The 142,551-nt window shown below is 47.8% G+C and overlaps 1 protein-coding gene across 6 annotated transcripts; it reads left to right on the top strand.

The window, feature by feature from the left end:
* Positions 1 to 46,768: 46,768 nt before the first annotated feature.
* Positions 46,769 to 136,018, top strand: Atp2b4 (ATPase plasma membrane Ca2+ transporting 4). 6 transcript variants are annotated; one of them, XM_090341385.1, is made up of 22 exons: positions 46,771 to 47,077; positions 93,668 to 94,327; positions 107,361 to 107,558; positions 107,746 to 108,003; positions 109,021 to 109,146; positions 109,766 to 109,897; positions 110,919 to 110,954; positions 112,658 to 112,819; positions 114,154 to 114,368; positions 115,685 to 115,927; positions 116,680 to 116,921; positions 117,929 to 118,157; positions 118,650 to 118,829; positions 119,517 to 119,604; positions 119,916 to 120,022; positions 122,493 to 122,684; positions 123,389 to 123,602; positions 124,724 to 124,935; positions 125,999 to 126,106; positions 128,004 to 128,180; positions 130,942 to 131,025; positions 135,007 to 136,018. In XM_090341385.1, exons 2-22 carry the CDS (start codon positions 94,138 to 94,140, stop codon positions 135,316 to 135,318), a joined length of 3,705 nt encoding a protein of 1,234 aa, XP_090197511.1. In that variant the 5' UTR covers positions 46,771 to 47,077; positions 93,668 to 94,137; the 3' UTR covers positions 135,319 to 136,018. The 6 variants fall into 6 exon arrangements, with proteins under 6 accessions (XP_090197510.1, XP_090197507.1, XP_090197511.1 ...); XM_090341382.1 differs by having other exon boundaries at positions 130,942 to 131,089; positions 135,007 to 135,125; XM_090341384.1 differs by lacking the exon at positions 110,919 to 110,954 and having other exon boundaries at positions 46,769 to 47,077; positions 130,942 to 131,089; positions 135,007 to 135,125.
* Positions 136,019 to 142,551: the final 6,533 nt, after the last annotated feature.

The following is a 142,551-nucleotide window of genomic DNA, read 5'->3' as shown; positions in this document are numbered from 1 at the left end:
CCTCAGACTGAGGACTCTAACTAGCAACACTGTTCTGCTTTGATGATGAGCTGACCCTGCTTTTTCCAGTCACAAGGGCAGACTGAGGCCAAATTTTCCGTCAGGGAGAAAGGCTTAAGGCGGGGGGGGGGGGGGGGGGGGAAGAGGGGTGGCCCCACTGGTGGGGTTGCCGGTCTTCTTTGGTTTGAATTAGTGGGTTCCTTAAGCAAGAGCAGATGTAGCTGGTTCTTAGAGCCCGGCCTGTCATGCCTCAGGGCCTAGACGGGAAGAGTGGCCGAAAGAACATCTCTGTTAATGGAAACCAGATTTGAGAGGGGAAAAAATGAGAATTATGGAGGAATGAAACCCTAACAGCCCCCCTGACTCACCCCCACAGAGTAGCTGGAGGACTCCCACATCGACAGCCCCTTCCAGCCGCCCTCCCATCTCCCCACACCTGCTGTCTGCGGGTGAACCTTGGGTGCCCAGCCTGCTCTGTGACCGCTGGGCCACCCACTGGAGAGTGAGTGGCTCGGGCACAGGAGGGTGGAGAGGCCCTTACCACCTCAGGGCTTCCTAACTCAGCTATGGATCAACTAGGATGGGAACCTCCACTATCAAGGATTTGCAGGTCTTTGCCTAAATTACGCAGCAGCGCAGACCCATTGCCTATGTTTAGTTTCAGGCAACAACTTTATCCCTTCTTTCAAGGAGAGACAGGGGCTATTTTAAGGGAGTCAAAGGTTACCTCTTCATGTAGCATGCATGCCCAGCTGGGTGGAGAATGACACAAAGACAGAAACCATTCCACAACCAGATCCCAGAGAAAGAGCTCTAATTTCTTTCCCACAGATGCAGGTTAGCTGTAGGGAAAGGAGGCTAAAACCCATCACCTTTCCTAGCCAAGCCCAGGAGATGCCCATGAGTTCTTTCTCCTCTCTCTGTACCCCTTTTATTATTAAAAGGGACTGAAGACATTTTGGGGGCGATGTGGCAGGGGAAATGCGTGAAAAGACAGGGAAATTATATCATTGTGTGTGTGTGTGTGTGTGAGTGTGTGTGTGTGCGCGCGCGCGCGCGTGCGCGCGCGCACACCCATCCTAGGGGCTTGAGCTCAAGGATTGAGTGCTGTCCCTGAGCTTTTTTTCCCTCAAAGTTGGTGCTGTACCACTTGAGCCACAGCTCCACTTCTGGCTCTTTGGTTAATTCTAAGTAGGAATCTGATGGAATTTTCTGCCCAAGCTGGCTTCCAACCGTGATCCCCAGATCTCAGCTAGGATTAAAGTCATGGGCCATCATCACTACGCTATATGATTTTTAATAAATAGTAAAAAAAAAAAAAGCTAGACTCAGAAATTGGAAGCAGAAAGCAGCTAACAAAGCAGCTGAGCTCCCCCACCTCCCCTTTAAATGCAAGTTAATAACAATTCTTTGTTGGAGGCATCAAAAATCTGGGATCTTCACTTTGGCATCCGCCACTGGTACAGCTTCTCACAGCGAAAAGTAGGGAGATGGGACAGCTTCCTACTTTTGTATTCCCCTAGAGGTGAGAAAATGACCCTTCAGGACCTGTTTAATCAAACCCCAAGAGCGTTTTATTTGCCTGGAAAAGGAGCCCAGGCCTGGAGTTGAGGCAGAGAACTAAGCTGGGGAAGAAATCAGGACCAGAATTTCCCCTGCAAGCGATGCCACCTCTCCTTTCTCTTTCCTGGTCTCTTTGTGACATTGCAGACGAGGGCCTCGTGGGTGTCAGGCTCGGTGTCCAGGGCAAGGTCACTGAGACCTGAGTCAGGGCCTCAAGGTTTTCAGGGCAGATACAAGTGGTCCCTTGGATACAGAGCAGAAGAATGAAACAACGTGCATGCACTGTGGATGTACAGAGGAGCCCTTGACTTGGGGGGAGGGGAGGGGAGGAGTAGAAGCTCTGTGAACGTTTCCAGAAAAAAAAATAAATAAATAAAAGAATCAAGGGGCGGAATCTTAGAGGATGAGTAAGAGTTGGGGGAGGACGAGGGAAACACCCAGGGCATTCAGGCAGAGGAATTACAGGAGCAGGCATGGAGGCTTGAATAGCAGGGAAGACCAGCCAGAGGCTACCCTGCCACAGAGGAAGGCTAGGCCTGATGGGAGCCAAGGTTTACACATCTTCCCAAAGGCAGTTGAAGGTGGACCTTGAACATGGTCTTTCTCTCTGGCTGTTCAGGATGAAACAGGTTGATAGCCAGTGAGGATTCTGCTGGAACAATCCAGAAAGGCCGAGAGGGTTTGTGCATGGCGCTGGCAGTAGAGATAAGGTAAAAGTAGCCCTCAGCAAAATGGAGAAAGTGAAATAGTAGAACCTGTGAGGTGTGCCTCGAAAGGAAACAGGAAGAAAGGACAAGGCAGGGTCCAGACTGCCCTGAGGTGCTTTCTCTGTAGGAGAGATCTAGAAGCCTGGGAGGAGGTGACTATTGGAAACAGGAAACAGACAAGAAGACTCCTGGTTCATAGCCAAAGAGAGCTGCCTGGCGGGCCCTCAGGCAGAGGGGTGGACCCTCGGGCAGAGAGGCCAGCTGATTGGGCAACTCCAGCTCCTTCCAAACTCACTGGGCAGCACCCCACAGCCTCCCGAGGACTTAATTCAATTCAACAAATGCTTATTGAGCAACTATTCCACCCAGGGAGACGGAAGAGACAGCTTTAACAATTATCGACTACTTAAATTGTATTAGCAGAGTGTTAAGTGCATTTACATGTAATCTCATCTCCAGTCAATGGTGCCTGGCATGTGAGTCACTGACCTCCCAGGAGACTGACAGCTCAAGTCATTTGTCCAATGTAGGTGCTAAGTAAAGAGTAGTAGGAGGGGTGGCGGGAGTTTGTCCTAGTGGTAGAAGTGCTTGCCTAGCATGCATGAAGACCCGGGTTCGATTCCTCAGTACCACACACATAGAAAAAACCCAGAAGTGGTGCTGTGGATAAAGTAGTAGAGCTCTAGCCTTGAGACAACCCAAGGACAGTGCTCAACCCTGAGCCTATGCACAAGACTGGCAAAAAAAAAAAAAAAAGCCAGAAGTGATGTTGACTCTCACATGGTAGAGCTCTAGCCTTGAGAAAAGTCCAAGGACAGTGTTCAGGCCCTGAGCTCAAGCCCCATGACTGGCCAAAGAAAAAGAAAAGTAGTACCTGGATGTAACAAATGCAGAATTAGTATTCTTTCTTTTTCTCTTTCTCTGTTTCTCTCTCTCTCCTTCTGTCTTTGTCTCTCTGTCTCTCCTCCACCTCCCCCACCCCTGACACATTATTCCACAATGAGAGCCAGGAGATTGCTAGTGACTGATGCACAAACTATTTTAAGAAAAAAAGGAAGTGCATGTTGGCTTATTTCACTCAAAACACATGCGTCAGCTTGGCTCTAGGCATCACTCTATCCAGGAGCTTAAATGGCATTGTCAATGGCACACTCTTGCTCATAAATGAGGAAATCTATCTCCCCTGTACATTTATTTTGGTCCATATAGAAGGTGCCATAGCAGGTTTGGAATCTCATAGCCTAGGTTCAGATCCTGACTCCATCACCTCTGTAGCTGAGTTATTTTAGGCAAGTTATTTAACTTCCAGTCACCCCTGTCTTCTTTGCTGTGATATGGATATAATACTTGTCTAATTAGAAGGATTCTTGCACAAAAAAATGGCATGTGATTGTAATCCCTATGTATGACACATTTATAATACCAATAAAGTACTAGGATGTTGACATGAGTGGTGGCTCATTCTTATAATCCCAGCTACTCAAGAGGCTGAGGTAGGAAGTTTATAAGCTCAAGGTAAGCCTGGAATATAGTGCGATCTATCTCCAAAAATAAATAATAATATCTGTAATTTTAACTACTATCTCAGGAGCCTGAGATCTAAGGATTGTGGTTCAAAGTCAGCCCACGCAGGAGCATCCAGAAGACTCTTTTTTCCAACTGACCACACACAAAAAAGTCAGAGTGGCTCAAGTGGTAAAGTGCTAGTCTTGATCAAAAAAGCTAAGGTACAGCACTCAGGCCCTAAGTTCAAGTACCAAGACAGTCACAAAAAAAGGAACGGGGGATTGGGCCTGGAGTTTGGCCTAGTGGTAAAGTGCTTGCCTAGCATGCATGAAGACCCAGGTCCAATTCCTCAATATCACATAAGTAGAAAAACCTGGAAGTGGTGCTGAGGCTCAAGTGGTAGAGCTCTAGCCTTGAGAAAGCCCAAGGACAGTGCTCAGGCCCTGAGTTCAAGCCCCAGGACTGGCAAAAAAAAAAGGGGGGGGAATGCAGTGAAGATGGAATAATACAAATCCCTATTGTGTGCTGAGTACCTTTTGAAAGGGCATGACAGGGAGTGAATGGGCCTAGTCTCCTCTCCATGCAAGCTGACACTGAAATAGAGAGATTAGGAAAGGACATATATAGCTAGAAGTGCTAGAAGTGAGACGATGACTGTCAAGATTATGAGAGGCAACACCTCCAAGACTGTGCAATGTCAGGAAAGAAGAGATGGCATCTGTCTGGGAATCAGTGCACGTCCTGTGACAGAGGCAGCACTGGAGCAGGACCTGGGTGTTGGTGAGGACTCCCATGCTGACGGGTGGAGACGCTGCCCATTCAATACAAGCAGGAGTGTGGGGGAGGGGAGCATCTAGCTTAATAGCACAAGATGTACAACTGGCTTCAAAATGAAGCTGGAAGCAGAGAAAACTGCACACATAGAAAAGCAGGTCAAGGCCAAGATCAGGGGCCTAAAGAAAAAACACAGTTACCTGTGCCTATGCCACCACTGGGGGCAGGGTGTATTCAGGGTGGACGAGAACTAAGTCAGACACTGAGCACGCTCAGAGTCTGGAGTCCTTCAGGATGCGAGAAGCCAGGACAAGCAGGTGGCTGCGTAGCAAAGAGTTTCTGAAGAAGAGTCTCAATTCTTGGCCCTCAAAGCCCTCCAGAGACTTCTACATGATTCATGTGAATTCCACCTCATCCAAGCCAGAAGAAGCTAGCTTTCTGGAAGGAATTTTATAAATAAAGCTGCAACCATTCATTCATTTATTCATTCATTCACTCGTACATTTAACAGGTTCAGAGAGTTGTGTCGACACTGTGTCATACCTGATGTTCCTGTGCTATTGTCAACCATCCATTACTGTGACTGGATACCCACGATACTCAACTTTTCTTGTTGCTCATGGTTTCAGAGGTTTCAGTCCATGGCTGGACATGAATGGACCCTGACTTCTAAGTCTAGTAAGGTTGAACATCTGAGTCACATATGTTGATGGAAGTGAGCCGCTCATGTCATAGAGGCCAGGGAGCACAAAGAGAATACTGCCTCAGCCAGCTGTGTGTCTACTTCACCCACTCTCATCTTCTCAGGTCCAGGGTGAAGGTTAAGAAGCCATTAGACTCCCCCATTGTATTTACAGAGGAGCAGAGGCTAGGGAAGGAGTTTATGGACATAAAGCTAGTTCCCTGGCACACCAGTCCACCAACTTCCATGGCAGCTTGCTCTTACGTGCACTATTTTCCCATGTCAGAAAATATTGGGAGGGCCGGGAGTTTGGCCTAGTGGTTAAAGTGCTTGCCTAGCATGCATGAAGACCCGGGTTCGATTCCTCAGTACCACATATAGAAAAAAGCTGGAAGTGGTGCTGAGGCTCAAGTGGTAGAGCTCTAGCCTTGAGAAAGTCCAAGGACAGTGCTCAGGCCCTGAGCTCAAGCCCAGGATTGGCAAAAAAAAAAAAAAAAAAAAAGAAAAAAAGAAAATATTGGGAATCATGGCTTGGCTTAGGGAAATGCGAATACGTGGTTTAGACAGAGCCAGATGCCAAACCCATTCCAGATGAATGAAACTCAGTTCATCTCACTCTCAAAAGAAGTTGTATTTCACTTGGAAAGATGTTAGTTGAGTGTCATTTGTTTTAAATAAAAAAAAGTCTGTGGCTTGGCATTGGTGGCTCATACCTGTAATTCTAGCTATTCAGGAGGCTGAGCTCTGAGGATCTCGATTCAAAACTGGCCTGGGCAGAAATTTCTGTGAGATTTTCATTTCTAATAAATAAATAAAGAGCCAGAAGTGGGGAGTACGGCTCAAGTGGTTAGAAGACCAGCCCAAGGAGAGACAGGGCGAAGGGAGAAAGAGGAGAGGGGGAGAGAGGAAAGAGACTCAAGGCAAAGACTTTGAACTTATTTTTTTTTTGTGGGGGTCATGGGGCTTGAACTCTGGGCTAGAGTTTTGTCCCTGAGCTCTTCAGCTCAAGGCTACTGCTCTACCCCTGAGCCACGGTCCCACTTCCCATTTTCTAGTGATTTAATTGGATATAAAATTTCTTGTTCTTTAGTGTCCAGGCTGGCTTTGAACTGTGATCCTCAGATCTCAGCCTCCTGAGTAGCTAGAATTACAAGCATGAACCACTGCATCCAACTTGAACTTGAATTTTTGAACAACATTGGAGCTGTCGGGACTTTGGATATTTTAGGAGATGGCTTGCATACATTTTGTGTTATGAGATAGACGTGAACTGTTGGGGGTATGAAGTGAATATGATGAGTAAGATTTAAGTGTCTCCCAAAAGGATCTGAAGCCACAAGACAAAATAGTTTTTCTTCCTTTTAAATTGTCTCAAGTATTTGTTGCACTAATAAGAAACCGAATAGTACAACAATATATAAAATTCAAAGCATAGAGCCTGGCACAAAATAATGGTAATTTGTGTTTTGGCAGAATTCATATTTTGCTTTCCTTTTTGTGATCTAGGAAGTCAAACCCAGAGCTTTGTGTGTGCTAGACAAGTACTCTGCTACTTGGCAATATTGGTGCTCTACCACCTGAGCCACAGCTCCACTTTCCACTTTTTGCTAGTTAATTGCTAAGAGTCCCATGGACTTTTCTGCTTGGGTTGGCTTTGAACAAGGATCTTCAGAACTCAGCCCAGCAGGCAGCGCTTACTTCTAAACAGCCCCACCCTCCAAGGTGAAGTCCATGGCTCTGCAAAGATACATCAGCCAGGGGCTAGACCTTAAAGTTCAGACAAAGATGTGATTTGTGGTCTGTGGCCTGTGGAGTGCCCCTGAACCTCTCCTGTGTCTCAAGCTCTCTTCTGAGAGCCACTGCTTTCATCTATCTATCCTTGGACTCTCCTGGACAGAGCCCAGACCCCCACCCTCTCTCATCTCAGTCCCTGACCCACCAATTCCAGTGTCCCCATCCCTTTGTCTGTCTGCCACTGTCTTGTTCTAAAGAAGATAACCTAACCCTGCCCTACAGGTCTCATTTCTCCTTAAAACGCCAACAGGAGATGAAGGTAGTGAGGGCTCCCCTCCAAATCTGACTTCCTTCTTCTACAGCGCCCTTTGTGATGGAACTCCAAAGCCATTTATCACCATCACGGCTGCTGGTGCCACTGGCTGGGGTGACGAATGGCAGGGCTACCTGGAGCATGCCCTCCCGCATTTTCTTTCACTTGAGTGTAACTGTGCCGAGGTGGTGGTGGATGGGGCTGTCTAAGGGCTAGGAGGCGAGGAGATACCACTCAGCTTGTCACCAGCCCTGGGCTGCAACTGCCAAGGGAAGGAGACAAACTAATAGCCGACAATGACTCACAGAGAAAATGCCAAGCCTGTACAGTTAGGTGGGCTGTTTCATCTCTGGCTTTCTAAATGCTTCTAATAGACTATCTGCAGGTGAAAACCCCACAGACCGTCAGTGCTGGTTGAGACCTGGGAGAGTGGCAGATCCGAAGTGGCTGTTCAACCTCAAAGGCAGACCAAGCACGGGAAGAACGTTGAGCTGCTGCAAGATGGATAAAGAAGGCAGGCAGAAGAGGGACACCATTCCACTTCACAAAAAGTAGCTCAAGAAGTAACTGACTTTCCAAACACTGTAGACATCTGCCTTCCTTTGGGGCTAGGGAAGACTGCTCTTGGGGAATGGAGTTGGAAGATTCTTGCTTTGCATTCTTCTTCTTCCTCCTCCTCCTCCTCCTCCTCTTCCTCCTCCTCCTCCTCCTCCTCCTCTTCTTCTTCTTCTTTTTCTTCTTCTTCTTCTTCTTCTTCTTCTTCTTCTTCTTCTCCTTCTCCTTCTCTTTCCTCTTCCTCTTCCTCTTCCTCTTCCTCTTCTTCTTCTTCTTCTTCTTCTTCTTCTTCTTCTTCTTCTTCTTCTTCTTCTTCTTCTTCTTCTTCTTCTTTTTCTTCTTCCTCTTCTCCTTCCTCTTCTCCTTCCTCTTTTCTTCTCCTTCTCCACCAGTCCTGGGGCTTGAACTCTGGGCCTGGGCCTGGGCCCTAGTCCCTAAGGTTCTTTTGCTCAATGCTAGCACTCTACCATTTGACGCTACAGCACCACTTCCAGCTTTTTCTGAGTAGTTTATTGGAGACAAGAGTCTCACAGCCTTTCCTGCCTGGGCTGGCTTTGGACTGTGATCCTCAGATCTCAGCCTCCTGAGTACTTAGGGTCATAGGCTTGAGCCACAAGCACTTGGCTTGCTTTGCAACTTTCTAGGAAGCTTAGAGTGATAAGGAGGTGGCTTAAGACATCCAGATCTGAGATGCCCTCCACACACCATGCCCTGAAATGGTTCTCAATCTCCCCAAGTTCTCATATTCCCCAGAGGATGGCAAGAGTGGAGTTCGGGAAAGCAGTGTCTCCCAAATTCATTTCCACTTGAACATTAGCCCATGTCTTTCTTTGAAAATTGTCTTTGCAGGTGGAATTAATCTCATCTTGGATTTGGAGTGGACCCTATAGCCCATGACTGGTTGCTGCTAGGACGAGACACAGAAGAGATTCCACATGAAGACAGGAGGTGCGATGCATGCATCTTCAAGCCAAGCAGTGCCAGGGATTGTGGGCAATCATGAGACACAATAGGAAAGGAGCATGGAGCAGATTTTGTCTCTGATTTCTGACTAGCCATCTCCAGAACTGAGGGAGAACTGACTTCTGTTATTATTAGGAAGATGGTACAGGGGAGCTGGGCAGAAGAGGCTCTAAGCGAGCCCAGTCTCCTTAATCCCAAAGGGCCCTGAAGGTATCACCTAGTATAGTGATCCAGACATCTTTGTCCCCAGAGCTACCCAGCATAACATCTTCAGAATGTACAGATTCTGTTCCCTAGCACCTCAATCTTGGTTTCTTCATGCCCACACAGACATACACAAACCCGTGGGAACTGCCCTCCTCCTGTGCTCTGATCTTCTCTGCAGCCCAGGCCCTCCCAAGATGGCCTCCTCACAAGTACAACCTATAAGCAGAAGCTTAGACAGTGGCCATCCACACGGGCCCACACCTATATCCTGGGCCAGTGGGAACAGGAACTAACAATAACAAGTGTTAGGTTAAGAGAGATCAAACCAGTGGACACCAGGATCCAGTATTCAAAATAGGCATTCAGAGATCCCCAAGACCCATCTAAAGGAGGGAACGAGTACCCAGTACCCCCATTTCCTCACATCAAGATATCTTAGAACATGAGTAGGAGAAAAACATGGGAGGGGTAACAATGTTCAAGACCCCTTACAACTATAACCCCTCCGTACATCACCCTGACAATGAAATAAAATAATTTTTGAAAAGATATCTGGGAAAGTCTCCTTCCTTTAAAGGTGGTAGTCAAAGGATATCTCAGAGCAGAGAAGGGAAATAAAAGAAAAGAAATAAAGCTGAGTGCTGGTGGCTCATGCCTGTAGTACTAGCTACTCAGAAGGCTGAGATTGGAGGAATATAGCGGGTTGAAGCCCAGCCTGCATAATCTCTGAGACTTTTAGCTCTAACCAGACAAAGTCAGAAGTGGATGTGTGGCTCAAGTGATAGAGTATCAGCCTTGAGTAAAAAAAAGCTAAGCAAGAGTAAGAGGCCCTGAGTTCAAGCCCCAGTACCACAAAGAAAAAAGGTAGATAAGAAAAAGAAGTGTGGGGTCTTTCGAGTCATCTCCCCTGCCTCTTCTAATACCCTCCCCTTTCTTATTACACATGTCACCTTTTTAATCATCTATCAGTGCTTCTGGGTTGTACCACCTTCTCAAAGGTGCTTAGGACTCAATACTCTCTGTTTCCTGCTCTGTTACTTGAGGGTGGGCTCCGAGCTGGAGGGGTGGGCTGCTGCCCTCTTCCCCTAGGATGGTTGTCTGACAATACCCTGTGCCTTGAGGTCTTCCATGGAACCTCTAAGAAGGATAGGCAGGGGTGCCGTTATCTCAAAGGAGACAGATTGGGGTAGGGGTGAGGTACAGCGTACCAAGCTGGGAAACAGCTGGTGGGGAGGAGGCAGCGTGACAACATTGCTGCATGGGAGACAGAGCCAAGCAGATCTTGACCCAGCAACGAGGGCAGGGCAAGCATGGGAGGAAGAGCGAGGCCTGGACTCAGGAAGTGAAGGGTTCAGGGTCACGCCGCCATCTGTTTCAATGCAGATCCGCTCGGTGTCCCAGGGTCAGGCTGTCTGTTCCAATGGCTGGTTCTAGAATGTGGCCACCCGAAGTATGGGTGTCTTCCTCCCACCCTCAGCTGGTCAAAGCCTGCACCAGCCTACACCTTGGGCCCCTCTCCTTCCCTTTGCCCTCCAGCCTGACTCATCCCAGGAGCCGGGGAAAGCATAAGTCCTAGGACCTCACTTGCTGCTGACTCTCTTCTGGTACTTTCAACCTCTCTTAAGTACACCCCACTTCCTGACAAGAACTGTGCTGAGCCTGGCACGGGGCTTCTCTCCTGGTGACTGAGTTGGGCCAAGGGCAGGATTTAAGGCCACCACTAAAGGGAATTAAGCCCTGGAGTAGCATTTGAAAATGTCACCAGAAGTCTCTGGAACCTCTCCAAAGGGAAGGGAAGTCTAAGGACAAAAGGGCCAGGCATCAGATCCAACTAGGTCCCCAGGCCCCCGCTTCAGGAAAGGACTGTCGGGAATGTTCCCAAGGCAGGGGCTGTGAGCCCACTTCCTGGGGAGTCCCAGGGGACCCCAGCACAGGGGAGGCAGCTTCCGTAATTACTAATAAATGTCTTTTGTTCTTAATGAACAGTCTGTCTGCCGCCTCCAACTCAGTTCACGTTCCGGCTTTCTAGGAAGATGGAGCCTGAGGTTGAGTGGGTGGCAGAAGGGGAGACACCCCCTCCTCCCGCCCTGCCAGGCATGCCTCTTGGCCAGGGAACCTAGGAGCCCGGGCTTCTGAGTTTCCTTCATTGAAAGGAAGACAGCAGAGGGAGAGGAGCAGCTGGCCATGAGTGCAGGTCCTGGAGGAACTCGAACCCCATCTCTCCTTTCTTCCACTTCCTCCACCCCACGTCTTCATTGGATCCTCCTCCCTCCCAGAGAGCCAGGCTCACATTTTATCCTGAGCTATTTTAGGGGTGGAGAGTGGGGGACAGAGCCTCGTGGTGGAGTCTAAGCACTCCCAAGAGCTCTGGTTCCCATCTTCCCCTCCCCAGCCTGTTTCCAGGTTGCCAAGGGGACTGCGCAGCCTATCCACCGCTCCTGCTTCTTTCCCCGTCAGTACCAGGAAACTTTCTAAGGCCAAATCAGTGGGAGCACTGTCAGCTCCAGACAGTGGGCCAGGAAAGGCCTCTCTCTGTCTTAAAGCTTTTTGCAACATGCCTTCCCACACAGCTGAACACGTGGGCACAAGCAATGCTCACACCACCCCCACGTACCCTCGGCTCCAATCACCCAGCCCCACCTACCAGGAGAAGAGAAATCAAAACACAAACAAGGCAAAAATAGTGTTCTGCCCATCCCCCACTCGGTGGTTTCGGGGCATAGTGCCTCCATCTTCTCTGGTGGACCTCGTAGGGTGTGGGTGTCTTCTGCATCTCACCCTCCAGGAGCACCCCATCACTGTGGGTACCAATACAGGCCACCCTAGAGAGGACATCAAGAGTCTGTGGAGGGGAGGAAGGTAGGGGGTAACATGGCCCCCAAACTCTGCCAAGTGTCACAAAATATGATTTTGAGATGAACACCTTAAATTTGTTCATCGCTACCAAGACACAGCTGCTTCGGGGTGTAGAAGAGTCAAGTGTTTGCCGGGGACCATCTGAGAGGGCTCTAAAAAGGAGATGCCTTCTTTGAGCAGGAACATAGGTTAAATGAATTTTGAGACATGGCTCATGCCTGTAATCCGATCAATTCAGGAGCTTGAGATCGGAGGATTGAGGTTTAAAGCCAGCCCAGGTAGGGACGTCTAAGTCTTATCTATAATTAACTACCCAAGGTGCAGAAGTGGAGGTATGGCTCAAGTAATAGAGTGCTATCCTTGAGTGAAAAGCTAAGGGACAATGCACGAAGCCCAGTACTGGCAAAAGAAAGAAAAAGGAAGCATTTTGTTGTTATTTTGCTTTGTTCTTTGGTCCTAGGGTTTGAGCCCAGGGCCTGGGCATACTCTCTGTGCTTGAGGATAGTGTTCTACACTTGGAGGTACAGTGCCATTTCTGTTTTGTTTTGATAACAGTTAATTAGAAATAAGAGTCTTGCAGACTTTCTCGCCCAGGCTGACTTTGAACCACAGTCTTCAGCCTCCTGAGTAGTTAGGATTCTAGGCGTGAACCACGGATACTGAGGAGGTGGACTTCAGAGCCCATAACTCAAAGTTGGCATCAACAGGCATCGTCCCTCTTGGGGGCCTCAGGTGAGGGCAGAGGGCACTCCATCCTTCCATCCACACATCACCCACAAAGCCTGGTGATTTTCTTGGAAGGTCTGAGAGACTGAAAGGAGGACGAGTCTGTGCACTAGGGAGGGAGAGCCTGGCCTTGCCAGCCTGGGGCACATTCCGTCTAGAAGGCCGGTTTCCCCTTGGAATGAAGAGTTGGAGCTGGGAACAAGGATGCTCTCCCATTCACATGGCAGGGAAGATGGCGGGACCACTGCTGGAACTCTCACCACACCTCAGGGTCGGCCATGCCTTGCTGTTGCCCCGTGACTATCAACCAATGCCTGTCTATTGTCCACCCCCGCTTTTGTCACCTATGCTAATTTCCAAGTCCTGAATACCCCAATGGGATCTCAGACCGGCTGAGCTCCTATTCCAGGACCCAGCCTCACTCTGCCCTTGCTCTGCCCATGCTGCCCAGGATAAAGGAGCCACAAGACAAACCCCCTGCCCTATCTGCTTGGGGGAGAAGGCAGAGCCTCACTCCCCCAGGACTCATGTGGGAGGCTTCCCTAGTAAAACACGGTCAGCCCTCTGATCTGTGGCCCCTAGTCCCCATGGTGGCCGACCAGGGGTTCAGGAACATGCAGGGCCACTGAATGATGTATCTAGAGCTGAGATGCCACATGTGGTAGAAGGCTAGCTCACAACATATCACATGCCTGCCAAGGGGGCCCCTGGGTCTATACCACAGAGGCTGGGTGCTGGATGGAAAGAGGGACGCTAAGTTATTCTGCTTACAAGAATTAGAGAGAAAAGCTATTCGCCAGTGGCCCTCTTCCCCAGTGGGCTAAGTTCATCTAAAAAAGCAAGCAGCCTGCAAGGGGGAGGGGATGTCCAACTGGAGCTGCTGTAAATCCCGGATTGTGTGGGCTGGCAAGCTGTGCTTCACAGCCATTAAACCCCATTGTGAGAGCAATTATACAAAGGCCTGTGCTGACACCTGGGCCAGGAGTGGGCAGGAGCTTCCAGGAGTGTCCCCCACCCCCAGGAAAGAGGGGGAGAGAAGCATCTGGAAAGATATGCGAGAGATCTGCTTAAAACAGAAAGGAAAGAGGAAAGAGAGGAGGACATGGGAACCGCCAGGGGAAGGTACCCACAGAGGCCAAGCCTGGGAGAGGGGGAAAGAGGGAGGGAGGGAGAGAGAGAGCCTGCCTTTGTATCAAGCATGCCTACTACATGCCAGGCACTCTGCCAAGGCACCAAGGATATAAAGACACATGACTTTATAGAAGATAAGTAAACCTCAGCCTTTCAGAGCATCGAAGCATGCAGAACAATGACAGACGTGTACTCAAAAACTGATACCCGGGGCCGGGAGTTTGGCCTAGTGGTAGAGTGCTTGCCTAGCATGCATGAAGACCCGGGTTCAATTCCTCGGTACCACATGAAGAAAAAAGCCGGAAGTGGTGCTGAGGCTCAAGTGGTAGAGCTCTAGACTTGAGAAAGTCCAAGGACAGTGCTCAGGCCCTGAGCTCAAGCCCAGGACTGGCAAAAAAAAAAAAAAAAACTGATACCCATAAGAAAAAAAACCTGAGCCAGGTGTGGTAGCACATGTCTATAATCCCAGCACCTGGGAGGCTGACGCAGGAGGATCAAGAATCAGAGGCCAGCCTGGCTACACAGGAAGACCGATCTCAAAAAATAAATATAGAAACATTCTTTATAAGTTGGGCACTGGTAGCTCTTGCCTATAATCCTAGCATCGCACGAGGCTGAGATCTGAGGATTGTGATTGGAAGCCAGCCTGGGCAGGAAAGGCTGTGAGCCTCTTATCTCCAATTAACCGCCTGAAAAAGCCGGAAGTGGTAGAGCAAAAAGGAACTCATGGTCAGTGGCCAGACCCAGAGATCAAGGCCCAGGACTGGCAAAAAAGGAGGAGTAAGAGGAGGAGGAGGAGGAGGAGGAAGAGGAGGAGGAGGGAGAAGGAAGAAGGGAGGGAGGGAGGGAAGGAGGAAAGGAGGGAAGGAGAGAAGGAGGGAAGGAGAGAAGGAGGGAAGGAGAGAAGGAGGGAAGAGGGAGGCAGAAAGATGAATGCAAAGAGAATATAGCAAGGCTTCCTAGAGGCAGGAGGTGCCCATTGAGTTCAGTGCTGATGTGTGAGTTCATTGAGGAAAGTAAGGATATGGGGCTCCAGCACCTTCCCTTCCCAAAAGGATGAGCAAATCATTCCTGAGTCAGTTTGGAATTGGTACAGACAGGCACCTGAGATGAGCTGGGAGACAGAGGATCCAGGTGTGGGGAGCCAGGGTGCCGAGGGAAGGTATGTGGGCTCATTTTGCAGGCGATCGGGAGTCACTGAAGGTTTCCTAGGCTGTGGTGTGGTAGGATTTTTCATGTCACATTGATGGTGACAAGAGAGGAAAATGTGTGTGGAGGCAGAGAGACCAATTAGGAGTTGACTGCCACTGTCAAAGTGAAAGACGTTTGCCACACTCTGCAATGAAGGACCAGGAAAACGAGGAGGAGGAGGAGGAGGAGGAGGAGAGAAGGGGAGGACTGGATGTTTGTAGACTCTCTGAGGCCACGTGTCTAACAGGCTGCTGAAGCCAGAAGAGGAGGGGCCAGCCCACCACGCAGGCGTGGGCTCCCTCTGCAGAGAGATCCGGGTTTCTATGAAGACGAATGGCATGCCTCAAAAGAAAGCACACAAGGCCACACAGATGGCCCAGGCAGGAGCTCTAGTGTTGACAGGGTGTAGAAAATTGGATTGTTAATAGAAGGTTGTCAGCAGGAAGTCAGAGACAGAGAAGACAGGAAATATAAGGCCCCAGACATCAACGGACACATGGTTTCTGGAAAGGTGTACACAGCAGGGGCATTCGCGTAGAAGATTGGAAAATGGGGGTGAAGATGTCTGCCAACTACTTGGCCCATTCCCTTGAAGAAGACATCTCTGATTTGTTTTCCCCAGTACTTGGCACACAGCAGATGGTCTTTAAATCGCCTGTGGGCTCCCAAATCTCCCCACACAAGTGGCCCCAGCCCAATTATCTTGTGGACATTTCTAACAAAGGGCACCCAGGACCACTCAAGAGCTCTGGGTCCCAGCTGCTGTTCCCAGCGTCCTAGCAGCCAGTCCCCTGGCTTTCTAGCCACAGTGCGGGCCCACGTGCTCCCTCCCCCGGGTCAGTGGGGAGCACTCAGAGCGCCTCATTATTTAACAGCCAGTGGCCCAGACTCACTTCTCCAGTGGGGCCTGGGAAGACTGTGTGGAGCCCAGCCTCCATTCCTGTAAGTGGAAAGTGATTTTCACTCATTCCCAAGATGAATCATTTTGTTTTAATCGCCCGTCCTTTTCCTGGCACAGTCCCTGCCATGGCTGCCTGCTCTGCCTTTTAGCCGACTGTTGGCAAGATGCCCACCCAGGCCCTATTAATCACCAAGAAGGAAGGCACAATGAAGAGGAAAACGGGGAGCTCCCCCCATGGGAGGAAAAGGGGGAGCTGGTCATAGGCAGCAAAGCTAGTAAAAATGACATAACTGTCCTTCTCCCAGCAGACAGCATCTCCTACCTTTTTCCCCCTTAGCGTGGCTTGTCAAGGCAGGAGACAGATCTAAGGGGGTGGAAGACCACCTTCTGAGTTGGACCAGTTGGTGACCAGGAGGCCCTGGGGCCAGAGGAATCACAGGACAGGACTTAGATTTCTCAAATTTTGGTATAACATAGAATGACAAAGAATGTCATTCGAGTGGAAGAAAGGACAAGAAATACTTTTGGAAGTCCACTGTGGGCCTGGCACAGTTCCAAGCAGGGGCACGTGCTCCGTGACTCCTCCTGCCTCCAAGGTTGGCTTGACAACTTCTGATTTCAAGGAAAAGTGGGTGAGTTTGGCTGAGCCAGGGAGGGGCCTCAGGGCCTTGGCTACTGCTCCCAGACAGCACCGGGGGAGGACAGTGGAAAATGGACTGAGGCAGTGGCACCAGTGCAGCCCCTTCCTGGAGGGCAGGTCCCGAGCAAAGGTGACTGTGCCCACTGGAAGATGCTCATGAGGATCACAAAGTACCAGCTTTCCTCTCCTGCTCTTTCCCCTTCCTCCTCTTCCTCTTCTTCCTCCCTCCTCTTCCTCATTTTCCCCCTCTTTCTCCTGTCTTCTTTTTTCCTCTCCCTCTCTTGCTCCTCTTTCCTCCTCTTTCCCCCTTCCTCTTTCTTTCTCTTCCTTCTTCCTCTCCTTCTCCTGTTCCTCCCTTTCGTCCTCTTCCCCCTCCTTCTCCCTCTCTTCCCTCTTTCTCTTCCTCCTCCTCCTCATTCTCCTCCTTCTTCTCCATCCCTATTTCCCAAGTCTCTATCTGACTCAGCTTGATTACTCCTTGGTGTCACCCCTGGGAAGGTGGGGGGGTGGGAAATGCATTCTACAGTGTGTTCCTTAGATGCTGGAGCTCCTAGACAGGCCCTGTTGGGGGAGGGGTCGCAGGGTAAAAATTCTGAGTGATGCATGCCTTGTCCCAAAGACACTGATGGAGGAAAGGCAAAGAAAGGGCGATTTGTAAGCAGGAAGGGGTTAACCTAGTCCAAATGACACTGGACAACGTGTGTGCAAGCTCCAAGCAAAAATCCTATGTTTGTTGTTCTTGATAAATATTAATCTTTTCGCCTGCCTTCCTCGCCATCGGACAATACCTCCCATTCCAATGCCTTATTCATCATTTATAACCCCAGTGGTCGTAATAAGATTCATAAAAATTCAAATTGCACCAGCTTCCTTCTGCTTCTTTTGCTCCACATTCCAGCACTGCCCCCTCCCCTCACCCTCCCACTGAGCCAGTGGACTGTGTCCTTGGATCTTGCTCTCCTCTATTTGGGCTTGTAATTCTGATCATGCCATCCCTTAGGATGTCCTTGGAAGCACAACTATCTAGTGTCTTCTCTGCCAGGAACGTGGCGGAGATAAGAGATGAATACAGGGGCCGTGCCTAGCTCCCTAATTCGGGCTTTCTGGCTGCGGCTCCCAGAGCCCTTGGCTCCAAAGGCCTTAGACAAGAGGCTGAGGGTTTCCTGTGCCTGTCTCCACTCCAGAATCTGATCTCAGGCCCTGTCCTCTATCTTCTACCTGCTTTTCATTTGCTACTAGTAGATCTCTCCCCCATGAATTCTTAGCCCCCACAGACTGATCCACACATTGATTAGGAGAAGGCTTTATGTCTTGCCATCAATTTAGAGATACCACCAACTGCAAGCTTAACTCTAAAGAGATGTAACAATAACTCCAGCTCACAGAGCACACCCAGTCTCCAGGAGGAGTTCTGAACTTATCAAGCTCTTTTCTGTACAGGCCATGGAGGCCCCAATCCCAGGTACAGTAAGAAAACGGGAAGATCATTTTTCATTTTGAAGTGAGAGAACCCTGGCAAAAGGAGGATGATGAGAGGGAAAGGAAGATGTAGGAGAAATGAGTTCAGATTTTGAAGTACTAGGTTGGGAGTGGAGTGCTTGCTTAGCATGTGGTAAGACCCTGGATTTGATCCCCAGTGCCACAATAACATAAAATATTTAAGTAGAGTCCTGTATCACTTAACAACAGTGGTAGGTCCTGGGAAATGCATCCTTTTAAGGGCTAGAGACATTGGTTTAGAGGTAGAATGCTTGTGTACCAAGTGCATGCCCCTGCATTCAATCACCAGTCATGCCGAAAACAGGGGAAAAAAATGCATCCTGAGGCAATTTCTCCCTTGTGAGAGCATCATAAAGTTTACACACACACACACACACACACACACACCTAGCTAGTATAACTCAAGACCTTTGTGTGATCTCTTTTGGTAAAATCAAGAGATGAGGCAAACAAGAGCCAGGCATGGTAGCACATGCCTGTACCCTCTGCACTCAGAAGGCTAAGCCAAAAGTACTTGGTGAGCTCAAAGCACTAAGAGATGAGGCAAACATTCCCTCTTTCAAAAAAAAAGAGGGAGGGAGGGAAAGGAAGGAGGAAGGAAGGAAAGAAGGAAGGAAGGAAGGAAGGAAGGAAGGAAGGAAGGAAGGAAGGAAGGAAGGAAGGAAGAGACAAGAGGAAAAAAGAAAAAGGAACATTCATTAGAGAGAAAAGAGAGGAACAATGTCTGAGATTGCTGCCAATGTGCCATCAGATGCTGGCTTACAGAATTGTTGTCATAAGTAGAGGGAATACATTGTAAACTAGCAAAGCGCAGGACCAGGCCACCAGGTCTGGTGACATACCCCTGTAATCCCAGAACTTGAGAAGCCAGGACAGGAGGCCCACTGAATTCTAGGCCGGACGGAGCTATAGAATGGACCACATCTCAAACAGACAGCCAAGCATGGTAACTCTGTAAACCTGTAACCTGGTCACTTCCGGTCATTAACCAGTACTGTGTACTGTACTTACTCGTATGTGGTCTTCTATGGTGGCAGTGTGGTGGCTGTGCGTACACCAACAGCACATAAACACCAGAGTTAGGTGTTGTGTCACGTCACTGGGCTCCTTTACAATCTTAGGGGACTACTGTCATACACAGCCGGGGGCGGGGAGAGCCCCGCCCCACCCCACTGTCTCAGTGGCTCTCCCACCTTTCCCTGCTTCACCCCCTCCCCATTCTCCTCAGTGCCAACTTCCCTCTCCTACAAGGCTGATGCTCCAAGGAGCTTAGGCCCCGGTGAGCAGGACCACAGCCCTCCTTGCCCTGTCCAGCCAGCTCTCAGCACTGCTTTCTGCTTTGCAGGGTTCTCTCCCACTTTCTGTGCCAGGCTTTCCTCTATGTGAACAGCCACCCTCTGCCACCTGCTGTTCCAGCTGCTGCCTTGTTTTCTGTTGGTTTTTGAGATGGGGTCTCACGATGGAGGCAAGGTTAGGCTGGAACTCTCAATCCTCTTGCCTTGGTCTCCTGGGTGCTGAGATTACAGACTTGCACCACCATGCCCAGTTTGCTTTCTGCTATGACTCCTGGTCTCCTATGTAGCCTACCCACTACTCCTAAAGACCCTCATCCAGTCTTCCCAGCCTGCCCTTCAGCATCATTTCCTTCTTCTCTCAGTCTGTTGCTTTACCTACCTGCAGAATCTCAGCACTTGCCTCAGTTAGGATGTCGAGCAAGCGAGTGAACAGCTCTCTCTCCTGCGTGTGTATTATAGCCCTCGCCTGAGCTGCTTCACTACATAGCCAAAGTGAATAATTCATTGCTAGGAGCCAGAGAGCTGCTAAAACCACCAGCCAGAGCCTGTTGAGCTGTTCTGTATCTCTTCCTGACACATTGAGCTATTTTCCCAAGAAATCCTGCCAAGTCAAGTTGTGTTCTATTGGCTTACACCTGTAATCCAGGCTTCTCTGGAGGCTGAGATCTAATGATTGAGGTTGGAAACTAGCCCAGAAAGACAAGTCCGTGAGACACTGGTTTCTGGCTGGGTTTGATGTCATATAATGGTTGTCTTACCTACTGAGCAGAAAGACCCCTTGGGCCCATCAGTTCAAGGCCAGCCTGGGCCACATTGTTCTCAAAAGAAAATTAAGTCTACGGAAGCCCAAGTCCGAATACAAAGTCCTGTAGGATTTCTGCCTGTATATTTCACACACATCCTCCTACCTCCTATATAACTTGCTGACATTTTAAGATAGCCTCCAGCTCACAATCCTCTTGTCTCAGTCACCAGAGTTCTAGGATTACAGGCATGCACTACTATGTTCTTCTCACCTATATACTTTAAGTCACTTCTTAATAACTTAAAGGGCCTAATATAACACAAGTGCTGTATAAACAGTTGCCCTGCTGTTCTGTCTAGAAGAAATGACAAAGGGATTGAAAGCCTTTACATGTTCTACTTGGATGGCATTTATTTTCAGGGTTTTTTTTTTTTATATCCTTAATGGATGGAATTTGAGGATTTAGAATTGGTAGATTCACAGGGAAATCACAAGACCCCACAAGCCCTTGCCCCCCTGGGTAGACTTCTTACAGAAGTCAGAGTGCCCTGATACAGGGCTGGCACCATTTGCACCTTTCCCAGGGGTTAAGTGACACAGCAGCCCCACCCCTGGGCATCCGATGACTGATGGTCTGACAACCTGGAGTTTAAGGGATGCCCTTCTCTGCCCTTCCCAGCCAGATTTTCATCCTTGGCTCCAGCTGGCCAAAATAAGTACTTGGTGCCTGAAGACAACACAACTTAGGCACCTTCAATTCCCTGTCCTGAGTGGTCCCAGGCCACCATTCTCTTTCTGGCTACTTTCCTGGATAAGTCTCTGCCTCACACTCACCTCCTCCAAGGAATCTCCTCTGACTGCATCTGCTTCGTTCTAAATGGCATGGCTCCTCAGCAGCCAGGGGGGACCAATTCCTAGTCCTGGTTTCCATTCTCAGCACCTCTACTCCAAAGAGATGACTGAGCGCAGAGTGGCACACATCTGTAATCCCAGCATTTGAGACACTGAAACAAGAGAATCATGAGATTTAGCTCAGCTTGGGGACAAACAGGGCATTGCTATTAGAGCCCAGGCTGGCTTCAAAGTCACATTCTTTGGAGGCATATTAAACTTTTGAGACCATGTCTCAAAAAATAAAATAAATAAGACATAGGATAAGTTTAAAAAGATAAGAAAATTGCTTTCCTTGTATTGTTGGTTGTCTACTATGTAGGAAGTGTGCCCTTCCCTAGTGGACTACCACTTTCTGGGCCTCCAAAAACTGTCACCTCTCTCCAGGGCTCTGGCGGAAACTTGTCATCCGGAGAGGCCTAGTGACTACAGGCTCCCAGCTTCATGGCTGGTATCTGTAAGGTCCTGATGGAGGCCAGGGGCCTGGGGAAAGGGACCCAGGACCTGGGGCTGGAGACACTGGGGTTTGCAGACTGACTATGGGTAGCACAGCCTGCGGGGAGCACAGCTGCCTGATTTCATTCACATGTGAGATCCCTTGAGCTTGTTAAGCACAGCCATCCCAGGTCAGAGAGAGCAGAGCCAGCAAGGCCAGAGCGTCAACAGAGCCCCTGACCCAGAGGTGTCAGAAAGGAAGGGGAAGAGGAAAGGAAGGGTACGTGGAAGGTGAAAGTACGCTGGGTAGGGGGTCATAACAAGAGAAGACAAACAGGAAGGGGAGAAAGATCTGACCAGGCCGGGAGTTTGGCCTAGTGGTAGAGTGCTTGCATGAAGAACCAGGTTCGATTCCTTCGTACCACAAACATACAAAAAAGCCAGAAGTGGTGCTGTGGCCCAAGTGGTAGAGCTCTAGTCTTGGGAAAATCCAAGGACAGTGCTCAGGCCCAAGCCCAATCCCAGGACTGGCAAAAAAAAAAAAAAAAAAAAAAAAAAAAAAGATCAGATCAAAATATTTTTTAACAATGAAGATATGATGCAATCAAAAGCCAGGACACCCCAACACAAGACCAGCATGAGCTCCCCTGCTCAAGATACATCCTCAGCTGAGAACGGTGGATCACACGCATCATCTCAGCACCCAGGAGGCTGAGGCAAGAGGATTGTGACTTGGAAGAGAGCCTGAGCTACATTTCAAAGCCTTGACCAAGCTGGAGGGATAGCAGGTGGCAAGGTGGGCCCGGGTTGTGCAGGGGCTTCGGGAATCCCTTTGTGGGTCTGCTGGTACTGTGGCTTGGGCTCAGTGTTCGGGGAGGCCCCATGGCTTGTTTACTCAAGGCTAGCACTCTACCATTTGAGCCACAGCTCAGCCTCCGGCTCTTTCATGGTTCATTGATGCTCAGACATTCCTGCCAGACTGGCTCTCCACCCTTAGGTCTCAGCCTAGCAGATTCCCTCTGCACCCAGCAGATTCCTTGCCTTCCTAGAGTTTCAAATGCAGACGCCGGCTGCCAGTGCACTGCTGATACCTTGCCTGCAGGCGGTGGCAAGGCATGCAGGATTTCTCAAGGTCACTTGGTGAATCTGCATCATGAACCACTCAGCCGTACAAGGAGATCGCAGGAAGAAACTCACGGCCCTTGTGGATAAAGACAAGTGGGCATCCACTCCACCAGTGTAGACTCTGCCCACCCTCCCTGGTGGTGTGCACCCGCTCCTCCTCCTCACTGACCACAGCTCTAGTTTATCTCCCCTGGGTACCACCTCCTGTCAGCCTTTTGTACTCCCTCCCACCCCAGTCCTCTCACAGCCGAGCTGCCTGCTAGGGATCCCTGGCAGCCCAGCTCGGTCTTGGTCCCTCCCGCTTTGCCCGGATGGCTGAGCAGACCTGGCACGCAGGGAGGCAGCACCAATCCTGCGTGGGCGGGCTTCAGCACAGCCGCCTCGGGCGCGCGTGGAAAGACAGCCAGGCCCAGACTCCTGGCATTTCAGGCTGAACCCAGGGTCACCAAAAGCCAGGAATACGACATGCTCTGAGACCTCAGCGGCCAGGACTGACATGCACCCCTGTCTTTTTGTGGCAGCTCTTCTCCACCCTGCCCAGGGTTCAGAGATCCACTGCAGTGGGGAGGGCAAAAAAAAAAAAAATGCCCCGGTATAGCCAGCTGACAAGAGGAAGTAGTTTACTCACCCTGGCTGAAGGGTTCTGGGGGAGACCTGTTTGCCTTCCAAGCTCCAGTCCAGCCCCAGCAGCATTTCCGGTCCATTGCTTTAAGTATCATGCAATGGCCAACTGCCCTGCAGACCTAGACAGCAAGGGGAGGAGAGCCCTTCACTTTCTCAGTAGCGGACACCGTCTGGTCGCCTGGCCTGGCTTCATCCTTCTCTCCTTAAGGTAGGATCCTTCCTCCTTGCCCCCCAGGTCCCTGTAATTCCCACATCCCCACCTGACCCAATGAGAATTCTCTCATGGGAAAATGGCCATACCAGCCACGTTCCTCATGCCTGTAATGGTAGCTACTCAGAAGGCTGGGATACCAGGATCAAGCCAATGCATGGTATTCTATTAGACTCATCTCCCATTAGCCACTAAAAGAAAAAGCTCAAAGTGGAGCTTTGGTAGAGTGCTAGCCTTGAACTAGCACTCAATTATAGCCCCTAGGCCCTGAGTTCAAGACTCAGGGGACACACACACACACACACATACACGGCATTTACCATATATTTGACCTTCACAGACAGCTCTCCATTTTACATATGAGGAAACTGAGGCTTAGACATGGAGAGATGGATCTGGAGCTCCCAATGTGGACCCAGGTCTTCTGCTTCCAGTCTGTCACATCACGCTGACTCTGCTTGTTCCCTCACCTCCTCTGATGAGCTGTGCCTCTCACAAATCACATTCTACACACTGTAACCTCAGACAACACCTGGAGCCCCCATCTGCCCACTTAGCTCCAGAGGCCTTGAGAAGCCAGCAAAGGCTTCCTTAGGATAGCCTGAGCCCAGTCTCTGCTCCTCTGGCATCTTCCAGGGCCCATCACGGTTTCATCTGCCATCTTCTGATGCCCTCTGTGTAGCACATACCTTTGTTGTCATAAGTAGTTCTCACTGGAAGAACCCCTCAGGGACAGGCTCTATAGCTCACACCTGTAATCCTAGCTACTCTGGAGGCCTGAGGATCATGATTTACAGCCAGCCTATGTAGATCAAATCCACAAGATCTCCAATTACCAAATGCAAAGTGGGAACTAGGGATGTGGCTCAAGTAGTAAAGTACCAACTGTGAGTGAAAAAGCCCAGGGAGAGTGTGAGGCCTTGAGTTCAAGCCCTAGTACTGGCATATGAAAAAAACAAAACAAAACACCCAATCCAAGTCTTTCTAACTGAATCCTGACACCTTCTCCTTATTCCATCAACTGTCCCAGCTTCCTATGCATTAAGGCTATATATCCCATGAAGGCTGGGAAATTTATTCATTCCGCCTTCCTGGGGCTTGAACCCAGAACCTTGGGCATACCAGCCAGAATTACTTCCTCACCCCCAAGAAAATTGTTTTCTCTTTATTTTTAATACAGTCTGCAGTCAAATAATTGAAACTCATAAACTACATAAAGTGTCCTGTGAAAAGTTATCCCCCCACCTTTGATTCCCCAAAATGTTATGACCCCTCTCAGAAGTTTCCTCTCTTTCTATACATGCATTGTGCAAATCAGTAGTAATTATATTTCTCTGCTACTCTCTTCTCAGTCAGCAGGATACTACATACATTTATATATGCTTGCTTGTTTTTGGTATGAACTCCTACTTGGTAGGACCTCTTACTTTTAGACTGACGCTCTATCAATTGAGTCATGCTTCCAGCTGAAAGGGACTTCCCCAATTCCTCCCCACCTTACCCCCCTTGGCCTGCCAGGAAACTCCCTCCCTTTCCTTTGTCAATCAGAGCAGTGCGTCAGAAGCCCACCGAGATGATAGGTCCGTTCAAACAGCAAAGGTGTCAGTGGTTGCCCCAGCCATCAATCAACTATGTTGAATTCCGTTGGCCACCTGTGTATGGCCAAGCCCAACCACATAGCTGACGGTCTATAAAAGTAGGCTGTAAGATTAGGCGGGGTCGCTCTCTCACTCACATATTAGACTGGTCACACCCTGACTGGTCAATATGATTCTCCATGCTAGGCGTGGAATAAAACTCTGTTTAACTTCCGCTTTTGTGTCAGATTCGTTCCTTTGATCATGGACCCTAATATTGGGGGACTAGACCCTAACACCAGCCTTGTTTGTTTTTTGTTGTTGTTGTTGTTGTACCAGTCCTAGGGCTTGAACTTGGAGTTTGTGCTGTTCTTGAGCTTTTGTGCTCAAGGCTAGCTCTCTACCATTTGAGCTATAACTCTACTTCTGCCTTCTTCTGGTGGTTAATTGGAGATAAGATTCTCCTGCCTGGGGTCACTTGGAACCATGATCCTCAGATCTCAGCTTCCTGAATAGCCAAGATTACAAGAGGCACTGGCACTTGGTTTCAGTTTTAGTTTTTGCTGGTGGATTGAAAATGAAGTCTCTCCAAAACTTCTCTACCCAGGCTGTCTTTAAACCATGATCCTCCAAGTCTCAGCCTCCTGAGTAGCTAGGATTACAGGTGTGAGCCACCAAGTCCTGGTAGTGAGCTTGTGTTTTGACTAAATAATGTGTTCTGGAGATTGTTCCATATCTAGACCTGACACACTCTTCATTTCTTTTGACGATTGCCAAGTGTCTCATTGTCTAGCCATCCCTTTAACCAAATCTCCATGGCAGACATGTGTATTACTGTCTATTTCTTTTTTCAGAGGCAGGGGGTGCTGGAAATTGGACCCAGGATCTTGTACATGCTAAACTAGTACTGGACCACTGAGCTACGCCTCAGTCCCCTTTCCAATCTTTGGCTGTTAAAAAGAATGGCAGTGAGAGATATGCAAGGTCACTTATAAGCTAACTTCTAGTAAAATTATTGAGAATGCAGGCTCTTAAGGCAGACTGGAATGGCAAAGAATCAACTGACTGCTTCCATTCAGTGTATACTTCAATCTAAGAGTCAGCTTCTATCCAGTTTCTTGCCAATGTGACCTTGCCAATGTGACTTCTAGGAAGTTACATAACCTTTCTGCTGTTCAGTTTCCTGTCTACTGAAGCACAGTTACCTGGGTTCAAATACAGTAGTTTCTGAGCCCAGCACAATTTCTCAGGGAAATACTGAACTTTCAGGACTATGATTGTCTGTGCTTATTTCTCAGGTCCCAAGCTGGACGGAGCTTCATCCTTTGCCCTGTCCCTCTCTCTACTCCTCCCCTCTCCTCCATTGCTTTATTGGGTTCCTAATGTCTAACACCTCCTGACACCATCCACCTGACAGCTCAATTCTGTGTTTTGCCCACCAGACATACCACCTGGGAAAGGTGCCCTGTCACCTTTATTTATGGGGTCCCTCACCCTCTGCCACAGTTCCTGGCACGTGTAGTAGTTAGTAGTGGCTTGGTAAAAGCATCCCTCAGCTTCCCAAGGCTCTTAGTCCTTCAGCAAAGAGTGACAAAGGCCACCTCCAGCCTTAGGCTGAAAAGACTGGCCAGCCTCCCTTTCTTCCTCCCTGAGGTTCCATAATCAGAGAGGTTCTTGATGGTACTCATGATAAAAATCCCCGGCTTCTGCATACTGTCTCCCCACAGCCACCCACACATGTAGAGCCTGGGGGAAAACATTCAGACTTGCCACCTCTGGGGGAGGAAGGGCTGAAGCATTCTCCAGTCCTCCTCCACGGCCTGTCACCAGTCTGGAGTGAGTGCCACCACCCCGTCGGGGATCATCAGGGATTCTGCTCGCTCGGGACCAGGGATGGTTGCCCAGAGAGCCAAGGGAGGTGGGAGGAAATAATTCTGATTTCTCTCTGGAAGCATAAATGCTTTTTTAATTGCTGTCAAAGGCGGCTCCTCGGGAATGTATTATTGATAGCAATTGAAATGAAAGGAGAAAAAGCAGCAGTCTCCCTTTGCTGCTTTCCCAGCCCTCCCTCCCTCCCTCTGCTGCCAGCCCACCCACACCCTTCCCTACCAGCTAGACCCCACCCGCCTGAGATTCCCCTCCCAGCTCCCGAGCTTCTTCCAGTTTCCATCCCTCCCATCCTCCCCTCCACATTCTGCCCTAGTACCTTGGCTTTCCCACATTCGGCCCCGCCTTACTCCTGGCTCCCCAGGGTCTCTTTTCCTTCCTGGCAGGAGCTTCTGGCCCTCACTTCCTGTCTGCCTTCCCCCTCACCTGGGCACATGCTATCCCTCCCTCTGGGTCCCCCACCGTTAATATGTAAATGTGCATCATGGAGCCCTTTCCTTGACCTCTCTGCCTACCCTCACCCCTCCCCCATCCTGAGTGCTGACGCTTGCTTTCCAACCTCTCCTCCCTTGCACACTCATTTTCTCCGTTTTCTGGCCTGGACTCTTTTTTCTTGGGCCCTGGGTTGCCACTTAGTCTGTCTCTAATGAGACCAGGCTAGGCTACCCATCATGTTTCCAGACCTGGAATATGGAAATTTTGATTTGCCCTCTCTTTGTGTGTGTGTGTGTGTGTGTGTGTGTGTGTGTGTGTGTGTGTGTGTGTGTGTGTGACCGTGTCCTGGGCACTGCTCCTTAGCTTTTTGCTCAAGGCTAGTGCTCTACTTGATCATCACCTCCCCTTCTAGTGTTTTGGTGGCTAATTGGAGATTAGAGTCTCACTAGACTTCCTGCCCAGCTTGGTCTTAAACCTCCATCCTCAGATCTCAACCTCTTGAGTGAGTAGCTAGGATCAACATGCTTACTGACACCCAACTCCACCCTCTTCTTGTGCCCAGGCCTTCCTCCAAATTCCTTGAGTCCTTGGTCCTGCAGGATCGAGGATTACAGGGCTGGGGACAGCACTATCCGAGTTTGGGGCAAGTGGACAATAGAGTAGAAGACCCATTTGCTCTTTGTTTCTCTCATCCTAGCTGCTCAGATCCCGGGGTGCCATGGGGTTCTTCCTGCCTGAGGTGAGAGCTCCTGTTTCATCTTTTTTGATGTTTTATTGGTTATTTCATTCACTGGAAGCTGTTAGGGCTCCTGGTGAGCCAGATGGGCCAGCAGTTCCCCCAGCAGAGCCTTCTGTGCCTTTAAGAAAGCCACTCCGGCAGAATCAGCTCCTCCAATCCCCTCCCCAGCCGTGGGGGAGGGGGCAGAGCTGGCTACTCCAGCCAGCCCCGTCCAGTCTTGCTCATAAATAATGGTCGATCTTCCCAGGAGGGACAGGGATAGTTGTGCTCCACGGAGCCTGAGAGAAAGGTGACAGGACTCGTTTATCTCCGGCGTTCTCATTGGAGGTTTCCTTCCCACCCAGCTTCCCGCTTTCCTAGCGATTTCTTCCTCTCAGAGCCTTGGTGGAAGGTTGAATGGGATGAGGCAGATGAGGGAGCCCTCCAGATTCCCCATCCCTCCCAGCACACCTGTCTCACCACCCACAAATGTTTACTGAGCATTTACTCCGTGCTGCCAGAAAACACAGCTGCCCTTTCTCCCTTCCCCAGGTGTCCAGCCCAGCCTCACCTGTCCAGCCAGGAGCCCAGACCACACACACACCCCCTCCTCCCAGAGCGTCTACAGCTGTGGGTCTCCATGCACATAGCCAGCTGGGAAGACAAATCTACTTGACTGTGGTATTTACTTGCTTTTCATTTTTAGACCAAAATGCAGTGAACTTTCCAAGCCTCTCAGATAGTCCCCAACCCCCAATTCCTACTTTTCCTCCTCTATGCCAAAGTTTTGGCACCCCTCTCTGCCCCCCTCCCCCGTGCCCTCTTTTGCTTGGTCACAGCGCCAGCCTCTGGTCCAGCTAAGTCTGGTCCAGCTCCATTGGGGCTGATAGCCTGCCTGGACTCATCACCAATGCTCACTCACTGCCCCCAAAGCCTGGAGACGCAGGTGTCTGTAAGCTCACAGAAAAAAGACAGTGTATTTCTCTCATGAACCTCGTTGCTGCCCACCCTGCCCCCTTTTTGTGTGTGTGCTCGTTCTGGGGTTTGAACTCAGGGCCTCAAGTTCTCACTTGGCTTTTTCCACTCTAGATTAGTACTTTACCACTTGTGCTACACTCCACTTCTACTTCTGGCTTTTTGGTGGTTAACTGAAACAAGAGTCTCATGGATTTTTCTGCCCAGGCTGGCTTTGAACCTTGATCCTCAAGATTTCTGCTTCCTGAGTAGCTAGGATTACAGGCGTGAGCCACCAGGGCCCAACCTGGCCCTTCTTGCTATGCTAGTCCACAGTCTTGTTCCCTGACTGGCCTCAGGCCTTCCATGTAGGGCATAGTACTCAACTACCACCACTATAACTTCCATTATGGGAAAGCTCTGGGTTGCAGGCAGCTAGCCAGGCCTGCACGGATGCCAGCCTGAATCCCTAATGAAGATACAGGAAGGGGCCAGGGGTCAGGAGATTCATGCTGTCTCTGGTCCAGTCGTGGCTGCGATAAATAAACCATAACTGAGGTCTCTGGGATGGGGGCCTAGCCTGGGGCTCCTGCTGTTGCCCCACGCTCCCCCTGCCCCCCCCGCCCCCTCCCCTGCAGCTGTCCTTAGCTGTGTTGTCTCATCTACTTTCCTACCTTCTCCATGTAGCTAGCTCTCTACTATACCTCTCTTCCTCTCCTTACTCCCTCTGCAATTCTTTGACTTCTGGCTTCTTTTCTGCCTTTCCAGGTTTCCTTCCTCTCCTTCCTCTCCACCCACTCCCATTCTCCTCCAGCCCCCTCCCTCCTTCCCTTCCTCTGCTTAGTTCCTTCCCTTCTCAAAACCGCACCACCTTCCCACTATATTTAGCTCTCAGATCTAGGGGCTTTAGAGGGTAATGGTGGCAATGTTGGTCCACTGATTGTGAAGCTGGCATCTAGGCTTGGAGGGTCTGTGGTGTTTCCATGAGAATCTCTCTGACTGCATATCTTGGTGGCACCAGCCTGGTCTGTGTCCCCCAGAGTACATTGGGGAGAAGTTATCCGTTCCAGAGGGAGATCAGGGTTCAGTAACAGCATAGGCAAGCCCAGCAAGGTAAGACCTGCCACAGAGGGGGGCCTGCAGCACCCCATGAAAGCACTGTCATTAATCACAGACCCCCTGCCCCCAAAGTATCTCACTTGCTGCTCTAGTCTCTGTGTGAAATCCATGTGCATGTGTTTATGTGTGCAGGTATGTTACCCCTAAGAACATCCAGTAAAAGCACAGCTGGGCTAGGTGGTGACCCCTGGAGGCTGAGACAAGAGGACTGAGAATGGGAAGTCAACCTAAATTACATAGCAAGACTTCATCTAACAAAAAGAGAGAGAGGAGCAGAGCAAGTGTGGTGACTCACCCCTGTAATCCCAGAAGGCAGTGAGATTAAGAGCTTGAAGGCAACATAGCAAGATCCACACAGCCTAGCTATGTAATGAGGTTTCATCTAAAACTATGTTTAAAATTATATCCAATATTGGAGGGCATCTTTATAGTCAACGGGTGTTTTGTTTGTTTAATTTGAGACAGGATCTTTTTAGGTAACAGAGGCCGACTTGGAAATCTCTCCATCCACACCTAGCACACTATGGCTTCCAATCCTCACAGACATATCACCATCATACCCACTTACTAGTTTATCTATTATTATTTATATTTAATTGTAAGTAGTGTACCAAGAGGTTACCATTCTGTAAGTGAGGTTCTGAGTGCAACGCATCTTGGTCAATGTCACCCATTCCCATCGCTCTTCCCTATTTTTTCCCGGCATCCCTACCCTTAGGTTACACTATTCCTATATAATGTACACTGAACATAATGTATTTGCTCATCCTTCCTCCCTCCACTCAATACCACTCACTGTGGTAGAAGTAATACTTGAGTTTGAACTCAGGGTTCTCTCCCTAACTGCTGCCCATACTTTATTGTCGTGAAGGAAGCTGCCCACCAGCCCCAGCCACCAGCCCCTGGGAGCCACAGGATGAGTCTAGGCTCTACTTCTTAGCTTACACCACCTTGGACAGGTAGTTTCCCCTCCCTGAATCTGCAGAAGACCCATGAGTCCAGGTTCCTGAAAACAGGGTCAGGGGCACCCATAAGATGGCTTTCAAAGGAGAAGGTTCTAGAGTGGCATTAGACCTAGCATGGGTGAGACAGGCCACAGAGCTGGCTAGCATATGAGTGCCAGGAGCACGGAGCAGAGGGGTCAGGGGTGTTAAATGTCAGCTACCACACGGTCCCTGGCCCTGGTGTTTATATACCATCACCTCTCCTGATACAATTAATGTATACAAGGATAGATAGTAGATAGATACACACCACACACACACACACACACACACACACACACACACACACTCAGGATGGACTAGACAGGTACTTGCCTGAGTTAATTTGCAGTTTCCCTACATCTTATCCTTCCATCTATCTCACTATCCGTCCATCCATTCCGTGCATCCACCTGTCCCTTCCTTCCTTTCATCCATCCAATCAACCTAATATAGGGAGTATCTGAAGGACAAATGCTCAGACCTATCCTCTTTCTCTGGCTTCTTTATCTTTACAAAGATCCATAGATGTGTGTTGTGTGTGTGTGTGTGTGTGTGTGTGTGTGTGTGTGTGTGTGTATCTGCAATACATCTGCCTCTAGGAAGAATGAGCTAACTTTCTAGATAGACAAGTCAAATTCTCCAACAGCCATGCTTGCCCTGAACAATCCTGGCTTCCAGAGAGCATTGGTCATGTTTAACCTGGGCCCCCTGGCACCTTCTGCGCTGCCTTCTGTCCTCCCTAAGCCCTCCAGCTTCTCCCTGGGCTCTTCTAGCTTTCATTAGCTTTATTATGCTCATGACCTCCTGGGAAGAGCTGTGAACTTGAGTTCTAGTTCTATTACTCACAGTTCAATGGCCACAGCCCCAAATTCTTTGGGCCTCAGTTTCTTCATCTGCAGGCTGAGTGTAATAATATCTACTTGCTGTGAGGATCAAAAACGGTAATGGGTGGGAAGCAGGTTTGTAAACTGTAAACTGCCCTCATCATGGGAAGCTTATCATTATAAAAGAGAGAAGAGCTGGGGGAAGCAGCAGGGCTCCAGGTCAGAGCTGGGGATGAGGCATTGAACCCCAGCTCTGCCCCTTGGCTTTCTAGACAGCCGTGGGAAAGAAGCCATGGGACTTCTGAACCTCAGTTTCCTCATCAGGAAAAGAGGAGTCATTAGACTCCAGCCAAGGAGAGGGGAGCTCATAAACAGGCATTGCTCTCTCTATTTCAGAGATGCTTCTGAGCTCACCACAGCCAATTATCATTTACTGAGCACACGCCATGTGGTAGCCTGGGCTGGTAAACAGACCTTTCAAAGGCCCGGGCCTGGTCCCCAGGAGGGGACGAGCAGCCTAAGCCAGCCCTGCTGAGGAATGAAGCATGGCAGTCTCTAACCATATAGCATCTCCTGTCCTCTCTGCTTCTGCAGTTCACTCTCCAAGTAACCACCTCTCCATTGTAAAATGAGGCAGAATCCTGACTACATTACTGAGCTTCAGCTTGAAAATATAGGTAATGGGCTGGGAATGCGGCTTAGTGATAGAGTGTTTGCCTACCATATATGAAGCCCTGGGTTTGATTCCTCAGTGCCACAGAATCAGAAAAAGCCAGAAGTGGCACTGTGGCTCAAGTGGTAGAGTTCTAGGCTTGAGCAAAAAAGAAGCTCAGGGACAGTGCCCAGGCCCTGAATTCAAGCCCTAGGACTAGCAAATATATGCAGGACATTGTGCCCAGCACAGGGAATTTATGCAGCGTGCATCAATGCATCAGCTCTTCCCTTCCCTCTCCTCCTCTCAGTATTACCTCCTCTACTCTTCCACAAAGGAGTGAGGACTGATGAGGAAGGAGGACTACAAGTTCAAGGTCAGCCTGAGTAACTTAGCAAGGCTCTGTCTCAAAAGCCAAACAACATAGTGGCTCACACCCAGCTACTTGGGAGGCAGGAAAGAGGAGGATAGTGATTTAAGGCCACCCCCAGGGGAAAATTTACAGCTAATAGCTGAATGTAATGGTAACTACACACACACACACACACACACACACACACACACACACACACACACACACACACACACACACACACAACATCCTAGCTACTCAGGAAGCTGAAAACAGGAAGATCACAACCCAGGCTAATCAGAGAATAAAGTTGAGACTCCATCCTAAAAGAACTAAAACCAAAAGGACTGAGGGTGTATCTCACGTGGTAGAATGCCTGCCTAGTAAATGCAAGAACCTGACTTTTCTACCTCTCAGGTTTTGGAATCACAAGATTAAACAAAAAAGCTTGGGTTATCTGGGCATGATGGCATACATCTGTAACCCCAGCAGTTGGGAGATTAGAATGGGAGATCAGGAGTTTGAGGATAGCCTGAACTTATAGCAAGACTCTTTTTTAAAAACAAAAACCCTGAGCATGGAGGGCCTCAAGTGTTAGAGTTCAAACTCCACCACAACCAACACAAACGAACAAACTGGAGCTGTAGCTCAGTGCTTGTCTACCATCTGCAGTGTCCTGGGTTCAATTTACAGCTTGGGAAAAAAATAAAAATAATTTTTAAAGATTTAAGGGAAAGCTTTTTAAAGATAATAATAAACAGAGTGTTCACGTGGCCTTGGCTCAGCCTCTGGGGAACCCATGTTCTTTCAACGACACTGTACAAGAAAGAAAGCCACAGTAGTGATCATGTTGGGTACCCAAGAGCCAGGAGCCCAGAGCAGCACCAGGATGCCAGGCAGGAGAATCTGCAGCAGCCAGGACCAAAGCAACAACAGGATGACTTCATTTAGCAAGTTATCAAAACCCACAAGGTCTGCAAACCGCAGCTTCTGCCAAGAAAGAGTGAGTCACCCAGACACACAGGAAGGAGAGACTGTGGGCAGGATGGGTGAGTGGGTGACAGCCCTGCAGATGAGAAAAGCAAGTATTTTGACCACACAGGTTCAAATCCTGACATAGCTCTACGTTTCTTTATTCTAAAAAAAAAAAGATGAGGGATAGAGTGTTTATTTTATAGGGTTGGGTTTCTTTCTTGTGTCTTTTTATTTGTTTGCTTTGTTTTTAGACAAGGTCTTCCTACTTAATTTAGGCTGGACTTTAACTTGCTAGTTAGCCCTAACTGACTCTTAATTTTCCTATCTCTGCCTCCCGAGTAAAAGTTTACAGGCATGCATCACCTAAAGAAGTCTCAACCCTGGGCCTGGAGTTTGGCCTAGTGGTTAAAGTGCTTGCCTAGCATGCATGAAGACCCGGGTTCGATTCCTCGGTACCACATATATAGAAAAAAGCTGGAAGTGGTGCTGAGGCCCAAGTGGTAGAGCTCTAGCCTTGAGAAAACCCAAGGACAGTGCTCAGGCCCTGAGCTCAAGCCCAGGACTGGCAAAAAAAAAAAAAAAAAAGAAGAAGTCTCAATCCTTTCCACAGTTTTCTAAAAAAAAAAAAAAAAAAAAAAAAAAGGCAAGAGAGAGAGGGTGGGGGGAGAAGTGATGTGGGAAATCTTACTTTTCATCATTCAATAGATTCCAATTTCTTTAATTCTAAGATCTGACAACTCGGACTACAATCCTTTGAAGAAAGATGGAAGACTTTTGATCTCCAGTAAAGAGGCTTTGCATCTGACAGGAGAAGGTGAGAGAAATCTCTCTGGCCACAGACCCTCTCTGGGGAAAAGCAATGGGACCCTAGAATTGGGGACTGAAAGCAGGCGTGAATGAGAGGCAACACCTTCCTAGCCAAGGGGCCAGCGATGGCAGCTCCCTCATTTGGTGGGTGGCAAACTTATCCATCAAGAGGCTGGTACCAGGAACAAACTATCTTGGGAGCTGGGAACAGCTGACTAGAGGTTAGGCGAGAAGTCAAGTGAAGGCAGAGAGTACGAGTGGAGGCAAGTTAGAGGTCCAGGGACCCAAGAAAGAGTCTTCAGAGGAGCTCATGTGGGCTGTAAAGAAACTAGGTTTGGCTCAGGGTCTGGGCACTGTCCCTGAGCCTCCTCGTGCTTAAGGCGAGTGTTCTACCACTTGAGCCACAGCGGCACCACTTCTGGCTTTTTTTTTTTTTTTTTGGTGTATTGGAGATAAGAGTCTCGTGGGGACTTTTCTGCCTGCTCTGGTGTCAAGCCATGATCCTCAGATCTCAGCCTCCTGAGTAGCTAGAATTCTGGGTATAGGACATTGGCTCCCAGCTTAGGCCTACTTTTTATTAAGTGGCTCCCCTGTCTCTGTTTCTTACTACTCCCCAGGTTAAATGCAGAAATCAACAATCCTCTTTCCCTTCTCCTCCATTGTCAAAAGGCTTTTACAGAAGGACCAGAAAGTTTACCATCCTGTTTCTAACTTCCAGAGCAATAAAACCAAGCTGAACTCACAGGCCAGACAGACTACTTCAATGTGCCTGTTCTGTCATTCTGGTAGCACAGCTGGGAGGAGACAAGCTTCCATCAAACCAGAGGTAGCCCAGCTCCACAGAGGACTGGCTATGGGAATACCATGAGTTTCATTTCCTGTGAAACCAGGAAACACCTACTTTTGAGGACTGCAAACATGGAAGGAGATATCTCATGCAGAGTGGTTTGTTCCTTTGTGTGGGGCATCATAGGACCCAGTAAACGTTAGCTAGATGGGTGACAGAAGGTTCAGTGCACAATCCAAGCATCTGTCAGCATTTGCAAAGCCTTGAGCTTAAAGGCATCACCGTCATGGGAACTAAGGTGCTGCTAAGTAACCTGAGAGCTCAGAACAGCTAAGTGTAAGTGGCCTGGGCCTCTCCTTCATAGAAAAGGCAAAATCTGAGTTTTGGGAGAGGGCCTGCTGCCATGTCTTCTCCAGGTGAGGAGAGGGAAGCGGAAATTCTAGAATCTGATGTCAGCTTAAGAACCAGAGGGACTGGAATTCAGTTCCTAAAATGGAGATAAATGCATTTCCCTACCCACCCCCACTTCCCTCAGCCCCTATCCCTGTAAGGGCTGCACTCCCCAGGACTCCTTGGGCCTTCCCAGACCCCTTAAGTCTATAGATCTGAGGGCCAGGACATAGAGGGCCAGAAAGCTTATTGGCTCAAGGGGGCAGGGGTGGGAAGAGTCAGTTACTGTGACACTGAACTATTAAATCAACCTTTCTGAGCATCAGTTAATATGACTAATAATTCCAATGAAGAGAGACAGGAGGGAAAATGCAGTTATAATATTCAATGTCTTATGAAATGGGGACAAGTGAGGGGATGGCTTGGTTGGGAGGGATAGGGGAGAATGAGGAAAGGATTGACATCAATCAAGATGGATTATACCTATAAAATGGTTTATTGAGTGGTAACACTTTTGTGCGAATAGTTAAAGACAATAAAAATATTTAATTTTAAAAAATAAAAGTAGCTGGGCACAGTGGCTTACGCCTGGAATCCTGGTTACTCGGGAGGTTGAGCTCTGAGGAGCCTAGTTCAAAGCCAGCTCAGGCACAAAAGTCTGTGAGAATCTTATCTCCAATTAACCACCAGAAAACCAGAAGTGGCACTGTGGCTCAATGGGTAGGGTAGTAGCCTTGAGCTGAAGAGCTCAGGGACAATGCCCAGGCACAGAGTTCAAGCCCCATGACCCAAAGTAAAAGTAACTTGTGCCTATTTATTTATTTGCTTAATTGAGCTATATAAGGGTCTCCTTATGTAGCTCACACTAGTCTTGAACTTGCCATCACATCCAGCCCAGAGGTCTTATTCTTCCTACCATACAGGACATTTGCAGGTATTAAACTGAGATTTTTTTTTTTTGACAATCCTGGGCTTGGGCTCAAGGCCTGAGCATTGTCCTTGGGCTTTCTCAAGGCTAGAACTGTACCACTTGAGCCACAGCACCACTTCCAGCTTTTTTCTATGTATGTGGTACCGAGGAATCGAACCCGGGTCTTTCTGCATGCCAGGCAAGCACTCTACTACTAGGCCAAACTCCCGGCACCTAAATTGAGATTCTATATAGGAAAAAAACATTTGAAAACTCCAAGTCCCATTCAGATACAGGAAACTTATTTATTGACTTTTTCATTTGTGCTAGGTACTGACCCTTAGCTTATTCTGCCACAGCTCCATTTTCAAGTTTTTGGTGGTTAATAGAAATATGAGTCTAACAGACTTTTCTGCCCTGGTTTATCTGAAACTTCAGTCTTCAGATCCCAGCCTCCTGAGTAGCTAGGATCACAGGGGTGCTTGGCTAGACAGGAGGCTGCTTCTGCTTCTGATGGTGATGATGGTGATGATGATCTGGTTGTACAAAGGTTACAATTCCATAAGTCAGCTTATGAGTATAGTGCTTCTTAGTCAATGTTACCCCTCCCATTCTTCTCCTCCATTTTCCTCTCCTTCCCTGCCCTTGAGAACACAAGAAGCTTTTAAAATCTCTGCCATTGGTCCATGTGGGAACAGGTGGGTAAGCTCTTTTTGTTAGCCAGGGAGTCAGAAGGATCCTTCCACTGGGTTTTCTTTGATCTTCATTTGAAACATAATGAGCACTTGGGACATTGCTGACACTCTAATTAGGATTAAAAATTAAATTTAAAAATCACTTGTTCCCTTCCCTCCGCTCTTACTTCCTCAGCTCTGCTGAGCATAACCATTAACCAAAAACTATTTTTAAATGGCACTAATTTTCTGTACCCTGAAACAAATGAGAGACAAATATTTTGTTAGGAAAACAAATCATGAAACCAAAACTTGAGTTTAAAGCAAAACAATAAGCCAGTTAATGAGTTCAAAGTGAAATCAAGACCACATCACAGCAATTGAACCAGAATGAAATCTGAATAGCAAAACTATGTGCCAAGTAAATCAAACTGATTCTGCATATTATTAAGGGCCCTGAATCAGAATAAGATCTCTGGCTCTCATCTCTGTTTGGGGATGTTCCATATGTAATTTTGCATTTCATGTCAGTAGTGGAGGCACAAGTCTAAAATCTCAGCACTCCAGAGGTGGAGGAAGGTGGATCATGAGTTCAAGGCTAGCTTGAGCTCCATAGGGAGACCCGGTCTCATGTAGAACAAACATCTGACCTCTTTCATTTTACAGGAAGATGTGCTTTCACTGGCAATGCAAAGAGAAAAGGAAACAACCAATCTCTTTCCTTCAGGAGCACACATACAGCTGGGCATGGGGTTTGCCCATGACAACTTCCCCCTGCCCAGCTCAGCCCTCTACCAGCATTCCTCTAACAGAACAAAACAGTCCTTGGCACCACCCCTAAATGCTGTTACTGCCTGAATCAGAGCAAGAAACCAGCAAAGCAACAAAGCACACACATACATTTAAAAAAAAAAAAATCCAACAAGTGAACTGAGCCACAAAAGTCCGTGGTGATAGTAAGTCAGTGTTCCTCTGAGAGCAGCCTTGCAAACTCAGACCTCAGGATCCAAGCGACAGTTGCCCCCTCCATCTCCACAGGAATCCACAGAAGTGTAAAATATGAAAACATGGGTGCACATGTCCCCTCCCCCGTCTTCACCATGGGGTGAGCTGGAAGGCAGGCTCTGTGGAGCCCCTGCTGGGTTCCTTCAGTAGAGACAGCCTGGCTTGCTGCTGCTGCCCTTTACTTACCTCTCATATGAATACAGCCAGAACTATTCACCCTGACTGTCTTTGGGCCATGCCTGCTGAAGCCACCAGCATCTTCTGTTAGCAGTGTCCTCCCCTTCAATTCCTAAAGCCAATCTAACAGTGATTTGAAGATTAGGTGGGTTGTTTGGTTTGGGTTTTGCTGGTTTTGGATTGAAGACCTCACACATGCTAGGCAAATACCTTATCACCTGAGCCACATCCCCCTTCCCTTTTTGCTTTTATTTTTCAGAAAGGATCTCTTGGTTTCGTCCCATCTAATCTGGATTACATTATGCCCTCTATGTTAGCTGGGACTACAGGAGCATGCCAGTTTTATTTGTTGAGACAAGGTTTCAATTTTATTTTATTTTTTGCCCAGGGTGATCTTGTACCCAATCTCTGTGTCTTGAGTAGCAGGGATTAGAGGTGTGGACCATCATGCCCATCTAAGAAGTGTGTGTGTGTGTGTGTATGTGTGTGTGTGTGTGTGTGTGTGTGTGTGTGTGTGTGTGTGTGTTTGCCAATACTGAATGCTTGAATTCAGAGCCAGGGCTCTCTCTGTTAGCTTTTTCATTCAAGGCTGATGCTTCCCCACTGATGCACAACTCCACTTCCAGCTTTTTTGTTAGTTACTTGGAAATTAAAATCTCCTACTTTCCTTCCCTGGACCGGCTTCGAACCACAATCCTGAGATGTCAGCTTCCTGAGTAGCTGGGATTACAGGTGTGAGCCATCAGGCCCAGCTGAAAAATTGGTATGGTGCCTTGCATGGTGCACTTTGTCTGTGTTTCCATCTAACTGGCAGCTTCTCTTATCTCCCGCTGTGTTGACCCAGATCAAGTCCATGGTCTAGTCTGCATTCTTATTCCAGTACTTTTGCTGAAAGTCACTGCTCTCCCTGCCCCCCCCCCAGCCTTTGGAGCCAATCTGCAGCTATATTCGTGTCCCAGGCCGTGCTCTTGGGTCTGGTACCTTCCCCATCCGATCCCCTGCCCCTGGTAGACACAGGAGACGTGGGCAGATTCTACTTGGTGGCATGTCTCTGTCTTGCCCTTCACCATCACCAGGCCTGTTCAGTAGAAATGAATACACTAGAAGAATCCCAGCATCTACCTGGAGTCCCACAAAGTCCAAGAACCCTCTTCCATGGGTCCAGTCCACCTTCAGCTTCCCCTTCATGAAACGCTGTGAGCTTTTCATCTGCATTCAAGTTTTAGGCTGAAACATTGACTTTATCCAACTTTTACCCGTTTTATGTGTCTCTACAACTAGGTCAGAGGATCCTAGAATGCAGAGGTGACGTAATTTGTGTAAAAACTAAAATGTTACAGCAAATCTAAAGAGTTCTGTTGCTGCTGTTGAGACAGGATCTTGCTGTTTCACTAGTATTTACAGGCATGTACCACCATGCTCAGCCGATTTAAAGATCATGACTGGCTTTCATTCCCCAAATAGAACTACTGTTCCAGCGAATGGTCAGAGGAGGCTGGTTTTGTAGACAAAGGCTGAGAGGAAAAAAAAAAAAACCTGGAAAATAATACCTGAACAGGAGTAAAACACAGAAAACAGAAAACAAAAAGGCAGATGACAGAAAACAAAAAGAAGGTAGATGGTAATTTCCAAGTCACTTTCTTATAAGTCAGGGAACAGGGAGACAAAGCTTTAACCAAACAATTGATTAGTTAAGCCCAGGTGCCTGTGGAATCTTTTTTTCATAGGATGAAAGCAGACAACTTCCTATTCTGGCCAACTGAAGCTAGTCTGCTAGAGAAACTTGGAATTATTTTCCATCCCTTGAATTCTTGGAAGGACAACTTTCTTGCTGGTATTGTGGAACTTTGGCCTGAGTGACTCCATTTTTATTTCTAGTCTGGTCTGTTAAGGTCCAATGCAGAAGCATCAACCCAAAACAATGGTCTCTTACAATTTTTACTTAACTGTTCTATAAAATTGCCCAGAATTGGGGCTGAGAGTTTGGCCTAGTGGTAGAGTACTTGCCTAGCATGCATGAAGACCCAGGTTCCATTCCTTGGTACCACATACATAGCAAAAAAAAAAGCTGGAAGTGGTGCCGTGACTCAACTGGTAGAGCTCTAGCCTTGAGAAAAGTCCAAAGACAGTGCTTAGGCCCTGTGTTCAAGCCCCAGGACTGACAAAAAAAAATTGCTTAGAACTATGCTGAGCCTGGATGGTCCCCTTCCCACCATCTCTTGGTTTCTGATCTATTCTATATCCTACAGTCACATTGACTCTGGTCCCTTCGGGAACCAGTCCCAAACTATCTACCCACCCTTTATTCTTTCCACCTCAGCATCTTTGCTTATGACTGTGTTCTCCCTCCTCCCTGGCTGTTCCACCCCCACCTCATCCCCATCTAAAATAGCTTAAAGCTTAGTCTTTAAAGTTGTTTTTCTTTTCTCCTCCTCCTCTCTTCTTTTTCTTCTTCTTCTTCTTCTTCTTCTTCTTCTTCTTCTTCTTCTTCTTTTGGATACTCTCTTTTTTTTTTTTTTCCAGTCCTGGGCTTGAGCTCAGGGCCTGAGCACTGTCTTTGGACTTTCTCAAGGCTAGAGCTCTACCACTTGAGCCTCAGCACCACTTCCGGCTTTTTTTTTTTCTATGTATGTGGTACCGAGGAATCGAACCCGGATCTTCATGCATGCTAGGCAAGCACTTTAACCACTAGGCCAAACTCCCGGCCCCTTGGATACTCTCTTTTCTACAGCTTCTAGAAAGTAATCACTCCCTTTAATTTCTACAGGACTATTTTCACATTTTACCCTTTAACAAAGACTAGCACCCAATAAATATGCTTAAAAGAATAACTGTAACATGGAGACTGGCAGCACATGTATTTTCAGCAGTGGGGGAGATTGAGACAAAAGGATCCATTTCTAGGGCCAGCCTGGGTTCTATAGTGAAATCCTGTCTCACACAAACAAAAGTGGGTTTTCTTTCCTTTCTTCCTCTCTTTTTTCTTTTCCCTTCTTTCCCTTCCTCCCTCTCTCCTCCCCTCCTTCCTTCCATGCTTCCCTCCGTATTCAGGCTTACTGAAATCCAGTGGTTGAACTCAGAGCCTCCCTCTTGCTAATCAACTTCTTAAGCAACTCTCCCAGGCTTTTCACTTTCAGGGTTTTGCTCTTTTTCAAATAGGGTTTCATATTTTTCCCTGGCTGGCTTCAAACACTGACCCTCCTGAGATTGCTGGGATTATAAGTATGCCCTACCATGCCTGGCATGGTGACACTGTCTATTGTAATTATTTCTACTATGCACACCTCTTCTTCATTCTTACTACACTGGAATATTCATTCTTTGAACACTTTGTCTGAGCCCAGTAGCTGTGGAGATGGTAACTATTCAATAAATATATACTGAACTGAGTCGCAGGTATTTTGCAGAACTCATTAAATGAATAAATATACCAAAATGAGTGTGTCTTCAGGGAGATTCTAACTTGCATGGTTTCAAAATTACTTTCTAGCCCAGCACCTGTGGTGCGTTCCTGTAATCCTAGCTAATCAAGAGGCTAAGATCTAGGATCACTATTCACAGCCAACCATAGCAGAAAAGTCTGGGAGATTCTTATCTCCAGTTAACCAACAGGAAAACCAGAAGTAATGCTGTGGCTCACTCAAATGGTAGAATGCTAGCTTTGAGCAAAAAAAGCTAAGGCACAGCGCCCAGGTCCTAAATTCAAGCCCCAGTATCAGCAAATAATTGCTTTCTGCATTTTATTTCCATGGCATTTCATACAAGAGACCAAAGCCCAGGCTAATGGAGCGTGTGCCTGGGTAGTAGATCATGGACTGCATCTGGAAGAAAGACAGACACCAGATAACACAGAGTGCTGACTCAGTGGTGTCAGCTCTCCCCCCTCCCCCCTCCCGGACCTTCATTCTTTCTGATTGGCCAGCTTCTTCTACGCAGTACGCAGCAGGAACAAGGCCCTGGTGCTTTCAGTGCTCCCACTTACTGTACACACTGCTGAAGTGAGCGTTATTCTCTGTCTGATCTTTAGTTCAAAAATCCCAGGGCGTGAGTGCTGGTGGCTCACATCTGTAATCCTAGCTACTCAGGAGGTTGAGATCTGAGGATCAAGGTTCAAAGCCAGCCCAGGCACAAAAGGACTCCAATTAACCTCTAGAAAACAGGAAGTGGGACTTGGCTCAGGGGTGGGGCGGTAGCCTTGAGCTGAAGAGTTCAGGGACAGTGCCCAGGCCCAGAATTCAAGCCCCACAACTGACAGCCCTCCCCTCAAAACAAAATCCCAGGGAAGGATGTCATTGGCTGGACCAGGGTCAGAAGGGGGGAAGGAGGTAGGACCTCTAATATAGTAACAGCTCCCATCTTAACCAGGAGAAGGAGCATCTTGAAGAAGCCCTGGGTCTGGGCCTGGGGAGGAGCGTTGAGGCAGTATCTCAATGAAAGTGATACTGTCTGCCTTCCACAGGAGGCAGGGAAAGGATGAGGGGGCTGGGAGACAGAGAGACAGGCAGAGAGACGTGTTCTGTGAGAACCCAAAGGAAAGAGTGCTGGCTGTTTTTGTCCCTTACCCCCCCCCCTTTTTTTTGGTGCTGACAGTGAGGCTTGATCTCAGGGAGCTATCCCTTTGCTTTTTCAGTCAAGGCTACTGCTTTACCACTTGAGCCACAGCTCCACTTTCTGCTTTTTGGTGGGTAAATGAAGACAAGAATATCATGGACTTTTCTTTGGGAGGCTGGCTTTAAATTGTAATCCTCAGATCTCAACCTCCTAAGTGGTTGGGATTATAGATGTAATCTCAGCTTGGCTACATTCTCTGAGAGATATGCGAGGTCACCCTGACTTATGTGCATCCAGGGATAGAGAGGGCAAGGTAGCATAGGGCCCTCCTTCTCTCTTGTTTCCAAAGGGTAACTCTACTTTCCCACATCTAATGGTTATTTTTATTTTTTGTGGGTCATGAGGCTTGAACTCTGGGCCTAGGCGCTGTCCCTGAGCTCTTCAGCCACAGCACCACTTCCCATTTCTTAGTGGTTAATTGGAGATAAGAGTCTCTCTATCATTTAGTGCCCAGGCTGGCTCTTAACTGAGATCCTCAGATCTCAGCCTCCTGAGTAGCTAGGATTGTAGGTGTGAGCTACCACGCCTAGCTTCTAGAGGTTATTTTTAGGGCTGGATTTATTTTTACTCGTTCTCAACTTCCAAACTGCTGAGGGAAGAAAGCAGCACAGGGCCTCCTAGGCTTCCACAGAACATAGGCTCCAGTGTTGATGCCCAGGCCACCTTTTCTACTCTGTCTACAGGGGGTTGGGGTGGGAGGGGAGCCCTCTTCTCAGCAAGCACCAAGCCAGGAACAGGGAAACTGTGTGTGAAAGCTAGGACATTGTAATTCAGATGGGGTACCAGCAGAGCTTGTTTCCCCAATTATAACACACACACACACACACACACACACACACACACACACACAGAGAGAGAGAGAGAGAGAGTCAGAGACAGAGACAGAGACAGAGACAGAGAGAGACAGAGAGACAGAGAGACAGAGAGACAGAGAGACAGAGTGCTGTGTCCTTAGAACACAGAGTTAGAGTTAGAGAAGAGGATCTGGTCTGTCAAATAATATCTGCCCATAAAAGGTCATTATTCCCAGCTTCCCTCCACCCCCACCCCCAGGCCAATCAACCAAAGCTGGCGTCTCCTTTAACAGGACCACACATCTGGCCTAAATTATAAGTCCCTCCAAGACAAGCTTATTGGATAATTAGACAATGCCTCCACTGACCACCACTACAGACAGGCCTACAATATGTTTTCATACATTTAAAGAGTCCTTTCAGAGGGTGGCTTTCTCCTGAAAGAGATGCAATTGACACTTACTGGATGCCAAAATGTCAAGTTGTTGCCATCGGCAGCCAGCCGGACAAGCCAACCAACCTGAAGCTTCATTGAGCTGATTTCTATATCAGCTTTTCCATGTCTACCCCAACAAATGATCTGAGACTCTGAAGTTGACATTTTGGTAGGACCTCACCAGTCTGTCAAGGTTACCATCTATCTTCCAGTAAAATGCCCATGGAAGCAAGAGGAACTAGAGAGTTGCAAAAGTCCCCAACACAAATGAGAACAAATTTCACGTGCAATGTTCTCTAAGTACCCTTTGAAGGTGAGATTTCTAATTCCAGGAAGAAAGTACTGTTTGGGGAGTAATCATGGATGGTTTTTGGTTGAAGGTGTCCTTAAAGATCTTCCCTCACCCTTGCAGCCTGCTTTCAGCTAGGCTGGGCCAGGCTGGATGGGGGGTGGGGCGGGGGGGGGGGGAAGGAGGAGGAGGCACTAGTCTGGGCAGGGGCTTATTTTGGATTTTATTCCCAAGATAGATGATAGGAGGCTATCTCCTCCACACTGGGGAACTCTGAGTACTGAACTAGCCCAGCTCAGGTTCCAAAATAGTTTCTTTACTTTTGTCTGTTTAACTTTCCCTGGCTCCAAAATAGGAGGTAAAAAGTTATGAAGAAATAGTATGGCATGGGAAATAAAAAAGAGGAAAGACAGGACCTAGAGAATAGGAAATCAGGGAGGTTGTGGGGTTTCCCCTTCCCTTGGCTCTGCAGTGGTGGTGTGTGTGAGGGGCAGGGAGAGGCCTAGGAGAGCAGGAGGTATGGTAGTAGAATACAATAAAGAGGCCTTTTTCAAAACCCTATTAAAAAAGGATGGAAAGCCAGGCACTATAATCCTAGCTACTCAGGAGGCTGAGCTCTGAGGAGCCAGGCAGGAAAGTCCTTAGGAGTCTTATCTCTAAGTAATCACCCCAACAGCCAGAAGTAGAGCTGTGACTCAAGTGGTAGAGCACCAGGCTGCAGCACAAAGAGCTAAGGGAGAGTTTTGGAAAGTCCATAAGACTCTGCTTTCTAATGAATCACCCCAAAAGCAGGAGATGGAGCTGTGGCTCAGTGGTAGAGCCCCAGTCTTGAGCAAACAAGCCAAGGGAAAGTGCCCAGGTCTTGAATGCAGACCCTCATACCTGCTGCACCCAAATAAAGAGGCTAGGAAGTTGCAGCTGGCCACCTCTTCTTGGCATGCTTTTAAAACCACTGTGAAATCTGTTTCCCTTGCCTTCCCTGAGCAGGACCACTCGCGTTGCCGAGTGGGCGTGGGAATGCATCGGTGGAGGAAGGTGTGTGGTGTGTGCCAGCCGACCAACAGGCTGGAACTTGCGCGCCTTCAAGATTCCATGCAGAGTCTATGGGTGGCACTGTTGCTCAATGCTGCTGGGTGTGTGGGTGCGGGGGTGTGATGCACAGTCCATCGGTGATAAACAAGTGTGCAGGGTTGTCTGTGCGTGTGCAAAGTGAGATGGACATGTGGGCCACGGCAGGGTTCAGGGAGGAGAAGGGCTTGGGCTGCGGAGGGGGTCTTACTTGGCTTTGGATCTGCCATGAACTAGATTTCTAACCTTGGGCCAGCAACTTCATCTTTTAATGTCCTCGACTCTGCACCGAGGGCATCGAGAGGACTAGCAACCACGAAACCACGCTGTAGGAGCTACAGAGCAGGTGCAGAATGGTTTTGGAGCCATAGCCCCTCGGAAGCTGGCGGCCACGCTCTGCTGTGCGAGGACAGGGACGCGGGGTGGGGGGAGAAGAAGAGAAAAATGCGACCCCTGTGTGCACTGCGATGCCGAGGCGACAATGCGGACGCCTGGGAGCCGTCGTCCGTGCCCCCCCACACCTCCAGCGCCCCCACCCGCCCCCGGCGAGAGCAGCAGCGTGTCGGGGAGCCGTCCTGAGCCCGCGGCCCGCCTCCAGGTTCTGGGTCGCGGTCTAGGAGGGAGCTGCAGGAAGCCCAGGGTTTGCAGATGCTTCCTTCATTTCCCCTCCCTGCAGCAGCAACGGTTGAACACGGCCGCCCACAACCACCCCTCACCACCGCCCACCCCACCCCGGCTCCGCTCCCTTCTACAAGTGAGGGCCCGCCCGCCCGCGCCGGAGGAGCCAGCCCCGCTCCCCGAGCCCGCCCCGGCCTCCCGAAGCCGCCCCCGGGAGGCCGCCGCGGCGCTGCGCGGAGCCGGGCGGGCGCGCCACCTTCCCAGCCGAGTAATGTTCTGGCGCGGCGCCAAGCCCCGCCCCGCCCGGGCCCCGCCCCGCCCCCAGGCCCCGCCCCGCCCCGCCCCGCCGAGCCGGGGAGCCCGGGGCTGGCCCGAGTTGGCCGGAGCTGTTTCCATGACAAGCGTTTTCTTTAGAAAGCGCCGCCGCGGAGACCGTCCGGAGCTGCGGGAGGGTGGGCAGGGGCGCGCGAACTTCTCGGGGAACCGTCGCTGCGGGGAGAGCGCGGGCAGAGTTCCTCCCCCGCCCGGCTCCTTGCACGCCGTTCTCTTCCAGGAAGGTCCCCGGTCCCCGGCAGGGCCGGGGCTGCGGGAGACCCAGCCCACTCCGCGGCCGTGCGCGGTCCGCGCGAGCCTAGCGCAGCCGCCGCCCGAGGGAGACCGGCGGGTGGTCTCGCCACCCCACCCCACCCCACCCATCCATGGAACCCGGGGCGCACAGTCCCGCCGGCAGACGCCCGGATCTCTGCTAGAGAGAGAGGTAAGGCTTGCAGAGAATGAATCGACTCTGCGACGTGCAAACTTTCTTTCTCTCCCCTCCGTGGCTTCGAAGGCTCCTTGGATTTCTCCTTCCTGGCGGGTTGGGTTTGAAGGATTGTTTTATATATATACATGTGCGCGGGCACAGATTTGTCCATTACTGTGTTTTCCCCGGCCTCGGTTCTAAGGAATCACACAATCAAACAAGTGATGTCTTTTTCTCCTCGCAGTGCTCGTCATCCCCGGGGCCGTGGCGGGAGGGAAGGTGGACGGGGGGGATGGAAGGGCTGTGTTTTCCCTCTGATGGAGCTCGGGGAAGGGTGTGTGTGTGTGTGTGTGTGTGTGTGTGTGTGTGTGTGTGTGTGTGTGTGTGTGTGTGTGTGTGTGTGTGTGTGTCGGGGTGGGGGAAGCGTTTATTTTCCTGCGTCCGCTCCCGCCCTCCCTCCCCCTCCCTCTCTGGCTTGGGAAATGAGACGCAGAATGGAAAACTGTTGCAAACATATTTTCCGCGTCTGTTCGTTCCCTTGCTCAAAAAGCCGGAGAGATGGGGAGAGAACCAAGTGAGGAATCTCCATCAGGAAAAGGGCGGGGGAGGTGGGGGGGTCTGGGGGGCGGACGTGGAGGAGTCGGGGCGGCGGTGAGGCTTGGAAGCGTACCAGTTACATTTCCTTGGCTTTCCCGAGAAACCCCGTGGTGTCTCTGTGCTGCTTGACAAAACCTCCTGTGACTGTGACGGCTATAATTAGCTGTGGGACAGGCTGGGAGTTCCCTGTTCCGCTGTGGTCTGAGTGCGAGCACCCAGAACCAACTGTACGAGTGTCTCCCAGGACACCGCCCCGGCCTCGCCGGGCCTCCCCGCCTACTAGTTGAAAAGTTTTGTTTGTTTGTTTCAGGGCTGGGGACCGTGAGGCTGGTTGGGGTGGGGCCTCAGCATTCTTGAGAGGGTCCCCAAATGGCTTGGTGAAGAGCTAGCTATCAGGGCTGGGATTCTGTCCTGCTCTCTGTCTCTGTCTGTCTGTCTGTCTGTCTGTCTGTCTCTCTCTCTCTCTCTCTCTCTCTCTCTCTCTCTCTCTCTCTCTCTCTCTCTCTCTCTCTCCCTCCCTCCCTCCCTCCCTCCCTCCCTTTCTCCCTCTCTCTCTCTCCTCTCTCGGTCACACAGACAGGGCTCCCTTCTAGTGGAGGATGTGGTGCCAGGGCCGCCAGCCTCCATCTGACACCCATCACCCTCACTGAGGGTGCTCTCGCTGCTCGTTTCCACCTAAGCATGGAGGGCGAGGGAAGGGGCTGTCCAGCGCGTCCTGGGAGCCGAGTGGGCACTCGCTGGCCAGAGCCACCTCCCTCCTGGGCATTCCTGCTGGACTTCCAATAACTTGCAGACATGATGCTGGCTGGCCTGGTAAGGGGGATGTCAGCTGCATCTGTGCTGCAAGGAAAGAGAGAGGGAAAAACAAAAACCGGGGGAAAAAAATCCCATTCTAGAGCGCCACCTCCTCTGGGTGGGGTGTCTGGCAGGGAGTCTGCAGATCCGCCCCTCCGTCCTTTGCCCCGCCCGCGGGCGCCGGGCTCTTCCCCCCGCCGGCCCTCCCCCTGCAGCCCTCTCCTCACCTGGAAGGGCGGAGACCGACCCGTGCCGATCCTGGCCCAGACTGGCTTGGCGGGCGGGACCTGGGGCAAGGGCCCGGGTGGGGGGCGTTCAGCAGGAGGCCCCGGCGTCTGCGTGTCCGCCGAGGCTGGCGAGCTCGGCTCCCTGCGCGGCGTGGGGCTGTTTCTAGGGCAGGGGCGGGTGGCCCGCCGGGAGGAGTGCTCTGCGAGGGGGAGGGCCGCGAAAGCCGCCTTAGGTCCAGCAATAAGCAAAGACCTGGAGAGAAGCCCACGGGAGACTTGGAAGAGAGCCAGCGAGGGGGCCTGGCCGCCCCTGGAACCCACGTCCAGGTTACACGGCTCTACCTGCTCGCCAAGTGGCCTTCCGCACGAGGGAGTTAATGGCCGGGTAGGAAGGGGTGGGGATCCTCTTCGTGGCTCCGCCTAGGGAGTCCCCGTCCTCCCTGCCTCAGCTGGCAAAGGTGCCGCCCTGAAATCGCCGGACTCCGCCTCCACGCGCCCCTCCCCGCCGCCTCCCCGGCCTTCCTCCTTTCGGGATCCTGAAGGGGGGGGGGCGCACGATTGTGGTAGACCTGGGGAGGGCGTCCCCGGTTAGCAAGCCTGGGGGCCCCTGCTCCGTGGCCCTCAGTGAGCCCTGGTCCAGGGTGGGCTGAAATCTGCTCCCGCGGCCCCGTGCTCCCTCGGGGGTCCACAGGGAGCGGGGGTCACTGAGCCCGCAGCCCTCATTCCTCTGGCAGCCTCTGCAGCCCTCCCGCTCCCTTGTCAGGCTGGGTCACCCCGCCTTGAGTTCCGCAGGGGAGAGCCGGGGAGCCACCCGAGCTGGGGAGCTGGGGTTTCCTGCCTCAGGGCCTGCCACACCCCTGGCCTTCTTGGGGCCTCAACGTCCCTAGATTCAAGGTCAAGTCCCTAGCGGTCCCAGAGCCCAACATGATGCCAGAGGCTTGGGTGCACTTGAGAAAAGAGAGGAGCCTGGCCGAGTCCCCAGCTGGGTGTGTGGAGGGGAGCCCTAACTGGCTGGGCCAGCTTCAGCTTCCCCTCTGCACACCAGCAAGCCTGCTCCCCACTCTCCTGTGGGGAGTGGCTGACTCCCATCTGTGAGACTGAAGAAGAACACCAAAATGGGAAGCATTTAGAATCTGCCCAGGTTACAGGTACTGGAAGACCTAACGTGGCCTGGGGAGGAGGTCATCAAAGTTGCTAAGGTCCGGTCTGGGGCCTTCCCCACCCCACTCTCACTTTCTGAGGGGGGCTGGGCTGCTCAGCGCTGCCCCCTGTCAGAGGTCCAAGCCTCAGCCTGGAACTCCCCATCTGCTCCCTCTGCCCTTGGCTCTTTGGTAGGTGCTCTTCTTGGTCTTGGAAACCAGCACCCACATTGAGAGTCAGCCCTTCCTACCCAGGGTAGAACATTCCAGATCCACTAAACTCTGGAAGAATATTTAAAAAAAAAATTAGGTCCATTCTTGGCTACTGAGACACAAGAATGATGACCCTAAGAAACAAGTATGGTGACCTTGCAGGAGAAAGCCCTGGGCCTGCCTTCTCTGAAGAGATTCTTCAAGCCCTCTGTGTTCTTGTCCCCAGGTGGTTCAGCCGCTGTGGGGGAGAAAAATGGAGGGGGAAGGCCGGGAGTTTGGCCTAGTGGTTAAAGTGCTTGCCTAGCATTCACGAAGACCGGGGTTCGATTCCTTGGTACCACATATATAGAAAAAGCCGGAAGTGGTGCTGAGGCTCAAGTGGTAGAGCTCTAGCCTTGAGAAAGTCCAAGGACAGTGCTCAGGCCCTGAGCTCAAGCCCACGACTGGCAAAAAAAAAAAAAAAAAGAAAAGAAAAATGGAGGGGGAAGGGAAAGCCAGGCCTCTGGGCCCACCTAAGTGAGTTGACAACCTTATCCTCTCCCCTCCTCCAAGTTTATGTAGTTATTATTTTAAATTGTTACATGAAACTTTTGATACATGTACATATTGTGGGTCATTCAAATCAGGGTAAATATTCAAAAACACTTCCTCTGGCTCTTTTTATATAGACAGTAAGGTACAGTCTCTAGTCCCCATATTATACAATGGAATACCAGAACTTTTCTTTTTTCTGGTGTCAATGCTGGGGTTTGAACTCAGGACCTCACATTTCCCGCTTTTTCACTTCAGACTGGCACTCTACTTGAGCCACAACTCCACTCAGAACTTATTTTTCGCCAGGCACGATGACGCACGCCTTTAATCCTAGCTACTCAGGAGGCTGAGATCTGAGGATCAAGGTTCCAAGCAGCCTTGGCACTAAAGGAATTGAGACTCTTATCTCCAATTAACCTCTAGAAAACAGGAAGTGGGGCTTAGCTCTAGGGTAAGGCGGTAGCCTTGAGCCGCTGAGCTCTGGGACCACGCCCAGGCCCTGGGATAGGGCAGTAGCCTTGAACTGAAAAGCTCAGGGCTCAGGCCAAGGTAACAGGCCCATGACCACAAAAAAAAAAAAGAAAAAAGAAAAAGAAAACAAAAAGAACTTATTTCTCCTCACTCTTCTTACCTGTGGATCAGCCTCTGTTCATGTTCCTGCCCCCCACCCTCCCGAGCCTCTGGTATCCACTTCTATGCTTAACTCCTATAAGATCAGCTCTTCTTACACAGAAGGGGAAGCTTGCTCTACATGTCTGTGTGTGGCTTATTTCACTTAGCGTCACCTTCGATTCCTTCTGAGTTATGCCAAATGATAGGCTCTGGTTCCTTCCTTATTGCTGAATAGTATTCTGTAGTGTGTATGAACCACATTCCCTCTAACCAGTCACCAGCCGATGGATGCTTCGTTGTTTCCATTTCTTAGCTTTTGTGAGTAGTTCCCCGGTGAATGTGGTGCAGATGTCTCCTTGACACACTGATTTCACTTCCTTTGGATACATCCCCAGTGGTGGGACTGCTAGATCATATGGTAGTTCTATTTTTAATGTGTGTGCTAGGCGGGTGGAGCTGGAACCCAGGGCCTTGTGTATACCAGACAAACACTCTGCCACTCCCCAGCCCTATTTTTAATTTTTTTTTGAGAAACCTCCACTGTTTTTTCTATAAGGAAGGCATGCTTCATTTTCCCTTTGCTGTCACTGAGAGGAATGAGCAGGGCCTGAGGATGGCATCCATGTGGATGGTATGGAATGGTCTGCATCCTCTGCTAGCACCTCTTTTTGTCTCTTTTCTCTTATGTGGCCATTCTTGGTCCACTGACTGATTTCCTCTACACATTAAATGGAAAAGCTAGGACTCTCCTTCCACCTCCATTTTCAGTGCCCAGACCACATGGACTTGGATGGAGAAGGAAAACCAAGGTGACACCTGTTAGAACAACAACCCAGTGTTTCTGGTCAGGAAAGAAGCTATGTGATAAGAGTATGAGGATAAGAGATGGAGGAGACACCAAAGGAGAGAGAAGAAAGATGAGCATATGGTGTGGAGGGCTGGGGTCCCCTCCTGTTTTCTGCCTCTGCTTTCTCCTCTGGTTTCATACACAAACTCCTGGGAGAATCTGGGGACAATGAACTAGAATGGGATGAATGAAACCACATTCTCTTGCCTTCCTGCCATCACTTAGGGTATAGGATGCTTGGGGTAGTGCCATGTTTGTTGATAGACAGGTTAAGTAGTTTCTGCTAGGTTCCAGGAAACTCTTGGTTCACACTTCATAGATGGACCAATAATCTACAGAATTAGTTTGCAGGGGTGCAAACTAGCACAATCCCCAGAAAAGTTAAATTAGCAATGTTTGGAGCCAGGCATTTGGCCTAGTGGTAGAGTGTTTGCCTAGCATGCTTGAAGACCCAGGTTCGATTTCTTGGTACCACATACATAGAAAAAGCCAGAAGTGGTCCTGTGGTTCAAGTGATAGAATACTAGGCCTTGAGAAAGCCCAAGGACAGTGCTCCGGCCCTGAGTTCAAGCCCCAGGACTGGCACACACACACACACAAAAAAAAGCAATATGTAATAGACTACACATGCATTTACCCAGCAATCCTAGTCACAGGAATTTATCCTGAAGATACACAAAGTAATGCTTTTTTGTTGTTGTTGTTTGTTCCTGTGTTAGTGCTAGGGTCTGAACTCAGTGCCTGGGTTCTATTCCTTAGCTTTTTTGCTTAAGATAGTTCTCTACCATGCTAGCTATAGCTCTACTTCCAGGTTTTTGCTGATTTACTGGAGGTAAGAGTCTCATGGACTTTCTGCCCGGGATGGCTTTGGATCACACTCCTCCTGAGTAGATAGAATTACCTGTGTGAGCCACCAACACCTGGCCCCTGTGGTTCTTATACCAGAAGGAGCTGAATTTTCAAGTACTACTTCTCACTGGAAGAAACCAGTGTTTCTTAGGGAAATGACCCAAATTTGACAATGGAAAGGTATGGTGAACTATGATCCAGAAAGCTCCTGTGGAGCTCACAGGAGCCACTTTAGGGAGTTCTTTCTAGGCAAATGGGGGTCACACTCAACAATTAAAAAAGATCATGGTAATACAATGAACAAAAAAGAAAGAAAGAAAGAAAGAAAGAAAGAAAGAAAGAAAGAAAGAAAGAAGAAAAGATTCCACTGCCCAGCCTGTTTAGAGGAGGCATGGAGGAGCAGGAAGGGAAAAGTTAAATCAGACACCAACTAATCAGTTATAGAACATTTTAAACATTAAGTTTAGTTGAGAGTGGTGGCCCACATCAGTAATTAATCCCAGCGACTTGGAAGGCTGCAGGATGATGAGCTTGAGGCTGGACTGGACAATCTAACAAGACACTGACTAAAAAAACAAACAAATAAAAAAGCTTTTCTTTATTCATTATTTTCTCTGCGATTGGATTGTTTACATATAACTTAAAGTTGTACATAACCTTGAAGCACTGACCTTTGAGCATTGTTATTAGTGTACGTTAATATACAAAGAGGTCCTACCATGTTATTCCACACGCCTGCATGTCAACCCTCACCTGTCGCTCACTCTTTTTCCTGAATTGAAAAATAATTACACATATTTAGAGAGTACCCAAAGTGATGTTTCTATACATGTGTATATTACAGAGCTATAAAATCAAGATGACCAACATCTATCACCATATATTTATCTTCTTTTTTGTATATGTGCATAACTGCTTGACATCTGTTCTCAGCAGTTTAAAAATACGCATTGTTATTAACTATAGTCACCATTAATGACGGTATCACCACCAGTGGCTTCTGAGGGTTCTACCCTCATGACCTCATTATTTCCTGTAGGTCCTTCGGTCCTTCCTAATGCCATGGATTGGGTGTGTGGTAGGGGAGGCACTACCACAAACATTCAGTCCAGAGCACAGCATATTAATTCATTAATTACTCTTGACAAAAGGAAAAAAAGAATTTTCCCATGGGAAAATCCAGCACTTAACACCTCAGCCAAGTGATCAGCATCAGCAGGAGTGGGGCCACCAGGCGAAGCTCCCTCAGGAAGCTTCACTGCAATAAGAGGCTCTACTAAACAGCGTTCATCTAAGAAGGGCGTGGTGGCTCACCCCTGTAATCCTAACTACTCAGGAGGCTGAGGTCTGAGGATCGAGGTTCAAAGCCAGCCTGGCCACTGAAACATCCGGTGAGAGTCTGATCTCCAGTTAATCACCAGAAAATTAGAAATGGTGCTGTGGCTCAAAGGGTAGGGTGATAGCCTGAGGTGAGGAGCTCAGGAATAGGGCCCAGGCCCAGAGTTCAAGTCCCACAACAGACAAAAACAAAACAAAATGACAACAACAAAAACATTCATCTTAGGATACAGATGTGGCTTGGCCAGAAAGAATCTGCCTAGCAAGTGGCAGACCCTGAGTTCAGAAGTTGTGGTACTGAACCCCCCCCCCCCCAGTTTCTCTTGGACCTAATTTAGACAGATAAAAGAGAAATTGAGAACATAAGCCAGTCAGTCTAAATAAAAGCTAAGACTTTTCAAAAAAGGAAATGTCCTAAAAAGATTTTTTTTTTTAAGAATTGTGTCTGGAAAAGCAGGGGTAGAAACCCCTTTAGGTTAAATGAAACTTTCTAGCCAAATGCAACACATAAACTAACCCGATCCTGGATAAAACAACAAAATCCTAGCACAATTGGGAACGTTTCAATATAGAAATGAGATGCTAGGCAATACTTTTTTTTGCCAGTCCTGGGCTTGAGCTCAGGGCCTGAGCACTGCCCTTGGACTTTCTCAAGGCTAGAGCTCTACCACTTGAGCCTCAGCACCACTTCCGGCTTTTTTCTATGTATGTGGCACCGAGGAATCGAACCCGGGTCTTTGTGCATGCTAGGCAAGCACTCTACCACTAGGCCAAACTCCCGGCCCTAGGCAATACATTTTTTAAATGTGATGATGGCAAAAGGTTCATAAGAAGTATCATTGTTTTCAGGGATTTCGTAGAAGTGTTTAGGGCAAAGTGCCTGCCTGCATATATACAAGAGAACAGGTGGTGTTGATAATCTAAATTGATTAATCTGCGGTTAAATGGTTTGTTGTGCTAGATTTTCAGCATTTGAGGTTTGGCATTTTTACACACTGTGACAGGAGACGAGGTCAACACCAGGAATAAACACTTTTCACCCATTCCCAGGTCTCATTCTCCCAAGGGCTTCCAGAATCACCCACTGCTTTTTGAGAAGGATCCCAGGTTGTAAGAAGAGGGATGCACCAACAGCCAAAGTTGTTCACCAACCTTTTCCCGTAGACATTTGTAAATAAGTGGTTCTGAGGACCCCACAGGACCCGCCCAAAGTCTGATACCTGGCTGAGGAAGACCTTTCCCTAGCCCCGTGGTAAGGACAGTATATCAGTAACCAAAACAATCATGTTGCCATTCTACCTCTCCCAACCCAGGAGAGAGATGGGATTTGAAGACTGTCCTCTCTCTCTGCAAATGCTGGGGTTAGGCCCAATGTTATTCAAGACTCTTCATATAGGATAGAGCTAGGGATCCTTCAGTCTTCCCCTTTTGTCTTTTCAGGACCTGATGGAACAGAAAGAAAGACATTAGGAGGGGAATAGCCAGAGAAGGCTTTGCTGCAGGGCCTGCCAAGACTGACTAATACTATACAGTCTCTCTGCTTCTTTCTCTGTCCATCTGTCTTTCTCACGTTACTGGGGTTTGGTTCAGGGTCTTATACTTGCTAGACATTGCTTGCTTGAGTGATATCCCCAGCCTAGATCTAGACTTTTATGTACTGTGTAACCTTGCCTGAGGATGGAGATACTAATTTAGGCAAAGGGACATTTCTGACGCAAGAGCCTCAGTGCTAGGATAAACTCTATTTACCCTAGCATGGTTACAAGCAATCTGTGGCTATGGCCTATCTCCTGCCACAAGAAAGGAGTCCAGAAAAGACCTGGCTTTCATGAGATTTGGGGAGAGCATGGGTTTTAGGTTCCCCTCCCTTCTCCACCTGCCTGAACTTTCCTGAGAAGTACTTAATTCAATATTTCCAAGATCATGGTTCTGTTCTGTTCTAAACCAGGAGCTAAGAGTTCTAGCTAGAGGTAGGGTCCTTACTCAGCTTGCTGTGTCTTAGGGGACATGAGCCCCCAGAGAGTCACTTGGTTAAACCATCTAAAACTGCCACTTTCAGCCAACAAATGGCTATTTCATATGGTCCAACCTGCTATTAACATTATTAGACATTAGGAATCAAGGATTTTGATCAGTGCTATAGTCTGGGGAGGTTCGATCTCATTTGAACTGTGGACTGCATTAGGAGAAATTGTGTGAAATCACCAGCTGCTGGGCCAGTGCCCCCCCCCTCTCAATCTAGACTTCTGGCCCTCGAGGTAGACAAGTAAGCCAGGCCCTTGCCCACTGTCACTGAGACTCTCACTGAGATCATCACACCAGTCTTACTGGAACTGGCCACAGGTAGAGGAACACACACGCCGTGCGTCTATGCTCAACTGTTCCTATCTCCCGAATGCTTGGCTGTTTATCTTTGCATGGAGGGCAGAGGAAACTTAACTCCCAACCTATCCTCTCTCTCTTCCCCAAATCCAGGGGCAGACAAGAGCCAGCACACACACACACACACACACACACACACACACACACACACACACACACACACACACACGCTCACACGCTCACACGCACTTGAAGCCACAGGGAACCCAAGGATGCATGACTGAGTCTAGACTAGTGCTTCCTAAAGGAGTGCTGGGAGCTGGAGAGGTGTTTTAGGACTGTAGACACCAGAATTTAGCAGAATTCAAGTGGAAATGGTTCTTGGAGGAGATGATGCCAAACCAGCTTTGGAGGAGGAAGAGGATAGACAGGATGGGAAGGCGAGGTTGGAGGAAAGACTGTGCTGCTGGCTTCTGTGCATGAGCAGGACAAGGGTCAGAGGCTCTGGCAGGTGAGGGAGGCGGGGGGGGCTTGTGTCTGCTGGACCACTGGACCCACTCCAGTCCTGTCTGCACCAACCTGTACTGCATTGTGTGGCGAGTGGGTTGGCATCTGGTCTCAGCTGTGGCTGGCTGACTGCCTGCTTTTCTGGTGCCATTAGGATGATTCTCTGATGTTTCCGTCTGTACCACTGCCATCTTTGAGGGGTATACTGGTCAGACATCTGTTAGGGTATGAAGCCAGGCGCAGCTGGCATCTGAATTTCCAGGATCTTTCTGACCTTGTTCACTGCACAGGGAAGTCAGTCACCAGACTTTTGGTTGAGGGAAGGGGGAGATTATTTTATTGAGCCAGAGTGTGTGATATGGACTAAACTGAAAAATCAGTCCCATTTTCTTTTTTCATGAATGAGCAAACTGGAAGGTAGGAATTTATCCAAGGACACAGGTCTCCCAGGGGGCATCACCAGGGCTGGAGCCCAGATCATCACCAAATGTCCCTGCTATGAAGCGTCTCTCCCCATGTCACGTGGAGAGCCATTCCTGCCCCTTGGAGGAGGATGTGTGACAGAGGGTCATGTGCTGTGAACACGTTGGAAGAAAGATGTGGAAACTGTCACACCAGAGTGCTGACGTGGCTCTTGTTGCTTGCATTGTTAATAGTCCAGATCATTAGCATGAAAAGCAGATGAGAAGGCATCTGAGCACCGCTGTCTTCCGCACGGGGTGGAATGGATCCGGGCTTCTGCTTTCCCAGTTATTCTCACACAGCTGACTGTGTGAGAATGACTAGGAAGGCAAGCATCCTGGGAAAGGGTATCCCTGGCACTGCCCTTTCCTCAGTGTGTGGCAAGGTCATAGGAAGTGCAGAGAGCAAGCTCTCCACTTTCTTGGCAGCTGACTAAGTCAGACTGACTGGGCCCTGGTTTGGGGTCTAAGAGTCAACAGGGTGGGGCCACCATAGAGTGACAGGACATGCTGATTTTATGGCCACAGCCAAGCTGTCGTTCGTTTGCTTGTTCGTTGATTCGTGTATATATTCAACGAATGTGAAATGAGCGCAGACCATATGTCAGCCGCTATACTGGGCTGGGGAGAAGTGGTCCTCAAGAGATAGGGAGGGGCACAATGGCTGACCTGAAGTTCAGGGAAGCCTTTTCTGTGTTGGGGTCTCACAGCAAGGCCCCTGCTATTGCAATGTTCCCAAGAATTTACCTTTGCTTCCCTGGAGAGCATTGTTAACACCTGACTTCAGGGAGGTAGGACACTTCTGAGTTGAGAAGGGCTTTAGACATTTCTGTTGAGCCTCTGGAGGTGCCAAGGAGCTGAGGCTGGAGGGTGAAGGACCTGGCTCTACCCTTTGCTAGAGAAAGACTCCCCATGGATCAGGCTATGGTGCTGAAGCTGGATGTGTGTCTAACCTGATGGGTTCATTCTCCAGGATGAAATCTCAGCACTGCCTGGCTTTATACTCCTGCCATGTCTGGATCCTTTGATGGAGGAGACAGGTGCTACATCTCTGGGATGCCCAGAAAGGGTATATAGGAATCGAATGTCAGTTTTCAGGAAACCCTTAGTTTCTCTCCTCCAGCCCTTACTTTTCCCTTCAGCACCTCCACCCACCCTTTGGAGGCAGGGTGGCACGAAGGAGTAGATTTAGCTTTGAGTGGTACATCCTGGACATATGTTTACTGTGCCTCTGTTTTCTCTTTTACAAACTATATTCTACTCACACCTGGAATCCTAACTACTCAGGAGATCGAGATCTAAGGATTAAGACTAGGTAGAAGAGTCTATGAGGCTCTTATTTCCAATTGACCCCCAGAAAGCTGAAGTTGAGTTGCAGATCAAGTGGTAGAGGGAGTTAGGCTTGAGTGAAAAAACTAGAGGAGAGCATAAGGTCATGAGTCCAAGCCCCAGTATCAGCACCATAGAGAAGGGAAGCAAGGGGGAGGGAGGAGAGAGAGAGAGAGAGGGAGAGAGAGAGAGAGAGAGAGAGAGAGAGAGAGAGAGAGAGAGAGAGAGAGAGAGAGAGAGAGAGGCGCATTGCATAACATGCAAGTGTAAGATTCATTGACCATCACTGTGACCCATTCCCCAGAGCATCCTTCTCTGTGTCACTCTCTATGCCCCCTATCCTGCCCTTACTGCATCTACACAAGACCCAAGACAACTCTTGTTGTGCCTTAACTAATGACAGCAGTAAACATCTTAATCTGAGTCCACATTCATTGTGTGTTCAGAATGAAATTCAAATAATCTCTTTTCATATTCCCAGCCAACAAAGAAACCAATACTCATCCATCTTCATTTTACAGATTCATAAAGATATTCATAAAACAAAAGACCAAGGAACAACCCTAGTCTAGCCTATTTATGGATTTCCTCTTTCTATTGCTGACTGACTAGCTGATAAAAACATGGAGAGAGTCGGCAGCATTTATTGAATGTCGACTTAACGCCAGCTGCTTTTCAATTATGTCACAACAACCACCTTCTGAGACAGGTATAGGATTTGTCTTAGATCGTCTGGTTATCAGAGCAAGAGCTCTTCTGCACTCAGGAGCAGGAGGAAAAGAACAAGATTGCAGGGAAGTGGCGTACAACCCAGTGTGGGAGCCTGTCCCCATAAAGGACAGGCCTTCTCCCGATTTCTGCAGTTCTGTCCACATGCACAGGCTCAGCTGCTTTGTCTATGTCTAGCATTCCACATCAACTAGTTCAAGCTGTCAGTCCACATCCTAAGAAATGTTGAGTCCAGCAGAGACCTGGTATCGTCCCCTGCTTCAGTTACCTGAAAACTCTGGGCAGAGGGCAGAGCCCAACCAAACATGGTCACCCAGTCCTATCTCTTCCACTGGGGCCTACAGGGTATATGTGGGGTCAGGTATTCCTGGATGGGAAAATGGTGTAGTTGGATTCAAATCCACATGGACTTATCACCATGCCAGACTGTCTTTAGGATGCTGGTTTCCCCAACTGAAGCCTCTAAATTAGGAGGATATAATTTGTTCCCATTAGATGGGCTTTTCTTTTTTGATTGCTTTGGTTGTGTTTGGGGGCTTGGGTTTGTTTTTTTTTTTCTTTTTCTTTTTCTTTTTTGAGGTTGGTTTGTTTGGCAGTTGTTTTACAGGATCGAAGGCTATAACTTTGCTAAACAGGCACTCCACAGCTTAAGCCACACTCCTTAGCTCTTTTTTTTTTTTTTGCTTTTGTCATTTTTTAAATAGGGACTTGATTTTTGTCAGATCCTCCTGCTAAGCTTTCCACATAGCTGAGATGGCAGGCATATGCCACTATGCTCAGCTTTGCTTTTTTTTTTTTTTGAAATGGCATCTTGTTAACATTTTGATCAAACTGGCATCCATTTGTGTTCCTCCAGATCCAAGACCCTCCTTCTCAGTAGCTAAGATTATAGGTGTGAATCACCACACCTAGTTATTTGAGGTTTTGTTGTTGTTGATGTAGTGGTGGTAGTTTTGTTTGTTTGAATTGTTTTGCTTTTCTGAGACAAAGTGTCAGGATTGTTTTAAGTCCTTGCTGTGTGGCCCAGGCTAGCCCTCATGTGCCACCATGCCCGTGTGCCAGACATTTTGTCAAATGTACCTTTAATCCCTACAACCCCCTTATTAACATGCCAGCATGTTATTGCACCCATTTTATAGGTAAGCAGGTCAAGCTCCCTCCCAGAGATCATCTGGCTGGTTGAAGCTGACAGCTCACCCAGATCCACCTGACACTAAGGCCTGTGCCTTATCTGTCGTGTAATACTGCCTCCCAAAATATATGTTTCATTAGCATAAGGATTTTAATCATTTTTGTTAAAACAGTCCTGGCAGTTAGTACTCAGTAAAACGCAATTGCAGTACTGGAAGTGTTACTCAGTGGTAGGACACTTAGCCTAGCTTGCATCAGGCCCTTGGTTTAATCCCCAAGTATTGCAAAAATAATAATGGTGATGATGATAAAGCAATGAAATAAAATAAAAACTTTTGAACGGATTTCCCCAAATAAGGGAAGACAGTCTATTTTTCTAGCAATAGAGAATAGCCCATTAAAATAAGTAGAATGTCTTCCGGAAGTCTGTTTTTATGGGGAGTGGGCATTGGGAACAATAAGTCAGTGTGAAAAAGTCTAGAGAAAAGTATGGCACTAGATCCCCTAGTTCCTCATTTTGCGATCTGATGCAGGACCCTTAGTAAATGAAGATGGGGAGCCCCAATAGGAAAACCCATTCTCTGGTTCTTGGAAGAAGAATGAGGAGGTCCCATATTGATAGAGGAGGTATGCTGGTTTGCACTGGGTTTTAACCCAAGAGGCAGAGTTGACCAAATCCTGAATCTCTTTGAATGCCTTTATAGATGTCCCTGAGTCCTAAATCGCCAAGTTCTCCTTGATCCAAGCAGCTGATTATTATGAAAGACCACAGGTTGAGGGGAGTCAGGTGGAGCTACCTTCAGGTCTGCGTCTGGCCAGAGGTACATCCATGTGCAATTTAAAGAGTTATGTATGTTCTGGGGGCCTGGCCCAGGTGCTTATCAATTTTTGATCTTTCCTTTTCTACCCCTGCTTCTCCTTTCTTCAAAGATCATGGCATCAGCCTTCCCACCTGTTCCCTGCTAACCTTTAGACTCAGTACATTTATGAAATAGTCTTAAGTAAAACATTCCTGATAGCTGCAACACCCAGAGGATGCAGATTCCGGTAGCTCTCCAGCAAAGCACCTGCAGGGCTGGATCAAAGGCTCCATTTTTTTTCTTCCACATAGCAGCTTCTCCTTTTGGTGCCAACTCTAAGGTTTTGCTTGATAACTGAGCCACAAGTCTTGGCCAAAGAAGGCAGAGTGGAAGATGGAGAAGTGTGACCACCTTGACTTGTTTGCTGTCGTTTTGCATTCCTCTCTCAGGAGTGGATATTTTGAGAGCCAATGGTGAGGCTAATCTCTTGTTGATTGGGGGAGGCAGACTAAGGAACAATCCTCTTACTTTTTATAGAGGCTACAGTGGCCCAAGGGAGCCATCCACTGTTTGGTCACCAGATTGGCTTCCAGCTGGCACTGGAACTGAGCAGACAAGTGGATGAGCAGGCAAGAGAACCTTAGGCTGGAATGTCCCTCTACACCCATGCGGAGACTTTGGTATGAAGTGACATCTTGGTCAAGGTAATATATCTGGAAGGAGCTTGGCCTTGAGTGCCATCTTGTTCTTGCTTGCAGTAGGTTACTTAAGGGCTCCAGGCTCTCTCTAAAGGTGGAGGAATACTCCAGTCCCATCTGTTTCTCAGGTATAGCATCCAGCATTGGGAGATGCTTTCAGAGGCAGGCAAGCATGTGCATCTTAGCTGCAAGTTTACATGGGCAGGCCATGGCAGCATGGTTGCTAGAATACAGCATTTTTATAAAACCCAAATGCCAGCATGTGAACTACTTCAAAGGAGGAATAGTGCTTTAGTAGCCAGTGTTTAGCACAGTCTTTGGCATATAACATGATGATCAATAAAAGATGGCTGGATGGATGATGGATTAATGGATGGGAGGATGGATGGATGAATATGTAGATGAACAGGTCGGCAGATGAATAAATAAAGAGAAACTCTACCACTTTCTTTCAGAAAGCTAGCATCCTTGCCCAATAGCTTACTGTCTTTTGCCAGTCCTTCCTAATGACAGGCAAATGTTCAAGGGGATTAGCTCTAGACCAGGAATCAGAAAGCCTGGGATTTGAGCCATTTCAGCTACTCTGTCACCTTTAAGAACTCACTAAGCCATTGCACATATAGAAAATGGATAGTCTGTGTAAAATGTACTTCACGCACATTTCAACTCTTACTGTGCCGTTTCCTCCTCCCCAAACAACCCTGCAGATTAATTATAGTTGGTTACCAAAATTTAAAAGTAAGAAGATTTCACATCGAAATCCAAATTTCTTGTTTCTTTCCAAAACCCAGAAGCCCTGACGCTATCAGCCTACCTTTTTTCCATGGCAACGGTCAGCAGGAGCTAGGTAACCATGGCTCCCTTCAGATGGGCGTGCGGTTTCTCCTCCATCCTGCTGCTGGGTACTCAACCTGCCTCTCTCAGTTTTGTTGTCTGCCCAGTCTTGTAGCCATGTGACTGTGCAGTCCTAGAACGGGGAAAATGGAGGTTGGAACAGTGGAGGCCAGGACACCTAGGATAAGGTAGCTGATCTGGAAAGGGGCTCTTTTGCTCTGTTGGGTTCATGAGGCAGAGCCTGGGGTAACTTCCTGGAAAGCTGAGAACTGGGATGTGAAAAGAGGTAGTGGCCTGCACCTTGGAAGACTCAACCTCAGGGAATTCTTGGACCCTTGTCCAAAGAGGAAGTTCCATCTTTTGCTCTCACCTTCCTTTAACTGGAAGCGGGAGTTGGTGATGCCCGCTGTAGGCCTCCTCTGTGTATCTTTGGGTAGCCACTCCTCAGAGGTAAGGAGGAAGGCCTGTGCTCCACTGAAAAACTTGACCTTGGTGATAATTCTTCGCTGGTGCCCAACTTTCACTTACGTCTTTGGGGCAAAATAGGTCTGACTGTTGAAAGGTCAGACTTCCTCAAATCAAAGCAAGAAGAGCCAGGACCCAGCCATCACAAAAGCACATGTTCTCCTGTTCATCCGTTCCGCTTCTCACATGCATCTGATCTTGTAAACAGTTGCTTTGCAAAGCTTCCTGGCACAACCCACAGTTTTATCCAAAAGCCCCTGGTCTAACTTGGAAATAACTTGAGCCTGTTTAATTGAAGATACTCAGCCCCTTAGTTATGCTGTCTGAGCCCTCACCTGTAAGGTCTGTAATGCCCTAACCAAGGGGGAAAAAAAAAAACCTGTTCTTCTCTTGCTTTCTGGCTTGTATGCTTTTCTTATTTTGTTTTAATCAAAATAATAATCACATACTTTATTGTTTAATTAATCATTTTCTTTTTTTTTTTAATTTTGTTTTGTTTTTATTTTCTTTCTGGTTCCAGGACTGGAGCTTGAACTCAGAGTCTTGTCTCTCACTTGGCTTTTTCACTCAAGGCTGGTACTCAACAACTTGAGCTACAGCTCTATTCCCAGCCTTTTGCTGGTTTATTAGACATAAGTCTCATGGACTTTTCTGCTCAGAGTGGCTTTGAATTACAATTCTCAGACCTCCTGAGTAGTTAGGATTATGGGAATAAGCCACCGACACCCAGCTCACCCAGCTAGTTTTGTGCATTTTTTTCCCTCCTCCAAATCATCTAGGGCTGGATGTAGCTCAGTAGCTTGTATACTTAGCCCTAAGTTCAATCCCAATACCAAAAGAAAAATAACCACCATCTATTTTTCCTTTCATTGACTTTGCATTTCTCATAGCCACTGCCCCTTCCTTGCCCCTTCCCTTCCAGACCATTCATGCCATAGGAGCCTGAACCCAGTCAGTTCATGGTCATTCCTGCTTCGGTTGCTTCCACAAGGTGGTATTTTGGTCTTTTCTCAGTATTCTTTAATGCAAGTAGTGAATTTTTAGCCAAGTGACTATTTCTCTTTTAAAAGATGTTTACTTTCTCCCTAAGCATAAAAGCAATACAAATAAAAGCTAACATCCACTAAGCACTTACTGTCACCCGCTAAGACAGATGCTAACGTTGTGTGACCTCATTTGCTCCTCGTGACAGCCCTACAAGGAAGGTGTCATGCCCTCCTCCCTTTCAAAAAATGCAACTTAGACTCCAAAAGAAAATACTTTATGCAGGTTCCCACGGTTACTAAGTAGGAGGCATAAAATGCAAACCATTGCCTCTAAGACTCTACAGTCTGAACTCTGTAGAGTTTCTATTCAAAATCATTCTAGAAAAGTTTGGGAAATTCAGGAAAAAAAAAGACAAAAAAATTCTTTAAAACTGTTCATAAAGCTGTTCATGTTTTGCTATATGCTCTTTTAGTCTTTTATATATACAAAGTAAATACTGGATTTACAGTATAAATGCCTAGATTTACAGGCATGTACTATTCTACCCAGCTTAATCTATGCTTGACTTTTTTTTTTTTTTGGCGGGAGAGGGAGAGTAGTCCTGAAGCGTGAACTCAGGGCTTTGGTGCTATCCCTGAGCTTCTTTTGTTCAAGGCTAGCATTCTACCACTTGAGTCACATAGCTCCTACTTTGGCTTTTTGGTAGTTCATTGGACATAAGAGTCTCACAGGTTGGCTTCATATTGTATCCTCAGATCTCAGCCTCCCTGAGTAGCTAGGATTACAGGCATCAGCACCCAGGTAATCTTTACATTTGAAAAAATAAAATGTAGGCTGGATACTGGTTAATACCCATAATCCTCAGGAGGCTAGGATCTGAGAATCCTATTTAAAACCAGCCAGGGCAAAAATGTCTGTGAGATTTCTAGCTCCAGTTAACCAGCAAAAAAGACAAGTGGAGGTATGGCTCAAGTAGTAGAGCACTAGCCGTTAGAGAAAAAAGCCAAGCAAGAGTTCAAGGACCTGAGTTCAAGCACCAATGGGAATGTAGTAAGTACATACATTCATGCATACATGGATACATATGGAATATATTGACTATCAAGCTATTCATTTTCATTTTTTCCTACCCAACACTGTCACAAACATTTTCCTACATCGTAAAGAACTGGTCAATCCCACATATGGTCCAGTGGAATTCAGAAATAGCTAGGCGACTGGAGGTCAGTGTGGCTTCACAAGGGAAATAAAGACACAGAGGCCTACAGTTTGAGCCTGGAAGCCCTCTGCTTGGAGCCAGCCCATGTGGGATGCACAAGTCTGAATCCAGGATTACAGTTCAGAGTCAGGAACTCTTGGGTTGCCCTTGGGACAACAAGCTGGCTAGCTTGTGTTGGAAGTGAGAGTTGAAAAATGCAAGTAGCTTTCTCCCAGGCTTGGCTCAAGGTCAGGCTTTCTGAAGGTAGGGCTCACGCTAAGCAAAGCCCCCTATGAATTCTGAGTAGGTTACTCTGAGGACAGACCTGCTGCTCCTGCTGGACTTAACTCCCTGGTTAAAGAGAACCACAGCGCTTTCCTGTCTTCATTCTCTTATATGAAGCTGTGTACAGTCATTAAATATATTTTGTCTGCAGCTGTATCTTAAAAGGCTCAGGCTCAAGCCTGTAATCTTAGCCACTCAGGAGACTGAGATCTGAGGATCATGGATCAAAGCCAGCCCTCCCCTCCCCACTAAAGAATGTGAGACTTATCTCCAATTATTCACTAGAAAACAGGAAGTGAGGCTGTGGCTTTAGGGGGAGGGCGGTGGCCTTGAACTGAAGAGCTCAGAGACAGCGCCCAGGCCCATACCCACCAAAAAAAAAAAAAAGTTCAGGGACAGTGCCTGGAGTTCAAACTCCAGGACCAAACCACCCCCCCCCCACAAAAAAATAGCATCTGCGAATGGAGTGGGGAGACAAGGAGAGAAAGGAGTTAGGGAGGTCACCTGAAGGTTGGTTAGCACATGTAGAGGCGAGGCAAAGGCAAGCCAGTGCAAATGGTGGGGACGGACCGATCCTGCCTTTGCAGTAGCCCTTGACACCTCTCAGCAGCTGGGACACTTCAGAGTGTTAATCCAGGGTCCCAGCCTCTTGGAGGTTGTACCAACAGGCTGCCATTAATTCAAGACCAACAGAGTCCTGGTGGCCTCAAAGGCAGATCCAGGCTTGTCCCAGGAATGTTGGCAGAGGCGCAGTGTGGGATCAAGGGCTGGGACATGAGATCTTGGGCTCATCCTCCAGCTGGCACGGCCTTGCTGAGTGATTGGAAAGCCTTGGTCCCTTGTGTGCCCAGTCTGCCCTGTGACTGGTAGAGAGCCTTCATCCTCCCACCTTCCTTCCCCCACTTCCTGGGGAGAAAGATGAGAAAAATGGAGAGGGATGCGTTGCGTTTCCATTATGAATACAGATGATTCTTCAAGGTTACATTAGTCAACACAGAATTGCCTGTACCAGCTCAAGAAGAAAGCAGGATTTTGTGGGACATGCTAAGATATCAGATAATGCGATCCTGACTACTACCTTCCAGGATTATTACGAGAACCATGTGAGCTTAGGGATGGATAAACCACAGAGTACCTGTACATCCACAGCCAACTGTTCATGAAGCCTGCAGGGAGGGCAGCCATTCCCTGCTCTCCCTGCTCCGTCCTGCTTAGGAGGAGTCCCCAGCAACTTCAGGAGTACCCTCTCACTGCTGTATCTGGGAAAGGGAGCCCAGCAAGAATGCATAGCCTACTCCAAATGCATGAGAAATCCTGGGGGCATTGAAGTGTCTCTTAATTGAGGCCCACTCGTGATTATTCCACTAGCTGCCAGTGTGACCTTGAGCAAGTCCTCTGAGCCTCATCTGTTCTAACCATGAGGGGAGAGAATGACATCTAAATAGAAGTGCTCAGGGGTTGGGAAACTTGGCTCAGGTGGTAGAATGCCAGTCAACGAGTGAAAGCAAGTGTCAGATAGTAGCAAGTTTGAGGCCCAATCTTGGACAAAAAGAAAGGGAAAGAGGAGGGCCCGGAGTTTGGCCTAGTGGTTAAAGTGTTTGCCTAGCATGCATGAAGACCCGGGTTCGAGTCCTCGGTACCACATATAGAAAAAAGCCGGAAGTGGTGCTGAGGCTCAAGTGGTAGAGCTCTAGCCTTGAGAAAGTGCAAGGACAGTGCTCAGGCCCTGAGCTCAAGCCCAGGACTGGCCAAAAAAAAAAAAAAAAAAAAAAAAAACCAACTGATTGAGAAAACTCAGGCCAAGGAAACTTGTGTGACCTGAGCAGGCCTGTCACAGTCACAGTCCCCTCTTCCAGGGCCCACACCCCACTAGGAGTTCAAGTGCACTGACATTCCTGTCCCAGACTTCTGCCAGTTTCAACCCCTATGCTCTGACCCCCAGATATCCCTTGATTAACCCGGGCTACTTCAGCATGCATGGAGCACAGAGAGTGGCCAGGTCCTGTTCATTGGCATCTCAGCACTGGGGTATGGGATGGGGTTAGGGGAAGTCAGGTAAAGGGCAGGGCAGAGACATGAAGGCTCCTGGGGTGTGGACAATGGTCATGGTAGGGGTGAGGAGCAGCTGGGGGGAGGGAGGTGAGTCACTGGTCCCCTGAGTGAGCCAGCACTGCCAGGGTGGGGCCAGACACCTAACATTTAAGACTCCTGGAATGAGCCAGGCCAACCCCACTGACGCTCAGCCATGGGTTTCTGCAGCTGCTTCCTGGCACAAGCAGGGAGTGGCAGGTTTGCAGGTTCAGACTCAGCCAGCCACAGGCCAGGGCGGCCAGAAGGGCTTTGGGTTCTGCCTTGGGCTGTGGGACCCAGGGTTGATGCACAGTGGGCTTCTGTGGACCCAAGCTGTCCCCACCCCCATGCTTCAATGCCTGCCACCAAAGCCTTCCAGCCACTTCCCCTCTCTGCCCCCCAGCCCAGAAGCTCCAAGTTCATGGCTGCTTTCTTTTAGACTAATAGGTTTAAAAGCCACATGTTGATGATGTTGTTGGTGTTAGGCCATGAAATGCTCATCTCTGGTTCTGGCTACCTTTTGGTAGATTAGATTGTCCAAGTTAAAAATATGGATGAAGCCAGGTGTGGCCCAGCGGTAGAGTGCTTGCCTAGCATGCATTCAATTCCTCTGTAATGCATACACAGAAGAAGCCGTGTGCTGTGGCTCAAGTGGTAGAGCGCTAGCCTTAAAGAAAGCCCAAGGACAGTGGGCAGGCCCTGAGTCCAAGCTCCAGAACTGGCAAAAATAAATAAATAAAAATAAATATAGGGGCTGGGAGTTTGGCCTAGTGGTAGAGTGCTTGCCTTGCATGCACAAAGACCCAGGTTCAATTCCTCCGTACCACATACATAGAAAAAAGCTGGAAGTGGTGCTAAGGCTCAAGTGGTAGAGCTCTAGCCTTGAGAAAGTCCAAGGACAGTGCTCAGGCCCTGAGCTCAAGCCCAGGGGACTGGCCAAACACACACACACACACACACACACACACACACACACACACACACACACACACATACACACACACACACAGCAGCTCATGCCTGTAAATCCTAGCTACTCATGCTGAGATTTGAGGGTCAGGGTTCAAATTCAGCCCAAGTAGGGTAGTGAGACTCTTATCTCCAATTAACCACCAAAACGCTGGAAATGGAGCTGTAACTCAGTGAAAAAGCTAAAGGACAACACCCAAGCCCTGAGTTCAAGCTCTAGTACAATCTCTCTCTCTCTCTCTCTCTCTCTCTCTCTCTCTCTCTCTCTCTCTCTCTCTCTCTCTCTCTCTCTCTCACACGCACACACAAATTGCAGATGAAAACATATTTTTCTAGTTCTTTCTCCCCTCTTCTTTTTCTCTTCTTCCCTCTCTTCCTCTTCTCTCATCATCCCTTTTCCCCTCCTCCTCCTTGTCCTTTTCCCCTCCTTTCCTCTTCCCCTTATCTTTCCTATCTCTACACTTTTCTTTCTCAAATGCACAAAACTGGGAAAGTCAGAGCTGATGGTTCATAACACATGAATCTTTTGTTCCTTAGGTATAGATTATTAATGTATTTTTAAAATTAGTTAGTTGGCAGCACTGGGGATTTGAACTCTGGCTCCTGTGCTTGCTAAGGAGGCACTCTACCAGTTGAGCCACACCCTAGCCTTTATTTTAATTTATTTGTTCAGCATTTTTTGTCAGTCGTGGGTCTTGAACTCAGAGCCTGGGTACTGTCCTTGAGTTATTTTTGCTCAAAGCTAGCATTCTGCCACTTTGAGCCCACTTTGAGCTCCACTTCTGATTTTCTGGTGATTACTTAGAGGTAAGAGTCTCATGGCAAGCCATGGCTGGCTTTGAGCCTATGATCATCAGATCTCAGTCTCCTGTGTAGCTGGTATTATAGGTATGAGCCGGCAGCACATGGCTTTATTCAGCATTTTATTTGCTAATTGTATCATTAATTTTACAGAGTAAGAAAGAGAGATTTCTGATTCCATTTGAAGTTGGATCTTTACATGTAGCCCAGATTCTCTTACCTTTGCCTCTTGAGGGCTGGAACAGTCTTCTGGGTCTTGCTTATTTTGTTTTCAATAGTGCAGTCCTATGATTCTTACCTGTTGAACATAGCTCTAGCTCATTCTCATTCTCTGCTCTATAGGATTCACCTAGTGACAGCATCTGCCTTATCATTGTGAATGATATAGCCACACATACTCTTGTTCCAATCTTCTGAGGTCTATAGTTGTTGTGGATCTTAGAGGGGAATAGTAGCTCTTGGTTTGTAAATCTTCAACTTTACAAGATAATTACAGGTCATTTCTCATTATGGCTATGGTCAGTTTTACCCATTGAGTGATATATAAGAGATGCTGTAGATCTGCTTATTCCCATATACTTGCCAGACCTGAACACTTTTGCCAAGATATTATTAGTATCTCTTCATGTTCTTGATTTCTATTTCCTGGTTACCAGTGACGCTAGAGCAGCCATAACCCTTCAAATCAGACTCATGAGGACTGGGGGCCTCAGTGACTGGGTATTGAAAAAGGATGGAAGGTCAGAAAACTCAGTTGTCAGGTGGACTTGACAAAGAACTGAAAATAATTTCCAGGAATGTTTTTAAAAGATAAAGGAAGTTGGCATTTTTTGATGGGTACTGTTGATCAGACCCCCCCAAACAAGCACTCCACCACTGAGCTGCACCCCCAGACCTTCAGAAATTAATACTGAAGTAGTAATTACATGAATAGTATCTTACAGCTAAAGATAAGTTAGTAAACTGGAAGATATTTCTGAAGAGATTACATAGAAGACGAAAAAGGTGAAGATAAAAAATACAGACGAGGTGGAGAGCTGGGAGAATAGGACTAGGGTGGCAAACCGTGAAGGGCAGGGGAGTGAATCTTTTAGGCTGCTGTGGTCACATGCTCTCTGTCATAACTGCTTAACTGTGCTGCTGTATTGTGAGAGCAGCCATGGACAGATGTAACTGGTGGGCGTGGCTGTGTGTCAATAAAACTTTATTGACAAAAACAACTAGTAGGCTGAATTTAGCTCATTACCAACATCCAGAACCAAGATCAAAATGGCCACAAACATTTAATGAACGCTGTGGAAGGAGAGAAAAGGAGTATGACAATATTCAAAGAAGTTTAGAAATTGGTGAACTACAACTGTCATACATATGGGCCCAAATTATACCAGTGGTGAGTAAAATTCACCCCTGTACACAGCATAATAGGATAAATAAGGTTAAAGTAGAAGCAAAAAGTTATCTTAAAGAGAATGACAATTATTCTGACAGTTACTTTTTCTTTTTTTATTGCATTGTATTGTTGGGATAATGTAAAGAGGGGTTACAGTTATATTTGTCAGGTAATGAGTACATTACTTCTCAAACGTTGATACCCTTTCTCATGTTTTTATCCCCCTTTCCCTCCTCCCACCCCCTGACAGTTATTTTTTCAACACGAACAATAAAAACCAGAAGATAGTAGAGGAATACTTTATTTTGTAGCTGTCCTAGGGCTTGAACTCCAGGTTTTTTCTAGGGGTTTTTTTTTGGGGGGGGGTAGTTTAGTGGAGGTAAGCATCTCACAGGCTTTCCTGGCTGAGCTGGCTTGGAATCACAATCCTTAGATCTCAGCTTCCTGAGTAGCTATGATTAGCATGAACCACCAGGGCCTGGCTCCCAAGTAATTCTTTTATTTTTTTGGTCAGTCATGGTACTTGAATTCTAGGCCTGGGCACTGTCCCTGAGCTATTCAGCTCAAGACTAGTGCTCTACTATGTTGAGCCACAGTACCACTTGTAGTTTTCTGGTGGTTAATTGGAGATAAGAGTCTCACAGACTTTTGTGCCCGAGCTGGCTTTGAACTGCAGACCTCAGATCTCAGCCTCCTGAGTAGCTAGGATTATAGGCATGAGTCACTGGCACCTAGCCCAAGTAATATTTTAAAGAAAATAGCTGTTAAAATGTAGAATACTGTCACCAGTTTAAAAACAAATTCACAAATACAGGCATTGGGCTCTTGTGGTTCAAACTTGTAATCCTAGTTGCTTGGAAAGCTAAGAAGATCTTGAGACTAGCCTGGGTCAAAAGAGTTCACGAGACTTCCAACTCAATGGAAAGGATGGTTTCCTGTGTTCCTGGCTACAATGGAAAATGTAAAATAAATTACAGTCAGGCAGGGGCCTAGGCAGAAAGCAAAACGCTGTCTTAAAAATGACCTAAAGAAAAAGGACTTCAGGTGGTAAAGCACCTATCTGGCAAATGCAAAACCCAAGTTCAAGCCTTAGCACTGCCAGAAATAAACAAAAACATCAGCAAGCTCGAGTATGGCCTAGTGGTAGAGTGCTTGCCTATGATGCATGAAGACCCAGGTTCAATTCCTCCGTATCACATACATAGAAAAAGCCAGAAGTGACACTGTGGCTCAAGTGGTAGAGCTCTAGCCTTGAGAAAGCCCAAGGACAGTGCTTGGGCCCTGAGTTCAAGCCCCAAGCCTGTCCGTCCCTCCCCCCTCCCAAAAGCAGCAAACCGTGTTTCCTTACATACAGACACAGAGATATCTACCAAGACACTCTCCCATTTCTAACCACAACAGATCCAAACTTGCAACGAAAATATAGCTCAAGAAGGAGAAAAATCACCTAAGAGGAAGATAACAACGTCTAATTTATAGAGAGAAAAACAAGGCAGTAATTAAAATTCTCAGTAACCATAGCACATACATGGAACAATGAGTAATTGGAGTTTTAGTGTTCTGAGATTGTTGTATGGGATGGGAAGAGGCTGGAGATATTATCACAAGTTTTTAACTTAAGTATAGGTGTTAAGATTTCTAAGTTTAAAAAAAACTGTATAATGTAAATTCTAAACTAGTAGAAAGGGAGAAAAGTAAAGAAAATGAAATACATAAAGTAGAAAATGTTGCAATTAAAGATAATTTTAATTGTGATAATAAAAGCATACAGACTTTAAGAAAAAACCCCCACAGGTTTAAGGGTCAGGAATGGTTGTGCATGCCTATAATCCCAGCTGCTCCGGAAGTGAAGAGTGGAAAGATAGTTTCAAGGGCAGCCCTGTACAGAACTGTGACTTTATCTAAAAATTAAGGCAAAAAAAATATAGTGTGGTGGGGCCTGGAGTTTGGCCTAGTGGTAAGAGTGCCTGCCTAGCATGCACGAAGACCCGGGTTCGATTCCTTGGTACCACATGTATAGAAAAAGGCTGGAAATGGTGCTATGGCTCCAGTGGTAGAGTGCTAGCCTTGAGAAAGTCCAAGGACAGTGCTCAGGCCCTGAATGGCAAAAAAAAAAAAAAAAAAAAAAGGTAGTGTGGTTCAAATGATAAAGTACCTGCCTAGAAGTGGGAGACCCTAAATTCAAATCCTAGTATTGCTAGAGAAAAAAAGTCCGTTATACAAAAAAAAAAAAAAACTTCCCATGTATGAGTAGCTGCTGTGTTAGTTACTGTGAATCATTCATCTTCCCATTTCACGTACTATACGTAACGGTGCCAAGTACAAGGCAAGCATTAAAAAATGCTTTCTATTCATTACTGGATTTCTGAACCTAAAACAAGGTCTCAGACTTAAATAACGACTCACCATTATTACAAAATGGATTGCATGGGTATTGATTCCAATCTAACAGTTTGCAAACTAGGGCTCTGAAAAAGAGGACGTTTAAAAAAAAAAAAAGTCAGCAGGCTGAGCGTGAATCTCGCCTCTTCTCCTTAGGAACACCAGGGAGGTGAACATGAGGCCTTGCACCCCTCGAGGTTTTCAGTAAAATGGAGCAAAGCAATGCTTGACACGGAGTGGTGCTTATTAAATGCTAGGGATCATGAATGGTACATGGTATTGGGAGGGAACAGGTCCAAAGTCACAGACCTTAAACAGCTGCCTGCCACTTGCCCTTTTCCTCACTTCTGACTGGTGAGCAGCTCCTGAGGGCTCCAGATCTAACCAATGACATGCTGTGAGTGATAGCATTGAGGGGTAGAGGGCATGTTCTGTGTGCGAGAGGCCCTGGGTTCGATCCCCAGCACTGCATCCACTCACATATACACACATAGTGTGTACAATCATACTAGACATATTTGGGAGCTCTGTGGATTATCTAACCATCTCAAATCTTGTGAAATATTTGGAAGCTCTGTAGATTATTTAGCCATCCCAAGTCTTGAGAAACTTGTCCTATTATTATTCCCATTTTATCAATATCCAGACTGAAGAGCCAGAGACAACCTGAAAACAAGCAGGGCTGGTATATCCAGATTCTGTGCCCAGCCATAAACCCAGCCTGTGCCTTTGGCCACTGTGCTATACTTTAAGAGGTGATTTGTCTCTGGGAAAGAGAGCCTTCATGGCTTGCAAGCACCTTAAAAGCAGTACAAGGGGAAGATGTGGCCTTGTCTGGCTCACCTCTTATTGTGTAGCCCTAGACAGGTGTTTAATAGGGTGTAGCCCTGCTCTGCAAAGTGGGAGCAGTGTCCCCCCATTTCCAAGGTCGTTGCGGGTCACATGAGAGAATAGACAAGTTCATCAGGACACCTGGAGATTGTCTCTATCTATGACAGGAAGGCCGTGGCTGTACCTGCCACATACTATTTACAAGTCCCTGTCCACAACAGGCCCTGAGCTCCAGAAGGCCACCTGTTTAGTCATTTGACGTCTCAGGTCTTCTTGGGATCTCAGCCTCAGGCTGTCAAAGGCCATTGTGTGGTGGCAGTCCTCGACATCCTGGCCTCCACTTCCATGATCATGACAGGGCTGACAGCCGCAGCTCAGAGCCACAGCCCGGAACTTTGTTCCGCTCTGCCCTCCCCTGCTCTCCTCACGTCTCCATGCCAGCCCTCCTCCAGTTGCTTTCCTCCTTCCTCTGTTCTTCCAATGTTCTAGTGTAATAATGTATAGAAATGTAACATTTGCCCTTCTAAACATGTTTAAGTGTGCAGTTCAGTGGCACTCAGTGTATTTACCAAGCTGGAATTCTGTAGCCACTGATCAGTGACCACCAACCCCCTCCTCCTGCCCTGGTAACCCCACCACAGTCAGCTTTGCCCATGACTACATAGAAACGGGCTGGATAGAATTTGGCCTTTTCTGTGTGTCTTACTTCACGTAGCGCTGTGTTTTCAGGGCCTCTCTGTATTAGAACATGGGTCAGAGTTTCCTTCCTCGATTTCGAATTCTAGTGCATGTGCAGCTGGAAAGAGAGAACATGGCCTTTTTCTTCCTGGACACTGAGGAGACCACTCCCCCGGGTGAGTGGGATAGGAATAGGCCTTGGTACAGGCCCTCTGGGAGGATGTGCCACTCTACAGGACTTTCCAAGGGATGTGCCATTATAATGGCCCCCCTGGTGCATGTGTCACTGTACAGGCCTTCCAGGATAATATGCCTATGTGTGGATCTTTCCAGAATGTGCCATTCTAGAGGCCTTGGTGTTGGAGGGGGTTCCATTATACAGGCCTTCCAGGGGTCTCTTCTCAGATGTCTCTTCATACCCAGTGTGCATGGTATCACTAAGCCCAGAAGGTCCCTCCTCGCCTTTGCCCCCATTTGCATGGGGGCAGTGATTGGGTATCATCACTCTAGGAGTTCTGATCTTCTTGAGCCATTGAGGCTCTAGAGGGTTTTCTTGGTTTCTCTTTTGTTAAGTTTCTGTGTTTTTGTTTTTGTTTCTTTACATTTCTTCCCTTGTCATTCATTGTCTTTTCAAGGCCTCCCACTTTGCTTTGAAACCCTTCAGAATTTTTGTGTGCATCATGCTAGAATTATAAGCCTTCTTTTTTTTTTTTTTTTAACCAGTCCTGGGCTTGAGCTCAGGGCCTGAGCACTGTCCTTGGACTTTCTCAAGGCTAGAGCTCTACCACTTGAGCCTCAGCACCACTTCCGGCTTTTTTTTCTATATGTGGTACCGAGGAATCGAACCCGGGTCTTCATGCATGCTAGGCAAGCACTCTACCACTAGGCCAAACTCCCGGCCCATAAGCCTTCTTAATATGGGTGTTTCCTGTCTCTTTTATTTAGACTTCAGTGACTGGGGGTTCCTTTCTCTGGCTCTTCCTTCACCTTTTGCCTTGGTGTACCAGAATTTGTACAGCTCCTATTGAGACCACAATCCATATACACACAGACAGTAGCCAATACTCTGTGTCTCAAGTACCTCCAAGAGGAAGCTGGAAAAGCCTGTGCTCATTCTCTGAGCTTATCAGTGCAGGATTCCCCCAGCACCAATGCCCTGATCAGGCCTAAAATTATCTGAATCTTTGGTATGGGCTTCTGCCTTGTTCATTTATCACTGATTCTCTGCTTTCTTTATAGGACCTGAGAGCCTGTGGCCTCTCTTAGCTGCTTCTGTGCTTTTCCTATGATCACGTGACCTCAGTGAGTGAGTCATTGCGTGGTTACGACTGTGTGTTCTTAAATCCGTAAAGGGGAAAATATTGTCACTCCTGTCTAATCAAGCCACTGTGTGGCTCTTATCTATCCCATACTCAGGAGGCTGAGGCAGGATTACGAGTTTGAGGACAACCAGGGCTATAGAATGAAGCCCCATCTTAAAAGAAATTTATGTCAAAGATAAAATATCAGAGTACTTTGAAAAACTGCAATGTATTACTCCATGTGAGTTTCACCACTACCTTGGGGGTTTTGTTGTTGTTTGTTTCTTTCTTTTCTCTTTACGGATTTTAGGACACACACACACACACACACACACACACACACACACACACACACACACACACAGTGGTACTAAGGCTTCATTCTCTAGCACAGCTTTTCTACTCAGGTCTGGTCCTATACCACTTGAGCAATGCCTGCCTGCTCTTCTGACTTTTTGTTGGTTAATTGGAGATAAGGGTTTCCCCGATTTGTTTTCCTGGGCTGGCTTTGAACTGTGACCCTTAGATCTCAGCCTCCAGAGTAACTAGGATTTCCTTTTTCCATTTTTTAGGTGAAGCCAACTAAGACTCAGGAAGAATAGATTGAGAAGCACTGTCGTGAGAGAGTCCATGAGCCGTGGGGGCAGGAGCTTTGCTAAAGATGCAGCTCTGACCTCCTAGGCAAGGGTCCAGGTGGCCTTGTCCAGGGCTTATGCCTTGATATCTTCAGCCCTGCCCCTCCAGGGCATCCCTGGCCAAGTTGCATTCATGCCTGCTTTCCTTCTGTGGGTAGTTCTTAGGGCTTTGTGGTCCAAGAGAATGTTAAATCTTTAGCCCAGAAGGCTAAAGATTTTAGAAAGATAATTATAGCCCACAGTGCACGGCCCATTTGACTAAACTTACATGGTTTGATCTCCCCACCACCTCCTCACACAGCTGTGGGCAGCAGCCTGGGAAGACATAAGAAAGCGATCTCATCTCAGTAAGGTCAAGCCCTTTAGAGGATGTCCTGGCTGTGAGTGAGTCTCCTGCTGCAGCTTGTGGCCCCTGGCTAGCCTGCAGTGAGGAGCCTTTAGGAATTTCATACAGAAGGTGAAAATTCAAGGAGTATTTCTGCCCTAGGTCAGGTTTCTATGTCATTTGTTTGTGCCTATTTTCTAGCGGCCAGTGTTTGGCTCATGGATGCTACATGTAAAATCGGGGACTGCAGTAGACATCCCCTATATCTCCCCAATTCTGGGACTCTGGAATTCTGGGAGTTGTTTGATTTGTTGGTGAGAAAAACAAGGGACCTGCTCCCAGAACAGGCCAGGAATGGATTAGTGCATTTGCCTGCCTTCTGGCTGTGGACCCCCCCGGCCCCTCTGCTTTGAGAAGGCAGCAGGGAACAAGTGGTACTTAATATACAGCACCACCTCCCTCCATCTTGGCTTCTGAGCAACTCTATCTCCTAGCCACCTTTCCAGGGGGAGCCAAGCTGACACCAGCTGAGGAGCATTCTCAGAAGGGAGTCCTTGGTCAGGTGTCACAGGGCCCCACCGACAACAGTGGCTGGGAGAACAAGGTCGAATATCGGTGGCTTTACACTGTCCTACCCGCCTTAATCCATAGGAAGAAGAAAGTCCTAAGTCACCAGGGGATATGGGCGGGGGGAAGCAATGTGTGGATGCCAAGGTAGAGGCGGGCAGTGAGGCAGACCCAAGTGCTGGTAAATAGCATCTCCACCCATCACTTGGGGGACATTGATTCATGGGCTCCCATGCAGGCAAAGCTCTGGGCCTGTGGAGAGCTTTGGCTGTCCCTAAGCAGCTCTGTTTGGTCTCTCTGCGCCCCGGCCTGTAGATCTGGGTGGTGGACACGCTCATGCGCCTGGTTACTTCTGGGTGATCTCATCCTGACATGGGCCTACAATGAGGTCCTCCTGGGGCTCACAGAGGGGCCAGTCAGGGCCACCTGGAGTCCTTCTGCTCTGTAAGTGGCACTTCGTTTTGCTGCATCTGTCTCCGTGCTCCCATGCCACAACCTATTCACATAGGAACAAAAAGGCACCTTCCCTCCTCCCTGTTTTGGAGCAAATTTCTATTTGTCCTCATGGCACTGGCCTAAGAGGCCACTTGTATAATTTTGGGAATGTTCCAGACGCTGAGACTCAAATCTCAGAGATTTCTGGCTCTTTCCCCTCCCCCTGACCCAAAGCAGGGCAGAAACCTTTGGCTTTTTTAGATCTGCTAAAAAAGGAGAACTCTCCTAACAGATACAACCAACCCCCCCCCCCAGCATTCCTTTTATGAGGGGGTGCAGCAAGAGGAGCAAAGTTCTCAGAGTGGTCTACAGTGCCTGCCCAGATGGCAGAATCAGCCAGGAATCTGGGAGAAAATTCTGGAGCATGGTCTATCTATCTGTACTTGTTGTTTTTCTTTGGCTCATTTCATCTTTTTCCTTCTCAGCATGATTCCATTACTCTGTGTGGTGCTTCTTTCAGGGTTTTTTCTCCTCCTCCTCCTCCTCCTCCTCCTCCTCCTCCTCCTCCTCCTCCTCCTCCTCCTCCATCTGCTTTTCCTGACATGTTTGTCCTTCTCACTCTGGTACTACCTTTTAAAGCTCCAAGTTAGGAATCCAGAAAGCTGCAATGATTTACTGCAGGAGCCCAGTGGGAGAATTCCACAGCCTTAGACGGCAAATTTCTGTAGCCTCCCTCCCAGCCTGCCATGGGACTCCAGGCAAAGCCCTGTCTCCAACTGGCCCTGGAAGGGGGAGGGGTGCTCAAAGGCCATGTCCTCAGCTTCTCTTTAGGCCAGCAGCTGGAAGAGAGAAGGCTCAGTACCTGAAACCCTAAGGATTCTCCCTCTCCTACTCTGAAAAGGGCTATTCTCTGGGTAATGAAGTTCTTACTCATTTGGCCAGGGTATGCAAGGCCTCCCCAAGTTTGCCTCTGTCCCCATTAGAATGCCTGCCACCCCTTCTCTTCCTGTCCCTCTGGGAATCCTTGCACTGTGGTAGGAAGAGACAGAAGGCTAGTCAGAAGGCTCAGAATAGGACGAGGTGAAACAGAAGCCATCTTGCTGCTTGTGGTTGGATAGGACCAGCCTGTTGTCCTCAGGGCCTGACTCTTCAGCTTCCTCTGGGGATATTAAAAGGAGCCTATGGCTCTGGGAAGCCTCTTCCATGTAACCCATCTCCCAGCACCTTCCTCCATCAAGCTGTTTTCCTATTTCTGCCAGAACAGGAGCTTGGCTGAGGATCCTGCACACTGACTTCACTGGTAATCCACAGAAGTAGTTCTATTCCCCTCTTCTTTCCCGCCTCCACCATCCTCCCTGAGTCCTCACTGCTAGGAGGTGACCTTGCCTCAAGCATAGTTATAAGCCACATGGATACATGACTGAGCCAGGCAGTACAGGTGGACTTTCAAGAATGCTGAATGGCCACAAGGGCCTGTCCTCTAGGCCATGCGTGTCATGGCACAGATCTGGCTATGGTGTGTCCCACAACGCCTGACCCTTTCCACATGTCCCCCCTTCTCTCTGCTGTCTGAGCAGGTGTGGACTTGGATAGAACCGATCGGTTTCAGGAATTATCCAGGTAAAAAGAGATACATTCTACCTAATTATGCGGTCCCTTGTGATATGGAAAAAGAAAGAATGGGAAGAATTGAAATAGACACATTGGTGGGACACATGCCTCCGGATGCGCCTGCAGTCCCAGCTAAACTCGGGAGGCTGAGATCTGAGAATCGAAGTTCAAAGCCAGCCTGGGCAGGAAAGTACAGGAAACTCTTTTTTTTTTTTTTTTTTTTTGCCAGTCCTGGGCTTGAGCTCAGGGCCTGAGCACTGTCCTTGGACTTTCTCAAGGCTAGAGCTCTACCACTTGAGCCTCAGCACCACTTCCAGCTTTTCTATATATGTGGTACCAAGGAATCGAACCCGGGTCTTCGTGCTTACTAGGCAAGCACTTTAACCACTAGGCCAAGTTCCTGGCCCCAGGAAACTCTTATCTCCAATTTACCACCTGAAAACTGGAAGTGGTGCTGTGGCTCAAGTGATAGAGAACGCTAACCTTGAGCTGAAGAGCTCAGGGATAGTGCCCAGGCCCAAAGGTTAAGCCCCATGACGAAGAAGGAGAAGGAGAAGAGGAGGAGGAGGAGGAAGAGGAGGAGAACAATAAACAATAACATTGGGGCTTAGCAATGAGGTAGAGAGAAATGAAAATGTAGAAAGAGTGATGACTGGGTATTTCCCCCCACGATTCTTGACAACCGGGTGCTTCAGAAAGAAAATCATCCAGAAAGATCTGGATCTTGCTATTCCTACTGCTACAACCCTCCCTGCCCGCACTAATTGTTTCTGCCCAGGTTCTTTTTGGAGGTGGGACAGTGCTGCTTAGAATGCTGTGTGCAGGCCAGATGCAGTGGCTCATACTTGTAATTATGGCTACTTAGGGAGGCTGAGATTGGGAGGGTCATGATTCAAGGCCAGCTGAGGGAGGAAAAAAGTTTGCCAGACTCTTTTTCCATCCGAGAGCTGGGTACTGTGGTGTGCACTTGTTATAGCCTAAAATGGGCACATCATGGCCAGACAGGAAACAAGAGCCTATCTCAAAAATAACCTGCACCACCCCCCTGCCCCCCCAAAAAAGGTTGGCAGCCTGGTGGTAAAGTGTGAGGCCCCATGTTCAAATATGAACTCTGCTAAAAAGCCAAACCAAAGATGCAGAGCATAGGAGTTTAGTATGAAATGGTTTCCATTCATTCCCTTTGCCTCTTCCCACAGAGTGGATGAATCCTGCAGTGAGGGACCCACCTCACTGCCCTCTTGCCCCCAGAAAATATGGAGAAAGTGATTTACCAACATCAGAGCTCAAAGCAGGGGAGAACTGGGAAGTACTGAAGAGAGTCACAGCAGCTCCATCTCTCCTCAGAGGAGATGGAGACCCCTGGGAACCTTCCTTCCTCTTCCTTCCCTGGACAATGAACACTCATTTCCACCACTCCTTGGCCACATTGAGTTAGGGAGGCAGCAGAACTCTCCAGCTCTTTCAGGAAAAAAAAAAAATACAGAACTGGCAGACTTTCTCCCCTGAGAGTCTGTCATCAAGGGTGACCAGCTGGGGCTGAGTCACCTCTTTGCCTGCCTTTTGTCTCTCTCCACAAGAGGCCCTGTGTCCATCACTGTGGGCTGAGGCCTTTTGAATAGAGGCTCTTTACAGTTTCTGTTTCTGGAAGCTTACTCTACCTTGGGACTCTAAGACACATCTGTGTCTACATCATTTTAGGTTTTCCCCTGTAATGGCCACCCAGCCAGAGTGGATATCTCTAGTTCTAAGAGACACACTGGTTCTGTGGAACCACACTTCATAGCTGGTATGTACTTGCACCGCCCAGGATGATGGATCCTTTTTTCTGTCCTCCAGGGCCTTTGGGCCTCGGCTGGTGATGATAGTGGGTTTGACAGGCTCCAAAATGCCTACGGCTTGGCTCTTTTGACCTCAAGGTTCTGCCAAGACTGATATCTATTGCAAGTTCTGATTTTTCCAACACGACTTTTATCAGCTAACCAGGACTGTCAGCAAGGACTTTTGACTTCTCCTGGGGCAACAGAAGGAAGCCTCCCTCCTGGAAGCTTCCTCATTCTCCCCACCAGGGTTAGTTTCCATATCCTTCCCCAGCTTTGGCAACATCTAGAAGGCATTCTGTTATCTTTGAGATGGAAGGAATTAGCATACTCTGTGTTTTGCTCTTTTTTTTTTTTAACGACTGCCTTGATTTTATTAATTAATTGTGTGGTGTTTGAGAATGAATCCAGGGCCTTGGCTTGCTTAGTAGATAGCTTTCTACCACTGAGCTACATCAAACTTGTCTTTAATCTGGTTAATATGCCCATTGGTAGTGGAAAGGTTTGTTCTAGGAAGAGCATACCAATCAGAAAGCATATAGAATACTATGGAGAATGGGGCTGGTAAGATCAATCCTATAGCATTTCCAACCAGAGGTTTCTAGAAGGTATGTCTCACCTGTAGTAACTACAGCATGTTTGTCCGAGTCATTGTACGCTTTCAAGAACTTAGGGGTGTGTGTGTGTGTGTGTGGTGTTTAACACATGCGCTAGTAACTTTGATTTTAGCTTTTTCACTGAAGGTTGTCATGCTACCACTTGAGCCACATCTCCAATTCTGGCCTTTTGCTGGATAATGGACATAATCATCCCATAGATTTTTCTGCCTGGGCTACTTTTGAAACCCGACTCTCATATGTAAGCTTCTGATTCTTTCTTATAAGGTCTCTTTACTTCAGACTAGCCTTGAATTCACTGTGTAATCCAGCCTGGCCTAGAATTTGAGATTCTCCTGCCAAAGCCTTTCAAGTGCTGGGATTTTAGGTGTGTGTCACCATGCCTGGCTTCCTTTCTTTTCTTCTTGCTTATTTAGTTTTGGAGTGGGAGAGTAGACAAGGCAGGGAACCATATTGTAGAGACTCTCCTCTGCCTCCTACTCCTGGCCTGAACAGATTTTTTTTTTTAAGGTAAACAGAATAAGTTTACTTGCAAATGAAAGGGAAACCATGAAAGACAATAGCCAGACTCTGCATCCCAAGGGGTTACCTGAAGAGAAAGACTTCTAATCTTAGGCTATGCAGGGATATTTCTTCACCCCAAAGTTCTTGCGGGGAGAGATGAGAATTAGATGAGAGTATTCTGCATATGTGGAAGATGCACAGGTGACTTTCAGAGTCAACTCTAGAGGTGGTTCCCTGCGAACCTCCAGTGGGGTGTCACACAGTGAGGTATGGGGAGCTCGGAGGCGCTCTTCCCATGGTCCCAGAGGGTTCTGAGGTTCTTCATCCTGACTGGGGCAGGTAGAACCTGGCTGGAGGAAGAAGACCAAGGGGACATTGTAGGGAGATGACATGGGCCTGGGTTTGGCCTCTTTCCTTGAGGAACTGGGTGGAGGTTGCACGGAGGTTCCCAGGAGATCAAGCAGGCCTGTGGACTTTCACTCCTCATTTCAGCTTTCCCTTCTTGGCTCAAGGATAAGCTCTGTTTTCTGGCCTATAGTCTTTTTTTTCCCCCCCTTCCTGGCCTGTGCTCTTTTTTGCTCCTGAGAAAGTTGTGGTTACACACACACACACACACCACACCACCACCACCACCACTACCTTTTTTCTTTTTTTTTAAAGCTGTTTTAGGGGGTTGGGAAAGGAAAAACTTTGAAAGTAAAATAATAAAAAACAGACCACTCTGCCATTTCAGGCACATAAATAGCTTCACCGTAGCCTGGGCTACACATTCGCTTTACCATAGCAACCTAAAACGAGTGTTTATAACAGGCTGTCAGCCCGCCTGGAAAACAGCAGCTGCTGCGCCCCACCAACACGGCCAGCCCTTGGCCTGGGAGCAGTGGGCAGCTCCCTGGGGGTGTTTGCTGAGGCCCTGGGCCTGGCTCTTGTCAGGAGAGTGGGGGGGGGGGGATGGCAGGGAGAAGGCAGCCTGAGGTCATGTGGACAGGAGCAGAAGGGAAGCAAGTGGTGGGTGTCCCTAGCTTGTTGGGTCCTCATCTCCCATGGAGACTGTGGGGCTTGTCTAAAAGGGACCAGGCAGGGAGTCTTGAGTCACCAGGTAACCCTGAGCTTCTGATATAGCCTTCTCTGATGCCTTCTCTCCAGTCTGTTTTCCTCTGGAAAACCATGGATCTCCTGAGAAAGATTCTCCTCCAAGCTGTAGGAAGGGAGACCACCCTCCCCAGAGGACAGAGGAAGGAGACTTGGCAGGCCTGGCTGTTCCATTCAGGTTTCAAAGCACCCAGCCTGGTGGTGTTGGAAAGCTTCATGAGCTGGATGGTAGACAGTTCCATCCCACTCCCCACCCCCAATGATGTTCTCAAAGTGTGTTCCCTGAAGCGACCACAGCCCCTTTCCTAGTTCATGCCCTGCCTAAGCTGGCCTCAACCCTCCCAGCTTCTCCAAGAGTCTTGGCACCCCCTCCTATCTAAGAATCACTGCTCTAAAACCTTGCCCAGGGGCTGGGAGTATGGCCTAGTGGTAGAGTGCTTACCTAGCATGCGTAAATCCCTGGCTTCAATTCCTCAGTACCACACACACAAAGAAAGCCACAAGTGGCACTGAAGCTCAGGGACAGTGCCCAAGCCCTGAGTTCAAGCCCGAGGACTGGTAAACAAACAAATAAACAAACAAAAATCCTGCCCAAGCACCAAGGGGGGCAGTGAATCCACAGGAGAAAGGTCTGATCACCTAAGTGGCCGCAGGCTGTGCCATGTGTGAACCAGGAAGAATTAAAGCTGGCCCTGAGAGGACACAGGCTGGGAGGGAGTGCCCTGGCCCTCTTCATAAACTTTTCAAAAAGAGGCCTTTGCTCATTTGCTTGTCACTTGGGGAGAGTTAGTCAGGCTGAGTCAGGCTGGGACAGGCAGAGGAATGGGGGCTATCAGAGAGTAGAGAGGAGTAGTGGGGTGTCAGTCAGGGGTGATGATGCCCCCCTCCCCTATCTGGGTCCCACAGGAATTGTTTTGCTGAGCCTCTGGGGTCAGAGCAGCAGTCTGCAGCCGTCACTCATGGTAGGAAAGATGAGGCCTCCTCTGTCGGAGGTCTAGGAATGGAGCGAGTCCTGATACCCCTGTAGTCAGGGGAGACTGAGCCTCCTCTCCCTCTCCAGGAGCATGACATGTATCTGCTGAAATTCGTTTCTAAAAATAATCTCAGATCCAATCCAGCTGCTAAAAGCCCCTTTGTTCCCTTGGAACCGAAACCGTGGAAAAACCACCCGCCAGCCCCAAGAAAGGCAATCTCTGTGGTCCAAGAGCAAGTGTGTAACAGAATGCTCGAGTGGCACGCCCCCGGTCTGTGTCCTATCTGGGGCCTGGTGGCTTCCTGTCCCAGTTCTGAGGAGTGTGAAGCAGATTCTCGGACCAACCTTTGCCCTGAGTATGTCCCACGATCAGGTGGCTGGAGTGAGAAGCTGCCAGCTCCCCTGCAGTAAACAACAGGCCTTCTAGATGGCATGCACCCCCACCTAACACCTGCTCTCTTCCTCCTTAACCAACAGAAGGATATGGTCAGTATTGTGCTTATAGTCTGTATGGTTTTTTTTAAAGCTCTAGTTTGCCATTCATTCCGGGAGGATACAGAGGTGACCCTGCTTGTTAGGAGAGGGTGATTTCCCCATGGCTCTGGGCCCAAGGGGCTGCCCTTTTTCATCTGATAATACTGATGCTATTTTAGGATAGAGCCAGGGGGTGACATTGCCTGCTCACACACATTCCTGCCTCCACCCACATGCTGTTTCCTGCCCTTGCCATGGAACTTATGTGGTTGTGTGCAGAGGCCTGGGGCTCCCACCCAGGCTCGGACTGAGTGGGCTGGATGACAGAGCAGGCTGCTGATCCCAGGGTAATTCTTGGTATCGCTGTGTGGAGAAGACCTGTCCTGTCTATGAGCCCCACCTTCTCCCCACCTCCTGGAGGCATCTGGACACCACTGAGAACCTTTTGCCATCATGTTCGCCTCATTTCCTAGACAACTGAGCCACTTGATAGCAGAGGCTCTTGGCAGCATGATGTATGTTGTAGGTTTAGACTTCAAGTAGAGAAGAGTGAGTTCATTGTCATGGATTTGTCGTTGGTCTGTGTGAGGCCCCTCCTTTGCTCATTCTTTTCCTGACATGGGATGTCTTCTCACATGCTAATATGTGTATGTAGGGATAGGATGCATGCCAGTACTGGGCTTGAACTCACAGCCTCACACACTCACTCAGCTTTTTCACTCATGGCTGGGCCTCTGCCATTTGAGCCATACCACCAATTCCAGAATCTCAAGGATTTGTCTGCCAGGGGCTGGCTTAAAACTAGCTCTCAGGCTCCTGAATAGCTAGAATAATAGATGTGAGCCACTGACACCCTGCTTATTTCTCTCTCTCTCTCTCTCTCTCTCTCTCTCTCTCTCTCTCTCTCTCTCTCTCTCTCTCTCATATATATAGATCTGTCTATATGTTAAAATATATAGCATTGTTTAGATGCATGCGCTTAATTTCTGTAAAGCTGTGAGATCATCTTTTTTTCCTTCCATTGGCACTGCATTTTTTAATATCCCCAGTATCATCCCTCTAATCTGTACGTCTAACTGTTGCTAATAGTCCTTGCTCCCTGACTAGTATATTGCACTGATCCATCACTGGGAGAGTGAAGCTCAGATTGCTTCCAACTTCCCTGTCACCACAAGTGATACACCAGGATAATAAACATCTTGGCACATGCGCTCTTCAGGCCCTGTGTGAAAGCTCCTTTGGGATATACACCCGACAGGACATAGCGGTGTCATCTATATATGTCGACTTCATTTATCTAAGAAGTGTCCAAGCATTCTGGGAAGAGGGAGGAATCCGTGAGACCCCAGGGGTCAAAGTTGACACATTTTCTCCACATAGTTGCTCTGATTCTGGCTTTGCAAAAGTTTCTGCTGCTGAATTGAAAAAGCTACTCGAAGGGTAGCAGACTTCGGGAAGGGGAGAGAGAGCAGGAAGCTCATGCATATTCCCTGCTAACCCAGAAGCAGTGTTCTCCTCCAAGTGTGCTCCTTTTAGGAGCCAACAGAGCATTGACACTGACTCGCCAGGCCAAGCCTCAGAGGGCCAACCTGCTGTGACCAGTGCCCCAGCCCTCACCTGGATCCCTGGCATGAGTGTGGCCGTTGGGGGAGCTTTCACCTGCACACTGGGCCTCTGCTCTGTCCTTCTTCCCATGCCCTCCACAGGGGCCCTGCGCTCAGGCCAACTCTGCAAGGCAGCCAGTGTTAGCTCCTCAGTTACAGCAGGACAAACACAAGGAGGTAAGGAGCCAGGCCATGGTAAGGAGGGCCACTAACCCCGTGTGACAGGAGGTAGCCATATCTGAGGGCATCCGAGGCATGGAAATAAGGAGGTAGTAATGACTGCAAAGCAATTTTCAGTGGGATTCCTGTCTTCAGCAAGAAAGGTCAGCTTAGGATGTTTTGGGTACAGCACCCTGCTCCAGCCATAGCCAGACTCTTGTTGTACACCAGGCTGGCCTAGAATTTCCATCCTCCTGCCTCAGCCTCCTATATGCTGAGGTTATGGGTATGCACCACCATACCCTGCATAGCCAGGTTCTTGACAGCTTTCTGGACAGAAAATAGCCCTTTGGGAAGCAGAAATGCTTAACAAGTTCTGGTGCTTCCCGGCCTTGATGGCCTGAGCCTAAGATTCTACCTGCTTGGGAGGAAGGTGGAGATGGGAAAATGGAGGTTCAAGGCCAACTGAGGAGGGGTGGGGGAAGATGTTCATGCTGGGTGTTGGCGGCTCATCCCTGTAATCCTAGCTACTCAGGAGGCTGAGATCTGAGGATCGTGTCAAAGCGATTCTAGGCAAGAAAGTCCCTCTCTTATCTCCAATCAACCACCAAAAACCCAAAAGTGGTACTGTGACTCAAAGTGGTAGAGCTCTAACCTTGAGTAAAAAAGCTCAGGGACAGCGCCCAGGTCCTGAGTTTATGGCCCACGACTAGGTGCAGTGACATGCACTTATCAACACCAGTGACAGAGAAACACAAGTAGGATTCAGCGCAGGCCAACCTGGGCTTAAAGTGAGACCTTGTCTTGAAAATAACAAATGCAAAAAGTGGTAGAAACCTTGCCTAACAAGTGTGAGGCCCTGAGTTCATCCCCCAGTACCAAAAGTCCCAATGACAGATAGGGAGTTAGCCCAAAAAGAATCTCTCCGAACCCTGGAGGTGGCAAGGCTAGGGGGTGAGAGATGACAACATGAAAGAAGCCCACATCCTCTTCCTGGCCCCAGGGCTCTCCCAGGTTTGTTTGGAACTGGACCAGTATGTAGGCACTGGTAGACAGATTGTGATGGTGGCTGTGGCTGAAGACTAGCAGTAGACAAGGAAGGAGGATGAGGGCAGGGCAGTCTGTCCTTGAGGAGCTGTGTGTCTGTCACCTTTCTCAAAAAGTCAAATGAGGTACTAGGTATTTCCTTAGCCTATTTTAGAGCCTTTTAGGGGCCATGAACAAGAGACCAATGAGGGAAGGAAGTCGATAGTCTTGTTTCTGTGTTCTTACTGCTTTGATTCTGTACTTGAGGTGGAATTGCTTTACATTTGAAATAGGGCACAAATCTTGGCTCTCTAAATTGCATTTCTCTGCTGTTACATGGAAAAGCATGTTTGTTTTTCTTTGCTTTTATTTTTGGTTTTGGTATTGGGGATTAAAGCTAGGCCTAACATTTTGTCATTTAACCTAAGATGTCATTTTTGTAAAAAAAAAAAATAAATAAGGTCTAGATTACTTTGATCAGCCTGGCTTGAACTGAAATTGTTCTGTGTCCACCTCAAAGTAGCTGGGATTACAGATGGCTGAGCCTGCTCCTTCTTATGTAGCAGTGATCACAGCTACTGTGCACAAACGAGTGGTGCCATGTCAGCCACTATGTGTCATTACCTGTGTTTGGTTTGCTCTCGTTTTCACGTGAAATATCTAGTGTGGAACCTGGCACATTGTACAAGTTCCAGAATACTACTTCCCTTCCTTCCCACTCCCCCCTGCCCCTGCCCTGCTTCTGTGTGGCAGAGGAGCAGAGCCTCGCATGGCATGATGGCAAGGCTAGGTCAGAGAGAATACAAATGCTATTGCTGGGGGCCCCTGAGACAGCTTTGAGCTTTCATGGTGGTGTGATCACAGGTGGGACTATCCTGGTTCCCTCCCCCAAGGGTTTCCTTTCACCTTTCACTTCCTTCCTAGCACTGATGCCCGGATGTCCACAATACCATCTTGCTCCTGAGCAGGGGGAGGGCAGAGCAGCACGAGGGTAGTTGCTATTTGTTTCATGCATGTCTGTCTATAGTGCTGTACCCCTCCACCCATCCCCTCTTCCTTTCCCATTTCCACACTTCCACCTGTGCTTCTTGGGCCTCACCAGATTCAAGAAGAGCCTTTGGCCTGGCAGATTCAAGGCGGGGGCAGGGCGGGGAAGAGACTCCCTTCGGTGTAATGTAATCTCCATAGGGAGTTACCCTTTTCCCTTCTTCAGCACTCTGGGAAGACTTCCAAGAGAAAGGGATTCCTTGGACAGAATTGGAGGAAATTAATGTCTGGCTATCATTGGCAGTTGGGTGGCTTAGGGCATTGTCACTGGAAGCTCCTTATTTTGGGGACTTGCTAATGAGCATTGCTCCAGGTTGACTTAGCCAGAAGCAAAGAGACCTATGCTTCTCAGCAGTGCAGAGGACTGATTTACTCTGTTGCCTGTGATGTCATTAACTCTGAAGAGTGAGAGAGAGGATGAGACTTACCGCCATGGGAGCATGTATTTTTGTGCCTTGAAAATGCCTCTTGTAAGCTGGATACGGTGTGGGTAAATGCCTGCTGTCCCAGCAACTCAGAAGGCTGGCACAGAAAAATCACTTTATCACTTACGCTTAGGAATTCAAGGTTACCCTTCAACCAAAGTGAGGAGCTTCTCAGATAGTTGTCAGAAAAAGAGTAAAATGTAACACATGCCCTGTGCTGGTGACTCATTGCCTATAATCCTAGCTATTCAGGAAGCTAAGACATGAGGATCCTTGTTCAAAGCCAGTGGAACGGAAAAGTCAGTGAGACTCTTATTGCTAATTAATCATCAAAAATCCAGAAGTGGGGGCCAGGAGTTTGGCCTAGTGGTAGAGTGTTTGCCTAGCAAGCACAAAGACCCAGGTTCAATTCCTCAGTACCACATACATAGAAAAAGCCGGAAGTGGTGCTGTGGCTCATGTGGTAGGGCTCTAGCCTTTAAAAAGCCCAAGGACAGTGCTCAGGCCCTGAGCTCAAGTTCAGGACTAGTGCAAAAAAAAAAAAAATACATTGGGCCGGGAGTTTGGCCTAGTGGTTAAAGTGCTTGCCTCGCATGCATGAAGACCCGGGTTCGAATCCTCGGTACCACATATAGAAAAAAGCCGGAAGTGGTGCTGAGGCTCAAGTGGTAGAGCTCTAGCCTTGAGAAAATCCAAGGACAGTGCTCAGGCCCTGAGCTCAAGCCCGGGGACTGGCAAAAAAAAAAATACAGAAGTGGAGAAGAGAGAGAGAGAGAGAGAGAGAGAGAGAGAGAGAGAGAGAGAGAGGAGGCAGGGAAGGAGGGAGAGGTGGAGAGAAAGCAAGGAAGAAAGAAAGAGAAAAAGGAAAAAGAAAGAAAAAGACTCATTACTTTTTCTCTCTTGGGCCTCGCTGTATTGGGGTCAGAGGTCAGCAGGGTCACAGCTGTCCTGTTGAGAATGCCTATTGGACAATGCTGTTACATATGATCTACAAATTACCAAACAGATGTTACAGGACTTCAGGTGGAAAATAATTAAAAGGATATAATGATCACATAAAGTATTTTTTTTGCTCCAGGAGGAGACACCCCTGTGTCCTCTCAACCCTTAGGCTGGCTAAAAGCCAGAACTAGGAATAGAAACATAACTTACCCACAATCCCTCTCACCGAATGATTAACTGACCTGACAGAGGTAGTGCACCTCCCTGCCCGGCTGAAAGGCTATGGGCAGATTGTGCCTTGGCAGTTGCCTAATAAGGTTAGGGGCCAGGCAAGCTCAGCTGTTGCAAAGAGCAGTCTGAACACCACGATAAACGGCCTTATTGCAACAGAGCCCACCTTAACTATTCACTGCCCGCTTGACTTGGCAGCCTCACCTCCTCAGCCTTTTTCACATTCAGTCTTCAGACCTAAGGCTTCTCCTCTCGTGTGCCCTTTCCAGTCTGTTCCCTATGTGAGAGGAAGACTCTCTTTTGTTACCTAGGGAGAGAGGCCCAAAGTAAAGAATCTGAACTCCTAGACCTTACCTGCCAGTGGCCATTGATAATGCTTATAACCTAGTTGTAATGCTTATAACCTAGCTATTGTGAAGGAAACGGCCTTGGAATTTTTGTGTGCTTTGAAAATGGGGCTATCCTCAACAAGGAAGGATGGAGGGACACATGGAACTTCATTGCTTCTTCTCCTCCAAGGGAGAAGACAAAACATGACGACAGATCAAATGACATTAGACATCTTTCTAAGATTTTTTTTTTAAATCTAAAATCCCATTTGCATTTATGACTTTCTGCAGAGGATGTGATTCTTTTCCCTAGTTCACAGAAACTGAAGGGACTTGCTAAAGGGTGGCTGGGGAAACCGCAGATATGGTTCTGCTTCTGAAACTAATCACCACCTACAAATGTCAACACAATGGCCATTCTGTGTTTTTTTGTAGGAAACATGACAGGGAAAAATCCCTGTGCTCATCAAGTGGTACACAAGACAAGTAACACCATCTGAGTCCTAGTTTGACACATCTTTTGCTTTTTTACTCAAGGCTAGATCTCTACCACTTGAGCTCTACTTTCAGCATTTTGCCCTTGGCCCAGTGTCCTTTTTGAAAGGTGAAGTTCTAGTTAAGGATCAAGATGAGCATCTCACTGCTCCAGGCTCCCTCCCCGACCCCCTTCAGGCTTGCAGAAGAAGTTGAAGTAAGAGAGAGTCTTGCTCCCTGATCCACCAGGTTGGGTTCCAAGCTTTCCCAGTGGATACCTGAAATATGGAGCTTATACATACCATGTTATTCCTAACGTAATATATAGGATTAAGTTTAATTCATAAATGAGGCATAGTGAGAGATCAACAGTAATAATTAATAACATGGAACTGGAGGTATGAACCTGAGTGAGAATAAGAAGTTTCAAGCTTCAGTACTCGATAGATAGACAGTATAATATCACACTGCAATAAAATGTGTGAATATGCTGTCTCTGTCTGTCTGTCTCTCTATCTCTCTCTCTCTCTCTCGCTCTTTCTCTTTCTCTTATCTCATCCTCACCCACTTTCTACCCTATTGCCTGTTTTGACACCAGGCTGAATGAAGAGACACTGAACCATGGCTTAGGTTCTCCTCTGATTTTGTTCTCCATCTAAAATATATTTAAAACAGACAAATCCCTGCCTGCTTAAATCTCTGTATGCTGCAACAGTAGGCGAGGTGGCACAGGCATGCAGAGAGAGAGAGAGAGAGGAATTTAACAACTTATGTGCCAGAGGAACCTACTGGAAACTGGACTCTGGCCACGTGTGATTTGGGGGAAATTAACTGATAAAGGATGTGGTGTTTATTAGATTGGCCAACCAGGGGATCCTTGCCTCCCCCTCGTAACTGAACAACTTGACTCACTGTGTCTGTTTCTGGATTAACCTATAGCAGACAATCAGGACTTTATGTCTAGGACAGGACGCGCTTGTTCTGCGGCTACTCAGGAAGAGCCCCCCCACATTGAATGGCTGGTGTGTCACAGGGGAGTCACTGTCACAGTGACTCTCTGAAGCTGGGAACAGAGCTCAGCTCCATCTCCTGCCCGCCTTCAATCCTCCACATCCTCACCCACAGCTCCGTCCCCACGCCTTAGTGAGCATGTGTATAAGATGCTTCTGTCTGAAGTGTTTACAGGCATGGTGATGATGTGAGCCCCCTGCAGTCCCTTACACTCTGGCTGCTCCTCTCTCCTAAAGACCTTGCAGGGGCCCTGTGCTTAGCTGAGCTGATAACTCCCTTATCCTTCCCATGCTGGAGAAACTTCAACTCTCATATGCTGCAAACTCACTATCTTCTCTCCTCAGAAGATCCATCTGTCCTCGAGAGAGAGAGAGAGAGAGAGAGAGAGAGAGAGAGAGAGAGAGAGAGAGAGAGAGAGAGAGAGAGAGAGGCATTTCATACTCTTCATCTCCCTTCCCCCTCCCCCAGAAGCCTCAGGGAAAGGGAGGAGGGTGGGGCTCAGCCCCTGGGCCCCAACATCATTGGCTGATAACTGTCTCAGATGGCAAATTTCCATACAGCTGAGGACCTCCGCGAATGGAAGGGTCTTCTATTGAGCCACCTTTCTGGTTTGTAAATGTCTGTTTGAGGATGGGGAGGAATGTGGAGCCAGGAGATAGGGAGGCACACTGGCAGGCCACCCTCCCGATCACTTGGGTCTGGACTACTTTCCTAATCTCTTGTCATTTCTTACAGGTAAGGCCTCAAATAGTCAGAGAGAACGTTGAAATTGTGGGTTTTATGTGGTCGGGGTGAGAGAGGTAAGGCCTAAAGACAGATGATCTGAAATAACATCTCTCCATTTCAGTTATTTCTTCCCTTGGGGCCTCTCGTCATTCAGCATAGGCCTCAGCCACCAAACCCAGCCCTTGTGCTAGACTAGAAGACTCTGGATCCTCATGGCTGTTCTAATCATTTCTTTTTGTCTGTTTTTGAATCTTTATTCCAGAGATCCGGTTGCCATCTGTATCTGGGAGCCTTCCTCTTCCTCCTTCTGCTGCCGCTGTACCACCATTGCTGATTGTTGCTACTGTTGCCTCCATAGTAACATGCTCATCCTGTTTACACCTCCTTCTGGCCAAGTCAGTCTAAGCTAGGAACTTACCTGCCCTGGACAGGTCCTTCCACTACCACCCCTTTCCAGGGGGGACACCAATCATTGTGACACAAAGTCCATCTTCTCCTCCGTTCCCCCATCCCCTTCCTTCTACCCCTGTCAGGCTTCAGAAGAAAGGATCTAGATTTGGGGTTTCTACTCTGAAGCGTCCTGAACAAGATATAGTCCATCTGTTTTATAACTGGGCCCCCAGGAAAAAAAGAAGAAACAAAGAAGTAGGGGCAAGAACACAGGTGACACTGGCCAGTTGAAAAGAAAACCTCGCATCTTCTCTGATTGAGGGACTGGTAACTGCAGGCAACATGACGAGCTCATCAGGACAAAGCTATCCGGCCAACTCAACTGACGGCCATGATGGGGAATTTGGCTGTACGTTGATGGAACTGAGGAAGCTCATGGAACTACGGACCAAGGATGCCCTGAACCACATCAATGTCCGCTATGGAAATGTCTCCAATCTCTGCGCTAAACTGAAAACCTCTCCTGTGGAAGGTAAAGGCTGTTTCAGGCGTGGGCAGTTGAGAAAAGGGGGCTAGTGTTTCAAAACAGAATTTTCTAGAGAAGGCACAGTAGTGGAGACCAACTGATCTGTTTTTGTCTGGTGGAGAATTATAAAGTCTGAAGCCCAAAGAGGAGGGTTTGCCGCAAGGAGCTGATTGATGCTTTTTAGGGACTGTGGTATCCTTTGAAAAAAAAAACTTTTTTGCAGGGGGATTAGTCAGGGCCTGGGTTCTGTCCCTGAGCTTTTTTTGCTCAAGGCTAGCACTCTACCACTTGATCCACAGCTCCACTTCCAGCTTTTAGGTGATTAATCGAGGACTTTCTTCTCCAGGCTGAACCAGCCTGCTGACTCAGTAGCTAGGATTACAGACATGAGCCACCAGAGCCAGGCTGAAGACCATTTTTCCCTCACTATTTTTTTAAAAATATTTTATATCAGTATACAGAAGGGGGGATGTTTATCTTATAAATTATTTATGGTACCAACACTTTTCTCAGCAAATACATTCTTTATTCTATATCAATCTTTGACTACCAAAGAGTTTAAAACAGTTTTTCGTCTAGTTTACCATCTCTCCATCTGCACGCTTTATTAGACTGTATACAGTTAGATGTGGGATGGTAAATCTTAAGGTATGTAAAGTTGTGTTCACTGTGTCTTTGGATTACTCAGTTTTCTGTCATGGAATTATCAATGATTTTTTTTAACCTGCCTGATATACTTTTATTTTTTTTTTAACTGAACTGGGCTTTGAACTCCTACTTACGCCATGCCCTTAGGTTATTTTTTTTTTTATGTTTTCACCCCACTAGGGTCTAATAATTTTGCCCAAGGCTAGGCTCAGACTGCAGCCCTCTTGAATAGCAGTGATTATAGATGTGAGCCTCCTCCCAGATTATTTGCTGAGTGAAAGGTCTCACTAGCCCTTTGCACAGGACTGGCCTCTAATCCTTGTCTTCCTGAGCAGTAGAGTCATGAGCCATTCCACTTGGTATAAGAAACTTCTCTTTCCTTTTCTTTTTTCTTTTTGGCCAGTAACAGGGTTTGAACTCAGGGCCTCTCGCTTTTACTCTGCTTGTTTGCTCAGCTGGTACTCTAACATTTGGGCCATATATCTGGTCTGGCTTTTTAACCAGTTATTTTGGAGATGGAGTCCTTTAGACTTTTCTACCCTGGCTAGCTTTGAATCTCCATCCTCTAGGTCTCAGCCCTCTGAGTAGTAAGAACTATAGATCTGATGTCCAGCTATATAGTTCTTCTTGGTCTATTTTTAAAGACGAGTCTAAAGAGTCCCGCTTCATGTATTCCTCTCTCAGTCATTTATTAGCTGCCATTTACTGCCATTTACTAGCTGAACATTTACTATCACTGAACATTTCACCCTTCCTGAATCTATTCTTTAAAAAATAATGCTGATGGGCCTGGAGTTTAAGCCTAGTAGTAGAGTGCTTGCCTAGCACGCATGAAGACCTGGGTTTGATTCTTCAGTGCCACATACATAGAAATAAAAGCCGGAAGTGGTGCTGAGGCCCAAGTGGTTGAGCTCTAGCCAAAAAGCCAAGCAAGAGGTCCAGGCCTTGAGTTCCAGCCGTTGTACTGGTATGCATGGAATTGCCCACACACACACATGCACATGCACACAAAAACGAAATCCTTCTAAGATGGCAATCTCCCCTCTAGCTGATACCTAACGGTCTTTGGACACTGCCCACTTTTTGCCAACTGCAGTTTGAAATACTAACTAATTTGTGAAGCAGTATTGAGCTGAAGGTGAAATTTTGCCCTCCTCCTGTTTTTCACTAAGATTATACAGGGTTTTGCAAACACCTATCAGAATTGGAGCAGGGATGGGTGCTGGTGGCCCATGCGTATAATCCTAGCTACTCAGGAGGCTGAGATCTGAGGATCACGGTTCAAAGCCAGGCTGGGCAGGAAAGTATGAGACTCTTCTCTTCAACTAACCATTAAAAACATCAAAATAGAGCTGTGTCTCAAAAGTGGTAGAGCACTAGCCTTGAGCAAAAAGAGCTCAGAGACAGTGCCCAGGCCCTGATTTCAAGCCCCATGAGCAAAAAAAAAAAAAAAAAAGAATTGAAGCAGTGTCTTTCTCATTCCATGCTGTTGTGGTCAGATGTTTCTCTCTTCAAGTGGACCTCAGAGGCTCAGATAGGCTGGAACTTGGGGAGGTCCCAGTAGCAGGATGCTGACTTTTCATCTTTTAGATCCCTTTATGCAACCATGTCTGTTTGCTTTCTGATTCCCCAGGAGCTCCCATCCCCAGAGTAAGTGTGTTTTTCTACTTTTCTCTCAGCATTGGAAATCAACTGTCATCAACACCATAAATGCTCCTAGATTCTACTCTTGGTTTCAGTCCTGTGGTTTAAAGCCACCACTTCTGATGTCAGAAACCACTCTGGCTATGGACTCTGTCCCTGTCTATATCCCCAGACCCTGACCAAGGGCATAGCTGCCCCCTGCCATTTTACTTCCTTAGATCAAAATATGGGTCCTAATTTTATTTGTTATTTGCTGGTTGGTTTTGTCTTTCCTCTTCTTCTTTTTTCTTTTTCTTTTTTTTTTTTTTTTTGCCAGTCATGGGGCTTAAATTCAGGGCCTGAGCACTGTCCTTGGGCTTTCTCAAGGCTAGAGCTCTGGCACTTGAGCCACAGCACCACTTCCAACTTTTTCTATGAATGTGGTACTGAAGAATCAAACTCGAGTCTTTATGCATGCTAGGCAAGCACTGTACCACAAGGCCAAACTCCTGGCCCGTTGTCTTTCTTCTTTTATTGTTGATTTTTGGTTTGGCTTGGTTTGGGTGACAGCCTTAGGGTTTGAACTTGAGAACCTTACACTTGCTTGGTAAGCAATCTACCACTTGAGCCATACTCCATCCTCCTATTTGTTTTGAGACAAGGTCTTCAGATGGCCTAGGACTCACTATGTAGCTCAGGCTAACTTCAGATTCTTGATATTCTGTTTATCCTGAGTGCTGGGATTACTGGTGAGTGCCACCATACCTGGTCACTGACTAGTTTTCATATGAGATTCACCATATTGCATGTCCCAGAACTGGAGGGTCAGTGTGTTGGGAAGCAACCTTTCATGGGTAAGTTTTAGCCCCTAGTTCCAACAGTGATCTCTTTGTATGTGAGAGAAATCAAGTGGTAGCAAAGGAGACACAAGACAGCTATGACACAGGAGTCTCTACCCTCAACAAGACTGATAGAAGCTATTTAGTTGGGCCAGCAGGAAGAAAACAACAACTACATGAGATGCAGATGCCCTTTGAGGTAGTGCTATAAAAAGCTAGCCTGTTCACAGAAAACCACACTCAGGTGCCTGACAGCCTAGCATAATTTTGTCACCTGTGGGAGGCCCCTGCAGTCTAATAATAGGAATAAAGTTATTTACCCAGTGCTTGAATTCTTCTAGATGGATGCCAGAATGAAATATTAAAGAGATTAAAGCCAGGAATAGTGGGGGACACCTGTCAGCCCAGCATCTCAGGGAGCCACAGCTGAAAAATTCATCTGAGCCCAGCAGTTCAAGGTCAGCGTGGGAAACACAGCAAAACCCAGACAGATTAGATAGAGATATATAGACAGTCAGATAGGTAGGTAGGTAGATAGATAGATACGTACATACATACATACATACATGCATGCATACAGATAAATATTGAGGATATTTCTTCATAGAATATGACCCTTTTCCTTTTATTTTCAGTGGACCAATAGCACATTTAGTATAGATTGACAGCATTTTTTATTTTTTTGCCATAGCTACTAAAAGGCCCTGGAACTTGGGATTTATACTATTCTTGACACTAACATAGTTTACTACCCTTATTTATACAACTTTAAATGGAGGTGGGACTTCATCTTCTCTCTTTCTCAGGCTAAGGAGTTTCCATGGCCTGCCTGAGGGCTTAGTGTCAGCTAGAATGTGATGGAAAGGTTCAAGCGTTCTAGCTCTCAGCCTATTAATGCTATGCCTCACAGTACAGCAGAAACAGGGGACCAGATTAAACAAAAAGAGCATTTTCAGTAAATAGCAAATCATCAATCATGGAGTATCATTCCAAAGACTAGAGATAGTTTCCCAATAGACATTGATGGGACTTTCTATGTTGTGTTCCTTTGTACCTGCCTATGTCTATCTCCTCTCCTCTGCAGAGTGGTGGTGTGACACAAATTCTGTTCATTAACAGGGAGCAACTATGTAATGCCCACCCAATGCCAGGGACCCAAGGCAGACTCTGTCCTCCTTCCATAGAGTTTCCAGGCTAAAAGAAGTTGCATGAAAATGCCAGCTGTTTCGGAAACAGTATCAGAATGGCATATTGGAGAACAGGGCATTGTGGGAGTGCTCAGCTGAAAGGATTGCACGGAGAGAAAGGGAGCGTGGACGCTGCAAACGGAACTCCTGTCTCATCTAGGAATTCCCAGGGGAGCTCCAGCATGGCTGAGCTCTATGGTAATTGTGCCACTTCCTGAACGTTCTTGGCTTACAGTTCAAGCATCTTTGCCTTCATAATTACTAGTAGCTTCTGGGTTCGGGGAACTGAGATTCTCTGGGGATTCAACGGCAAAAGAAAAAAAGATTCTGTTTGAAGGTTGTCAGACTGAATTATGACTGTGGTTCATTAACTTCGGCACTCAGATAAATGTGTCCCATTCCCTTACGATTCCTGGGATTTTACTGTGTTCTACCACTATGTCTTTTGAGGACAATGGCATATTCTACCAAGAATTGTCCATGTGTCCACTAGCTGGGATATACTAGAGCTAGGCTCTTCCTTAGAGGAAAAAAAATGCCGGTATTTCTTTTCCTTTCCCACTTTTTAATTTGTGTATGGTACTTGGGTTGGAACTCAGGACCTCACACATGTTAGGCAAGTTATTTTTTACCACTTTGCTACACTGCCCAGCTTGAAATTTATATACTGTTTGTATATAAACAGTACACTGTTTGTTCACAACGTAGCCCATTGTCTGTGACTCTCACCTATAATCCTAGCTACTCAGGAGACATTTTTGGAAAAGGAAAGAAATTCTTAGTACTTGGTTGAGGGAGGGGAGCTTGTAAATCATGGAGGAGGTGGTGGTAAATAGGAAAGGTAGGAAACTGAAAGTGCCCTCCCTCTGACCCTCCCTCTCCCTCCTCTCCAGAAGGGAACTTCCCAAGCACCTTGGAACTTCCCCATCTGCTTTAAGTTTCTTGCCTAGGGCTGAATTAGGCTGCCTAGTTATCCTTTTCTTCCTAGTCCAACCTCAGGCTGAGCATTCTTCTTTGTAATCCAACCCCTCTTTGGCCATTGGCCACAGCTGGCTTCTGGACTCACAGGCATAATACTGGCAGCAAGGGGTGGGAAAGATCTTGATGGGGGAATGTGGCTTCGCCTTCTGTCTTCTGTCCTCTCTCCATTCCTCCTTCCTCCAGGCCTGGAACCCTCCATGCTACTTCCCTCCTGCAGATTAGTAACTCTTGCAACTGTCTTTCTTTTTCTTTTCTTGTTTTGCTAGTATGGGGGTTGAACTCAGGGCCTGAGCACTGTTCTTGGGCTTTCTCAAGGCCTGAGCTCTACCACATGAGTCACAACACCACTTTCTGGCTTTTTCTATGTATGTGGTACTGAGGAATAGAACTTGGGTCTTCATGCATGGTAGGCAAGCACTCTACCACTAGGCCAAACTCCCAGCCTCTGCAACTTCCTATTGAGTTTAATCTCTCCCCCTCCCTGTTGCTGCCCCCCATTCCCCCTCCCCGCTCCCCTCTCCCCCCACTCACTGTGCCAAAAATGGAACTTAGAGCTTGTGTATGCTACGTAGACACTTTACCACTGAGCTATACCCCTAGCTCTTTTATTCTTTCTTTCTTTCAGTGCCAGTACTGGAACGTGAACTCAGAGCCTGGGCATTGTTCCTTAGCTTCTTTGCTCAGGGCTGCACTTGAGCCACAGATCTACTTCTGGCTTTTTGCTGACCAATTGCAGATAAGATTCTCACTGACTTTCCTACCCTAGGCTAACTTTGAATTTTGATCCTCAGATCTCAGCCTTCTGAAATCTAGGATGGCAGATGTGAGCCACCTGTGCCAGGCTCCTGGCTTGATTTTTTGTTACCTTTTTTTGTCACTACCTTGTGTTGAACCCTCATTTGGGGGCAGGATAGAAGATGGCTCCCTCCTGGGTTGAGGCTGATGCTGTGCCTACCCTCTTTTTATTTAGGGCCAAGGTGTGAGCCCTGGGGATGTGCCATGCTTGACAGGAAGGACATGCAGTCAGTCTAGAAGGTGATGGAACACAGGACTAAAGAGTGTGCCCCCAGAAGCTTTCTCTCCCCTGGATCAGAGCTAGATGTTTTCAAAGAAGGCTGGGAGTGAGGGGGCTGGAGAAAGGGAGACATGCCTGGGGAAACTGCCCACCTCCAGCAGGCCAGACTTTGCAGAGCCAAAAGGAGAAAGGAAGGAGCCTTGTCTAGTCCAGCATCTTCTTGCTGTAGTCCTGGATCAATGGCTTTATCTCAGGGGAGTCTAGCATATAGGGACCTGAAGACACTGAAACAGGGAAAATGGTTCATACTCCTCGAAAGGGTGGCCTTCTGCAGGAGCGGGCTCCACCCCACAGGCCCTCTGATCTACTCCTTTCCCTTTGTGCCTAATTGAGAACCTTAAAGCAAGATTTGAAAGGTACTTTTTGTTATTTATTCATATATGTGTGTGCACACATATACGCATGCACACATGTATTCATTATATACATATGTTTATGTATAAATATGTCTAGGTACATGCACATATATGTAGCATGAATGTGGGGGGGGTGTATGACGGGTGCTGAGACTGTAACCCAGGCTCTTTGCATGCTAGGCAAGCTCTTTACCATTGGGCTGCACCCTCAGTCCTTGAAAAGTATTCTGATCCCTGTCCCTATGATCTGCCTGCCAATCAACCCTGAGAAACTTCTGCCTTGTACTATCTGTGTGGGAGAGGCTTCTGCTGCCTCTGCTGGCAAGGTATCATAACCCAGACAGCTGGGAAGTCCCCTTGCTGAGGCTGAATGGTTTCTGATAAAGGGTGCCTCTGCCCATACTGTCTGTCTGAGGCCCAGCCCTTGCCTCCAGGAGGCCCCTGAGAATGAAGGCTGGGCTCCCCTTCCCCCAGGCTCACAGTCCACACAGATGTTTGGGTTAGCTGATGGTGGCACCCAGCCTGGGGCGGGGGCGATGACTTCACAGCTGAGCCTTCTCTTTGCCTTTCCGGCTTATGGGTGCAGTCCATTTCTTGGGGCCAGAAGTACTTGTGGTTTGGGTGGGGTTCTCTCTTTGCTGTTGTTAGGACGTGTTTTCTCTCGTTTTCCTCATGGAGTTCTTGGGGAAACCCTTAACCTGTGTTTTCAGCATCCTCTCCTGCCAAGTTTTCCTTCTTCACTCCAGGAAGCTATGGAAGCATTTGAGAAACCCCTGCAGAGATCAGGGCCCCAAACAATGTTGATATGGAATTACAGCTGCTGAGATCAGGGTCTCAAATCCTCTCTGGAGCTAAGAGAATGGAATGGAAAGCCCCAAAATTGGGGTTTGGCAGAGTTCCCAGCCCACATGGCTTTCCAGTGCAGCTTTGTGTCAGAGGATTCCCAAGGCTACTCAAGCTCCCAGCCCCAGCCTGCCCCACCCTGCTGCAAGGCATGCTGGGAGCTAGGTCAGCTACTTGACTTCTTAAGGTAGCCATTCTCCCAGCTCAGGGTGACTTAAGGTGGAGCAGATAGATGAGGAGAAAATATCTAAAAGGAAGCAAACATGTAACTTTGACATCATGTCAGCAAGAGCAGGCCTAAGCTTTTATGTGGGTTGTAATGGGTCATGCCTAGCTTGCCAGGACCTCCAGAATGCCTTAGGTATGAGATTCGTGGGTTGGACTCCAATAGACCTGATGTCACCCTCCCTGAGGACAGGAAAAACACCAGGACTAATCACCCCAATTATATAGACGGATGGAACTGGGCTGAGAGGCTCACAGAGAGGAGGTCAGCAGCACATGGCCTCCCCCGTGATGCAAGCAGCAGAGTGGCCAGGCACCCTGTGTGCTGGCACTAAGGGCTGTTCTCAGGAGACCAGAACACCACTGACACCTAGCAAGGCCCAGAAAACTGGGCCTCAGCTGGGTATAGGTTGGCATCCAGTCACTTCCTGTGGGGGATATAGGCCCTGCCCCCTAGCTCAGACACCCCCATCGCCTCGTCAAGCCTTGATTTCTTTGTTTTTTTGTTTTTTTGTTTTTTGCCAGTCCTGTGGCTTGAGCTCAGGGCCTAAGCGTTGTCCTTGGGCTTTCTCAAGGCTAGCACTCTACCACTTGAGCCACAGCACCACTTCTGGCTTTTTCTATGTATGTGGAGTGTTGAGGAATCAAACTCTGGTCTTCGTGCATGCTAGGCAAGCACTCTTACCACTAGGCCAAACTCCCAGCCCCGATTTCTTTGTATATTAAATGGGTTCAGCCAGGAGTTTGGCCTAGTGGTAGAATGCTTGCCTAGCATGCTCGAAGACCAGGGTTTAATTCTTCGGTACCATATACATAGAAAAAGCCAGAAGTGATGCTGTGGTGCAAGTGGTAGAGCTCTAGCCTTGAGAAAAAAGCTTGAAGATAGTGCTTAGGCCCTGAGTTCAAGCCCCATGACTGGCAAAAATAAATAAATAAATAAAAGAATTAAATCGGCTCATAGTAGCACCTCCTAGGGTTTGTGATGTTTTGATGAGAAGGCACACAGCAATTACCCAGATGTTAGCAGCTTAGTTTATTCTTCATTCAGTTGATTCAATAGATTTGTATGTGTGACATGGTTCCCAGCACTGCTGCAGGCCTGAAGAACAAATAAGACAAATCCTGCCCTTGTAGAGGTGGGTCAGAGACAAAGAATAAAGGAGTAAGCCTTTAGCACAGAGGGCAAGGAGACTTGTCTGTGGAGGAGGATTGAAAAGAGGACCCTGCGACAAAGATCTGGAGCCCAGGCCTGGCATGGGTGTGTTTTCTGAGTAGAGGGGAGCTGGGCTAGCACTTGGTGAATCAGTTTATATAAGTCTCCATACCCCATGAGTGGTAAGTACTGGGCCAGGTCTTCAAAGAGATTCTTCTAGCTACTGTGTTGAGAACAGACAGAACTGAAGAGCAAGAATAGAAGACACAAGAAAGAAGAGGTGAGAGACAAAGATGCTTAGATAGTATTCCTGTGGAGTTGAGAGAGGAAAATGGCCCGGCCTCCTCCACCCCAACCAGCTGGCTTCTGGATACCATGCTATTGTGATGTCTCTTTAAATGATTTTAATACCATATGTCAAGATTTGCCTACAGAATGGTCTAATAACTCTTTGGTAGTTAATTGGGGTTAAGACTCCTAGTCTCCTGAGCAGCTGGGATTCCAGGCCTGCCCAGATATGCTAGCTCTTATTAAAGAAGAGAAGGTCTTTTTCTCCTATTATGCAGTGAATCCTCCTGCTTCTTCAAAATAACCATTCCAGGTGGATTAATACATCATCAGAACTCCTGTTTCCCTCGAGCAATCCCAACCCTCTGGGAGCCCTAGCTGACATGGCCTTGCCATCTCTGGTCACTGGGGAGGAAGAACCAGCCAGGACCTGTTCCCTGGCCACCCTCCCTCTGCCTGCTTGGGGATCCAGATGCCCTGCCCCAGCTTTTCTTTCCCAGGCCCTTCCTTTCCTTTCCTTTGGGAACCTGACTGCAGGGCATGGGGGGAGGAAGCAGAGAACATCTGGAAAGCAGTTCAACTGGCTTCTAGGACTTTGTCCAAACCCTGGTCATCTGCTGAATTCAGCTGTGCCACTCAGCTGGAGTTGAGAAGAGGGGCCTGGATTAGTCCTAGGCACCACTTCTCCACTCTTCCTCACAACATTAGCCCAGGAGAATGTTCCTCAACCCTCCCCACCCAGTGAAGGCCCCATGGTCCCCACACCGTGTACGCCTCCAGGCAGGCTCCCCAGCCTGGCCTCTCACACAGATTCATGAGTATCTCCAGTCCCTCCACTGGCAAGTGCCGAGGGGATGGCAGTGAAGGCTTAAACTCAGGCCTTACACTCTTGCCTAGTTTTTTTCTATTCCAAGGCTCTCAACCACTTTATCCACAGCTCTACTTCCAGCTTTTGGGTGGCTAGTGGGAGAGAAGAGGCTCCTGAACTTTTCTTCCCTTTGAGCTGGGATCCTCAGATCTCAGCCACCTGGGCCTAGCCAGCAGTTCTGTTTTTGATGAGACATGGAGGTAATCTAAGACCCTGCTGACAATACAGCTTTTGTATCATTTCCTCTCCTTAACAGCTTTTCCTGTCCTGTCTTCCTGAGGTCTAACTCTCATCTCTCCTCAAGGTGTTAAAGGTCAAGCTGTTGGGTGCTATTCAGTGCCGAGGGAGAGGTGACCCTCACACCCTACCCCTTGAGTAGAAGAGTCCTTCCTGGCCATGATCAGGAAGAGGAGCCAAGTCCCCCGGCCTTCCCCTCTGCCCCTTCCTTGCTCTAGGTGAAACTCAGTGGAATTTCCCCTTTCCCTGTTTTCACTTGGCCCCTGCTGCCCTGTTTTTAAGAACTAAGGTTGCCCCACCCTCCCTGCGGGGAAACCCATCAAACAGACAGCCTACTGCTCGCTGTGCCCAAGCCAGGACTCATTTGCTGCAGTGTTTAAACAACCTAATGGCTGCCATCTGGCACTGAGGGCCCTGGAGGAACCCCTACCCCTGCCTAGGGTCCAGTTCAGAGGCCCCAATTCTAAAGAAGGCAACTGAGCACTGTTCTGCCTATCTCTTGCCTTTCTGCAACTATGCCTGCAGGGTGAGTGAGGTGTGTGATCACGTGTTGTGTGTGGTGCGTGGGGGGTATGTGGTGAGTGTGAGTGACTTAGGGCTGGGGATGTGACTGTGGTGTGTGCGGTATGTGGTAGTGGGTAAGTGAAGGTGACACAAGTGTCGGGTGCGTGTGGTGTGAGTGTGCATGTCTCTAAGTATACTTGTGTTACGGAGAGGAAGCTGGTAATCAAGAGCTGTGTAGAGGGCCAGGAGTGTGGCCTAAGAATAGAGGGCTTGCTTAGTATACATGAACACTCAGGTTTGATTCCTCGGGACCACATCCATAGAAAAAGCCAGAAGTGGTTCTGGCTCAAGTGGTAGACCTCGAGAAAGCCCAAGGACAGTGCTCAGGCCCTGAGTTCAAGCCCACGACTGGAAAACAAAAAACAAACAAACAAAAATATAGAGCTGGGCCGCGTATCTCCCACCTGTAACCCTACCTACCTCCAGAGGCTAAGATCTGAGAATCAGAACTTGAAGCCACCCAGACAAGAGAATCCTCAAGATTCTCATTTCCAATTCACTAGCAAAAGGCTAGAAATAGAGCTGTGGCATAAGTAAGGAGAGTACCATCCTTGAGTGAAAAAGTAAGGGAAGACAAAAGACCCTGAGTTCAAGTCCCAGTAGTGGGGTACGTGTGTGCACATGTATGTGTATGAGCGCACACACACACACACATGCCATCGCCTGACCTTTTCTCTTTTTATTTTTTTCCCCCTGAACTGTGGGCCTGAGCTCTGTCCCTGAAATTCTTTTGTTTATGGTTTTGTTTATGGTTTTTTCTGAGTAATTTATTATAGATAATAGTCTGATGGACTTTCTTGCCTGGGCTGGTTTTGAACCACAATCCTCAGATCTCAGCCTCCTGAGTACTTAGGATTACAGATATGAGCCACCCGTGTTCAGCCTTTTTTCTCTTTATTCAACCTGGGTAATAGTACTTCTTTTAGAACTACTTAGTATTTAGTAATTAACAGGTACACACTACTTAGTGTGTGAGAGACAGAGAAAAGCCCCAGGGAGAGCCTGCCTGCGGGGGCTGCCTGTCCAGTGCAGCCTCCAAGCCTCTCTTCTCATGATCCCTTGCGGCTTCGGGCTCTTGCCATCAGGACTTGTGGGCAGGCTCCATTTCCACCTGGTTGGCCTGGAGCAGGTGGCTACTTTTTTGTTTTTTGGTTCTTGGGTTTTGTTTTTTTTCCTGGCCTTGGTTTGTACACGTTGGATGGAAGCTAGTTTAGTATCCACCGGCCTTTCCATGTTGATGGAAAGTTCTGTGTGCTTCCAAGAAACATTTTGGCGTTCATGTACTTAACTAGAGCCTGTAGCACCATCCATAGTTGCTAATGAGATCTGGGGTCTAGATTCACTCACCCTGATTACTAGAAGAAACAAGAGGCTCTTCTCTTGAGGCCAACTTGTTGAACTTGACCCATTTTTTTTTTTTAATACAAGCTCTTTATCCATGGAGTCCTGGGAAAATCAGGATGGTTGAGCCACCCTCACTGGATCAAACTGATGGCCTGAGGAGAAAGCCAAGAGGTCTTTGTGTGTGGGTGTGTGGGTGTGCGTGTGTGCGTGTGTGCGTGTGTGCATGCGCACGTATGTGTGGGTATATGCGCACATGCTTCAGTCTTGGAGCTTGAAGTTGGGGCCTGAGTGCTGTCCCTGAGCTTCTTTTGCTCAAGGCTAGCACTCTACCACTTGAGCCACCATACAACTCCATTTCTGGCTTTTTTTTTTTTTTGCCACCCTGGGCATTGAACTCAGGGCCTGGGCACTGTCCTTGGGCTTTCTCAAGGCAAGAGCTCTACCACTTGAGCCACAGCACCATTCCTGGCTTTTTGCTATGTATGTGGTACCGAGGAATTGAACCCGGGTCTTCATGCATGCTAGGCAAGCACTCTACCACTAGGCTAAACTCCCTCCCCCTTTTTTTTGATAGTTTAGTGGAGATAAAGAGTTTCACAGACTTTCCTGCCCAGGCTGGGGTTGAGCCACGATTCTCAAGTCTCAGCCACCTGAATATGAGTAGCTAGGATTACAGGTGTGAGCTACAAACTCCCAGCACCAAGAAATCTTCTTTAAAAGGGGTCTTTTTAGAGAATCTCTTTTAACCATATTCTGTTATCCTTTCTATATCATTCATTTATTCCTTCATCTACTCTCTCTCTTTCAGGTCTATCAGGGAACCCTGCAGACCTGGATAGACGTAGACATGTGTTTGGAAAGAACGTGATTCCTCCAAAAAAGCCCAAGACCTTCTTAGAATTAGTGTGGGAAGCACTTCAAGATGTCACACTCATCATTCTGGAGATCGCAGCCATCATCTCGCTGGTTCTGTCCTTCTACCGCCCCCCTGGTGGAGAAAACGAACGTGAGTGTGTGAACAGTTCCCATCACCCCCTCTGGGCTTTTCCCTCTATTGGTAGTTTGTAGGTAATAGCATAAAAGTTGTGCCTGATTTCCTTAGAGTTTTATGCTCTGTTCCTCTGCACTTCCACTTTGTTTCTTTATGTCAACAAAAGCCCTTCAGTGACTCCTTCTCTCCCTTCCCTGGATAGTCTGTGGTCAAGCCACATCTAGCTCAGATGATTTAGAGGAGGCAGAAACTGGCTGGATCGAGGGGGCAGCAATCCTGGCGTCGGTGATTATCGTGGTGTTGGTGACCGCCTTCAATGACTGGAGCAAAGAGAAGCAGTTTCGGGGTCTGCAGAGCCGCATTGAACAGGAGCAAAAGTTCTCCATTATCCGGAATGGTCAGCTCATCCAGCTACCTGTGGCTGAGATAGTGGTGGGGGATATCGCCCAGATCAAATACGGTGAGAGTGTCACTCATCTTCTATCTTCTGTCATCTACAGACACACACATACACACACACACACACACACACACACACACACACACACACCCCAAGAGCGAGGACTCAATACTTGCATACCCAATGCTACGGATGGTACGGGAAATAAAAACACAACTACATAGACATAAAAACCTATGACTCTATAGATACAATGTTTTATTTCACAAATTAATATGTCTATGATATACAAACCCTTAGCCTAATTTTGACTATGTTCTAAAAACTAAGTGCCAGTGATTGTACATAGAGATTCCCTTCTTAACACTAGTTTGTTAAACATGTCATTTGAAATATGATGTAAAAATCAATGTTAATAAATTCTTTAATAAAATAAATAAATAAGAAAAAATAGATTAAAAACAATTTTTTAAAAAAAGTGCACAAAGTTGTGTTAGATTCTAGGCTAGAAGTTAAGTAGGTAATTGAAGGAATTTCCAAGAAAGTAGTAGCTGAAACTCTCAAATTGGTCAGACATGGCACTCTGTGTGTTAGAGTTGAGGATCTATAATAGCCAGACCATGGGGTTTTTTTGTTGCTATTTTCTTTCTTGTGGGTGAGGGGAGTCAGTGATTGAGTTTATAGTACCAAGAAAGAAATCTATTTTTACCTGATGAACTTACCTGTTTTCCTTCCTTCCTCACTCTCTTTCTCTTTTTCCTTCCCTCTCTTTCGCTCTCCTTTCTCTCCCTTTCCCTCTATTCCTTATTCCATTCTCTTTCTCTCTTTTCTGGTTTCCTTCTTTCTTTTCTTCCTTCCTTCTTTCCCCCTCTCCCTTTCCCTCTTCCTCTCTTTCTCTTTCTCTTTCTCCATCTCTCCCTCCCTTCTTCCCTCCCTCCCTCCCTCCCCTCGTATGTTACTGGGAATTGAACCCAGGACCTAAGCCTACAGTTACCTGTGACAGGAGGAATCCTGTGGTGGAGTGCAGACACTGGACATCCTTCTCTCCTTTATCTGCTCCTTCTCCTTGTGTTCCAGGTGACCTGCTTCCGGCAGATGGGGTACTGATCCAGGGGAATGATCTGAAGATCGATGAGAGCTCCCTGACCGGAGAATCAGACCATGTCAAGAAGACGCTGGAGAAAGACCCCATGTTACTCTCAGGTATAGCCTTTGCTGCCCAAGCTCCGTTATTCCACCCTCCCTTCCCTCTTCATAGCTACTCCCAGTCCTGGCCCCCATTCTCTCTCTAGCCCAGTCCCGTTTCTTCCTTTGGGACCACCTGGGGCAGTAGTGTATAAGGGGGTTAAATGCAAAAGTATTAGGCAACCTAAAAGAAGTTTCTATGAGATGAGACAGCTGGGCCCTCTAGAGGCCTGGGAGGGGCTCTGCTGTCTGAGAGACTGATGCAGAGTTAAATACATTTTCTACCTTAACCTTGACTGGCAAGATTAAAGGTGCAGTGTATGACCATTCGTTTGTACTATCTGCTAAGAAAAGTGGTGATGGTGGTGGTGGTGGTGGTGGTGGTGGTGGTGGTGGTGGTAGTGGTGGTGGTGGTAGAGGTGGTAGAGGTAGTAGTGGTGGTGGTGGTAGAGGTGGTAGAGGTAGTGGTGGTGGTGGTGGTGGTGGTGGTGGTGGTGGTGGTGGTAGAGGTGGTAGAGGTAGTGGTGGTGGTGGTGGTGGTGGTGGTGTGATGTTTTCTTTTAAATTTGTCTTTCATACAAAATCCTGTCTAGGAATAAACAACACCCCTTCTCATTTTTCCCCTTTCCCATTCTAGGGACCCACGTGATGGAAGGTTCTGGCCGAATGGTAGTAACTGCTGTCGGGATCAACTCCCAGACAGGAATCATCTTCACCCTCTTAGGGGCTAGTGATGATGACAACGATGATGAGGAGAAGAAAAAGAAAGGTAAGGAACGTGCAGAATGGGATTCTCTTTTCTGCAGATCTCCGAGGATGAACTCAAAGCAGACGAGCAGATCCAGGTGGAAACATCTGCCGGAATGAAAAGGCAGAGACCCAAACTCCTGGGCTGAGATCCAGGTGTCTCACCTCAGCTCTTGGGAGAGCCCTAATGGAAGCCAGATGCTGGCTCAAGGCCTCCAAGTCAGGTGTCATTTGAGCCTCAATTCCTGTGTCTTGGGTAGGTTGTAAAGGGTTGCATCAATCTTGCCCAAAGTGCTCTGATAGGTGCTTTAATCAAAGTTCCCCTCCGGGTCTCCTTTTCCCCAAAGATCAGGGAATAAATAAAACATCATAACTCAGGGGGAGAGGGCTCAAAGGATAAGATCGGTTTCTAATGAAACTGTGGGTTCTCGAGGCAGAGAGACATAGTGTCATCCCCTCTCCCCTGAAAGTTAGCCCAGTCATCGCCAGTCACTTTTTCCTGAAGTAGCAATCACAGCAGGAAGAAAACCAAATCAACACCTTTCTCTGAGTCTTCCCTCCGCCACTTGCGGCAGGAGAACCAGCTGTTTAGCTGATGCACACTTTCTCCCAGAAGCAGACTATCTGTTTCCATCACTGCCTGCAAATGAATGAGGAGGAAACTTGGCTAGTGCTGTCCAGTTGACATGGAGGCACCTTTCAGAGCCTTTGCTACAGGGCAGAAACAGTGCCCACCTCTCACTTCCTAGCCTCCACTCCATTTTTCTTGGAAAAATGGACCCGGGCCCTGACAAGCATTCTCCCTTCCCAGCAGCAGCCATGCTTCAAGAGAAAGCAGCTCACACGCCTGCCTTCCCCAAGGATTCATTAGAGCCTTTAGGAAGAATGAACAAGTAGAAATGTGGGAGTCCTTTTACATTTATTTTCCTGTCCTGCAATCTGATCCTTTGTGGCAGCCCTTCTGGACTGACAGCAGGACCAACAAATGGCATATCCCATCTCTTTGGGTGTCCACCCCACGTTTTTCTTTCTTGTTCAAACAGGTAAAAAACAAGGAATCTCAGAAAATCGCAATAAAGGTAACCTCTCTCCCCACTCATACCATTTCTATCTGCCCACACTGAATCCAGTCTTTTCTAATCCATCATCTGCCTTTTCCCCTTCCCTCCCCATGTTTTCTGCTGCCCTGGTCCTGATTCTTATTCTGAGGAAGGTGCAGAGATCTGGGGGTGGGCTGAAGGTCCCAGTCCCCATCTGAGACAGGACAGCAGCTCCCTCTGCTGTTGGCTCACAGAAATTCACATTCTGGCTTCTCTTGGATGTGCAAGGATCCACTGTTTCCCGGGTGCTAGCCGCCTGCTGCCCTCCGTCATTGGTTTCTGGGTTGATGTCTTCACAGTCCTTACAGCGGAGGGCAGTGGGCCAGGCAGTTCTGCACCATCCTCCTCTCAGCCACCTCGTCTGTGTCTTCTTGTCTGGATTCTCTCTGTGATAGTCTGCTCAAGGGCTCTTGGAGAGAGCTCTTTCCCTCTCCTACTCTTTTCTTTCTTCTTGCCACAGTCTGTCTTGTTCCTCCTGACTTGGTGTGTGTTTCTCTTTTTGGTGGTCATCTTCTTGTCCTGTCTCTGTCTGTGTGTGTGTGTGTGTGTGTGTGTGTGTGTGTGACACCACAGACTATCCTTCAGGAAGGGACCCCTCAGGCCTGGGCTGTAGTGAGAGGATACAGCGGGAAGCACTCCTTTTCCCTTTGTTAGCACATTACAGCTAATTCTTCACCCAGTCAGAGAACCAGGACTAAACTGAAATAGTTCTTTCATTTTGGGTCTCTTTAATTCTTCTACAAGCAGAAATTCCTGCTTTGTCTTATTCTGGGACTCTTTTTTATTTTTTCCCCCCTGCTAGTCCTGGGCCTGAGCTCTGTCTTTGGGTTTTCTCAAGGCTAGAGCTCGACCACTTGAGCCACAGCACCACTTCTGGCTTTTTTTTTCTATGTATGTGGTACTGAGGAGTTGAACCTGGGTCTTCATGCATGCTAGGCAAGCACTCTACCACTAGGCCAAACTCCTGGTCCCATCTGGGGCTCTTTTTTAGGTCAGCTTCTTTCCCCTCCTCATAGTACTTAATCCCAAGGCCCATTCATGGGCCTTCTCCCACCCCACCTGGGTGGAGAAAGGGGATTTCCTTCCCCCATCCATCAACTTACATAAGGAGGAACTGGAAGGTTTCTTGGGTCTGAGAGGCTGCAGAGGAAGAGAGAAGAGGGTGAAACATTTTAACAAAGTAGGTTAAGACCTTCTAGAGGCTTCTGCCAGACTTCTCGTTTTAGTCCTTTTCTGCAGTAAACATTGACTTATTTAAACACTGAATTCCAGGAAGAATGGCATTGGTAATAACACTTAGTGGCAAGATAAATCCCCTTGCTCGAATAATCATGGCCTGGAGCTCTACAGTGGGGCCAGGAAGCTGCCACCATGAGGAGGAAGTCCAGGCCTTAAAGATACCCCCCCACACACACACCCACAGACACACACGATGGTAGATGTTGCCCTACCATTCCAAAAGCCCTTATGGGGGGTTGAAGGCCAGTCCCCATGTCCGGCACTGGGGGAGGGGTGGTCTCAGAACTAACGTCAAGGCCCAAGGTATACTCCAAGAAGAAGATAGGGTTGTTGTTGTTGTTGTTGTTATTGTTGTTGTTGTTATTGTTGCTGTTGTTTCTACCTGTCTGCTGCTCAGAGCTACTACCTTGTTCCCTCACTCGTCTGTTTATGTGACACCCTAGCCAAGACCCAGGATGGGGTAGCTTTGGAAATCCAGCCACTCAACAGCCAGGAGGGGGCAGACAACGAGGAGAAGGAGAAGAAGCTAACCAAGATGCCCAAGAAGGAGAAGTCAGTGCTTCAGGGCAAACTCACACGCCTGGCTGTGCAGATCGGGAAAGCCGGTGAGTCAGTCCACCTGCCCTGCCTGTCACTAGACATGGCCAGCTTCCACCTCCCTCTTGGCACCCACCAAGACTGGCAACAGGAAAGCAGAGGCTTCTGGGTGGCTACTGTATTGGACAACACAAGTAGAGAACATTTTAGGTGCCATAGAAAGTTCTATAGGAGTGTATTGTCCCAGCCTATTCATTCTAGCTAATTTTGATTACTTTGAAGTCTCTGCATATGAAGTCAGCCTGGATGAGATGGAATACAGAGGCAAGTTCTCAAGTCTGGTCCACAGGTTTGAAACATTACAGAGACCTCACCGAACCCTATTTTATCCAGTCCTCATTATTCTTTGGGGTACAAACTCTCTGAAGATTAACCAGTAGTCTACTGCTTGGTTTGACTTGACATGTCAAGTCAGGCCAGGACTTGGGGAGGCAAGTGCCTTCCCCTACCCAGAAAGTGAACACCTCCCAAAGTTTTATGCTGCCTTGGACTGTCCTGGCCCTAATCAAGCCCAGCAGAAACAACTATGCTTCCATTGGTACCATTCCCCCCAGCCTTGCTCTGTAGCCACTAAATCATTAGGCTCTCAGGAAAAACCAAGGGCAAACATTGACAAAATAGGATGATTGACACCTCACCAGCATGCCATACCAGAAGTTTCTCTCTGCTTTAATTTTATCACCTTGAAAGGGCGGTGATGGGGTTGAGGCTAGAACTCAGTGGTACAGCACTTGCTTCTCACATACAAGGTCCTATAATCAATCCCCAATATCACAGAGAGGTGGATGAGCCAGAGAGGGGGTGAAACAGTAATCCACCATATAGGGTAGGTTTGAGGTGGTAGCGAAAGACAGGCCTGGCCCACAGTGGTCACCATATACATATTTGCTACTAATGTTATTTGTGTGCCAGAATAGAGGATTGACCAATATGGATAATGTGCTAGCACTACACAGGTAACCTGGTAACCAGAGCTGTAGACCAAAGAGAAGACAAGTCAGAATTAATACGCTACCAGTCAATGGACTGTGGGATGGAATGACAGGATGCTGTTTCAGAAAGCAGGCCAACCCTCTTATTTATGAGTGAGAGATGTGACCCCATGAGTCAATGGCTAGTCCAAAGCCATGAGTCACACACATGCAGAACTGAGGATAGAAGCTGTATCATTAGACCCATTGTGTTTAGAGCCAGCATCTTTCATCTTAGAAGAGTGTATCTGACTCCCTAAAACTGGTGATCTGAAAGTAAGTTTGAAAAGCTACAACGTGGGTTAGTCACTCTGGCTGGAGCCCTGGGAACGCTCAAGCCTGACTTGTGTGTGCCTTGTTTTCCTGGACAGGCCTGCTCATGTCTGCAGTCACTGTGCTCATCCTGATTCTGTACTTTGTGATTGACACCTTCGTAATCCAGGGCAGGCCCTGGCTGCGTGAGTGCACGCCCATCTACATCCAGTACTTTGTCAAGTTCTTCATCATTGGTGTGACAGTCCTGGTGGTCGCTGTGCCCGAGGGGCTGCCCCTGGCGGTCACCATCTCTTTGGCCTATTCTGTGAAGGTGAGACTGGAACCATTCTGGTTTTGTTTGTTTTTTTTTTTTATTATTGAAATAATAGATGCCATGATTGAGGAACATTTTGTTGTGTGTCTACTTAAAAAAAAAAGATACCCTTGAAGTAGTCTACAAAGGAGTTACTATTGAACTAAACAGTTTATGAATACAACGTATCTTGATAAATGTGATCAATGTTATTCTTTTCAATGTTCTTTCCTACCGAAGCCTTCCCGTGCTCTTCTTAATATTGTAGGGTATACATTACATGCCTGAGTGCATTCTCTCCCTCTTCTCCCTCATCTGTCCATCCCTTTCCCTTGATCTCCAGCCCACCCTTTTCAAAAGATTTTTTTTAACATATATTACCTCAGGTCCACTAAGGTAATAAATAATTATGTTAGAATCCATAAATTCTAAATTCTAAAAAAAAATGAAGACAGTAAATTTCAAAACTACCTTGGAGTGGCCCAAGATCAAATACCTAATGATTTCCAGAGTTGATATTCAAACAAAACATTTTCTGTTTCTGATACTTTCCAAAGCATAAGAAGAGAGTTTATTCCAGCAACTAGCAAGTAACGAACAGCAAAATGTGTACTGGCCACTGATGACAGCACAGAGGATTCCCTGATGAATGAAACATACCTAAATCTCTGACTTTTCAGAGCCTGTGTCCTAAAAATGTTAGTTGAGGGACTTCAAAATGGAAATTCTATGATGTTAACCCCAAAGATGAAGTTTTTTTTATAGGGCAATGGTTGGACTCTGAACTACATATTTTTTAACAAGGTCTCCAGGTAGCATGTTGATACTTGATGTTGGTTTGACTCTGACTCAGGGCCTGTGCGCTGTCCTTGGGCTTTCTCAAGGCTAGAGCTCTACCATTTGAACCACAGCACCATTTCTGGCTTTTTCTACACATGTGGTACACAGGAATCGAACCCAGATCTTCATGTATGCTAGGCAAACATTCTCCCAGTAGGCCAAACTCCCGGGTAAATTTTAGAAGACACTACATGCATCTCTTAAACTCTGAGAATAATTCTGGGAATGATTCTGTTGTTTGGTGGGAAGATGATCTATTCTGTCAGCTATAGACTTTGGGTAGCATCTCGCAAGAGCACAAGTCCCAGGCGCGGGGGAAGCACTGCGTGTCCTTTCATCTCTTCAGTGCTTAAATAAACCAGTTAACTCAAAAAAAACAACAACAACAACAAAAAAAACTTACAGAAAGAGTATCTGGCCAGACATGGCTCTTGACCTATGTTTGGGAGATCCCAATTGGTCCTCTCTCAAGTCCTTTCTCTTTTCCTTTGTAGAAAATGATGAAGGACAATAACCTGGTGAGACACCTTGATGCTTGTGAGACCATGGGCAATGCCACAGCCATTTGCTCTGACAAGACTGGCACACTGACCATGAATCGCATGACAGTAGTACAAGTTTATGTTGGGGAGACCCACTACCATCAGGTCCCAAGTCCTGATGTCATCGTGCCTGGGGTCCTGGACCTTATTGTTAATGGCATTTCCATCAACAGTGCTTATACCTCCAAGATTCTGGTAAGTCCCACCTTTACCTGGGCACCTAGAGGAGAATATTAATTTTCTCAGAGATATATCTCTTCTTGTTATTCTTCCTGCATTGCCATCCCAGGTCCCATGTCTCACTCTTGATTGAAAGTGTATGAGGAGAAACTGGGAGTCTATGGGAGTAGCTAGGCGCCAGTGGCTCACATCTGTAACCCTAGCTACTCAGGAGGCTGAGACCTGAGGATCACAGTTTGTAGCCAGCCCAGGCAGAAAAGTCCATGCGATTCTTATCTCCAAAACATTACTCAAAAAGGCCGGAAGTCGAGTTATAGCTCTGAGTGGTAGAACACTAACAGACGAATACAAAGAGGCTCAGGGACAGCAGTTGGGCCCTGAGTTTAAGCCCTGGACAAGAACAAAAGAAAAAGGAAAAGGAGGAGGAAGGAATGGAAGGCCCTCCATTTACCCTGTAATGGCAGTGTCTCTAAGGGAAGGAGCTTAAGTTCCTAGCAGACTTGATTTATCTGGAGTGAATTACTCGCTTTCTGGAAACTAACCCCTACAGGGTGAGACACCTTCACTTCCATGAAGAGTGAATTTACATTTTTGACCCTGAGTGGCTTTGGGATCCAGATTTCCCTACCATCTGCTTCCCTCCCTATGAAAAGACCAAAAAAAAAGAAAGAAAAATGCTGCCTCCCCGGTGGGTCTGGTTGTGTCTGGGACAGAACCCTGTCTCCCAGTGTCTCATTCATTCATCCCATGTGTATTTTTCCACTTAGCCTCCCGAGAAGGAGGGCGGCCTCCCACGGCAGGTGGGCAACAAGACAGAGTGCGCCCTGCTGGGCTTCGTCACAGATCTGAAGCAGGATTACCAGGCGATCCGCAGCGAGGTGCCCGAGGAGTCGCTATACAAGGTGTACACCTTCAACTCAGTGCGCAAGTCCATGAGCACCGTCATCAGGAAGCCCGAGGGGGGCTTCCGCATGTTCAGCAAGGGCGCCTCGGAGATCATTCTGCGCAAGTGAGCACCCGTGCCCTTTCCTCCCTGCCTTCACAACCGTCCCTCCACACCACGCCAACATGATGAGAGCAGGCCCTCCACCCAGCTGTGTGACCATGGGAAAACAGATGTGCCAGGCAGCTGTGCAACTTGTTCAAGGAAATCCAGAGAATAGAAATCCTAGTTACTTTGGACGGTCAGAGGATCATGGTTCAGAGTCAGCCCAGGTAGACAAATCCTTGAGATTCTTATTGTCAGCCAACCGGCAAAAAAAAAAAAAAAAAATGGAAGTGCTCAAGTGGTAGAGTACCATCTATGAGACAAAAAAAAAGCATAAGTTCAAACCCCAGTACCAGCATACACACACACAAGCACAGAGCCAACTTGAGTACAGGTCCAGTATAGCTAATTTCACCAACACCCCAACTTCAACATCCCAGCTTGACTGCAACCACCTTCTTGTCATCAACACATCGCTGTTTAGCACTCCCATGTGCTTTTGTTTGTGTTTATTTTGGGCGTGTGCATGTACACACCTGCCTGCCAGTCCTGGAGTTTGAACTCAGGGCCTGCTCGAAGCTAATGCCATACCACTTGAGCCGCAGCTCCACTTCCAGTCTTTTGGCAGTTCCTTGGAGATGAAAGTCTCATAGACTTTCCTGCTCTGGCTGGCTTCAAACCATGATCCTCAGATCTCAGCCCCCTGGGTAGCTAGGATTACAGTGTGAGCCACTGATACCTGACTGAAAAGATCTCTCTACTTTTAAGAAGTTGAAAAGAGCAGCTGATCTACAAGTATCAGCATTGTGTTCACACTCCCTTCCCAGTTGGAACCCTCTAATCCCTGGGACACCCTCCCACAAGCACACTGTGCCTCCTTACAGGGACTTAGCTGGGTGGCAGATAAAGGAAAAATTTGACCAAAGACTTTTTAGGGATAGCACAGAGTTGTTAGACTGTCCGTGATTGTGCACGCCTGTGGAGTGGGAAGGGAAGAGACACTGCTTCCTGACTGTGGGCTTTTCCAGGTGTAATCGAATCCTTGACAAGAAAGGGGAAGCGATGCCGTTCAGGAGCAAGGACCGAGATGACATGGTCCGCTCTGTCATCGAACCCATGGCCAGTGAGGGACTCCGGACTATCTGCATAGCTTATCGGGATTTCAGTGGAGAGCCTTCGTGGGAGAATGAAAGTGAAATCCTCACCGAGCTGACTTGTATCGCTGTGGTGGGCATTGAGGACCCTGTGCGCCCAGAGGTGAGGCTTTATCTTGAAAAAAGAGCAAGAAAATATGAACCACCATGTCCCAAAGGCCACTAGCCTAAGCACAAGCTTAATGAGAAGCCATTTGGTGTGGGGGAGGGTGTCCCAAAAAGTGGGAGCTAGTTCTGAGTCTAGTTCTAATCCCAGGGAAGTTGCCTGACTACCGCTCCAGTGCAGATACAGGGGCTTCCGTACTTTCCACTTCTGCTCTGGAGGGCCACAAACCCTGCAGACGATGAGCTGGCCTTGTTTGGTTTTGTTTGGTCAAGGCCAATGCTGGCAAGGCTGTCCTGGATCTGGGAGATTACAAAGAGCTGATAATGTGTTGGCTCCTGGGCTGGTGGACAGAGAGTTTGTCTGAGATTCTGCTGAGTCTTCATGCTGGAGCCCATGGCACAGCCAGTAGCTGAAGAGTGCACAGATTAGATATGAGTGTTTAGGTTAGGTATCACTGCTCCCATACCCACCTCTCTTCTTTCTCCTTAGGTACCAGAAGCTATTGCCAAATGCAAACGAGCTGGCATTACTGTCAGAATGGTGACAGGTGACAATGTCAACACTGCTCGGGCCATCGCCACCAAGTGTGGCATTCTGACACCTGGAGATGACTTCTTGTGCTTAGAAGGCAAAGAATTCAACAAACTCATCCGCAATGAGAAGGGAGAGGTGGGTTCTGGGTGGGAGGGTCCAGGCCCTGGGGCTGCCGAGGGCGGGGCATCTGGGGCAGGTGGGTGGCTTCTAAACACAAATCTGTTCCTAGTGAAACAACTCTTGCTACAAAAGCTGCCCAGATGGTGAAAGGGGGGAGTTGTCTGTTTTCATTCACAAGTTATCTTTGAGACAGAATCACTGATTTTTTTTTCATGCCTTTCCACCTTTCAGTCATGGGATGGTTTTTTAGTGATTTCCCCTTACTACCCAACACCACCCACCTCACTGCCCTGTGCTGGCTTCAATCTGTACTCGGATGTGGCATAAGTGTTGAGTAGACCAGAGATTCCTGGTCTCCAGAGAAATCACACACCTAAGGCCTTAGAAACATCACCTGAGCCACTGGAGCCAACTGCTGGCCCGGGCTCTCCTCCTGGGCAAGGCTCCAAGAATAAGGGCTTGTTACCCAGGTAGAAAATTGGGAGGGAAAAAAGAAAATAAACAGAATCTGAGTGGCCACAGTGAGAGAATCCACCCTTGGGGACTGTCCTGTGTTCCATCTCCATAGAGGCCAGGATACAGTTTCCCATTGGGCTGGTAAGGCTCCAGTATTTCCAGAAGTTTGGCTTGTAACCACAAGTGAGATTTCCCTAAAGAGATGATCTGAGTTTGATTGACCCAGATGTGGTCTGGTTTTGGCAGGTGGAGCAAGAAAAGCTGGACAAGATCTGGCCTAAGCTTCGAGTGCTGGCACGGTCTTCTCCCACAGACAAGCACACACTGGTAAAAGGTGAGGTCAGCTCCCGAGTGCCATAGCAAAGGGCGGGCAGGGGTGGGGCAGGTAAGAGCCAAAGCCACCTTCCTTTCCCAAATTGGGAGGTCCTGTGAGAGCTCTTAGGCTAATGGGGAGAAGAGTCAGCTTAGCAAGCATCTGTAGGAAAAAGGAAAAGGGAAAAGGGAAGGAAAGAGGTAGAAGGAGGATGGTAGAGAACATGGACGGAAGCGGAAGAGCCCTTCTCCTGGGAAAAGAGTCCTTGCCCCTTGCCAGGTATCCTCCCTTGCACCGGTGGGCTCTCTGTGACAGGTGTCTGTTGTTCCCAGGCATCATTGACAGCACGGTTGGGGAACAGCGGCAGGTGGTGGCTGTCACTGGCGATGGCACAAACGATGGCCCCGCTCTAAAGAAAGCAGATGTTGGCTTTGCCATGGTAAGCTCAACACAGCGCATCTCCACGTGTGCACCACCGTTCCATCAGGAGCCAGGACAGGCTGCAGCCTTCATATCGCTGCTCCATCTCAACTCCTTGTCTCTTCCCTATGTGACCAACAATATGGGTGATGGAGAATACAAACTAGATGGCAGACAGGGAAGTCCCGAGACCTCACCAACTGAAACCTGAGCATGAGCAGGTTACAAGAACCCCACGTGACTGTGCCAGGGGGACATGGGCTGGGATGAGTTCTATACATGTTGGGTTTTCTTGGTTTTGTTTTGTTTTGCCAGTCCTGGGGCTCGAATTCTGAGTGCCCTGCGGCCTAAGCACTGCCCTTAGATTTTCTCAAGGCCTAGAGCTCTACCACTTGAACCACAGCGCCACTTCCAGCTTTTTCTATGTAGGTGGTACCAAGGAATCAAACCTGGCTCTTCATACATGCTAGGCATGCACTCTACCACTAGGCCAAACTCCTGGCCCCGTGTTTGATTTTTTTAAATGTAATATGTTATTATTATTATTATGATGATGATGTTATACAAAGGGGTTACCATTCCATAAGCCAGGTATAATGAGTATGAATTATTTTAAACACGCACCCCAGGGTGATGTTCAGAGACATTTAGAAGTCCCGAGTGCAAAGTACACACCTCAGACTCAAGTAGCTTACACTTGAAAGCCTCCCATGCAGACTAAACTATTGGTGATTTTTAAGTAACAGAAGATAATTTAAGATTGAATCTACACTTAAAAGTCAAAGCTTTAATTCTAGGAAACGTTTAAGAATGTGCAAAATTAGGAATCGTATGAGGAATTCCCACGCGCCTGTCACTCAGCTTCAGCCTTGTCCATCTTCGACCTTTATGTTTTATCCTACCTAACACCACTCCACCACTTCCCTTGCCTCTAGCTGATTTTTTTTGGTGGTACTAGGTTTTGAACTCAGGGCCTTGAACTTACTAGACAACGTTTTACCACTTGAATCACGCACACAGCTTTTTTTTTTTTTGCTCTGCCTACTTTTAAGATAGAGGTCTTGCTTTCTGTCCCAGCCAACCTGGACCACAATCCTGTTTATGCTTCACGCTGTAGCAGGTAGCACATGCTATCACATGCAGCTTTTTCAGTATTGGAGATAAAGCTTAGAGCCCCATGCTTGTTCCATATCCCCAGTCATCATGTATAAAAGTTTGAATATAAGCCAGGAGTTTGGCCTAGTGGTAGAGTGCTTACCTAGCATGCACAAAGACCTGGGTTTGATTCCTTGGTACCACATACATAGAAAAAGCCAGAATTGGTATTGTGGCTCAAGTGGTATATCTCTAGCCTTGATAATGCCCAAGGACAGTACTTGGGACTGACCAAAAAAAAAAAAAAAAAGAGAGAAGGAGGAGGAGGAGGAGTTTGAAAAAAATATATATATATACCATATATATATATAATATATATATATATATATATATATATATATATACCATTTGTGTGTGTACATGTGTATGTGTGCCAGTCCTGGTGCTTGAACTCAGGGCTTAGACACTGTCCCTGAGCTTTTTTCTGTTTAAAGCTAGCACTCTACCACTTGAGCTACAGCTCCACTTCTAGCTTTGTGGTGGTTAATTATAAATAAGAGCCTTGCTAACTTTCCTGCCGTGGCTGGCTTCAAATCTCAGTTTCCTGAGATTCAGGGGATTTTAAATAAGCCAGAAGGTGTTGAGCAGAAGGGTTACATAAGAGCAGGTTGGAAAATGAATCAGGGCTCCCTTGTGGGGGCTTAGCCTGTCATGCTAGAAAGCTTACTGTGTCCAAAGCATGGCTTCCAGCCATTGCTGTGTTTATTCAGAAACCTTTCATGATTCCCCAATGTCAGGATTTTGAAGGAGGATAGAATGTTCTAGAAAGGCCGGGAGTTTGGCCTAGCGGTAGAGTGCTTGCCTAGCATGCACCAAGACCCAGGTTTGATTCCTCGGTACCACATACATAGAAAAAAGCCAGAAATGATGCGTTGGCTCAAGTGGTAGCGCTCTAGCCTTGAGAAAATCCAAGGACAGTGCTCAAGCCCTGAGCCCAAGACCAGGTCTGGCACAAAAAAAAAAAAAATGCTCTAGAGCGCACTACTAGACTTCTAGAACAAAATGACCCTATGTCAGATACTGGTAGTAGCCAAAGAAATATAAGAATTTGGAGATGGAGTCGATAGAAATTTGCCCTTTTGATTCTTTTTCCAGGGGAGGGAGGGAGTCGGAGGACAGGGGAGAAAGGCTGATCAGAGGTGGGGTCTCCAGGTCTGTGTGCAGCAGTCAGGCCTCTTTCCTGTAGTGACCCTGACAGCTTCGTCTTCCTCTGTGTGGCTGGTGAGTCCTCTAGTGGACACGCCTGGTTCCGAGGCTTCTTGTGGATCAGGAAATGGGAGTCTAGCCTCGGCCTGTGGACCAGGCTCTGCTCTGACTGCTCCGTCACCTCTCAGGGTATCGCAGGCACAGATGTGGCCAAGGAGGCCTCGGACATCATCCTGACCGATGACAACTTCACCAGCATTGTGAAGGCCGTGATGTGGGGGCGAAACGTCTACGACAGCATCTCCAAGTTCCTGCAGTTCCAGCTCACCGTCAACGTGGTGGCTGTCATTGTGGCCTTCACTGGAGCCTGTATCACTCAGGTGAAGGGGGATGAGCCAGGCTGCTGGAGGGGAGAGGGCTGAGGATGGTGGTAGATGTTCAGCTGTCTACTGAGAAGCCAAGGACAAGGGTTCCTCAGTAACACAGGAGTGCAGGTTATCTCAGCCAGGTCCACTGTGCCCATCTGGTTATGTGGACTGATAATAACGTCCTTGCATTAATTTAGCATGCTAGTGTCAGCCATTATGATGTGTTATCCCTGGTCTTTAAAAGCAAGCTTACAGTTGGGCACTGGTGGCTCATGCCTGTAATCCTACTTAGGAAAGTAGGATAGGGGATAATGTTTCAAAACCAGCCTGGACAAACAACCCCAAGAAACTTTGTCTTAAACTAATGAGAAAAAAAAGCTGATAGTGGAGTAATGGCTTAAGTGGTAGAACCCCACTCTCGAGTAAAAAAGCTAAGCCAGAGCACCAAGCCCTGAGTTCAAGCCCCAGTATGGCACAAAACAAAAAAGCTAGCTTGCAAAGGTAGATATTATTATCCCCATTTTACCAGTGAGAGACCCAAGGCTGGAAGACATTGAGTAACTTTCTCAAGGTCACTCAGCCAACAGGTGGCCAGATTCAGAGTCTAGGTGGACGGATACCAGGAAAGAAACCAGCCAAGGGGAAGGATGGTACTGGTGAGGGAGGCAGGGCAGCTTCTCAGAGAAGCTTATAGGACTGGTCCTTCTCCCCAACAGGACTCACCACTGAAAGCCGTACAGATGTTGTGGGTTAATCTAATTATGGACACGTTTGCTTCACTGGCCCTGGCCACAGAGCCTCCTACAGAGTCCCTGCTGAAGCGCCGTCCCTACGGCCGAAATAAGCCTCTGATCTCTCGCACTATGATGAAGAACATCATGGGGCATGCCGTCTACCAGCTCACTGTCATCTTTGTCCTTGTCTTTGCTGGTGAGCCACAGAGGTCAGCCATGCAGTTGGGTTACTAGGCGGAGACGGGACAGAGAATAGCCTGAGGAAACAGGTGACATGGGGTTGGTAGAGGCCAGTCCAGGCAGAGCAGCCAGTGGCTCCCTGGAATTCCCACTACATGACTGGTTGCATAGCCTTCCACTTTTGTTAGGAAGTAAAATACAAACAGAGAAAACCAAGACGCAATGTCAGATCACTTGAAACCAAGGCTGAAATGTAAAATACTTGATCAGCCAAGTGCTGGCGGCTCATGCTTGTGAACCTAGCTACTCAGAAGGCTGAGGACAGAGGTTCAAAGCCAGCCTAGGCAGGAAAGTCCATGAAACTCCAGTTAACCACCAAAAAGCCAGAAGTGTAGCTATAGCTCAAGCAATAGAGTGCTGGCCTTAACAAAAAGTTCCTAGGCCCCAGGTTTAAGTCCCAGTTCTGGCACAAAATAATAATAGTAATAAGGCCAGGCGAGGTGGCTCCCACCTTTAATCCTAGCTACTCAGGAGGCTGAGATCTGAGGATCAAGGTTCAAAGCCAGCCCAGGCACAAAAGGACCTGAGACTTTTATCTACAATTAACCTCTAGAAAATGGAAAGTGGGGCTTGGCTCAAGGGTAGGGTGGTAACCTTGAGCTAAAGAGCTTAGGGACAATAGCGGTAGGGCAGTAGCCTTGAGCTGAAGAGCTCAGGGACAGTGCCCAGGCCAAGTTCAAGCCCCATGACTCACAAATAATAATAATAATAATAATAATAATAATGTCCATAAACCATTGCCATGGCTGTCTCTACACATTCTGATATGAACCTGAAGCCAGACGCTGGTGGCTCACACCTGTAATTCTAGCTACTCAGGAGACTGAGCTCTAAGGATTGCAGTTCTAAGCCACCTTGGGCAGAAAAGTCCCCGTGAGATTCTTATATCCAATTAACCACTCAAAAACTGAAAATGGTGATGGCTCAAGTGATAGAGCACTGGCCTTGAGGACGAAGAGGCCCGGGCACAGTGCCCAGGCTCTGAGTTCAAGCCCCACAATTGGCAAAATAAAATAAAATGCCCCTGAATCTTGATCGAGATCGCAATGGCCCCTCAATGCTCGTTCTCCCCATTAGGTGAGAAGCTGTTTGACGTGGACAGTGGGAGAAAGGCACCTCTCCACTCGCCCCCCAGCCAGCACTACACCATCGTCTTCAACACCTTCGTGCTGATGCAGCTCTTCAATGAAATCAATTCCCGAAAGATCCACGGGGAAAAGAACGTCTTCGGAGGCATCCACCGCAACGTCATCTTCTGTTCTGTAGTCTTAGGCACATTCATTGCCCAGGTGAGATTCGATCCACCTTTGAGGTCTGAGAGATGCAAGTCCTTAACTGGGAACCGGGATTCCCTAAGAACCCAGGAAAACAAATGCAGCAATGTCAAGGACTGAAGCTAGGGGCAAACATTGGGGGCTCCCCAAGGGAGCCCAGGTGCTTCTCTTTGTACCTGGCTTTAGAATTGAACATGGCATGCCAAGTACTGTACGTAGCGCAAGGCAGTGTTCTGATTGAAGGTGATATTACTTGCCAAGGCCTTTCATGAGGTTTCTAAATATACAGAAGTCCCATAAAGTGCCTAAGTGAAGGGCAAATTTTTCAGTCCCCTTCCCAGCTTATGGCTAAACTACACACACACCCATAGTATGCCCCTCCCCCTATATTCTGAAGGGGCTTGTAGTGAAATCTCGCCATTCAGAGAAGTGATGGGGAGGTATTTGTTAGACAATATAGTGAGCTTGGCTTAGGCCCCCTCTCTGGGAACTGGGGTCAAGAACACAGTTACCTGGTAGTAATACCAGCAGGCCACTTCTTTCCTGTCCCAAGCAAAGAGCTATAGTAAGATTTCTGTGGATGCAAGGGATTACAGACAGGCCATACCATGAAAGAATTCTTGCCTCCTCCTTCTCCTGGCAGCTCCCTGTCCATCCTCCAGCTTCAATCCTTCTTCTCCAGTTCTGTCTCCTACCAGATGTTACATCATTGTCACAATAAACATGTGTCTTCTAGTCACAGTGCTGTATAAAGAAAGACTCCATTCAGCCAGGTGCTGGTGGCTCAGGAGGCTGAGATCTGAGAATCATCATTCAAAGCCAGCCTGGGCAGGAAAGTCCACGAGACTCTTATCTATAGAAAATCCAGTCTCTGCGTTCAAACCCCAGGACTGACATAAAAAAAAAAAAAGACGCTAGTCTATAAATATTACATCTGCTTTCCCTTGACCTCCTCAAGATTGCCTCTTTCTTCAGTAAGCAAATTGGAAACTGTACCACAAGGACCCCTGAGCCAGGAGGAGGCATGGCTTCCGTGGCTGTGGCTGGAAGGCTAGCTGCTTTTTCTTCTCTGTGGTAGGTTTTCATTGTGGAATTTGGGGGTAAGCCCTTCAGTTGTACGAAGCTCAACCTGACACAGTGGTTATGGTGTCTGTTCATCGGGATTGGAGAACTTCTGTGGGGCCAGGTGAGTATGGCACACCCTCCAGGCGCTCACCCCACCCACAGAGCTCTGCTCTCTATGTGGAATCCACCAAGCTCCTGGAGGATTCTCCTCCCCTCACCACCACCTTCCCTCCCATTTCCAGATTAGTTCCATCTCAGGGTACCCTCCAATCCCTTAGGAGACTCGGGTCTCTTCTACTCATACCTGCTGGTGTCTCTGAGACCAACTTGAATTTTCCAACAGATTTTTGCCAAAACCCAAAGGACCTTATTGTAATAAAGTAGCAGTATGGCCATGGGCCACCGTGCAGGCATAATTCAGGGATACCCAGCATCTTCTGCTGGGTCTCTGGGACTTGAATGTGTGACGCTCACTTGAGATAACTTTAGATTTTCAAGGCCTTAGAGGAGAAGCAGAATAGATGGTTCTGAGCATGGGCTAAGAATGGCTGCATTCAACCCCAACTGTCCTGTACACAGCTAGATTACAGTGGGCAACTTACTTAATCACTCTGTGCCTCAGTGTCCCGACTTAGGAAAACTGGGCTCTTGTGAATTAGTTACTACTTGCTGGTACCAGGTAAGTATTTGATGGATAATAAGGTTGGTTCTTAGACTTTCCAGTGTGGTAAGCATTTCATTCCTTTTCTAATTCCATCCTCCCTCAGCTCTGGTCCAGGCTGTGCTTCTCTTTGTAGATGCCAGGTCTTGGCTAATACACCCTTAGTGCCCCTCCACCTGGGGCATAGAAGAGGCTGTGTCTTAACTAGACCCAGTGGGCTCTCACTGGACCACAGGGCTTCCCCAAGGTCAGCTGCATGAAGCCTTCCTCATTACTGATTCTCTGTACCCAGCCCACGTCATCCTCGTGTCTGCTGGCTAAAGTTTAAAAACCAAGGGGTCCCTAATGCAGTTTTACCCCTGCTCTTGCTTCGCTTTCTTTTGGAGACTCTCTCCTGAGTCTGGCCTCATTGGAATCCCAGATGCCAGGTAGCAGTCATCACTGTGGGCCACCATGCATGGCAGAGCACATGGCTCACTCCAGAGCAGTTGTGGGTTCCACCTTGGACTGCCTGCGAAGTCACTCTGTCCCCTCTCTGCTTTCTCTGCCATCATAAAGCACTCACTTAAAAGGCACACACTGAGGGCCCCAATGATACATTTTGAATTGCAAATGTAGCTTAGCGTTCCATGTGTTCTGTAATAGCCAGGCGCCCCTTCTTTCATGGCCTGTACCATCCACTTGCTTACCCAAGCCCAGGGAAATCCTTCCCATGCTTTCCTCCATCCATTCTTTTTCTCACTGCAATAGAACCATCTTCTCCCCAGATTTGTCTCCTCCCCCAACCCCAGTTGGTTTTTGCCCCTTTCTGCTCTGTGTCATGCTTCACAGTCCTGTTACCCTTAAAAGACAGTATGCCTGGCACTGGTGGCTCACACCTATAATCCTAGTTACTCAGTTGAGATCTGAGGGTAATGGTTCAAAGCCAGCCTGGGCAGGATAGTCCATAAGACTCTCATCTCTGATTAACTACCAAAAAGCTGGAAATTGAGCTGTGGCTCAAGTGGTAGAGCATTAGCCTTGAATACAAAAGCTTTAGAACAGCACAGACCCTGAATTCAAGCCCCAGGACCATCACAAAACAAAAACAAAACAGTATAGTAGAAAAAAAGAACTGAAGCAAGAAAGAAATATCTGTCCAGGCAGGTGGTATTAAGTAAGTCTCTTCTATACATCCATGAATACAGGCGGGGCAGCTGGGACACTTGCTGATTGGCTCCTCAACACACCAGGTGGCTCTCCGCTGCTCTCTGGTGGGAAGGGTGGCAGACAAGGGAATTCTCAAGGCTCTGATTCATGTCATATACACTGACTGACAGATCTTCTCCCCCAATTCTGCTGCACCCCTTTGGCTCAGGTCATCTCTGCCATACCTACCAAGTCTCTGAAGTTCCTGAAGGAGGCCGGGCATGGCACTTCCAAAGATGAGATCAGCAAGGATGCAGAGGGCATGGAAGAGATAGACCTTGCAGAGATGGAGCTGCGTCGTGGCCAGATCCTCTGGTTCCGGGGCCTGAGCCGCATCCAGACTCAGGTACTACGTTGTTGCCTGGCTTCACTCCTGCCATCCTGGGATGAGTATGGATGACAGCAGGTCTTGGTGGCCTGCATCTCTTCCTTTCTTAGGCTCACCCCTACAAGGCAACCCTATAACCCAAGATTCGGGTAACAGGGACAGGGCTGTGTGCCTGGGTTCCTCTTGAGAGAGCAGACCTGGCTGTGGGCCACCGTTAGCAGAGTCCTTCAGCTGTGGGTAGGCTTTAAACCCCATTCCCCAGCTTCTGTTGCCTGAGCAAGCTTCCCACTATCCCTAAAGGAATAGAGCTGGGTATAATGACACATACCTGTAATGCCAGCACTTGAGAGACCAAGATAGAATTATGCATTTGAGGCCAATCTAGGCTGGGGGGGGGTCTCAAAGGGAGGGGGGAAAAGGAAGGAGTAGACAGTATCCCTCTGCCAAGTACCCTACTAGTCACTTCTGTGACCATCTGTACTGCTGTCATGGCAACAGGTGTTCTCTGGAGGGCTCCCGTAACAGAAACATGCCCTCTTGCAGTTTAAAACCATGGTGGAGAATCTGATATGGTTAAGTATACATAAAAAAAAAAAAAAAAAACCAAGAGCAGTCTCTTAACGCCTGAGTATCCTTGACGCCATTCAGACTTGCTTCCTGAAATAGAAGTTACCATTTCTCCAGACCCTTCTAAACTTTCCTTGTACTTTCTGAACTAGGGTAGAAGGTGCTCTTAAGGCCCCGCCTATAGCCCTGCAGTCACTGTTTCCCCCTCTCCATGCCTTGCTTTTGCCTCCCTTCTGGGTGGACGGGCTGGCCTAGGCACCGCCAACTTCTCTTCCCCTGCTCCCCATCCCATGTTCCTTTACTGTGGCGGCCCTGGGCTCCCCATCTTAGAAAACTGTCCATTCTAAGATCGCAAAGATTTGCTGCAAGAGCCCACACTTATTTCTCTTCTAACTGGCTGGTGGTCCCCAAAATGTTCCACTCCCCAAAACTGGTCTTGCACATTGTTTTGTTTTGTTTGTTAATTCCCCAGGACAACAGATGCAGTTGAAGGCTCAAAACCTCTCACCTAGTAGGAAGTCATCTCCTATGAGCTACAAAATGAGTGGGAGATTAGGGGAGGCCTGGGGCTCCTTCCCCTGCCCTGCATTCCTCCTCCTAGGAAAGGAATTTTCTGTGAGACCTGTACAACATGCCTGGTGGTATGGAGATTCCCCCCACCTCCACCCTCCAGGCCTCTGAGTCCATCAGGTGCCTGGAGAAGCTGGTGCTTTTAGCTTCCATCTCTAAAGCCCCAGTGCCTTCCCTTGGGTCTGCTCTTTTCCAAATAACCTCTTTGCTTTTCTTCCCTTCAGGATCATCTGCGTCCTCTTCTTCCTTTTTTTCCTAGTCATGTTCCCCTCGTTCCATTCCAGTGCCTCCTCGCTCCTATGTCAGTATCCTGTCCTTGGGGGCTGAGGTTTATGGGTCTTCTTCCCCTCTACTGCCAACTCCCGTCTCCTCAACTGTTCTCTCTGCTCTCATTTCCTGCATAGCTCTAAGCAGTTGACCTGTCCCCGTTGAAGCCTGAGACAGCTGAACTAGACAGCACTGAACTCACGTATCAAAGACAACCTGTTAAAGATGCCACTGGCCAAAGCCAGGCCATTCCAGTGGGCACCTGAGCTGTGAGCTAAAGAGCCTGAGTGTGCTATGAGCACACTGAACCCCTAGATCTCTTTTGATGTGTACCTCGTTGTTTAGGGGTCAGGTATTTAACTGAGGCCTAGATCACAGCCCTTATTGGATGGATTGCCTGTGTCTGGTAAGACTATTGGTATAGCCGCTCACCTCCACGGCTCTGCCTGCCAGCTTCCTTGTCTAGCAGCAGATCTGTCAGATTTTAAGATCTCCCATGCACTATGGTGGTACCGAAGTGCTGTGGCCTTCTCTCTAATTGGCTTGGCTCTGCATTTCCATATTCCACTTTAGCCAGAGGAAGGGTACTCAGGAGAAACCCCTAGCAAAAGGGTGAGCCATGTGCCTTGTGTCCTCTGCCCTTTACCAGAGCCACTGGGCACAGGCCACTCTACTGCCTCTGCTTTAAACACCTGTTATTTTCCTAGAAAATCAGAAAAACAATGTATAGTTGATTGAGTTGAAATTCAGTCACATGAACCTTGGCCTTCCGTATCTCAAGTTACATGCCTTTTCATTTTTTTTTTCTTTTGGTGCTGGAACTGAGGCTTGAACTCCGGGGCCTGGGTGCTGTCCCTGAGCTTTTTTTTGCTCGAGGCCAGTGCTCTACCACTTGAGCAATACAGCTTTTTGGTAGTTCACTGGAGAGAAGAGTCTCACAAACTTACCTGCCTGCTGTGGCTTTGAACCTTAATCCTCATATCTCAACCTCCTGAGTCACTAGGCGTCATCAGCCACCAGCACCAGGACACGCTTCCTTTTTCAGAGTACAGGTCAAAGCAGTGGGTCAGCTGCTGGCCTTTGTCTAGCTATTCGAAAGATAGGACTTAAAATTTTCAAGACCCTTGGATACCTGTGCACCTCACAGGTTCACCCTCGGACATGAGAAGAGAGAAAACTAGATTGTGGCTGGGCATTTGGAGTCTACAGCAAGTTGTTCTTTAAAGGAAGCGCGATACACAATTCATGTCCCCTTCCATACACTGAGGGCCTCTATTGCTTTCCATCCCCTTTCCCGACTCTCCACACCTGCCTTCCTCTTCCTTCCCCTCTCCTCTCTGAGTATGGAGCTGTCTCACCCTTTGGTTCTTTGCAGATCGAAGTAATTAACACATTCCAGACGGGAGCCACTTTTAAGGGCGTCATAAAGCGACAGACCATGGGTCCTAGCTCATCCTATGCCGCAGCTGGACCCATCAAACCTTCCCCCACCACCTCTGCTGCTGTCTCATCTCCCATGGGCAGTGAGTGACAGTCCGTTGTGCTGCATGATTTGCTAGAATGACCACAAGAGAGCATGTGGCATCCACTTTGTAAACAACTGTGGTTATCTTTTCTTTTCTTGTTTTTCTTTAATCTTTTGACTTAAGGGAAGAAAAGACAGAAATTCGACTTATAAAACCAGGCCATATGCCCTTGATTATTTTTCTCTTTCATGTTGGATAGCTTCTAAACCTTTGCCATGGTAAATTCAATAATCCTATTTTCTGAATGCTCCTCTACGTTGCTTGTTTCTTCCCTTGGAGTTTTTGTTGTTGCTTGCTCTTTTTTTTTTTCATTCTTTATCTTTTTATAAAGTTTTGGGGGGCTTTTGCTTTTTATTGTTCATGTTTTGTTTCTTTTTTTTCCCCTCCTCCTCTCCTGCTCCTCTGACTCTAAACTCTATCTCCTAAGCTTAGACATGAGGTTAGGCCAACTAGAAATCCAAAAAATGCTGTCTGAGGCAATTTTGGGAATTCCTGAAAGATACCAAGTTCAAGTCTTGGTCTCAGCCTCCCCCAAAAGAAGAATTAATATGAGTATCAGATCTATATGAAAAGTTCAAAATCACCTTTTCTTTTTTCATTTACTAAAAATATCAGGGCTGAGCACGGTAGTGTATGTCTGTAATCCCAGGACGTGGGAGGCTGGGAAGGAGGATCCAGAATTTGAGGTCATCCTGTTGTAGGATCGGACTTGAGTATGCAAAGTTCTGTATAAATCCCTCCCAAGTTACAAATAAAAAGTTGTTTTTACGTGAAAAAAAAAAGAATTTGAGATGACCCCGGGCTCTACAATAAGATCCCATATCTAAAGAAAAAAATTAAGGAGTTTAAGAGCAACCAGTTTTGTAACTCTTCTACTATTCTAGTTTGTTTCACCAACCAGTTCTTTAGCTCTGTGTGTGTGCGTACGCCAGTCTTGGGGCTTGAACTCAGAGTCTGGTCTGGGTGCTGTGCTGAGCTTTTGTGCTCAAGACTAGCATTTTACCAGTTGAGCCATGGCTCTACTTCCATCTTTTGGATAGTTTTCACTTGGAGGTAAGAGTCTCTTAGGCGTTTCCAACTGACTTCAAACCATAATCCTCAAATCTCAGCGTCCTTAGTAGCTAGGATTACAGGCATGAGCTACCAACACCCAGCCCAACCAGCCATTTGTATCAAATTTCACCTATAAAATTTTAGGGACCCCTTCCTTGCCAATCTTTCAGTGGGAATACTCTCAACTCTCGGTTGAAGACCTGACATCATTGGGAGGTCTCTTGCTAACCCCTTGCTATTCCTGGCCATTTTACCTTTCCCAAATGGGAGGCGTAAAGACAGCCACTAAGGTATCTGATGAGGAAGGAGTTCCACTGTATTGAATATATTGTTTAATCTAGCTCCCCTCTGCCCCTCCCCCGCCCCAGCACTGGAACGGAGGAAAGAAAGAACAGGTACACTGCTTGTAGTTCACATGGCTGCAAGTGGGGCAGAATGACCAAATTTCAATTTTTTGTGTGTTTTCTTTCTAGCCAGTGACCAACATTCTTGTGGGTAGTGTAGGGGCTTAGCATTCATGAAGACATTATGCCTTTAGGCCCAAACTCAGTCAAGAAAATACTTCTAAACTTGTATATAGCCAAGACCCCCTCATTGTGATCCTTTCAGATTCCTCGGTTAATTCCCCTAGTTCTGCCATCCTCTTCTACTTGGCTTCTGTCTTTGTTCTGTCATCCACCTCCAGTGGGAAGGCTTAGAATGCACATGTCCCAGTGATTAGATGGTTGAAAGCAACCATCTAATCACCTCTTTCAGAGGAGCTAGAAGAGGGTAAGCTCTGAGTCTTCAAGGGCTAGATGACCAAGAGAGAGACAGGCCAGCTCCTGCTCTTTCTCTTGCAGTGGAGATCCTAGGAATGAGTTTTCAAACCCTTCTTTTCCATTCTAGAGTTCCAGATGGATCCAAGTATATGTGCAGTCTTTGTTAGATTGTTGCTTGAGAGTTTCCTCTGGAGGGAAACCCTAATCCTTCTCTTCCCCTGGCTTCTGAAAAGAAAAACCAAACACAACAGAATCCCAGCTAGAGAAATGGACTCTTCATTTGACCACTCACTGAGCTCCCCAGAGTGGTCTTTACACTCACTCCTATCCTGGTATATCGGAGGCAGAGATCCTGCATTCAGGAAGAGTTGCCCTTTTGTCAGGCCCCAGGCTCATGGCCCAGAGATTTTGCAAAAGAGTTTAGAGAGAGAAGGGCTCATTGGCTGAGAGATGGCTACTTCTTCAGTAGCTCTGCATTATGCCACCCGCTACTCACAGCACCCCTTGTGCTACAAGAAGGGTTGGTGGCAATGCCTCCTGGGATTGCTCATCCATATGTGTTCTCTGAGCCCGTGTCATGCTGAGGAACATTCTAGCACAGTCCCCCCACCCCCGCCCTCATGCACTCCATCCTCTTCCTTCTCTCATCCCTAGCCCACTGACTCCTCCTCACTGGGGCTTCCCTCACCAGGTGGCTGATTTTCTATTGGATTCAGAGTCTTGCAGTCTAGCTGAATAAATTTCCCCTGTTTTTTGTAGCTCCCTGTCCTTCAGTTCACCTTTATCTCAGAACAGTGTCATTGGTCACCGCAACAGGTAAAAGGAAAAGGCAACAGCAGGGCTCTGGATCCTTACTCCAAGCCTAATGTTCAAAATCTGTTGTTATAATAGATTTAACAGGAAGTTTAAAAATCACTGAGGGGGGGCAGAGAGTGTGGTGTAGTGGTAGACTGCTTGCCTAGCATACAGGAAGTCCTTGGTTCCATTCCTTGGTACCATATACACAGAAAAAGTCAAAAGTGGTGGTGTGGCTCAAGTGGTAGAGCACTAGCCTTGAGAAAGCCCCAGAAAAAAATTGCCGACATAGAAAGAAGCCAGTGCAGTGCAGGTGCATGGTGCTGGCTGTCCTCGAGGAGTCATTAGTGTTGTTTTTTTCCTCTTGACTCCTCCACGTAAGACCATGCTCCTGTTCACAATATGGAAACCGCTGGAAAAGGCTGCCAGCGTGAGGCATCGTGGCAGTGCATCAGAGCCAAGGACACGCCCCAGGGTCATGAGAGCCAGTCTTCCTCATAGGCAGGGGAAGCCATCTTTTTCCACACCTTTATTTGTCTAGCCTGCCCCTAGCCAGGAAGGAAATGGAGTGGAGTTCTGCTTCCGCTGAGAGGAAAGGACGTGGTGGAGGTTTGGGATATGAGTATGTGCATGGCTTCTGACTGAAGAGGCAAATTGTTGTTGGTTTTGTTTCTTTTGTTTCCTGCATGCTGCTCAATGAAGATTGGTCCATTTGCCTGGCTGCACAATTATCTTTGGTCATGTGTCACCCATTGTGTATTACATGAAGACTGGTAGCTCTTGGCTCTGGGAGAGTTTCAAGCCGTTAACAAAACTTCCAGTGTGTTATTTTTCTACTCCACATGCACACAATGTTTGGCCTCGGACATAGAAATCCACCATATGAATCCTCTTTTTAAGTTTGGCTATTAATTTGCACCAAGTTCCAATGCATCCTCCCCTCTTATGCAAAAGAACTAATGAATCCCACGGGTTTCTGTTTTCTTTTAAGAGTGCATTGTGTGGCGGGGGGTGGGGGGTGGAGGCTAACTTTGCTTTGGGTTTTCTACTTTTTGTGTGTGGATGTTGAGACATTCTCTTGGTGTGCCGTCATCACTCACCCCGCCCTTGTGCTTGAGATGTGAGCTGTGTCATGTTGTGGGTAGCGTCCCAGGATTGCTTCTGATGGGTTGGGTTGGGTTGTCAAGCAATTTTGTTTTCTGGTTTGGGTTTTATCTCTCTCCTCACACCACTCTCCTTCCTTGTTCTGCTGACCAGTGCTCACCTCCTTGTTTTCTTATCGTCTGTTTCCTTCTCCTGCTACAGATCCGAGTGATCAAAGTATTCCATAATTCCGTCCACGAAGCCATCCAGAAACCTAAGAACCAAGAATCCATTCACAATTTCATGAGCACCCCTGACTTCTCCACCGACGACGAGGGGCCGAGAACACCGTTCCTGGGTATCCAAGAGGAAGATGCTGAAAAGGGTTCCAAGACTGGGACCAGGGTGCTTCTGCTGGACGGCGAGGCCTCTCCAAATGCCAACAAAAACAACAACGCAGTGGATGGCAGCCAAGTGCATATCGTGGCCTCCGGTGTGGACAGCCCTCTCCAAAGCCTGGAGACATCCGTCTGAACGCGTCCATCTCTGACTCCTGTCCCTGCTTGTTCTCTAGTTCCTTTTCATTCATCCCGTCGATGGCGGTGATGATGGAACTTGTCACCGTCATGTCAGCTGCTCCGAGTGTGTGAAAATCCCCTCACCTGACCACCACGAAACAAGCGCACATGCCTGCAAGGATTTCAACTGCAATTTGAGTTGGGGTTTGTAGCAGGACTCATTCAAACTCCAGGCACGTAATGGTAGAATTCGCCTCTTCGGGGCGGATCGTTTGTGGTTTTTAAAGAAGCAACATCAATCCTTGTGGCACTTCCCCGTCCAAAAGCTTCATGGCGTTTTCTACCTATGTCACCAGCTCCTGACGTCTGGAATCGATCCTAAAAGTCTCTGTCATTTACAAGCTAAATTGAGGGTTACAGATCTCCACAAGTGAAATGTGTCCTGGCAGAGATGGAATGTATAAAATCAGCCAGTAGAGTGATTTTAGTTAAGGTATTTTGTTTCCATGTTGAAAAGGCTTCTAGCTCCTTCTGTCCTTTCACTCAGCCTCTCACTATTTCTCCAAGGTTGTTTTGGTCTAGTGCAACCTTTCCCTCCATTCCCTCAGTTCTCCCTTGGTTGATTTCTTTTTCTTCTTTTCTTTTTGAGTTGTAATAAGTAAGAGAATGAATGGGATGTGGATGGATGTGAGCTGGTCCCTGTGACCCCCTGGAAAAGTTCCCTCTCTCTGCCAAAAGGCAAAATTCCCAGTGGGTCAGCAGGGATTCTCTCTTGTTACCAGGTTGGCTTCTAACTCTAAACTTACCATCACGTCAGCAGCCAGAGAGCTCAGCCTTGACCAGATGTACTTGGTAGTTTATTGCCACAGGCCTGTGCTTCCTTCTCCTCTGAAGCGGTGGCACATGAGTAGTTTTGAAAAAAAAAGCTGCCCCCTAGCTTCACTGGGGAATTTGGGGCCAGAAGCTGACAGGCCATTGAGGCAAGACTTTCAAGGGGTCCACCACTGCTTTCAAAGCCATCTACCACGGCTCTTCTTCCCAGAACCTGATTCTCAGGGGAGCAGATAATTGAGAAACCTTAGGTGTAGCCAGAGAGCCATTCTAGCAAGATCTGAGCAGACCTTCCCACAGGCCCCTGAAACCCTGAGCTTAGGTGCCTGGGTCCCAGCTCCGACCTTCCCCATACATTTCCTTAATTCTCCTCTTCGTGGTGTCCATTGACATCTTCATGAGAAAGCTACCAGCCTCCCAAAGATACTCTGATTTTGAAAATACATATTCAAAGGGAGAGACTCAGATGCCATTGTGCTGAACTCAGGCAAAGTTCCCCCCGCCTCCCTGAGCGCCCATGTCCCCACTCTGGCCGCTGCCTGGGAAACGCCTGTGCCTTCTTAAGCCCTGAACACCGCCCACCCACCTCACAGGAGTTGAAGACTTTGCTGGGAGACCTTTTAAGTGTTCCTTCCTGGGACAAGATCGAGCCCTTCACTGGAGAAGCAGTTTGGCTTTGATTTGTTGTTTAATCCCACCGATGCAGAATGAAGCTCTCCGGTCCCAAGTCCCATCTCCCATGAGGTCAGTGAGGCACATCTTCCCCCACCCCACCCCACCCCACACTGTCCAGAGTCATGGCTGTAAGAAGAGGGCACTTGAGGCTCCTAAGAACTACCAATTTTATACTTGGGAGAGGAAGGTAACCTGAGCCTGAGCCTCTCTACTCCAGCCCTTTTTACTGGCCCCTCCTTCTTCCTGCCTCTCACCTGAGCCATTCAAGGTGAGATGCGTCAAGAAATGTTCCCATCAACTCCGACATCCATTGGTAAGAACAAGAAATCGCTGTGATTTGGGTTTTGTCAGGGTCACCTGCCTCAATAATCTCTCCATCTTAAATGCTCATGGCGGGGTGGGGAGGAGTGAGGGGGAAATTAGCTCACCCAGGCATTCTCTGTTCACATGTATATTTATTAAGTACATTGAAAGATTTAATTCTGTCAAGTCTTTTATTACCTCAGATCATTTAGAGAAAAACAAAAAAAGCAAGCCAATAGCAAGCTTCCAAGGTGGTTTTTACCATTTCTGCTCCCAAAACACCCTCGCAGACTGCTGGGCTACTCCTCACAGCTTGTCTACTTCTTTAAAGTCAACGGTTTTGTGTGTGTATGCGTATGTGTGTGTGTGTGTGTCTGTGTCTGTGTCTGTGTGTGAGTGCTTACATGTGTGTATGTCCTAGTTCTAGTTTCTATAGTAAGAGAAAATATAGAAATATTATGCAAAAACATATAGTTTTCTTTAGGTCAGAAACTGATATTTTTGAGTCAGCCATATGTATTTTGTTTAAAGGATTTAGAATAAAGTACTGTCGTTGTGTACCACATAGCCTTGTGGTAGGGAGCATTGGACATGACAGGTGACTTTTGTTAGTATATCTGTAATTGGTTTATAAGCCAATACACCACACTTCTTTTCTCTGAACAGCCATCTTTATACTTGGGGGGGGAATTTGTTGGGTTCTAGACTTTTTTAATATAAATTTTGTTGCTATGGGGTTGAGTCAATTTGTGTTTCTGTGCATATGGTTGTTTTTTTTTTTTTAGTATATAGTTGGGTGTTGTTGTTTTTCTAGTCAGTGTCAGTGATCCAACTAGCAGTGAGTGAATATGGCATAAGTTAAATAATGCTTTTCCCCAAAATGGTGCTGTGGATTTGTAAAGGGTTCAATAGAAGAGGTGGGGGAAATATCCTGCATGCCTTTCTTGATAAACCTTAAAAAAAGGGTGGGGAGTGAATGCCCAGGAGGAAGATCAGCGTGCAACGAGAAAGTTGACAGCAGTCAGGAACCAGATGTGTGGTCTTGACCCCTGGAGATGGATCAGGGTTGGGGTAAGCAGTGGTGAGTGCCAGGGCCTTCTGTTTAGATTTATGTTTCTTACACAACTAGCTGACAGATTGGTACTAAAGACATTCTTTGTGGATCTTCAAGGATATTTTGATCTGGGATTTGCATTTTTTATGGTTCTTTCACTTCCTGTACCCCCTAGACTTTTCCATTTGTGAGTCTTTGTGCAAGAGTCTGATCTGTGACTCCTTCTGTCCCCTAGGAAGATTTTGTGCAATATGTTAGATGGAAAACAGAATTCCATGGGCGGGGGGAAGAAGAAGAACAAAAAGAAACGATGGCTGGTTCCAGTCCTAGGTGATAATAGCAGGACCCAGCAGTGTTAAGAGCTAGACCATCTGGAGGCCTCACTGGGCACTCAGGGCTCTTCAAGGTTTGAGTTTCTTCTTCCCTTCCAGCTTCAGGGGGGGATTTGCACGGACAAGTCCAAGTGATTTACTTCACTACCTAAAACCCAGAGGGGCACCAACCCTCTTAATGCATCCTCTCTTTCCTGGTTCCCTTGCCTTATGATCCAAGCCACCACAGGGTGTGTGCACTCCTGTTCCCCTTTCCCATCTCAGTACCACCCCACTGCACCTGCGATGGTGGGCACTTAGGAATACCTGCTATTATTCTTAAGCCATTCCAGCCTCTTCCTCAGAATAGACCAGACCTCTTCCACTTAATTCAGTGCCAGAACTTTTGCCTTCCCAACTCGGCAGTTAGGCCTGCCGTTCCCCCTTTCCTCGGGATTCAGAGAGGCAGAGGGAGATGAGCTCCCCACAACTGAACTGGCCCTTGGTTCCTGTTTTCTGCCCATATGTATATATGCCGTATGTGGATCTGCCTATGCCATATATGTGTGCCAACAAATCTATCTACGTTGTTCTTTTCAGATTAGCACGCAGATAGGAATTTTGAGTTTCTTCTCTTTGGTAACTAATATAACAAACACTGGTATTTTTGTACAAAAAAAAAAAAAGACGAAGCAAAAAAAGAAAAAAAAAAACAAACCTCAGAAGAGTGACTCCTGTGGTCCGCATGGCAAACGGTGATAGCAAAGAAACATGTATCCTGTGTGTGTGGCCATAACCTGCAGTTCAGCTTAACAGTGCACCCAATCTGTATTTGCATTTTGATATTATTTAAGCTCTATGTACAAAGTTTTTGCATGTATTTATATGGTTCTTAGGGTGAATCTGAAATTCAAATGTGTTGTTCCACTGAGACAGGAAGAAGAGGAGTTTTCAAAGGGATACCTTTTTTTTTTTTTTTCGGAACCAATAAAGCTTTTTGCTGATGAGCAAAACCAATACTGTCATGCACTGAGAATAAAAGCCCATGTCCGCTATACCCATGCTGTCCTCCATGTGTCTCCACTCCTTTCTTTCTTTTGGATCTGGGCATTCCTACGGCACAGAACCCCACACTTGTCTCAGCCTGTCCTGTTTTCTTGGGACCTCACTGCCCAAGTTGCTAGTATGGATCTCCTAGGGAACACTCTCGTGCTGCCAGCTGAGGTAAGTAGAGCCTGGAGAGGAATGGGAAAGGGGCAGCCTGGAGAATCACTCTCCTTTTTTTCTTTATTTTTATGCCAGTACTTGGGCTGGAAATCAAGGTGCTTGCCCCCCCACACCCCGTTTTTGTTTTGTTTGCTCAAGACTGGTGTTCTGCCACAGCTCCACTTCCAGCTTTTTGTTGGTTAGTTGATCTGCCCCAGGCTGGCTTTGAACGGTGACCCTGAGAGCTCAGAGATCACTATGGAAATAGGTTAGGGCTGCCAGCTCAACTCCTCTCCCAGGTGAATGTGGAAAAGACATGCCGTTATCGTCCATCTTTTTCCCTACCCTCAGATTTAAATATAACTTTGCCCCCCCCTACCTTTTGTAATGGTTTGTGAGAACCCCTTTCTCCCTACCACATTATCTCTCCCTCCAGTCACTGGATTGGTTCCAAGCTCTACCAATCTGGCCTGGTTCCTTCCCACACAAACACATGGCCAGGCCCCTCGCCCCTGACTGATTCTGTGAGGGAACCTAAGATAAGTCATTAGGTATCAAGAAGATATTACCAGCCCCTAACCTTCATCAGGGTGGGCATGACCATTCCTGTCACTTAAAAGCAAGAATGAAGATGAGGATGACATGCCCTTCACCAGCAGATAACTGAAAATCTGTTGTAAATAAAACATGTAGACATGTTGCTATCTCGGTGAGGTCTGAACCACTGTGAACTGTGTTTCTCCAACATGGACCTAAGCCACAGTAATAACCTGCTAGGTGAGTAGGCCAAAAAGCTATCATCTTGAAAACAGGACTGGAGGGGAGGGAGGTTTCTGGTTCTGATGCCTGAGGGTGAGGCAGTCATAAGTAAGTATTTACCTTTAAATCTTTTTTCAAATACCATCTTATTGACAAGCACCACTTCTCTGTCCTTAGAAGACAAGTCAATAAAACACTCATTGGAGTGGCCTCCACTCCATCTTGAAAACAGTGTCAACACCCAAATGCTTTTCCATACTTCCTTCTACTGAAGAAATCAAATAGCTAGAAGTTTCACTTCTCAAGAAATCCAAGCAAGGCTGGCACCACCACATTTCCAGAAATGTATCTCCTCTGGGATGGACCTGACTCCTATAGACAAAAAGCACCCCCCCTTTTTTTTTTGCCAGTCCTGGGCTTCAGCTCAGGGCCTGAGCACTGTCCTTGGACTTTCTCAAGGTTAGAGCTCTACCACTTGAGCATCAGCACCACTTCCGGCTTTTTTCTATGTATGTGGTACCGAGGAATTGAACCCGGGTCTTCGTGCATGCTAGGCAAGCACTTTAACCACTAGGCCAAACTCTCGACCCAACCTCCCCCTTTTTTTTCTTGTGCCTGTCCTGGGGCTTGAACTCAGGGCCTGTCCTTAAGCTTCTTTTCTTTTCCCCTCAATGCTAGCACTTTACTGCCTGAGACACAGCTCCACTTCCTGCTTTCTTGGTGGTTAACTGGAAATAAGAGTTTCATGGAATTTCTTGTTCAGGCTGGCTTTGAACCACATTCCTCAGATCTTAGCCTCCTGAGTAGCTATGATTATAAGCAGGAGCCACCTGTGCCTGGTGACAAGGTCTCCTCCAAGACCACGTAGACTACCATCTCTTAGCATCTGCTTTCTCTAATTGACTCAGTTAAATCATTTTGCCATATTAGACCCAGAAATATGACACTGGACTTAGCATTGTAGAACTCCAAGCCTTCACATCTTGGCCTAGTTACTTTCTGTGTGGTTGTGATGCTGGGGAGGGAACTCCAGACATTTCAGGAGTTCTGCAGGCGCTCTAGACTGAACTACATCTCCAAATCCTTAGGCATATTCACAGTATTTATTGACATGGTATGGGAACCAGCGGCTATGGGGCATGCCTGTGATCCCAAAACTTAGGAGGATGTTAAGTTTAAGGCTAACCTGGACCATATGATGAGACCTGTCTTTAAACAGAACAAAACAAGACGAAGAAGAATGGGGGAGGGAGATGAGAAGGAGGAAGCAGGAAGAGAAAAAAGGAAGAAGGAAGCCAGGCACCTGTGGCTTGCACCTGTAATCCTACCTAGTCATGAGTTTGAGATCTGAGGATTGTGAGTCAAAGCCAGCCTGGGCACAAAAGGTGGTGAGACTCATCTCCGATTAATCACAGAAAAAGCAATGGCTCAAGTGGTAGAGTCCTAGCCTTGAATGAAAGGAGCCCAGGGACAGCACCCAGGCCCAGAGTTCAAGCCCCAGGACCAGAAAAAAAAAATTTGGCCTAGTGGTAGAGTGCCTAGCATACACGATGACCTGGGTTCAAGTCCTTGATACCACGTACATAGAAAAAAAAAAGTGCTGTGCCTCACGTGGTAGAGCTCTAGCCTTGAGAAAACCCAAGGACAGTGCTCAAGCCCTGAGCTCAAGCCCAGGACTGGCCAAAAATGAAAAGGGGAGGGGGGAGGAGGAGGGAGAAGGTAGCAGGAAGAGAAAAGAGGAAGAACAGGTGAGAAAAACCTTGAAAGAGGAAGCATGTCTAGAGAGTGATAGGTGAGGAAGTTACCCAGACTCCTTCCTTTGAGTCAAGACTGCCAACATCTTCCCAGACAAATCATTGGCTGGGTAAGATGGTTTGGAACCCTGGGGAAAGAGCAGGAAGAAAAATGTCCTGCTTTGAAACGGAAGCATCCACGGTTGTGCAGGTGGCATGCATGCCCTGATCCCAGCTCCGCTTCTTTCCTGGCTTGGTTTCCCATCCGTACAAGACCATCAACATATGGAAATGATTTTCTGAGCACACTTTGAAGCTCAGAAAGAGACTCGGAAAGAGTCGATTCAGGGCCTACAGGTGTTTGACAAAAACAGCAC

The sequence above is a fragment of the Megascapheus bottae genome, chromosome 10 (genome assembly GCF_031878675.1).
Source record: "Megascapheus bottae isolate mThoBot1 chromosome 10, mThoBot2.hap1, whole genome shotgun sequence".
Classification (NCBI taxonomy): Eukaryota; Metazoa; Chordata; class Mammalia; order Rodentia; family Geomyidae; genus Megascapheus; species Megascapheus bottae.
Note: the sequence above shows the minus strand (reverse complement) of the source record. Positions and strands in the feature narration are given on the sequence as shown.

Coding starts and splice junctions, on each gene's coding strand:
- Atp2b4 (XM_090341385.1), top strand. CDS start 94,138: ATGACGAGCTCATCAGGACAAAGCTATCCGGCCAACTCAACTGACGGC. Junction 109,147..109,765: donor AGACCCCATGTTACTCTCAG/GTATAGCCTTTG, acceptor TTCCCATTCTAG/GGACCCACGTGATGGAAGGT. Junction 114,369..115,684: donor CTTTGGCCTATTCTGTGAAG/GTGAGACTGGAA, acceptor TTTCCTTTGTAG/AAAATGATGAAGGACAATAA.